We start from the raw sequence: 144179 nt of genomic DNA on the forward strand, positions 1-144179 counted from the left end.
TCTTGTATTTAGGAGGAGTAATTTCAGGATCTTTTATGTGGGCCTTATCATTCCTTTCTTTTCCTGAACCGCTCTCCTAGCAGCTGCACTGCTAATTGAACCAGAGTCAGCTAGGCCATATTCTAACCTTTACACTTTATGTCATGGAGCTGCATGTAAGTGGGACTGAACTCTGCTACAACTCTGGACTACTGATTAGGGAGGTGTTTTTAATGTGTGTAAATTATGAAGTTTGATCCCATGTGACAGAAAAGTGAGGGTCTATATCTTTTTAGGGGAGGTGATGGTATAACAGTTAAGGTCTTTACCTTATAGATCAAGGTTGAGTGTTTGAGTCTGACCTCTGTTTTTAGCTAAGCTTGTAATAGTCTGCTAACAGCCTGATGGTACCCACATACAGTGGTTTTAATTACTTTAGGTTTTAACAGATTGAATGAGAGGCTCTTCACAATGTATCTATGTATGTTGTATTGCAGTTATGTATTATTTATTAAAGATTTTTACTGTTCATGTTATAATGGCAATTTGTTCTTTTACTTATTAGTAAAGGCTTGATCCATTTCAAATCATTTACCTGCACTTCTCGCTCTCTTACAAAGCACCTATTCTTTGAATGATCCCTTTTTATCATTCATGGTGGATTTTAAATAGGCTTTTGATTCTACCTAATGGATTTTATAGGAGTCGTGTAGCAGTCCTCAGTTCGTCCCTTTACTGGTTAATGATGGTTCTGTTGTATACAATAAAACAGCAGCCACCATACTGACATGTATTGGCATTTCTGACCCTTTCATGCCAAAGGCATCAGGCAGACACACCTAATGAATATCATTCATACCATTTTTACTAGCAATGGAACCTTTGTTTCACTATATCTTTGTGGGCATAAAATTAAAAGTCTGGAACCTGCTTGGCAGGACAGTGAAAATGGACCCTATCATCGTCGAATCTTAATCAAGAGCTGGATTTTAAATGGTTATTTTGTAATTGGCCCTGTGATTTCATTTATGTATGTTTCATATCATGATTTAATATTTCTAATTTATTTTATTTTTCAGTCCTTCAAGGTGTTTTAATGAAGCATCAGAAGACTTCAAGATTTTGCTTTTGACCATTGTGGTTTTTGTTTCCTTTTTCTTTTAATTTTATCGTGGAACTTCAGAAAAATGTTTCTATATGCAGGTGACTATTTGTTTTCAGCTAATCCAATAGCTGAAATGACAGTAATCCTAAAATCTTTAAAATATTTGCAGAATTATATCATTTGAAAGTAAACTAAAAAAGAAAATCCAAACCATTTTCTGTTAACATGTCAGCATCTAGATTCATCAAAGCTGAGCATGTTCCTTTGGCTTTGCATGCTGTAACAGCCATCCAGAATACTTGGGGGTGGGGCTTCTTTCTATGTATTCACACTTGGAGTAAAATGCATTTCTCCACTCTAAGAAGAATGGTGTCATCAGTATGGCATCTATGCCTGTAAACCAAAAGAAACTGGATGGTTGAAGAGCACCACACAGGACACCAGTAGAATATTAAAACACAGCTTTATTTCCATGTTTTTTAACGCCGAACATACACAGAGCGTTTTCGTCCTAGTATCCCCCAGACTTCATCAGAAACAAATGTAGAAACATCCACATTCACCATTTTTATATACCAGTCCCTTAATTGATTAATTAACTAATTAAAATTGTTAAAGGCATACTGTTCATAAAAGCTATATATGCATAATGTAAACTATTTGCCTGAACAAACTGAAAATGAAACTGTTAGTGAGGGAATGACTAAATATATGATTAAATCCAAGCTTAAAAATATTGAATTAATAATAATCAAATAAATGCATGATAAATATTGATATAATAAAAATATAAATATATAAATAAATACAATATATATGTATAAAATATTGCATATTACTTCATATTGATTTTAAAACACATCAGTACTATAAACAGTATAAAAATACATTTATAGTTTGGCAGACCTAAGTTAATATAACTTATATGAAAATTGATTTGACACTGAAAGACTTATTTGATCAAGGGGTGATTGACTTTCAGACATCTTCATATTTACAAAACAATTCACCCAGAGTTCCTCAATATTTGGTATACCCAAGGTCCATAAGGATGTGGATGACCCCCCCATTTAGACCTGTTGTAGCCTCGGAGGGTTCTAAGATAGCATCCATAGCAAACTTTTTGGACTGGAAACTGAAAGCCATATGGGGGAGGGTCGTCCACACATCCTTAAGGACTCTTGGGATTTTCTTGCTAGAATACAGCCTGAATATAGTGTGGATGGCCTTGTATTTTTATGTATTGATATTGTGGATTTATTTTCAGCCATTCCACATGATATAGGATTATTGTGGCTTGAGGAAGCATTAAGAATGCGGGCAAATATTTCTGAAAATGACATTTTTATTTGTTTAAAATTAGCAGAATTAGTTTTAAGAAACAATTTCTTATTTTTTGAAGGGGAATTCTACCGGCAGGAGCAAGGGGTTGCTATGGGGGCCAGTTGTGCCCCCACTTATGCAGATATTATTCTGTCAGTCTGGGAGAATAAATTTATACATACATGTTCTTATGCACAATGTTGGAATTTATATACCCGGTATTTGGATGATATCTGCATTTTTTGGGTAGCAAATATGATTAAACTGGAGGAATTTATGAATTACTTGTCCCAAACTACAAATTTCCTCCAGTTCACATACCAGGTAACAACATGGAAATTCAATTACCTGGATGTGACAATACAAAACACTGGAAATGGGTTCAAGCCAGTTGTCTACAGGAAACCTACATTTTCAAATACGTATATTAGTTATGACAGTGCACACCCTGCATTCCAGAAAAAAAGTATTATTAAGGGACAATATGTCTGTGTAAGTCGCATGACATCTAGTGATGAAGAATTCCAGAATGAATGCATGGTGTTACAAAATATGTTTAAAGATAGGGGTTATCCAGCAGACCTTATAGATAGTATACAGACAGATATAATGCAAGGGAGAAAGGACAAATACATTCCAGAATTAATGCATGGTGTTACAAAATATGTTTAAAGATAGGGGTTATCCAGCAGACCTTATAGATAGTATACAGACAGATATAATGCAAGGGAGAAAGGACAAATACATACCAGTTTTAGGTACTGGTTTATCCACACTCATATTAGGCCCAGCATGAAACATTATTCAAGATGATTTTAGTAGGGCCTTTGTTACTAATTTTAGTGGGACTGCATACCAGATTAAATCCATCCTGGAAAGGGAATGGAAAAAAATTTCTGAGTTTACAGATTTGGAAGTGTTTACAAACAAGCCCCTTAAGGTGGTGTTCAAGAAAGGACAGAACATCAAAAATTTACTGGACTATGCAGCCAATTCACAGGTGTTTACACATAAAAGAAGAGGGACTTTTAAGTGTGGAGCCTGTAACCAATGCAAATATATATTACAGGGTGAAGAATTATACATAGAGGCTAGGAACAAGACAATTGTTAATAACAATTATTCCAACTGTAATTCACAAGGTTTAGTTTATGTGGTTACATGCAGATCTTGTGATGCCTTCTACATTGATAAAACTGAGCGACATCTGAAGCGTAGAATTTATGAGCATTTAAATGCTGTTAAAAAGAAAAATAACACCAATGCCATGTACAGACACACACTGGAATGCAATAATGATCAGTTCTTTTTTTCTGTCATTGAAATGGCCCCAATAGAAATAGGAGGGGGTCCCTGGGAAACTAATTTAGAGTTTAGAGAAACTTTTTGGCAGATTACATTGGATGCCTATAGAGTCCCAGGGTTAAATTGCTCTATTTCAATTTTACCCCTCCTAAAACTTAGATCTGCCAAACTGTAAATGTATTTTTATACTGTTTACAGTACTGATGTGTTTTAAAATCAATATGAAGTAATATGCAATATTTTATACATATATATATATATATATATATTGTATTTATTTATATATTTATATTTTTATTATTTAAATATTTGTCATGTATTTATCTGATTATTATTAATTCAATATTTTTAAGCTTGGATTTAATCATATTTTTAGTAATTCCCTCACTAACAGTTTCATTTTCAGTTTGTTCAGGCAAATAGTTTACATTATGCATATATAACTTTTATGAACAATATGCCTTTAACAATTTTAATTAGTTAATTAATTAGTTAAGGGACTGGTATATAAAAATGGTGAATGTGGATGTTTCTATATTTGTTTCTGATGAAGTCTGGGGGATACTAGGACGAAAACGCTCTGTGTATGTTCGGCGGTAAAAAAATGTGGAAATAAAGCTGTTTTTTAATATTCTACTGGTGTCCTTCATGGAGCTCTTCAACCATCCAGTTTCTTTTGGTTTATTGGTTTGTTTTACTGGATTGGCTCTGTTTTTGTGGGTATCTATGCCTGTGTTACACTTTGTAGCAGGGCACATACCCATTCCAAGCATTGTTTCATGATTAAAGAAGTTAACTAAAGTGATAGATTTCATATGGGATGTCAAGAGACAACTGTTAGCTGTGTGGTATTTAGTGCACCAATACAGGTGGGCAGCCCAGGACTATAGGATGAAAAGGTGCTTGTAAGGGCTTTATGCTAAAGATCTGTTTCAGCCCAAATAATAATGTCATACCTTTACGGTCTGAACAATAAATACATATTCTAGGGGTGGACTCTATCTAAACTGGTTTACCAAATCACTTCTAAACCAAAAACTACAAGGGTCAGCAACCTAGGAGACCTGTTACACCAATTAAATGATGATAGTTATAGCCTTAAATATAGATTTAATGTGCCTCAGTAATATTTCTGGCAATATATAAGGCATTACATACCTTTTTCTCACTTACAGGTATTCACTGCACTTATTAATTAGCCTGTATTGAAACCTGTTCATTGCTTTGGTTAAGAAGGAATAGATCCCCCATCGGTCCCAGCAGGAACATTGCATGGAATCATGGGAAGGAGGCAGATCACTCAGCTGGAGCTTGGAATTACTAACTCTCTTGAGATGTTTTTGCCAAGTGATCTTCCTCCAATGTTCAGTACCCTTTTGGAATGTGGAGGCTACCAAATCTAAATCCATGGATAAAATAAAAGCTCCATTTGGTCATTTTTGCTAGGTTTTGGCACCTCCACTATAATGTTAAAATGGGGTACTGAAGTAAAAGAAGAAAAGTATGTGTGGGACACTTTTCTGAATATGCTGGCATTGTTCATTAGCTGTAAGTCTGCCTCAGATTGCAGCCTCTATTGGAATATCCAACATCTAATTGTTCACATAGTTGGGAGCTGCAAACCCCAAACTCCACTATGGTGGGGTTCTCCAGCCTCCATACCATAAGAATCCAAGCACTAAATTATCAAGTCTATGGTGAATGTACATGGCAGTGATAGTTTGTGTCCCAGTTGTCCTATATGGAAAGCTACACTTACTCTATCTCCCACCTTGTTCAATCACTTGCACAGGAGGCCAGTAATGTTTCTCGCAGAGGGGAAGGTAAGCAAGGCTTGTTATTGAAGATGTCACAAACAGCACATTGTATAAGGAGATGCAGAAAACAGTTCAACATTTTTGAGGAAGACATGGTAATAACTCACTGTTGAGCAAGCCTAATATTTAACTGTGGTCTTATTTAACTGGTTTGTTTAGCCACGGTCACATGCTTTATCCAGCATCTTGACAAAAAACTTAACAAATGTATAACAATGTGTAATGCAGGAAACGTCTGTCACTAGAGATTAGAACATATCCCATTTACATAAATGATTTAAATGTGTGTTATGGTTGTTATTTGATTCAAAACTTGTACATGAGCAAAGTATTTCCTGATTGCTCTTTGGCAAACAGGAAGTATGCCAGATATTTCCCATGTAGTCAGTAATGTATCAATGACATTTAGAAGCATTTGAGCTCCAGATATTTTTGCATCTGTATTATTGTTTTTTGCATAGCCATCATGTTTGCCAAAACTGTATGTCTGAAAGGAATAAGTACAACAAATATTAAATGTTATTTTTTAACTATTCATCATTTTATTAAATGTCTAATAGTTATATTTTCTTTATTAATGTCCTTACTATTGTCATATGATTGGCTGCAAATAAAATAAAATTGTATGCATAAATTTTGATGTTAACAGAGTGTCACATCCATTCATTCCTCCTTCCTTCATTCATTCATTTGTTCATTTATTCATTCTTTCATTCTCTTATTACCAACGTAATCCATTTCAGGGTTATAGGGGTTCCAGAGTCTTTCCCATCACTCATTGATTGCAAAGTAGAGAATCTAATGCTGTGCAGTGTGCCAGCCCATTGCAGAAGATGCTGACATACATGTGCACGCACACATGCTCAAACACACCTACCCACCTACAGACAAATCAGAGGATCACCAGAAATCACTTCAGTTATGGCACATTTTTGAGATGTGGGGGAAACTTGGACACCCAACTAAAAACACACAGGGAGTATGTGCAGACTTCACACAGAAGCAGCATGGATGAAAACTGAATTGTAAGACAAAGTGTTGTGAGACAGCAATGCTAACTGCTGGGCCACTGTGCCACCCCAGAATGAGTCACATATTTTAGAATATATGTCATTAAGGGGATATGATTAGATTTAATGAATTTTTGTTATACTAACAATTGTTTTAGTTTTGGCCGCAGTTTTTAAGCAGGTCGAATGAGTTACAGGGGAACTAATATTGATCCCATGTAATCAGATTCCCAAACATCACAGTTTAGCTGTTTATTAACCACACACATCAATTCCCTTGTAATTTAATCATAATGAAGTTACCCACACACTGAAACCTACATTAGTTTTCTGATTATGCAGATTATCCAAAACACTGCAACAAATAAAACACCTAACTAAATAATATCTTCAAAGTGGTAAGGCTTCCTGCACCCTGGAATGCATCTATATATTTAGCTATAATATTTATAATATCTATATCTATCTATGTCCATATTTGTGTGTATGCTGAAAATGACACCATACAAACATGAACACAAGGCAAAATTCTGCTGCACAATGTCCAAATGAAGAACTTTACAATGAAGTAGTACTGCTGACAGTGGCCTGTGATCAATAGTATACTGCAAACGTGGCACTCAAGGAGTGGGACCTAGTCAGTAAGGATTCATTGATCCAGACTCTGATAAGGCATCCTATTACCTGTCAAAGGTACTGCAATCGTGGTGGATATAGTCCACCTTCTGTAAACGTTATTTGGGAGACTTTAGACAAATTTAAATATGCACAAGTTAACATATAGTACTTATTAATATATATATTTTAGATTTATTCATGGTTTGAGGGTACTTTTCAGAGTCCACAAAGTTGGGATGAAACCACATTGCAACCAAGAAAATAAACAGTAATGTTTATGGCTGTGAAGAACTCTTTAATAGGATAATTAGTTCTGTTGAAGTCCTTTTGATGATTAGTGGGAAGAAAGTGCATTGTATGATATTTAATTAATGTGGTTAGCGGAAACCATCAAGGACTAAACGGAATACAGTGTAAACTGTTTATTAAAGCATAAAACATTAAGCGCTCTCTTCCCATCAAACCCAGATATATTACATTTGCTAACGTATTTTTTGTCTATTCCATGCCGGTTTCTGCTAATTATGATTCCTCCTACACCACGCTGTCACCTCCATTGTGTTTTTAGTAAAGTTTGGTGACTTTCTGAGCTATTTTTTGATATTTAATTAGTGCTTAACTGTTTTTATTAAAGAGTACTTCAGAGCCGTAAACTTTAATTTTATTTTGTTGGTTGCATTAGGGTTTCATCCCAGCTTCATAGACTTTGCCGGGTACCTTTAGGTGTTTAGTTCTTGATATCACACATTTCCATTTGCTGCTTTGTTTTTTTTTGTTTATATATATATATATATATATATATATATATATATATATATATGTATATATATATATATATTTATTGATGGTTTACTTTTTTTGGGGGTGAAAGGTACTAAAGAATCACTAGAAATTTCTAAGAATGTGAACAACAACAATGGCATATGTATCTGTCTAACACTATTTACTGTATAGATACTGTTTCAATTTTGAATTTTGATTTGAAAGGTGTGAAAGGTTTAGATACTTGATAGGGAAGAAAATCATTAGCCTGCAGTCCAAATGTATTCTTGGCCTCTTCCCATTCTATTACCCTTCCCTCTCTAATTATTTGCTCCAGATACCTTGATCCTTTTGCCAGTTTTCTGCAGTAAATTCCAGCCCCCTCTTGCCTGTTCTCTGTACCCCTAATTACAGTCATCGTTCTTGGCAGTATCTCCTTTCTCTACTCCCATGTTAGCTTAGTTCTTTGAATGCTTTCTGCTATTTTAAGTATAATATTCTGTATGCTTATTGTTATTCTCCTAAAGAACCTGCATTAAACATCCCAGTCTCTCCTTATTTCCTGAGCTTCCCCCTTGTTTTATCATCATCCCTTAGTACTTCGAATTATAGCTTTTTGCTTGTGCTATGTATAGGAAACATAACTGTGTAGCTCTGAGATACCTCTTCAGATCAGGTAATCCCAAACCACTTTGCTGTACTGGAAGGATCAGCTTATCCCACTTGACTCTTTCCCACTTCCCCTCTCACATAAAATCCTTTAACTCTTTATTAATTGCTGGCGGGGTGCAAGGGAATGCAGTGTGTGTGTGTGTGTGTGCGTGTGTGTGCATGTGTGAGGCCCTTATCTGCTATCCTGCCTAGGGCGCCATTTCACCATGATCCGGCTCTGCCTGCTTTGCATGGTGTTGGTACAGTACAACAGTATACTCTGTGAAAACCTTATACTATTTACTTATACTGAATGAGAGCTGTCAGCCTCAGTATGTTCAGATTAATTTTATATTTTCAGCCTGTGCCTACTGTTCTGTAACACTGAACCAAGAGTGATGACAATCATACTAACTCAGCAAAAAGACCGAATTCTATTGGATCTTCCCAGTAGCTGTGCTGCTCTGTAACATGCTTCTCCTAAAGATTCAAACAAACTCTGACTGTGCTTTCCCAGACAGCACTACCTAACTGTAGAACTTATGGCAGCAGGTAACCAGGACATGGAGAGCATAAATAAGTTCTTAGCAGCTGACTTGTGATGCATATGTTACACCTACAGTCCTCTTGGCCATTGTTAATCCTAATCCTCCCGTATCACGTAACGTAATCCATTGCTGTTACATTTCTAAGATGCAGAGCCATTACTAACTTAACTAGTACTAATTCATGCATCCTGCATACTTTAGGGTAGCTTCTGAAGAAAGACATAACTGAAATTACCTGTAACTAACCCGATTGGATGGTACCTTACAGGCTTCCTTTCAAGGATACTGTACTGTTGAGATGCCGTAAGGTACATGTAGTTTCTCAGGGGCTGTGTTTACTGCTAAGGTCATACACCATAACATGCCTGAAAGTACATTATGGTGTTTGGCTTAAGCTCAACTTATGCTGGGTTGTATAAAGTCACATCTTTCTGGATGGCAAAATCAACATTTTGTGACAAAATGAAGCAGGTGAACATTGTGCATAACATTCCTTTCAGTAAACTGATATATAAACACTTTGCTGACCCAGCATCATTGTATTGCCATGGAAGATACCTCACACTATTTCTTTCAAACTCTGCTCTAGATTCTAAGATGGAGGAGACATCTGCTTTAATCCTGGATGAGAATTTAAAAGCCAATAGAATCCTTGATCCACAGATGATCTTTTTTGAGCAGATATAAAAAGAATCAAAGTGATGCACAGGAACATTGGGAGCATAAGGAAGCAAATGTCTGCAAGACAAGCAAGGATGTGTAGATATCAGTCTGATGCTGTAGCCATATCCACAAGATGCCATTCAGCAACGTCCTAATGACTGAGCCTGATGATTGAACAGGTAGCCACCAAAACTGTTAAGTTATCCCAAGGTACAATGATCCAGGCCGTTGTTTATACAGAGTTTATCAGTGCAGGAGGTGAATCTAACTGTATTTGCCGTCTGTGGTACTTTGACCTCCGACATGTAAGAAAAGTTTTAAAACTAACAATTTTTAGCTGGGTTTAATCACCAGAGTCTTGCTGAAAAGAAACTGCCATCATAAACCATTGCAAGATAATCATCTCTGCAAAATCTGACTTAAGCCATGTATTAAGGATTAAACTCTCTCCATAAAAGATTGCCACTTATTCAGAAAGGAAAGGCACTCACTTAAAAAGGCAGATTTAAGAAAAATGGATTTATGACTGTCTATATATCGAACTACCTAATGCAGTGTTTGTGTGTCATACAACCCCAGAGAGTAATGAAAAGTAGATGTGTGTGTGTGTGTGTGTGTGTGTGTGTGTGTGTGTGTGTGTGTGTGTGTGTGTGTGTGTGTGTGTGTGTGTTTGATGAAGAAGAAAGTGGGGAAGTGAAGAACAGAATGTTAAAACTGGCTGTGTTTACATACAGACTAACCAATTAGCCACTCTTCAGGAAAACACTAGAGACTGTAAACTATTAAAATAACTCTGAGACCTTAACACTTTAATTTCAAATCATCTGCCAGTGACAAGGTAAGGACCATGTATCAATGCATTGTTTTGTTTCTTTTAAGGAAATAACCAGATGGATCTCTTCACGGGTGTTACTAACAAAATGATTAATCCTTAAAGGGTAATTGCAGAAATGTTTGATGCCCTCAATGACAACTTCTATCCATACAACATCTGTGAACAATGCATAGCTGTGATGGAGCCACAAAACTCTAATGATCAAAGAAACACAAATGTCTCTCCCATACCTGGTACGTATGGCTAACTAGTCTCTCCATATTTGGTACATATGGCTAACTAGTCTCCCCCACACTGGTAAGTATGGCTAACTAGTCTCCCCCCAGACCTGGCAGTTATGGCTAACTAGTCTCCCCCATGCTTGGTAAGTATGGCTAACTAGTCTTCCCATATTGATGCTGCAGACTGCAGATGGATCTAATGGGCATGTCAGTGAGCATTTCTTTGGTGTGCTTAATACATGTACTCCTCGGGGAAATTGCAGGGGGAAAGTAAATGACCAGCCTAATAGGTAATATAACTAGGGCAAAGGCAGATAGGGACAAATCATAGGAAGACTGCAACAAATCTATTTCCACTAAAGATTTGACCATTAAAAATCAAACTGTAATAAGACAAGGTTAAAAAAAACATTTTTCTGCAGCTTTGCATTTCTAAATTCTTTTTGTAGGCGTAGACAAGCTAAAAGGCAATCAATTTGCCCCTACATTTCATCTCTTCACTAATACTTTCCCTTACTGCATTTACCAAAACTAGGATCTATAGTCTTTTGCATTCAGTGATTAGCTTCCTACCCTCATCCAAAATTCAGAGTTATTCTACATTTCTGTATTACAACCTTAGCAGGAAATCAGTTATTAAAGTATTTAAATTCCTGAATGTGCAGTTATCCCAGCATGATGGATCAGACTGACTCAAAGCTTAAAGTAGGGCAGAATCTCCAGACTTTGAAATGTAAGTATAGACCCCTTCCAATCCCTATCCAGGAAAGGGGTGACAAGTGCTGCATTGCCAAATACAGGCCAATATCAGTGCGTGGTTTTCTAGCCAAAGTAGTGCTAAAAAGTTGTGTATAAACAGTTAATGGGATTCTTTTAGCAGTGAATAAAGTACAGTTGTGTAAGTAGAACTTAGCATAACAGTAGATGTTTGACTGATCACGGCTGTAGTAACCTTAGCTATATGGGTTATATCCTGCCAAGGATATAACAGGCAACCAGCTTTCAAAGCTTCAAGGCACCTTCAATGACCCCAGACTGTCAGTCTGCTTGAGTTGAGCTGACTAAAAGGCAAGTTTACTTGGAGGCCTCTTATGCAAAACCTCTTTCAGGAACATTTTGATATCAGACTGCCTTGAAAGAGGAATCCCGCGGTGGTGTTGCTGCGGTAGCATTGTCGCCTCACAGTAAGATGCTGTCCGTTTAGATTCTCAGCTAGAGCGTCTTCTGTGTGGAGACATGTGCGAATGGGCGTACCTTCTTTGAAGGTTGTGCGTCAGGGCTGGTAACTCGGCACGTAAAAATCAACTACCAATCATTAGCGGACCGGAGTTCCGCTGCGGCGACCCCTAACCGGGAAAAGCCGAAAGACACAACAACTGCCTTAAAAGAGGAGGATCCATGCACAGACATGCTGAAATGGCTGATAAATTAACTTTGACAGAGGAATAAGAAAGGCCATAGGGCAGTAGCTTACAAAAATATTTTAAAAACCTTATAACAACTAGCCCTGAATGGATGCTGGTTATGTTATTGGCAGCAATTTGATAATATATGATTTTCTGGTAGCAGGCTTTCTTGCCTCCATTGGAACCTGCTACACATACTCAAAAAACAGGTGCCTAAAAGGAATTAAGACCCTATCATCCAAGCAGTCAGTTGAAGATAATTGATGAGAGGGTGTACCAGACACCTCTGTTCTTGTGTGAGTGGATCCATTCTGTAAGAAAGCTTGTGGTAATTGCCCTTGCCCATTTCCAAAAGAAGGTAAAACCATGGTTCCCTGGGCCAGAAGGGAGTCACCACAATAATCATGGGAGATTCCTTCTGAATCTTCAGAAGTACTTCAGATATTAGTGGAAAGGGTAGAAAGGTACATACCTGTCCAAAGAAAAGGCATCTGTTTCCCAGGCCTTCTTGCATGGAGCTGTGGAACAAAATTTTGCCAGTTAACTGTTCAGAGAGGAGGCAAGGAAGATTCCCTGATCTAGTTTCCATTCATTAGGTTCTGCCCTGGTCCTGCTTAGCTTGTCTGCCACACAGTTTTGCTCTGACAAAATGTAGGATGCCTATAGAGTGAGACTGTGCTGTAAAGCTGTATCCCAAACTAACATAGCTAGTCTGCAAAGGGGAGGGTGCAACTTGGTTCCCACTTGCTTGCTGATGTGCCTCATGACTGTGCTATTGTCTGTAACCACTTGGAAAAGTCTCGAAACCAAAGATGGTTCAGACAGTTGACTTCCTTAATCAGGGCAAGCAGCTCCTTAATATTTATCTGCTTGCATCTGTCCTTGGTGTCTCATACCCCCTGAACTTTAATCCCTCCTGGAACTGATACCCAAGCAAATTCCAAAAAATCTATGGTGACTGACTGATTTGGAGTAAGGAGGGAGAATGGGAGACATGGATTTAAGGATATCTATTGCCTTCACCAAATGATTTTTATTCTGACAAACTGCAATACTGGGATCTAAAAGATGTTGATGCTGGGACAAAATAGATTTCAGGTACCACTGTATCATTCTCATGTGGAGTCTTGCCAGGGGTATCAGAGAATCATAGATGTCATGAGTCCCAAAATCCTTAAGTATTCCTTTTGCAGTGACTGAAATCTGAGTGTAAAATGTAAGAAATAGATCTAAATAAAGATCGATTTTTTTCCTGTGGAAGAAAAGCTCTTTGAACTGAGGTGTCTAGATGACATCCCAGAAGCACAGCCCTGGGTGAAGGAGTCAAGAAAGTCTTCTGAATGTTCTTTTGGAGTCCCAGCTTGTACAAGAGATCTCTCACCCAAGAGACAGATTCATGACATTTTGAAAAAGACTGCAAAGATAAGCACATCATCTAAATATGGAAAAATGTGGATACCCTGTAGCCTGCAATGAGTTACAACTGGAGCTAGACATTTTGTGAACACTCTTGATGCAATGGATAGTCCAAAGAGTAAGGCAGATAACTGATAGTGTGAGACTGACACACAAAGCCTTAAGAAATGTCTGAAGTCTGGATGAATAGGGATGGGATGATAAGCACCTTTTAAGTCTACTGTTACCAGGAAACCTGAAAAAGAAAATAGAAGTGACAGAATGTGAAGTGACATTTTGAATTTGGGCACTATTGCAAACAGGTTTAGGAAAGAAAGATCCAGAAGTGATCTCCAAGCATTTTCTTTCTTCAGGACTAGGAAAATCTTTGAATAAAACCCCTTTCCCACCTGGGAAGGAGGAGCTGGTTATATCACACCTTGAGACAGCATGTGATGAAGAACAGGTAGAAACAGTCTGGCAGTTGTCTTAGGGGATTAAGGAGTTGTTAATGAGCTGTTACCTGTGCTACAGAGGTGCAAGGTTTGATTCCCCTCAGCCTCCATTGGCTGTGTGACTCTGAGCAAGTCACTTAGCCAGACACCGCTCTTAGGCTAAGTGTGAAAAAGGTCTAGAGATCACTTTTCTACCCCAAAAAACAAACCCAAATAAATAAATAATAAATAAAAAAATAATCTGATCTGCAGGATGAGGAATGACCTCCTGAAAGGAAGAATTTCCTCCCACTGCCATCTGTAATCTTGGTGAATGTTTTTCAGAACCAATTTGATTGAAGCAATCTGTTACCAAACAGAAAAATGTTGATTCAGACTTTTTTAAAGAGGAAAAGGGCCAGGGTGGGAGGGGTTCACAAAGTCTCTTGAACAGTCATTCAGACTTGTTGGATTGCCCTTGTTTTGGGGAGGTTTGAGACTTCTCTTTGGAGCCTCCTTGCCACTTCTTCTTAAATGTCTGTTTGCCTGTTTAGAGTGTTTATTCTGTATTCTTCTAAAACTGGATGAGAAGAAAGAAAATCAATTGGACACTTGGGAAAAGGTGGGCTGAAGCATCTTAGAGATTCCCCTTAAATCACAGTTTTGATCACATCTGCAGAAGAGGGGACAAACACTAAATCTCTATCCAAGAGAGAATTTAAAATCTCATTTTAATATCATTTTGGAGGTTCAAAGAATCCAGCCAAGTAAACTTCCTTAAAACAGTACCAGTGGCCATAGCCCTGGAAAAAGTATCAACTGAGTCGTAAGCACACTGCAAACAAAGTCATGACCTTTGCAAAAGAAGAAACCAAATTATTTAAAGCAGATTTTTCATCACAAAAAGAAACTGTGGATAAAACATTCCTCATCACGATTTGTCAGAACAAATTTTAAAATGTGAGCCTGACAATTTAAAATTCTGAAAATCAATGTTGCAGAAGTAGATTTTTTCCCATACCTATCAATAATTTTCCCATTCTTATCAGAAAAAGTAGGACTTGAATTAACCAAGTGCTTAGCAGCAGTGGGATCAACTAAGGCTACAGCTGCTGAGTCAGGTTTGGGAATAATGTATACAAATTTAAAAGACTGAAGAACTTTATATATCCTATCTGCCTTTTTTGACAGCTTTCTAACTATCAAGAAAATTGTAGGTGGCACGACACATCCTCTAAAGCGGACAGAACAGGAGGAATCTGAAAGATTCTTCTGTAACAACTAGTATTATTTCCTGAAGGACTGATAAACATCAGTGTTCTTCCACTGAAAAAAACAGGATATTCTAGCAATAGTCTGAGAGAAAGAGAAACCCACACAGGGAAAATCAGAAGCAGAGCTTTCCTCTGTCTGAATCAGAAATCTGAGAACAAAATCCTGAATCTGCCCCTACATCTTCCTGTTCAAATTCAACATTTTGGAACTCTTCAGGAAAAGAGGAATCCCTCTTTCTTTTACCAGAAGCTACTTTAAACCCTGAGCCACTCCCAGTAAACTACTTCTATCAAAAAAAATCTAGTAAGAGTAGATACATGCTTGGTTTTCTGTTTCTTTTTGACAGGAAAAATTTGGGCTAAAGGCAACTGCTGCTTCCCCAGGGATGGGCTTGGCATTCTGACACAACAGGGAAACCTTCCCTATTCCCACTTAACCCTGGTCCATTGTGTATGTATGTGCCAAACCAGAGTGTTGGGGTTAAAGATAAGTTGTCTGAGCTACACAAATGGCCACAGCAGAGCCACCCATGTGTAACTGAGGCAAATCCTAGCTTGCTGTGGTGGCAAAGACTGCTTAACTTTTTTTTCTTTTGTGACTGGAAGAAGGACCAATCATGGGACCACTGGTTTGTTCCTTGGGCAATCCAAAAATGGTTCTTCTTTCCCGTGAAGACAAGCAGCAAATGCTGGTAAAACTATCAGTCCTCAAATGTTAATTTTTTGGCAGAAAAAACACAATAAAAGAATTTTAAAACAGTATGGCAGTCCCGCAACTGAAAAATAAACATACTTTCTCCACAGAAAATATGTCTTCATTTAGTTTACACTACTTTTAAACCAGCAGTAAAAAGCAAATGCTCCATTTAAAAGAACGTTAGAGTCTTGATACAGTCCATTAAAACACAACAATCCTGAAGAAGAAAGTAATAAAACTATAATAAATTTAAGAAAATAGAATATTTTTCCCCAAAGGGAGTTTATCTGTCCAGTTAAGCAAAGCAGAAGCCAACCATCAATCCTCAAATGCCTCAGAGGAGCATATTCTTCAGTGTTAGTAAAGCTCTCGAGGTCTTCATGCCAAAACTTGTCTTTTAGTCAGCTCAAGCTGCCTGACAGTTTGGGTGCATAGAAGGTGCCCTGAAGCATTGGAAGCTGGCTGGTTGTTATATCCTTGGTAGGATATTACCCATATAGCTAAGGCTACTGCAGCAGTGATCCATATGAAGAGCACCTTATTGGAACATACTTCTTAAAGAGGCATAAAGGACAGAAATAGTGACAGAATTCTTGAATGCAGTTTTCACTGGGCTAGGAATGAAGTTGTATTGTTTCAAGTGTGAATGGAAAAAGGTGTGCCTAGTACATTTTACCTGACATCAAACTCTGTCTTAATTCCACAAGAAAGATAATGGTTGTAAAATACAGTTTCCATGCATCACTCATACAACAGCCAGTGGAAATTTCAGAATGTAAGAAATGCATCAGATAAATGTCAATAGTTAAAACAAGATTATGACACACAATTAAGTTAGAGCTGAAGATATTGTAGTAGGGATGACAACTGGCAGGTTCTGTTAACTTAATAAACCTTATATTTTATGTCCAGTTTTCAGTGGGCTAACAATTTGGTGTTTGTCACACTTTGTTATCTGGCACACAAACACAAACACACATGCAGGCAGGCAGGCACATACATATACACATACAAACACACATATACATGCACACTTAAGAGTATGCATTTGTGTGTGTGTATATGTATACATTTATCTATCTATGTATCTGTCTATCTACCTGTGTGTGTTTGTGCTTGTGTGTGTATGTGCATGGCTGTATATATGTATATAACTATACACACATACATACATATATATATATATACTTCTTGTCATTTTCCCATATTTCATCTTAACTGTATGTTCCGTTATCTGTAAATATCAATCTAAGTATCACTTGAGACACATATCTGATTGATAACGCTGTGTTGTCTTGCCATTTTTTTAATGTTTTGGTGGTTGTGTACATTTTATGCAGTGAAATTAATAATATTTTGGCAAACAGTGTGCCAGTACTATCATCTGAGTACTAGGAGAAGCTGTATAGTTATCAGTGCTGTACAGCCGTATCTGACAGTAAAAGCACCACAGAGAACCAGTTCTCAAACATCATGATTGCTTTAGTTACATTTAAGGGTCTATAGGTAGACCAGCATCTGGTTATTGTCATATTAATATTCCGATTGCTATCTGCCTGGCAATAAAATGCTAACAAGCAGCTGATCAGACAGTAGCCTGAGTCTGACAAAAACTGTCAAGTCTCCTAGTAAAATGTGTAGCCTTACCTGTTCTAGAACCTTCTCAATTTATTAATTTTATTATCAAATTAAAATGAATGACCATGGAAACAGAGTATCTCAAATTACTCTGGCAAATCAGTAATGAATCATTGTGACTCACCTGTGCATATCAGGAAGCAAATGACCTACCTGTCATTACCATATATTCTAGTGGGAGGTTTAAAAGCTGTGATGGTCACCATTTCAGCTAAAGTCAGTGTTTAGGAGCAGAAGGAACACATTTGGCTTGAAGAGAAGACTTACCATTTAGTAAGGTAAGAACATTTTTATGGTGCAACAGAAGTATTATTGTTAGAAGAAATTACACAGCTGTTTCATATCAAGCAAAAATAGATGCAGTTTGGTGAATTATTTTAATTAACCTGAATGGAATAGAATATAGTGCTGTATTATACTATTACTATAGTCAAGTAACCATATATAATGCAACAATTAATTAGTATAAGTTAAGAATATTTACAGTTATTCCATGTTTGTGTGACAAAGGTATAAAATCCTGACTAATTAAAATAAAATCCACCTTAGAGAACTGAGGAATATATTTATACCTGAGTCACTGTACGAAACTGCAAACTGACAGTGGTGTTATAAACAGAAATAATCTGAACTTTGACACTACACATGTAATTTATACTTTAAAGTCTCATTACCTTAGTCTCGACTGGAGTGCTTTCAACAATATCCAGTCAATGAGTTCTAGCGAAAAGTGTGTATTATCCTTTTTTTTCAAAATATAAACTAAACAATATAATAAATGGATGCTATAAATGCATTAATGTTATTTCTGATTAATTTGGAACTGACTTATTCTCTTTTGTTGATGATGCAGTCAAATGAATTCTTTGCAGTGGATCCCTGTAATGGGAGGGCTAATACTAATTCTAACCTCATGCAGCTCACAGTTTTTGCTAAAGGACACATCAACTGAATCAAGGTATGTGAAAAGAGATGCATTGCTGATTTTGTTTTTAAAGCCCCGTTGTATTTAGTTTTGAAATGTGAAACTAGCCAGATTCTTAACTGAGTTCTTTGAACCCTACCATAAATACACACATGTAATGTATGTGCACAAGTATAGAATTGTGTGTGTGTGTGTGTGTGTGTGTGTGTGTGTGTGCGCGCGCGCGCATGTTTATTATTTCTTTGTTTCTTTGTACATGTGTGTGTGAGTGTGTGTGCATGTGTGAGAGAGAGAGCCACAAAGATAAAAAATGGACTGTACCTGTCTGATTTTAATCATACATATTTTAATATAACAGCTTTTAATTAAGATAATATATTAAAGACTTTTGTTCTCACCTATGCACTGATGAACTGTAAGGTTAAATAGTGTAGTCATTTCTGTAACATTCAGCTGTTAGCCATACGATTTAAATTCTGTGTCCTAATATTGCAATTTAAGGTTGTCTATTACATTACAGCTCTTCACAAATCATTCCACGTTAGCAATTTATACAATCTCCATGTGTCATCTACAGAAGGTTTTAGTAACATAGTAGTACTGTTTCAACAGCATATGACGCACATTAGTGTATCATTCACTTCTTAATAAAACTATCGCTTGATGTCTATTATAATACACAGAAATATTTAATGCCAGTATGTACTGGAGTCTAGTAAACTCCTAAGGTTTACTGTGCAATCTTCTGCACAGAGGGCTATCAAACACTATACCCTAGTTACATACTCATCTACTTCTGCCTAACAAGAATATTTATCAGTAATTTACTTAAAAAGGATTCAGTCAAAGTACTATATATAAGTGGTAAGGTTAATAAATTTCAGTCTTTGCAGGCTGTTTAATTTATGTCTAATTTTGGCCAGTAATATATTGTCAGCTAAATGGATGTTGAGTTGACTTTGTGTCATATTTTATGACCCTTGTAATATGAGCATACAAATCTTTAATGATTTAGAAAGTGCATATTTGGCCTGGCATAATTAGTAAAAGACTGGTTTGGAGAGTTGTTTGTGTAGTTCAGATAAATCATCATAACAAACAGAACTAAAAGTGTCAGACAAACTAATGCAACGAAAAGTGAGTGTTTTTAAAGTCATCATGATGGGAAAAAATTACAGAATAAATATATTCTGCATTTTCTAATATTATAGTGATTTACCAAATTTACTTAATTTTCTAAGCAGTGCCATTAAAGAGAAGCATGTAACTTTATATATAGAGATACTATAATCAATGTTAATTTGCAAATGTTCTGTATTGAAGTGTTTATTTGAAAGCAACAAGAAAGTTTGCACCAGTAACCAAGTACAGAGAAGAAAATTATTGTTAGTCACTGATTTCTTTGAGTAAGGTATCTATGGTGAACTTCAGCTAACTTTTTTGATAGCAGAATTTACTGAACTCATGTGATGCATCAATTTACAGTGTTGGAAATGCAAAAATACATGAACCTTGCCAACCTGCACACTATAAAGGCATTTGAAATTGTTTCATAAAAAAGCTTGTTGAGACACAACAGCTGAATGTTTCCTTATATGGGGCCCTACAAAGTTGCAACATACAGGAAATGTTAAACGGCAGGCAGAATTAAAGGAAAGCAGAAATACTGGGAAGGGAAACAGATTGAAAAACACAGAGCTTTGTTACAGTAAAAAAAAAAAAAAAAAAAAAAAAATATATATATATATATATATATATATATATATCAGAATCCATAAGAGTAAGATATACAAAAAACAATACCCTGACATGAATGCGGATAGATGACTCAGTTCATCCCATCCAAAAACAAAACTGTGTCTTAAATAATAATAGACCACCAATAATAAGTAAAGGTGACAAAGTACCGTAGGGAGTGATGGTCTGACAAGGCGGTGGGCTTCACAGGTGTGCTACTCCCCAGCAGGAATGCTTTGTCTTCAAAAAATCACAAAAAAAGGGAAACAGTTCAGAAAAAGGTAAATGAAGACATGACGAAGCCTGAAACTCTCAGGAAAAGTTAAGGTAGGTTTTATGAACACATGAAATAAATAATTGAATTGATTAACAGTGTAAAGATAAGCAACTATTCTGCTGATACAAGCCTAATTTAAAATAAAGAATTGTGTACTAATACCATGGAAACCAGCCCTTCAAAGCATTAATAGGATGAGCAGCTAGTTTAATGCAAATGTGTCATCACTATTATTTGTTAGTTCACTAGGGGAGGACACATTACTTCACTTCGGGAGAAGACTGATCCACAGAGACCATTTTCAGATTCAGCTTATGGATCTATCCCATTAAGAAGTACATATATACAGGGCACTCTGAATGAAAACAACATATTGAATAGTACACTTTACTCGTCCAGGCAAATGAACAAACCAAATATAAATACATTCTGTTTAAAATATGTACAATTGCTGAGGATATGGAGAAGATGAAAGAGAATGTAAAACACTGAAGGATGGAGATCTAGAAGGGAGGAAGGTTAGGTCTCATGGAGTAACTTCAGAGTTTATTAAGGAGGGGGAAAAAAGAAAACATAAAAAAGACTAAAATATATGGATGGAAGCATCCAGAGCCCAGTTAGAATGGAGAATAGTAAACAACGGGGTGAGCCCAGAGATTAGACATTGAGGGATGGAGAGGGTTAATGTGAATGTGGGGGTACAAAGAGAGTAAATGTAAAGGGGGTTGCACTAGCACACTACATTCTATATAGTACATACTGTACTGCACTAGCAAAGTGCATACTATATGGAATGATTCTGAGACTAAATAAGGAAGAATTACTTGCAACTTAAAACTCAGTACCATCTGAAAATGTGATTATCAGGCTCCATAGAGTTTGTGTTGCTGAAACATGGAGCTAATTCTGGTGCTTCATGCTTCCTTAGTGAGAAAGTATAGCATTTCTTATGAGAAATGCACAGGTCCCAGTAGTGTAGTGTGTGTGTGTGTGTGTGTGTGTGTGTGTGTGTGGAGACAGATGGAATGAGTTTGCATGCGAAACTTGCAATCTTGATTGATTCAGTCCTTCCATTCCAGCAGATACCCTGGTAACAGACTTGAAGCCATAACTCATTAGATTCACATGTTGCAGCTTATTTTTTTGTCTCCTCTGGCCTCATTCTACTGGCTAGGCTGGGTCTACCAGCCATCATTGTAGCCCACCCCCAGACTACTCTGGTATTACTGGGGTCAGTCATGGATCCTAAGGGCATCCCAGTGGCTTGGCTGTCTGTGCTTCTGTCTGGGGGGATTCTTTCATATGAATGACACATCCCCCCCCCACAACTCCCCTCTTTGGACCATGCCTCCCCTAGGGAGCATGAGCAATAAGCACCCTTCTAGTCAGAATTAGCATGGCAATTTCTCCATGTGGCCCTGTCAGTCATCTGAGTCACTAATCTAGCCTGGGTTGCCCTGGCTTTATCGGGGTTTAATCCATCTACTCCAGCAGAGAGGCCACATGGTGTTTATTGAGCATTTTAAGAATAGTAGATACTCTGCAAAATGTGTTCACATAAATCAAACACAAATGGAATGACTAGACTCTTTCTAGAGGACAAGATATTATATGCATGTGTTTAGATACCCACAACTGCTAAGATGACAAAACAATTATCTTTTTGGAGGATATATACTTCTTTATTTCTGAATGAAACACATGAAAATGTAATTAATATTATGCATATTTCATTATCTATATATATGCAGGCTACTGGTCAGTTTTAATTGAAATCATTATCTGTGTTGGTTGACAAAACGGATGGCTGACAGTTGTGCATGATCTCACAACCCCTGGGGTTGTGAGTTTGGAATAATAATTAGCAGGGGTATGGCCCCCATAAGGGTGGGTGCAAGGAATACATATACTCTGAGGAATAACCTCAGAGCATGTGCAAAAACATGTCAAAGCTTGTTTTTTGATGTGTAACACAACATGTCTGTGTGTGTGTGTGTGTGTCTATATATATATATAGATATAGATATAGATATGTGTGTGTGAGACAGAGTAGTTTTTATGTGTATTTGTGTGCATCGATATTCTTGTGCATTTCTTATAAGCTATTATAATAAGCTATAAGGGACAAATCACATAAATTAGTCAGTATCTAGGCTCCTATGACAAAATATGACAAGTCTGCATTTATGGATATATTTAAAATGCTTTCTTAAATTTTCAAGAAAAAAATATATTTTTTCTGGTGATTTTAAATAAATCAGAACAATATGACAATATAGTAGAGATATCCATTTTCATTGTATGTCATTTAGTTAATGTTACATCTATTGCTTCTTTTCCAGTATCAAGAAGATCCATTAAGATTTAAAAATTAAATATATGTTTGTGTCATTACATCTTTTTGTGGCATGACTTTTTCAGACATAGGTTCATAGGTGATTATTAGGCTAATGGCACAAGATCCTTTACAAGCCTAGCCAAAAATACCCAGGATATGTTAATATTATATCTTAACTCCCCAGATATGGGATGGGGTAGGGTCAGAGTAGTGGAACTTTGGGTGTGGGAGCCCTGAATCATTTTAGAAACTGCCTCTGTCCATAAGTGACATGGGCAGTATCCCAGGAGTGAATTTACTGTTCTCCATCTCTTTATCCAAATTCTTTTTGAAGAGAGTGAAGGACGTGCTTTGTTTTCATAGGTTCATAGGTTCATACTAGGCTATCTGCCCTAGGGCATTTATAAGCCTAGCCAAAGTGTGTTTGGCTTTCACCACCCATTTTACATAAATTTTGCTATGCCCTTTTTTGAGGTTAGTATACTGTGCCTCTGTCTAACAGTGACACAGAAGTGATACCCGGGGTAAACCTACGATCTCCCATCCACTCATCAAGATTTTACAAAGATGGAAAGTTTATTCCATGGATGAGTTAGGTTTGGGATATGAATCTATCTCTCCATTAAGTTCTGTTAGAGTCACAAATAAGGTTCAGATCCATGGAACACATAACCCTTGTATAAGTTTTCTTGCGAATATGTAACATTTTCATCTGGATGCATCAGAGAATGCTTTGTAGGTCAGGCATAAGTCACCTCTTAATAAATTATATCAGTTGGAGTAAAGGGATAGGACCTTTAGTTGGCAAGAAACCTCTGGGTTAGCTCCAATTGGTCTAAGTGCCTGGTTAGGTACATGCAGAAGGGAGCAGTGTACGTGATTATGGGCCTGATGAGGGATGAGTACAATGGCACTGTGACTTCCTTTGATCTTGATGCCATGCCTTTACTTATAAGTTGAGCCACACAGAAGGCATTCCTCACTACTGCAGCTACCTGGTGGTCAAAGTTTAGGTTACTATCTATCTGTGTTCCAAGGTCCCTCACCGTATTAATAGGTTGTATGTATTTTTCCCATATGACAAAGCTGCCATGATATGGAAAGGGGCAGTGGGTAGAGAGATGCTTATAAGATGACTGCTGCTTTTCTTAGAAATGCCATTTTCATTTTATTATGTACAGAGACATACTTTTGTTTTCCTCTATTGTAAGATTGTATTTTTTGAACATTGATCTCATTTTAACAATACAAAATGGTATAGTCAGGATACCATGAACCAAGAGTTAAACTTTCTGCAGTGACTTTTATGAATATTATATTATGTAATAACCTTGTTATAGGCATATTATATTATGTTATATTATATTATATATTATATTATAACCTTATTAACAAAGAAAACGGAAACTACTTTTGAACGTATCTTGTAAGAAATTGTGTAAACCAAGAGAAAACCAAGTGTGACTAACCACAGTGTAAGTATTCCATGGTACTTTTCACTCAGTGTAGCAGATAACAACAATGTGTTTATTAAGAGAAGCATACAACTAACTACTGTCTATAAAGCATTAATTTACTAGTGCTCATTTTCCTGTCTTAGAACCACAGTCTGTATGGAAATACATGGAAATGAGCAAGTGATATGGTCTAGCACAATTTAGATATGACTTGGTACCTATGTCTGATTAGCAGCATGAGCACTGGCTGGAAGAGGAAGGGGAGAATAGATTTGAGTAGCCAATGCAGCGTTGCCTGTCCTAAGGGGCTGAGGGTGACAATGGCCCACTGCATTAACAACATCTGCTCCTGGTGCACCGATGGTCCTAGTGATGCATGTGCTTCTATACCCAGGGACAACGTGCACAGCAGAGTGCATGCATCATTCTGTAAAGAGGAACGTGCACAGCAGAGTGCATGCATCATTCTGTAAAGAGGAACATGCACAGCAGAGTGCATGCATCATTTTGTAAAGAGGTAGCAGTTACAAAGAACTGCAGTGATGCTGCAGGATAGGGATAGGCTAGTCCACCTGACGTTCTGACTTACCTTATCTCTACCACCAAACCCTTTCCTCTCAGTAAGGACAGAGCTCATGAGCTCCTACCAAGGAAATGAATGGTCTATGGCTCAAGAAAGGATCGGCTCAGACTTCACTCAGGAAGGAGAAGTGTGGTGCTGGTAGCAAAAAAAAAAATGGAGTGTAAGACACTTCTCCTGTCAGCATCTGTAATTATCCAGGATGTGAGGGGTAACTGGTGAGTTTGCTCTGTGGATCCAGTCCTGGTCCATCAGAGAATGATTTAGGTGAAAGTAAATGAGGCATAGGGTCATGCCCTTTCCTGTAAAGACATTCTGGTGCTGTACCCCAACAATCTTTTTTGATTTAGTAGTGGCCCCGGGAAAAGATTTTAGGTGAACTCCTTAGGCTGTTGCAACTTTCTGGGATGTTGCATCCTTCCCTGTAGTGACTGTCTGGTCATTGTATCTCAACGATCTCTTTAGGTCTGGTAGGAGTGCCAGAAATGGGTGACCACTGAGCTGCACAGCTGATTGTTGTGACATTCTGAGGAGATGAATCCTTCCTTGTAGTGTCCTTTCTGGGTGTTGTATTCTCCTCAGATCTAGTAGTTATCCTGGGATGTGAACTATGTACTAGTTTGTTGGGACGTTTTAGGTGGGTTTGTTTTCTTCCACTTAGTGACCTTTAGCAGTGCTGTATCCTGCCACTGTCCTCTTGACTCTGTGTAAAGCTTTGAGACCTTGAGCTCAGCCTTTGAATAGTACAAGACACATCTTGCAAAGTTATGAAGATGGCCACACATGACTAAGAATTCTTACTTAAAACGATTGTGCTGCCTGCACCTATATTTAACAATTTTTATTAGCCTTGCAACAATACTGTTGCAGTTAGAATAAGTGACCTAATTATTTTCAATTTGGTTAAGACTGTACATTTTTAAATATAGTAACCTTTATCCTGCATATGTATATGTGTGTATGTGTATATGTATGCGTGTGTGTGTGTGTGTGTGTGTGTGTGTATGTAGATTTATATATATATATATATATATATATATATATATATATATATATATATATATATATACATGGGATCACTACTAAATCCCGAATACTTACAGTACCGAAGACCGGAATCTCAAGACCAGATAACCGAAATTCGAAAAGACCGGAAGACCAGAAGCCCGAATTTCAAAATCGTGAAGTGCAGAGATGTCAGGAGATTAGGTAAGTATCTATGTTTGGTTGTGTTGGTTAGGGGCTTTAGTGTGTGTGTGTAAGTGAGTGTTGTGACTGTGATGTGTGTGTGTGTGTGTGTGTGTGTGTGTGTGTGTGTGTGTGTGTGTGTGTGTGTGTGTGTGTGTGTGCGTGTGTGTGTGTGTGCGTGTGGGGAATGTAGGTGTGTGGTGGTGTTTTCATGTGTTTGTCTGTATAGTGCGACCTTGGAGTTAGAATATTTAAGTAGTGGGTGTGGGGGGCACAGCCCCCCCCATATGGGAGGTGCAGTGGGGCTTGCCCCCCTGCTTTTCTGTAGTGTAGGTTTGTGTGTTTGTGTTTTGGGTGACGGGTGTGTGTATATGTGTGGTGTATGTTTAGTGTAGTGCTCGGTATTTCAAATTTCGCGCTTCTGGTCTTTCAGTCTTCTCGTCTTTCGGTTATTTGGTCTCAGGATTCCGGTCTTTGGTAATGTAAGTATTCGAGATTTAGTAGTGATCCTATATATATATATATTTATATATGTGTGTGTGTGTGTGTATGTGTATATATCCATATATCTGTATAGATATATATGCATGTACGTTATAGTTATCCATTTTTGTAAAATCCAGCAGTCCTTCTTTAAACTTATTCTTTTCATGGTTAAGATTTTCATTTACAGTTTGCATTTCTTGTTCTTTCTACTACATAACCATCTTTTGTTTTTTAAATGGTCTCTATTTTGTCTTCAATTAGTTTCCTTTATGTACTAATAAAGCATTTACTTTCCAATACATTGTACACTGCTATTCATTGTAATAGGTGGTATGTGTGTGTGTGTGTGTGTGTGTGTGTGTGTGTGTGTGTGTGTGTGTGTGTGTGTGTATATATATATATATATATATATATATATATATATATATATATATATATATATATAGTTTACTATCAAAATTCAGAAGCACAGTTGAATGAGTGGCGTAACATCGAAAGTATAGTTTCAAAGTTTTGTTACATCGAAAGATGACTTACCAAAGCTTTAATATCGAGTTCCAGGTGGCAAATGTAGTTCAACGAGCACATTTTCAAAACAGTGAATACCGAACACTCGACTTTAAAATGGCTTGAGATTGGGATGGAAAAATGTTTTAATTTTCAACATTATTTTTTGACGACATTTCTGAATTTTGGTAATAAACCTATACATATATTTATTAGGATTGATTTATTTATTCCATTATATTAGAGCTCATTTATTTTCACAATACTATTTCTTTCTCTTTACGGTTGAAATAACTCTAGTGCTCTCTAACACTTCCTTTATTGCAGGTTTTTCTAACTCAGCCTTTATTTCTTTAACAAAATACTCTTTAACTGTTTGTTCAGTTAATGATCTCAGATTGGCATCTGTAATGTTTGATATTTTTTCCATTCCAACGATCTTCACATTTTCTAATTTTTCCTTTGTTCTTGTGGTGTATTCCCTTTAGAGGAATTATGAGTATATTGCATTGCAGTAACAAAACATGATAGTTTTGATCTTCAAATTTCCATCTTACTGTTTCCAAGCCTCTGGTCTGACTAATCATTTGTTTTTTTATCTTTTGTGGATTGTCATTTTTTGTCGACACTATGGAGTATCTTATATCAGAGCCTAACACTGTCAAAATCAATGACATCCGTAGAAGATGCTACACTAGTTGTTCTACCAGCTGTGGCTCTAATTCCTTTGCCAGGATTGGGTACATTTTATCCTAAATAAGTATATCCAGCTGCTGCTTTTATCCTTTCTTTTCTCCATGACATATACAACAGTGTATATAGCTATCTGTAGCTATCTATATAATTATAATTTTATATATATATATATATATATATATATATATATATCTATGGGTCACCTTTAGATGCCCGACAACGCGTTCCGCCGACACGGAATCTGACGGGACGAAAACACCGACAACGCAGATGACCGACAAGGTGAGAACCCGACGGACTCGGTAAGTGTGCGATCGAGTGAGGGATTTAGTGTTAGGGAGCGGACAGGTAAGTGTGCGATAGTGAGGGACTGTGGGTTTAGGGGTGGGTTAAGTGAGTTAGGGTTAGGGTGCAGGTAGGGTGTGTGTGCGATAGTGAGGGACTGTGGGTTTAGGGGTGGGTTAAGTGAGTTAGGGTTAGGGTGCAGGTAGGGTGTGTGTGTGATAGTGAGGAACTGTGGGTTTAGGGGTGGGTTAAGTGAGTTAGGGTTAGGGTGCAGGTAGGGTGTGTGTGTGATAGTGAGGGACTGTGGGTTTAGGGGTGGGTTAAGTGAGTTAGGGTTAGGGTGCAGGTAGGGTGAGTGTGCGGTAGTGTCAGATCTTGGGGTTACGGGTGGGTAAGTGAGTTAGGGTTAGGGTGCAGGTAGGGTAAGTGTGCGGTAGTGTCGGACCTTAGGGTTAGGGTTTGGGTTAGGGATAGTGCCTATGTTATGTAGTGTACTGTGTTGTTTACGTGTAGTGTGTTGCTGTAATGGTTTTCGGTGTTTTGTGTTGTCGGCGTTTTTTGTTGTCGGTCTTTTGGTGTCGGTTATTAGTGTGTCGGCGAAACGCGATTTCGAGGATATAAAGGTAATCCATATATATATATATATATATATATATATATATATATATATATATACATATATATATATATGGTTTACCACTGCATAACCGAACACACGGCAGTCGAACCCAACAATGATTGATTCTGTTGATTCCGGTAACCGAATTTTTGCATATCGAACGGTTGGAATGTCGCAAAACCACCAAATGCGTCATTTTTCATCGCTCTACATCCAAAACAAGTGCTGACATGGCTCACAAAGGGGGTGCGGGTTTGCGATTTGATACAGTTGTGTTCGGCAATGTGCATATTTGCCGCACTCCTTTCGGTCATCAAGGGCTCGACCATCCGTTCATCGGTTATACGGTGGTAAACCTATATATATATATATATATATATATATATATATATATATATATATGTATAGGGTTTAGATCATAACGTTGAAGCCTCACAATTTCAAATGTTATTACATCAAATCCAAAACCTCAAACATTGACAATATCGAAACCGCGGAACATCAAATTCTTTCCCAGGGCAAGAATTTGGTGGGCTGTTTCCACGGCTTCGCTATTTCCTCCACTGTGGTGCAATCTCGGAGTTGGTATATTTAAGTAGGGGCAGTGTGGGGGCAAAGCCCCCCACATTAGAAATAGATTTTGGTGTGCTTGTGTTGTGTGTGTGTTTCTCGGAACAGCAAATTTTTTCCCTGGGAAAAAATTCACTGTTCTGAGCTTTTGATGTTATCACATTTCAATCTTCCAAGTTCGAGCTTATGGTGTTCAATGTTTTGGATGTTCAATTATGTGATATAAACCTGCATATACACATCTTGTCTTGTGGGATTTAGTAAACAATAGGGTCTATCACATGAAGGTACCTATGAGGGTTGAAAGATGTATTTATTTCACACCAACATCTCATTTCTTTTTTGGACTGATTCCATCTCACCATCCAGACCCTAAAACTTCTGATGTGGTGTGGGAAATACCAGAAAGAAATACAGCATTTTACTAAAAATGACATGCAGAGAAGATACAGAGACACATTTAGGCCTGTATAAGTGAGGAGTAATACTTATTTCATATTTTCTTTGTGTTAACTCTGGGTGTATTGATGAGATGAAAAATGAATGAGAAAACCGTGACATTTACTATCAGCTGTCAGTTAAGAGACTGATTTCCCGCATGGGTACTTTAGTTTATCATTATATCCTTTTTATCTGACCAAGGAACAAATTTGGTGCTGCTGTTTTATGTTTCTCAGCTCTAGTTAGGAAACACTATATGTGAATTGCAGTTGTCTCTTTCTTGATATGTGTATATAAAACATGTGCTTGTTACTAATGTCAGCTGCAATTTATACATTTCAAAAGGGCTGAGTGGTTATACCTTGTAAGATGCAGAGTGGTCATAGTATTGGAATAAGATTTTATTGACAAGGAGAATATGCTTTTACTGTTTGTTTCTGAATGCTGAAGAAAACTCTTACTTAGCAGCCATTTTCACTTAAAGTTCCTGCACTCTAACTAGTGTGCCATCTTGTTACCCACTATGCAAGTATCCTCCAATAATCCACCTTTAACCTTTATCACTTATCTTTATATCTTGTTGACAGTTGTTGGAATTTTTATGGTTTGGGTACTATTATATAACCTGACTATTCTTTGATTCTTGACCATGTGTCTTCTTCTTCCTTCAGCTCCTCCCATTAGGAGTCGCCACAGCAGATCATCTGGCTCCATTTCTTCCAGTCATCTGTATCTTACTCTGTCATACCAGCCACCTGCATGTCTTCTCTCACAACATCCATAAACCTTTTCATAGGCTTTCCTCTATTCCTCTTACCTGGCAGCTCCGTCCTTAGCATCCTTCTCCCAATATACCCAACATCACTCCTCAGCACATGCCCAAACCAACACAATCTCATCTCCCTGGCTTTGTCTCCAAACTGTCCAACATGAGATGACCCTCTAATATACTCATTCCTAATCCTGTCCATCCTTGTTCACCCAATGCAAACTTTTAACATCTTTAACTCTGCCACCTCCAGCTCTGAATCTTATCTTTTCGTCAGTGCCAATGTCTCCAACCCATATAACATAGCTAGTCTCACTACCATGTTGTATACCTTCCATTTCACTTTTACTGGTACTTGTCTGTCACAAATCACTCCTGACACTCTTCTCCACCCACTACACCCTGCTTGCACTATCTTCTTCACCTCTCTTCCACACTCCCTGTTACTCTGAACTGTTGATCCCAAGTATTCAAACTCATCCACTTTCAACAACTCTACTCCCTGCATCCTCACCATTTCTCTGTCCTCCCTCTCATTCACATACATATATATTCTGTCTTAGTCCTACTGACCTTCATTCGTCTCCTCTCTAGAGCATATCTCCACCTGTCCAGGGTCTCCTCAACCTTCTCCCTACTCTCACTACAGATCACTATGTCATCCACAAACATTATAGCCCACGGGGACTTCTGTCTGATCTCGTCTGTCAACCTGTCCATCACCCATTACAAATAAGAAAGGGCTCAGAGCTGATCCTTGATGTAATCCCTCCTCCACCTTGAACGCATCTGTCACTCTTACTACAGACCTCACCACTGTCACACTGCCCTCATACATATCCTATACCATTCTTACATACTTCTGTCCCACTCCCGACTTCCTCATACAGTACCACAACTCCTCTCTAGGCACCCTGTCATATGTTTTCTCTAAGTCTACAAAGACACAATGCAACTCTTTCTGACTTTCTCTCTAATTCTCTATCAATACCCTCAGCTCAAACATCACATCTGTAGTGCTCTTTCGCAGCATGAAACCATACTGTTGCTCACTAATCATCACCCCCTTCTTAACCTATCTTCCACTACTCTTTCCCATAACTTCATGCCGTGGCTGATCAATTTTATCCCTCTGTAGTTATTACAACTTTGCACATCATCCTATTTATTAAATATCTGTACCAATACACTTCTTCTCCACTTCTCAGGCATCCACTCACTTTCCAAGATTTCATTAAACAATCTGGTTAAAAACCCCACTGCCATCTCTCCTAAACACCTCCATGCTTCCACACGTATGTCATCTGGACCAACAGCCTTTCCATTCTTCAACCTCTTCATAGCTGTCCTTACTTCCTCCTTGCTAATGCATTGCACTTCCTGATTCACTATCCTCACAGCATCCAGCCTTCTCTCTCTAGCATTCTCTTCACTTATCAGCCCCTCATTGTACTCTTTCCATCTGCTCAGCACACTCTCGTTGCTTGTGAGTATGCTTCCCTTGTTATCTTTTATCACCCTAACCTACTGTATGTCTTTCCCAGCTCAGCCCCTCTGTCTAGCCAATAGTTACAAGTCCTTTTCTCCTTCCTTAGTGTCCAACCTTTCATATAACTTGCCATAAGTCTTATCTGGCGGCACATTGGTGCAGTGGTTTGCATTGTCACCTCACAACAAGAGGTTCTCTGGTTCGATTCTCAGCTGGGGGTGCCTTCTGTGTGGAGTCTGCACATCCACCCTGTGTTCATGTGGGTTTCCTCTGGGTGCTCCAGTTTCCTCCCATGTTCCAAAGACATGCATCTGGAGTGTTTCTCCCTGGGCCTCCCCTGAAAACAGGCTCTGTAAAAGTCAGACTTTCCCAGCAAACAAATGTTAAATAAATAAATTAATTAATTTTCCTTAGCCTTTGCCACTTCTGTTCCTCATACACCTTATTTCCTTGTACTCACATCTACTTTCTTCATCTCTCTGACAATCCCACTTCTTCTTCACCAGTGTCTTCCTCTGTATGCTCTCCTGTGCTTCCTCATTCCACCACCAGGTCTCCTTATCCTCCTTCCTCTGTCCAGGTATCATACCAAGTACCTTTATAGCTGTATTCCTTACCACATCTGCTGATGTTGCCCATGTATACCAATGCATTTTGTCCTTGTATACCAATTCAAATTAAAAAAATCACCATGACTTTAAGTGATATTTGGCTGACAGCAAAAGGGATAGAGGGCAGAAAGAGACACTTGGTCTGTCTAGCATGCATTTTAATAAGTGTATTCAATATGATTGTCATATATATATATATATATATATATATATATATATATATATATATATACTCACCATCAAGCATGTTCAATATGTACCAAAAGTAATATGTGGCGGATAGCTATGGGAATGGTGGGAATAACACCACTCGCAAGTCACTCAACAAAAGGACAAGCAGGAAGTGCTGAAATAATTGTTAAAGTTAAATTCCTTAGTGCCTCAGCTACATGCCTTCTAGGGAATCTAATGATGAATACATGTCAAGCCTTTAAATATGCACCCAATCAACAGTAAAAACACAAATTAAAGAGACAGTTCATCCCCATCAGTAACAAAATTAACACATCTATCATATTACTTCTTAAATTGTTAAACTAACTCATACAAAACATTCAAAATTTAGTTAAAGATTTCAAATTAGTCTCATTATTTAATCCTATCCTTGGAGAACTTAGTGTAATTGCTAATAATCATTCTTGCTTCCAACTGATTTAAAGCTGGCACTGCATCTCCCCCTCCTAACAAAACACTTTTAACTAACATAAATTGAAAGGCATGAGTAACACAGTTGTGGAATTCTAGCATATGCATAACTGTACTACTACATATATTTGCATTTCATATGTCAGAGTGATGTTCTTGTATTCTGACCTTAACCACCATTTTAGTTTGTCTGTATACAACTTCATTTTATGGCATAAACAACTTTGTTTGATAAACAATTGTAAAACTGAGTTGATGTATGTACTTTATCATTTATACTGTGTTCATTTCCATGAAGTATGTATTTACATGCATTGCACTTTCCACACTTAAAGGTACCTGTTTGTGAACTCATAGCATACACAACTAGGGTTTTAAAAACAAACTGTTATTACTTACAAATGAATCAGATAATATTACAGGAGACTTGCTTTACTCCTAGTGCATTGCTGAACTCTGGAGTAGTATCCTCATCCAAATAAAAGTCTCTGACAAACTCAGTAGTTTTAAACCACTGCTTAAACAACATCTTAGCTAATCCTGGTCCTGTATACATGCTTGTCACTGGGTTAAAACTTTTTCACTGTACAATACTATCCAAATACTCTCTTTAAACATAATATTTTCAACATACGTGCTGCCTGTACAATCCCCCAAGTTGCACTTGTGCTTTCTCTTTAGTAACTTCCACCTCTGTAAAATCTTAGAATATATATGTAGAAATGTAACTACTGTTTGTGTATAAATGTACATAGACATTTAACTACTCTGTGTTTAACTGGAACTTAGTATAATGCAATGTAAGCAAATGGAGCTTTTTTCCCCGGGACTCCGCTGATAATGGGCATTACCCAGTCAGACTTTGCCAGTGAACAAAGTCAAATAAATAAATAATAAAGAAAAAATATAATTTCACTAATATTTAACTCCTGCTGTAAGAAGAAATTGGAGCCCTGGGTTAAACTTTATGTAACAAACTATTAGACTGCAGAATATGGCAGTTAGATTTAACTACTTGAACAAAAACATCAGAAAATGTAGAATACTTTGTCAAGCAATATAATGGCTCCCTACTTTGGCCACCTAATTTACTAATTAAAGCATCTCCAGCACAACTACTGCACTCCAAATAATTGAACGCCCAGTGTCATCATTAAGTAAGTAATTTCTCAGAATAGCCATGTTGTCTTAATCTAAATTCCATTTCCTGTATCAACTCTGGTAACTCATCCTTATTTGTGGTATTATTTTTTAACCTGATTAACTCCACCAATGGTAAAGAATTAATTGAATATAATGTGTATGAACTAGATACATGCAAAAAAATTATTGGTTGAAGTCTACTTCCTAAATAATTAATGCTATGGCCACACCAACCTTTCCTGTTAAAGTGACATCCAAAAAAATGAACTGACACTTTAATTAAATCATAATCAAATTCTACTGCCCATGTGTTGTTGCTTAACATATGAACAAACGTTACACCTGTTTATCACCCTTACATAGCAATAACAAATTGTCTATGTATCTAACATATCCCACAACACTGTTTGCCATAAACTCATCTGGGTATATAAAATGCCTTTCAAAATCTGCCATAAAAACATTAGCATTGGCACAGGGCCAGATTCAGCACTAGGCAACCTAGGGAGCTGCCTATGGCCTGGTGCTGGCTGGGGACCTATAAACATTGCAAAACGTCCCACATATTCCCTAATTACCCCATTCAGCTGTTACTGTTAAAAAAAAAAACAGAGCTAATGCTATGGTAATTGGCAGGGCAATGCTGAAGAATGATAGTTTTAAAAGCATAAATGCTGTGCTAATAGGCAGGGAGCCACTGGACAGTGAACAGTTTGACAAGTCCTAATGCACACTAGTAGCCAGGAAAACACTTGACAATTTACAGTTTTGACAGTGGTAATGAGGATTACAGAGAATGAATGTTCAAACAGCTGTATGAACATTCAAAGCAGGCAACCATGCTAATAAGAACTCAACATGTGGAGTAAATGGTGCTTGAGGCTGAAAACACAAGAATGTCTGAGGTACATAATGCAAAGGTAGGTGATTAGGGGTGTGTGTGAGGGGGTGGGTGTTTGTGTATGTAGTTCTCAACAATCTCTAATTTTATTTTATTTTATTATATTTGTAGTGGGGGGGGGGGGTTGCATGTGATTTGTGATTTCTGGTAAAGTGTTGTGGACTTCAGTCACTAAATAATGACAAACATGCATTTCAGACTTTATCCCTTCAGAAATTCCATGCTAACACAAAACCTAAGCATGTGAGACCAATGTTTAGAATTTATTTTCAATGTTGTGTGTTTTTCTCAGATTCTTGAACTAAGCAGTTCAGAGGGTGTGGGGGTTGTTATATGGGGCACTATATAGGTCTCATAGGTACAAGCTAACATAGACTTCTAAGTCATTACTTATGTATTTGCTCATTTATTCGATCACTTGATCACAAGAAAATATCTCATTTGCATGTAGTCATACAAGGTTCTGTAAATGATGATCACATCTGTGTTTGTGTATGTGCATGTCTCCTGCATTTCAGAGTAGTTAATGCTGTAGAGGATGGAACTGATTGTAGTAAGCAGAAACATCATGCTATGAACCATGTCCTTTGGGTATTTTCCTTGGTTTCTTTGTTTTATTGACAGAATGCGTATTATTTCACTGTGAATAAACTAGACATTATGAAGTCTACACAGATAATGTTAATATTTTAATATGAATACATTTTTAATTTTCAGGCAGAAAGGCGTGAAGCTCACTGTGTTTGGGCTTCTGCAGTTTGTTTTTGGAGATGAGTAAGGCTATAAGTTGTTAACGAGCTGATTCCTGTAGTGCAGGGTTTGATCCCCTCAGCCATCATTTGTCTTCTGTGTGACTTGAGTTCCTTTACTAGACACTGCTCTTGAGCTGTTCCTGAAAAGGGTCATGCATCCACTGAGCTGTCCCAGGCTTTTAGCAAATGTGTTACACTTTTGTCTTTTGAATTGGTGCACCTATCACATAGCTGCTTATTAGAGCTTCACTTTATGCTATTTGAGTATGAATCCCAGCATGTCTGTTATGGTTTAATGGGTTGCCAGATGCATTTTGCAATGCATTTGAGTATCAAGGGAAGAGTAGTTTACCATTGCTGTTGCTAAGTCTCTTTTCAATGTAAGCATTTTTGTTTAGTTTAGCAAATTGCTGGCAATGTTAATCAGTTTTAACTAAATCTAAATCTCTGTGACCACCCCGCGGGTCCGTCCCCCCGGCCGCGTGTAAAAATAAAAATGAAAACAGTGTGCACATTGATAGGTTTAAATAGTGCACTCTTTTAATTGCAGTGAGACAGCCAAGCAATGGGATATTGCTATGGCAGTGGGGAGGGCCCTGTTCCATTACCCTGCCTAGGACCCCATTTGACCATGATCCAACTCTGCATAAGCAGGTGCACATGGATCTCCCATTGCAGTGCCTTTCCTCTGCAAATAACATTCCTGTTCAGAGAACACAGTATGTGACAGACAAAAGTGCAGTACACATAAGACATCCTCATCTAGATAGTGCACCACAGCTGTTATGCCTATGCCGTAAATATATTGAACTGAAGTTTATAGGCTTTGAACAGCTAGGCTTAACCAATAAAAGTGATTATACTACAGAATCTAGCAAGAAGTTCAGAAGTGTATTTAACATATGAGTGTGCTAACACAACTTATATATCTTTTTTAAATTTGATCTTATAATGTCCCTACTCTTTTCATGTAACTACCTGCTCCAGAAATAATAGGTCTTCCTGTGGGTGAATGGAGTGATTTGAAAACAGTGGGTAACTTTAAAATAACATATCAACATCTTCCTTTCATAAGCCCAATCTTTCTCCGCTCTTTAAAATTTCAAATAGCTCCTCATTAAAAATGTCCCCATATATTGATCTATGTTCATGTAATTATTTGCATTGTTTAAAAGTGCATAAGATATAGCTAAATAAGATGACCTCTTCATAGTAGTCACATTACTCCCTTTATCGGCTTTACACTTCAGTAACTTCTGCTTCTTTGACTTTAACCATTTTAAAGTTTGACATTCATCCTTGCTCAAATTATAAGAGTTGCTCTTGTGGAAATGTTTATAAAATTCAACCCATAATTCATTTTCACACACTTTTTCAAAAATATTAATAACAGCATTAGTTTTAGCTGGAAAAGTACATTTTCCTTCCAAATTTAGGCATTTAAAGTAAACTATAATCTTGAGCAAAAGAAGTATTTCAAATAAATCATCATTTCTTACAGTACTACCGTAAAAAAGCTAATTTCAGTAATAAACAGCTAAGTCACAATGTTAATGTGCTGTAATTTGTGGTTTTAGTGCTGACTGGGTATTGATCAGTAAATTCTCCTAGAAGGCATGTAGCTGATGCACCATGGAATTTATATTTAATCTTCTTCTTCTTTCGGCTTTTCCCAATTTGGGGGGGGGTCTATATTAGAACATTGAAGTTTCAAAACTTCGAATGTTCTAATATCGAACCCTATTACGTGAAAGCTAAAAACATCAAACATACAGAACAGCGAATTTTTTCCTAGGGAAAACATTTGTTGTTCCAAAACACATGCACACAACACCAGTACACCAAACAAACAGCAATCCACACACATACACCTAAAATCTTACACCTAACCCTACACTAAACTATACACACACCACTAACTATCCACTTACCTTAACCCAAACCCTAACCCTAAGGTCCGTCACCATCGCACACTTACCTAACCCTAACTCACCTACCCCGCCCTAACCCTCACGTCCACACAATTTCACACTTACTTGACCCGTGCCCTAACCCTAAATCACTTAACTGCCCTAACCCTCACATCCACACAATCACACACATACCTAACTCACGCCCTAACCCTAACTCACCTACCCCGCCCTAACCCTCACGTCCACACAATTTCACACTTACTTGACCCGTGCCCTAACCCTAAATCACTTAACTGCCCTAACCCTCACGTCCACACAATCACACACATACCTAACTCACGCCCTAACCCTAACTCACCTACCCCGCCCTAACCCTCACGTCCACACAATTTCACACTTACTTGACCCGTGCCCTAACCCTAAATCACTTAACTGCCCTAACCCTCACGTCCACACAATCACACACATACCTAACTCACGCCCTAACCCTAACTCACCTAACCCGCCCTAACCCTCACGTCCACACAGTCGCAAACATACCTAACCCGCAACCTAACCCTAACTACCCTAACCCGCACTCAATCGCACACTTACCTGAACCCGACTCGTAACTTTCCACCACAGTGCTGAAAATACCGAAGCAACAGATACGGACAACCAAATTCTTTCCTTAGGAAAAAAATTTGTTTTTCTGTTGCTTCGATATTTTCAACTTTCACATAATAGGGTTCAATATTAGAACATTCAAAGTTGTGAAACTTCGATGTTCTAATATAGACCCGTTTGGGGTCGCCACAGCAGATCACCTGTCCGCTCATGATTGGCAGTGGAGTTTTACGGTGTTGAGTTGCCAGCCCGGCACCCAACCTTCCACAGAAGGCAAATAGCTTTTATTTCAGCACTTCCTTTTGTTTAGTGAATTGTGAGTTTGCATATAGTAATTTTCTTTACTTTGTTTTTGATGATACCACCACTGTCATCTATGAAATCAGCAAAATGGTTATTTGTGTGTTTACATGATTCAAGTAACCAATTTATTTCAACCAAGATTTAATGTATGACATAATAAAGCTAAAGGCTGGAAATGTGCATTATATTCTCATCAAATATTCATTTATAATATTTGTAGATTGCAGAGCATCATACATTATGATGAATTTATGATTTAAATCACTTAAACTTATAACACCATGTTTGTATACTTTCATTTCATACCTGTACCTCCTTTTGACATCCAGACCATTTTCTTCTGGGGCTTGGCCTCTTTAACCAAGTGACTTATCAGACAATAATAGGCAGTATTAGAAAGTGCAAAGAGTTATTAACAAAATGACAATAAGATTGTTAATCTAGGATGTCCTGCAGTAGAGAAATGAATCAATATGTCACTTATTATTCAGATTTTCATATTTATGTTCATATTTTCATAACTGAGAGATCTACATGTTATTGAAGGGTATGGTGTGAAATGAAATGGTAGGAGACAGGAAAATTCATTATCAATGTACATTAATATTATACTATACCCAATATATTGATAGCTATATGTTAGTAATTATGAAAATAAACAATACTGCCATATGTACTTAATACTTCGAAAACCAAGTGACTTACAGACTGTTGCATGATATCAGGTAAAACCTTGAATGCTCTTGAAGAAGACTGCTTTTGATATTTGCACTGTAAGCTGCACGTCTTTAGAGATATTCAGTATTGTTTATATTGCTAATTATACAATTAAGCATATGTTTTCATATTTCTGTAAATATCACAATAAGCATGTATTCACAGAGGAATTTTTTTTGCCATGTGAAAGCTTATGTATGGTTAACAAACATCTTCTGACAATATCTGTCAAGGTAGTACAGTTTACAAGATATGATAATTTGTTTGTGAAAGTTTAATAAAAAATATAATTTGGGATTTGTGTGCATTATAATATATTATACAATGACTGTCCATTAATATTCGAAAATGAGCATGCTGATTGGTCAGCCCCATCAGAGTGTCCATTTTAAATCTGAGCATATACCAATGGAAAAAGGTCTGGTCGCCTGAACTTTTTTCCATTGGTATATAATATAACTTTTCATTTTTATAACAAAAATAAATCAATACAACCAGAAATCTGGACTCCGGACATAGCAGAGAGACAGAATGGAGAAAATACTAGGAAAGTCAGGTACATTATTCAAAACTAAAGGCACGTACCTGATTTTCCTTGTATTTCCTCCATTCTGTCTCTCTCCTACCCCTAAACTGTCTAAAATGTTTTTTGTTTTTTTTTAAACAAAAAAAAAAAAAAAAAGAAAAGAAAAAGGAGCAATGGAGACCTTCTTTTCTCCGTTGCTTCCTTCCCAAAGCATTGATATACTGGGTATGCGTGGGAACGTAAGTCCCATACGTATGCGCAGTAAATCAAAAAAGGCAGCAAGATATATACCAGAAAGAAAGACACCACGGCGTGGTTATACAAAGACATTATTTAAGAAAAGTAAGTCATTTTTCTTAAATAATGTCATTGTATTACAGCAATAACCGATGATGTCAGTGTGGTATATTAAGAATTACCCACAGTTGGCTTTATTTAATCACCCGGGCTTCAGCACACCAACCATGGGTAAATCTTAATATACCTCACCGACATCATCAGTTATTGCTTAATTATAACATTGATGGAAAGCCTATGAATGCCCTGACTATTATTACTCTAAAGAATACTTCTTACTGGTAACATTGATATTTGTACAGTTTTAATTGCTTTTATTGTTCACAAAATATCTATATTTGGTTATCTTATGCTTTTTAAGTTTATTTTTTGGAAAATGCTCTGGAATGCAAGATGTGTGTAGGCTGCTAGATGTGTACATTCCATACCACACAGCTGTTAATGAGTTAAGCCATCAGTGTAAGGTGTATACAATCACCTTTCCATTTACAGAGGGGTATTAGTATCTAAATTGAAAGGTTTACCTCTTGCAGTGTCACTGGTGCATGGTATTTGCTCACACATGTGAAACAGCCCAGAACCGTAGAACTTAAACTAGTTGGTTAAATGCACAGATCACAGTGCCTGGTTATAGTGAGCACCTCATGCGTTATAGTTTCAACACTGTGGAAACACATATGCTTTTTTTCAGCTTATACTTCAAGTTCAGCCATAAATGTGACCTGTTACTGTTTCCCTGTTCCAGTTTCCCCAGTGTTGCATTGTCTTGACTGCTTTTCTTATGCTAATACTGTGACAGTGAGATCATAGTTGTTGTGGTTAGTGTGTTTGTCCTTGCAGGGTGTTTCACTTTTCCCCATAGTTGTACAATTGTGGACTTAGTATATTTATGTAAGGGAGCTGAGTTGGGGTGTGAATTCACCCTATGTAGATGGATGCTGCAAAAACACAGCTCTTGTGTGTGTTTGGTTTTGTGGGTAGGTATACTGTCAATATTTCATAGGGGAAGCAATGAACAATAAATACTGTGGCATTCATTTTGTTACAAACATAAATTTGAGGAGAGGACCTCATGTAAAACATGCAACTCCTAATATGTTGAATATTATTAGCAAGGTCACAAGTCATTTCTCAACAATATGCAGTTTTCATTTAGCAATGCGTTATGTGATTCTTCATTAGTGACTTAATGAGAGAAACTGCAACCCTCACAATAATCAGAAATAAAAGTTAGTTCAGTTCTATCCACTCAGGACAGCACTTATTTAACAGAAGAGTATCACTTTAAACAGCTTTCTGTAGTAGTCTTTATCTGACAATTGAGGCACTTGAGAAGCACCACTCATGTTTATCTTCACTTTTACTTACTTTTAATAAGTGGAAGGGAAGACAGATGTAGTCCTAATTGCAGATACTTTTAGTTAAATGCAGTGAAATCATAAGTGGTTGAGAAATTTCAGTTACTCATTCCATAACAGCTATGCTTTATTAATGTTGTACAGGCCAGTACCTGATTAATAAACAGAGTAATGATTCAGTCAGCTAATTAAAGCAGCCTTTACTGTCCTGTATCATTGTTTAGCTACACAAGTTTAATTAAATGTGTTCTTTCTGTCTGATGCACTGTAGCACCTTGGTTTATGCAGCACAAATATTTATTGAATGAATAACTGGAACTCATCTCCTTTGCACAATCAGCTCATAACTGGTGCTCAGTCCCTTTGCACAATCAACTCATAACTGGTGCTCAGTTCCTTTGCACAATCAGCTCATAACTGGTGCTCAGTCCCTTTGCACAATCAGCTCATAACTGGTGCTCAGTCCCTTTGCACAATCAGCTCATAACTGGTGCTCAGTCCCTTTGCACAATCAGCTCATAACTGGTGCTCAGTCCCTTTGCACAATCAGCTCATAACTGGTGCTCGGTTCCTTTGCACAATCAGCTCATAACTGGTGCTCAGTCCCTTTGCACAATCAACTCATAACTGGTGCTCAGTCCCTTTGCACAATCAGCTCATAACTGGTGCTCAGTTCCTTTGCACAATCAACTCATAACTGGTGCTCAGTCCCTTTGCACAATCAACTCATAACTGGTGCTCAGTTCCTTTGCACAATCAACTCATAACTGGTGCTCAGTCCCTTTGCACAATCAGCTCATAACTGGTGCTCAGTTCCTTTGCACAATCAGCTCGGTACCTCAATGAAGCAGCTTAGTGACATAGCATAAAAGCCCTTTTTTATATTTATGTCTTTCAAGTTTGGAGTTCACAGTATAAGCCTGAAATTAACTACTATTGAGGTTTGCTAGCACAGTCTCCAGACTGCCACCTGTATTACCAATATATGAACATATGAACATGCTGACAGAAAACCTAGCATATGTGGAGGACTCCTGGGTGTTGAAGATAGCTCTTAAGCTGACACCCCACTACTACTATGTCCTCTCCTTTCTTAACTCTTGTCAAACACATTCTTGAAACTTTCTTATAACGTACACGGTTGTAGGTAATGCACTGCAATTCATACTACCCTGTAATATTATACTTCTCCTGAAGTATGTACCGAATCATTTCCCTTCTCACAGTAACTGACAGTTTTACATCTCTGTCTGTCCTTTCCCACCCCTCCATTTATCCATATGTTCTCACTCTCTCTCTCTGTATGTATATATATATATATATATATATATATATATATATATATATATATATATATATATATACATATATATATATATATATATATATATATATATATATACACATATACATATACATATATATATATACACACACACACACACACACACACACACACACACACACACACACACACACACACACACACAAACACACGAGAGAGAGAGTATTAGCAGGTATTGCATACTGAAGACATTTCTTTCTATGTGCCATTTATTTACTGTGCAAAGTACTGACAGCACACATCTGTTTGTCCTAGTCACTTTTATAATAGTACAATGATTCTTGCAATTTACAACTGGGTGTTGCAAATCCTCAAATATATGAACTAATAGGTTACTGTTACTCCTTGAGTATTTCCTCAGGACTTCCAATAATTCCTGTGAAACTTCCACAGCTCTGTCTGGTTAGGTTCCATCAAGACTCTCCAGTCTTGGCCTCAAAATTCCTCTGTGTGACAGCTACACACCTCTGAAATTGTGGGCTTCCAGCCCATTAATTATAAGGAGGCGACCTTGAAAGGACACCATTTTCAGCTTACTGCAAAGGTATTTGAACTAAGGAAATACATCAGCTTGTGAGGTCTGAAAATTCCTCACTATCTAGTTAATGCAGCACAACAATCCTCTTTTGCTCATACAATACCGTATTTGCTTGTGCTTGGGTTCTTACAGTAGTGACCAACCACAGAACTTACATTCATTTAGATGTTTCCTGTGATGCAGGGACTTTTCTGTGAAAGGGAGGTGTAAGTGATTATTACTAAGTAGGAAGGATGTGCTCTCATGGCTAAGCTGGGGAGAAGTTCGTGTTTGTATAGGCTTGTCATATATTTGTTTTATTGTGCTCATTATCATTTTTTTATTTTACTCATCTACTGAATATATTCACAAAACACCAACAGACAGCTTCAGTCACCCTTTTAGTCAGATGTACACATAAGAGCAGCTAGAGCTTACACTTGATACCACTACAGGAGTCCTCTCTTCTAATGTGTTGAGAAAGGACATGTTCAGAAATAATTATCTTGATTTCAAGAGTCAATGCCTCTTTTTCATGAAACAAAACATCGTTTGAGGCCAGTTCATTAGGTTATCCAGAATAATTTTGGATGATGAGGTATTTCGGCAGGAGTGTTTTTTTTTAAACAGATTTGCGCATAGACATTACCCTGACTATTTACTGGACAATGTGTTTTTGGAAGTGGCTGCAGAGCGCTATGCTAAATTCCACCCTATCCTTAAATTTGATTTCCAGTCTAAGACTAAGCACCCTCAAAACACTAACAAATTGCATAGCTTTCTGCTTCCTATTTACAGAGGCATGGAAGCAATTAGATCTGTAATAAATGATAACCGAGACATTATTTCCAGTGACATACAGGTGTGCTCTATCTTAGGGAGTGTTCCGAACTTCACTTTTAAGAGATCTAGGACTTTAAGGCATTTTTTGAGCAAAGGGATCAGCAGTTCAGTTTGGACATTACGAATGATCGCTTTGGCCCACATGGAATGTTTACTTGTGGACATTGTGTAGTTTGTAAGTGTATTTTTCAGGGTCAGGAATACTATTTCAAACACTAATTACGGTGTGGTTTTTAAAAAATTCTACTACTGCCATTCAGAACACGTTCTTTATTCTGCCTTTTGTGACTCATGTCATGTTTCTATATTGGTAAAACTTGTAGAAAGCTTTCTGACCGCATCAAAGAGCACTTGGGAGCTATGCGGTCTAAAGATGTTTCTAATGCACTGGGTACAGCTTTTTTGTCCTGGAGCAGCTAGATAATTCCTTTGGAGATTGGGATTCCTTTTTGGAACTAAAAGAACTGAAATGGCAACTATTTTTAAATGTGGAGGCTGCTCCTGGCTTAAATGAAAACATAAGTATTTCCAGTGCATTGTGATGGTATGCTTAACAATGATTTGTTGCTTAACTTCTGAGGGGGATAATGATTGGCTACTTTGCTCAGCTTTGAATTCATGACTGGCTAATTTTCTCAACTTTCACTTATGATTGGTTGACTTTACTAAGCATAGTTTCCAGGTTAATCATTTCACTTTACATGTCATACTACAGGGAGATCATATTACCTGTTTTATTGTTCTGTGACTATACATATATATATATATATACTAGATCTGTGCATTACATTTATTTGTTCTGAAGAAATTCTTGTATATAATTAAAGAACGAAAGCTCTCAACATAACTTTGATCTGGAGTGTAACTTATTTCATTAACATTTGGAGTGCTTTTGTGTGCTGATTTCTTTCTCTAGTTTTTCATTTTTATTTTATTTTTTCAGTTTCTCAGTAGTATAATTTTTCTGAAAATAACTGTTTAGCAATTTTACTTGAATTTCCCTACCAATGATGGCTACTTTCTGTATATTTAAATTTTAATTATGACTTGTGTAATTTAAGAAAATCACTTTATTACCACATAAAGCTAATTACATTGAATTAATGAAATGGAACTGCTGTTATCTGTCCTTTGACAGATTTGTAACAGCTATCATAAATTAATATGTTATGGTTGTCTCTTTTCAGACATAACAGTAATTGTTACCTGGGAGTGCCAGACTGATTAGGCAACTGGCAGTGTGTTACCATAGAGGTACGAAGGGAGGTAACATTGATCATGTATTATAAACTCCTTCTTGGAATCTTTGTATTCATGACTACAAAATACTGTAAGCCAATATTCGATTACTGCTGGTATGAGAAAAAGGCAAGGGTGGAATCCTGTAAAGCCAATGGTCATAACTTTGTTGTCCTGCTATAAAATTTGAAATTTGTTTGAGTGTGTTAGGTGCTGGTCGTAGCCTAAAGCAAGTTATGCACATTTGCTATACACTCTAATGCCATTTCCTCACACCATACAGCACTAAGAGTTTTATAAAAATGAAAACATTAATGTTAAAATTGGTTTAAATGCACATTTTATAATATGTACATTTCTATATTATGCAATACAACTTTTTATATTAATTGAAAAAGACTGCTCTTTACTGACTGAAACTGAACATTTCTCATTAAGGCTTGGGTAAATATCAGCATGCAACATATTTGCTATGTATTTCCTGATAGAAAACCTTTATTGCTCAAGTCAAACTCAATATTTCCATGAGTTACACAATAAACTGTGTGAAAACATAAATTTATGTTCAGGACCTGCTATAAGTATGTATGCAGTAAAAGCAATATTTCAATCGCTCTTGTTTATATCTGTAATGAGTTCACCAATTCTTTCTTTAAATTAAAATTGTTTCCCAACATTTAAACAACTGTATCTATCTACTGTAAGAAGACCTAAAATATTCAGAATTACAAGTAAAAGAATTAGAAAACTTTAACACATGAAGAAAAAAGTGTCTGAACATGTCATAGTTGCTCACAAATTTGCAAAACCCAAGATGTCTATTTTTGTCTGCCAGTTATTTTAGGGTATATGTATAATATTCCTTATTGGTTTAAACATCATTATTATTAACTCTATTCCATCTAAGTATATTATGTAGACAGATCCCTACTGCAGATATGACTTCATTGTAGTGTCATAGTATTGGACATATACAGACACACACACACACACACACACACACACACACATATATATATATATATATATATATATATATATATATATATATATATATATATATATACGTAGACGGCAGAGTGAAGCAGGGGTAGCATTGTCGCCTCACAGCATGAGGTTTTCTGGTTCAGTTGTCAGCTGGAGTGCTTTCTGTGTGGAGTCTGCATGTCCTCCCTGCGTTCTTGTGGGTTTCCTCTGCAAAAACATGCATCTGGAACATTTCTTCTGGGGCCTCCACTGAAAATTAGCTTTGTTCCAAGTCAGACTTTCCTGGTAAACAAATGTTAAATAAAAAATATATATGTATATCTACACACATATATATATATATATATATATATATATATATATATATATATATATATATATATATGGGTCTACCTGATAACACAGACATGCCAAAACACTGACAAGAAAAAAACTGAAAGTTCAAAAACACGAAACTTCACATGCCCATCAAACCACAATCCCAACAATCAACAAAACAAATACCTTTCCTGGAAAACACACACACAACACAAGCACACCAAAAACCTTACAAACCTACATACACAACTATCTATGCACTAACCTTAACCCAAACCCTAACCCTAAGGTCCGTCACTCTCACTCACTTACCTTACCCGCACCCTAACCTTAACTCACTTAATCCACCCCTAACCCTTAAGTCCGTCACTATCGCACACTTACCTGACCCACACCCTACCCTAACGCCCGTCACTATCACACACTTACCTTACCCACACCCTGACCCTAATGTTCGTCCCTATCGCACACTTACCTTAACATGTCGGTGTTCTCAGCATCGGGATTCTCAACTTTCGGTGTTCTCCGTTGTCCATCTTCCAGTGTCGGTGTACTCGTTGTCGGCATTGTGAACTTTCGGCGTTTTCAGGTCGACCTATATATATATATATATATATATATATATATATATATATATATATATAGGCAATAGTGTAGTGTACTGGCTCACCAGATGCGCAGTAGCAAGGACCGCCTAAAACCCTCCCCCATTGTTGTACGTCAGTTTTATATGCTAAACATGAAATGACAGCAGGTTTTGAAAACAGAGATTAGAAGTATGTATTGTATAAAGTAGTACAGTGGTAAGAGTTACGTATTTGGATTACATTTGGATTACATTTGCCAGTGAATAAAAAGTGTTAGAAAAAAAAGATGTGTTAACATTTGTTTTGCAGAGAACACATTGCTAAAGATATGAAGAAGTTTCAGCAATACTTGCATCTTAAAAACTCTTGCCACATTGCTACCAGTACATTAAGATCTACATATATAAGGAAATTGCAAGCCTTTCTGTAAAGCAATCTTAAATTATTTTGGAAGTATGAATTAAAGAGTTGAGAAATTAGATCTTGTCCAGTACCTCCTCTACCAGTTATACAAAAGGAGTTCATAACTTCCACTGAAGCACCTCTGTGTCTCTTACGCAAAATCAAACCACAATCCATTGTCTGCCCTTCCATATGACCAAGGTATTCTTAAAACTATTAGAAAGTTCTCAAAATGGCCGCTACTCTACTTGCAAAAACTTTCTCTCATGTCTTTAACCTATCTATTAGAACTGGTAGCCTTTTATATTCTGTTAAACATGTTTATACTTTCCCTTATTAGAACAGCTTCTTCCTAGTCTCTTGTACTGAACCATATCAATAAATGAAATGTATGTCCATGATCTGGAACAGATTTAACACCCTCACTGCTACTAATACTGTTACAGACTCTATACTAACAAGCAGGGAGAAAGAGGTACTAACTGAACCCATCTTTATATAGATGAAACATGCATTTAAAGACATAGGCTGCCAGATATTATTTAGGAAACAAAAATCATTAGATTTTTGATGAAGGTACAATGACCTAGCGACAAAACTGCCTTGAAAAGCAGATATAGCAGGAGTAGTGATATCAGCCATTAGGAGTTTTGTGTCTGTACTAGGTCTGATTCATTTTTTAATCTTTATCAATAATCTGATATTTGACATAACACACATGTAACTATCTATGCATGCTGATGACATTCTCTTTATAAAATCAAATGAAACCACCTCATCAGTTCACAAATGCCTCCAGAAAGAGTTTTTATAACTCTTTATATTTTTGGTAAAAACAATGTATGTTCAGTGCACGGAAAACATCTTATTATGCAACTTAATACAAAGTCTCAGAAACTCCCCGACCCTTAAAGTCTTAACCCTTCCAAGAACCTTAATGAAAAGCATCAAAGGGTGAGAGAAATGAACTCGCAAGTCGTCTTAGTGTGAATGACGGAGGTACTCTGGTCCAAGTTTTTGGCCTTGTGTATGTACTTCTCAGGAGCCTTTGTAGGTTGACAGGTATGGGTATTCATACTGACTAGGGAAAAATCTAGCTTGTGATATGAGGAAATTCACTTTCTGTTTATCATAAGTGCTGTGGGATCTTTCAACTACCTTTTTACCACTAGTTCAGGTTGATTCTTAAAAACTGCAATGCACAATATCTATTGTTATTTTCAAACCCATAATGACTCCCTTTCCAATGATACATATAATCTTATCTAATATTTTGAAATGTAAAGTCTGTAATATTCACCTCAAGTTTAAGAAATTACTAAAATATGTGTATATTTTAGCAGGTGGCGAGAATACAAATTGGAACATTCACATATGTTTGCTTCTAACAACAAGCGGCATTCAGAGGGAACCTTCAGCAGTGACTTTACAAGGCATCTGGATAAAATGAAAGCAAAAGATTTCGTTCACTGGCTTATCAATACAAAAAGATACAGGTAGGAGAAAAATAAAATTAGTTATCATAAATAAAAGCTGTCAATATCAGAAAGTGAACATGATTTTGTTTTTTCATCCTGAATAGTTCTGCAAAAAGAGACATTAATCAAAATTCCAGTGGTTTCAGCTACCCTTCTGGATTTTCACTGTTTAGGTAAGCTTTGCATTTTCAACTTTAATTTTTTTTTATCTTTGGTTAGTGTATTTGTTATGAGTGAAGTTTGCTTCAATGCATACCTCTGGAACAACTGAAAGAACAAAGTAGCTTTCTGTGAGCTGACAGGTGCTGATGAAACTATAAGGATTGAGTGCATACAATTGCCACACAAGCAGAAATGGTGCCAAATGGAATATAATGGAATAATTCAGCCTATACTATGTCAAAACATTAAGGGAATGATATATACCATAATTCCAGAGGTCTCATTTCTCTGATATTGGAATTTATGCATGTGTCTTTTATGATATGGGATGACATTTCCATCCCCAGTATATTTAAGTTATATCTGGTTCTACCCTGCTGTTAACACTACTAACTCCAGTGATTTAGAGGGATAAAGCCCTGACAATGACTCAGGTCACACAAGTTTGAATAGCACTTCAAGCTCCTACTCAAGGTGATATGTTGTGATGGGGAAGAAGCTTAACAATCTCACTTCTCCTGAGAAGGAGGGTTTGGGTTCACATGCCTGGGGAGCACATTCTTATGGATGAATCTATAGTGCAGACCAGAGAACCTATGGGACTGCTAGTCTCAACTGATGGAAGGGTATTTTCAGAAGCATGGAACATCTCATAACTGATCACCATTGCATTAATTTGAAACAATTGCCTTTCCACTAGGTTTTTAACATGGTCTAATTGATGCTGAAGCAATTGTGATTTAGTGAAAGATCAAATAACATTCAATTTATTTTAAAAGTAGATAACAATAGACCAGGAATGTTGGCCTTCTGAGAAATACATGCCAAACAGGAGAGACACCACTGGTAAAGCTTTTGCTTTAAGAAGAGGCACCTGTGACTCTAACCACAAGGTTTCTGACAGAAAACCAGTAAGCTATCCATTGCACAACACAAGGAATTATATTTAGATTTACAAATCTGTTAATAATGCCTATATGAGGAATAGTGAATAAGACCTTGCACAGGTCTAGATATATTATATGCACTACGTGAGCACTATCCACTACTTTGGCAACTTCTTCAAATACATTAATCAGGTTAAAGAGGCAGAACCTTTCTTCTAAATAGCCAAATTAATGAATGTCCAGAGTTAAGAGATTTTCAAAGCCTAGATTAATTATTTCTGAGATAATAGATTTATCAGCTCAGCAGGATCAGTTATTTGTATCCACAGGCATCTCCCAAACCTAGCAAGTATACCTACATTGCTGACTGCATCCCCTTTTTGATGTCTGTGTCAAAAAAAATAATGACAGTCACATATTTCACATTTGTTTCACAAAAACACAGTATCCAAAGTATTCCAGCTTAATTCTCACACACACAAGCCCATGCTCGCCCACACAAAGACACACACACACACACACACACACACACACACACACACACACACACACACACACACATACACACACATACACACACACACTCACACATACAAACTAGATCTGTAAAGCCACATTAAATTCTATTTCAAAATTACCAGATGAGAAGAGCATATGGTACTTTTATCCACAAACAGACATGCAGCCCAACCAGCACTTATAGCCACTTCACTGACTGTGACCCGCTATTGTTATGCAGAAAAAAATTATGTATGTTATTGGTAGCTTTGGCTGATCTATATGAAATTGTATAAAGTTAATTAAGGAATTAAGTCAGATCCCTGAAGCAATGGTATTTATAAAGCATTGATTTTACACTTTAAAGTCTAATAATGGCTGCTTATTTTCTAAGAAGGAAGACAAATGGTCCTCACAAGCCGGAATACCTTTCTGTAAGCCTAGTGTAAATAAAAAAGAAAACTTTGCTTAAATATCATAACATTATGACATTATACTTTTTCTTGATGTTGGCACAGTAAATCATGCCTGCCAATAACCTGCATATCCGTAATTATTACTTTAAGCATGTTAATCAAGCCATGCACAACAAAGATGATGGCAAGAATAGTCTTATATAATTAAAAAGTTTTTAAGAAACTGCAAGCTGACAAGCACAGAGATTTAATTAAAAAACAGAATCAAGATGGATGATGATGAACTTTTGCTAGGTATATATACTGGTTTAAGTCTATGGATGATGATGAAACTTTGCTAGGTATATATACTGGTTTAATTCTATGGATAATGATGAACCGTTGCTAGGTATATATACTGGTTTAAGTCTATGGATGATGTTGAAACTTTGCTAGCTATATATACTGGTTTAATTCTATGGATGAGGATGAACTTTTGTTAGGTATACATACTGGTTTAATTCTACGGATAATGATGAGCTGTTGCTAGATATATATACTGGTTTAATTCTACAGATAATGATGAACCTTTGCTAAATATATATACTGGTTTAATTCTATGGATGATGATGAACCTTTGTTAGGTATACATACTGGTTTAATTCTACGGATAATGATGAACTGTTGCTAGGTATATATACTGGTTTAAGTCTACGGATGATGACGAAACTTTGCTAGGTATATATACTGGTTTAATTCTGTGGATGAGGATGAACCTTTGTTATGTATACATACTGGTTTAATTCTACTGATAATGATGAACCATTGCTAAATATATACTGGTTTAATTCTACAGATAATGATGAACCTTTGCTAAATATATATACTGGTTTAATTCTATGGATGATGATGAACCTTTGCTAGGTATACATACTGGTTTAATTCTATGGATGATAATGAACCTTTGCTGGGTATGCATACTGGTTTAATTCTATGGATGATGATGAACCTTTACTAGGTATACATACTGGTTTAATTCTATGGATGATTAACCTTTGCTAGATATACATACTGGTTTAATTCTATGGATGATGATGAATTTTTGCTATGTATGCACACTGTTTAATTCTATGGATGATGATGAACCTTTGCTAGGAATGTATACAGGTTTTATTCTATGGATGATAATGAACCTTTGCTAGGTATATATACTGGTGTAATTATATGGATGATGACGAACCTTTGCTAGGTATAGATACAGGTTTAAATCTATTGATGATGAACGTTTACTAGGAAAATATATAGTGGTTTAATTCTATGGATAAGGATAAACCTTTGCTAGGTATATATACAGGTTTAATTCTATAGATGATGATGAAATTTTGCAAAGTATATATACTGGTTTAATTCTATGGATGATGATGAACGTTTGCTTGGTATATATAGTGGTTTAATTCTATGGATGATGAACCTTTGCTAGGTATAAATACTGGTTTAATTCTATGAATGATGATGAACCATTGCTAGGTATATATACTGGTTTAATTCTATGGATGATGATGAACGTTTGCTAGATATATATACTGGTTTAATTTTATGGATGATGATGAATGTTTGCTAGGTATATATAGTGGTTTAATTCTATGGATGATGATGAACTTTTGCTAGATACATATACTGGTTTAATTCTATGGATAATGATTAACCTTTGCTATATATATATATATATATATATATATATATATATATATACTGGTTTAATTCTATGGATGATGATGAACCTTTGCTAGGTATATATATATACTGGTTTAATTCCATGAATGATGAATCTTTGCTATGTATATATACTAGGCTAATTCTATGGATGATGACGAACCTTTGCTAGGTATATATAATGGTTTATTTCTATAGATGATGATGAACCTTTGCTAGGTATATATACTGGTTTAATTCAATGTATCATGATGAGCCTTTGCTAGATATACATACTGGATTAATTGTATGGATGATGATGAACCTTTGCTAGATATATATACTGGTTTAATTCTATGGATGATGAACATTTGCTAGGTATATATACTGGTTTAATTCTATGGAAGATGAACGTTTGCTAGGTATATATACTGGTTTAATTCTATGTATCACGATGAACCTTTGCTAGGTATATATACTGGTTTAATTCTATGAATAAAAATGAACATTTGCTAGGTATACATACTGGTTTAATTTTATGGATGAGGATGTACCTTTGCAAAGTATACATACTTGGTTAATTCTATTGTTGAGTATGAACCTTTGCTAGGTATATATACTGGTTTAAATCTATAGATGATGATGAAACTTTGATAGGTATATATACTTGATTAATTCTATAGGTGATGATGAACCTTTGCTAGGTATTTATACTGGTTTAATTCTATGGATGAGGATGAACATTTGCTAGGTATATATACTGGTGCAATTCTTTGGGTGAGGATGAACCTTTGCTAGGTATATATACTGGTTTAATTCTATGGATGAGGATGAACCTTTGCTAGGTATATATACTCGTTTAATTCCATGGATGAGGATGAACCTTTATATACTGGTTTAAATATATGGATGATGATGAACCTTTGTTAGGTATATATACTGGTTTAATTCTATGGAAGATGATGAACCTTTGCTAGGTATATATACTGGTTTAAGTCTATGGATGATGATGAACATTTGCTAGGTATATAATGGTTTAATTCTATGGATGAGGATGAACCTTTGCTAGGTATACATACTGGTTTAATTCCATAGATGATGATGAACCTTTGCTGGGTATATATACTGGTTTAAGTCTATGGATGATGATGAACGTTTGCTAGGTATATATAGTGGTTAAACTTTCGTGATGATAATGAACATTTGCTAAAAATATATACTGGTTTAATTCTATGGATGATGATGAAGCTTTGCTAGGTATATATACTGGTTTAATTATATGGATGATGAATCTTTGCTAGGTATATACATTTTTATGGATGATGAACCTTTGCTAGGTATACATACTGGTTTTATTCAATGGATGATGATGAACCTTTGCTAGGTATATATACTGGTTTAATTCTATGGATGATAATGAACCTTTGCTAGGTATATACTGGTTTAATTCTATGGATGATGATGAACCTTTGCTAGGTATACATAATGCTTTAACTCTATGAATGATGATGAACCTTTGCTAGGTATATATATTGGTTTAATTCTCTGGATGATGAACCTTTGCTAAGTATATATACTGGTTTAATTCTATGAATGATGAATCTTTACTAGGTATATATACTAGACTAATTCTATGGATGATGACAAAGCTTTGCTAGGTATATATACTGGTTTAATTCTATGCATCATGATGGACCTTTGCTAGATATACATACTGGTTTAATTCTATGGTTGATGATGAACCTTTGCTAGGTATATATACTGGTTTAATTCAATGTATCATGATGAACCTTTTCTAGGTATACATACTGGTTTAATTGTATGGATGATGATGAACCTTTGCTAGATATATATATATATATATATATATATATATATATATATATATATATATATATACTGGTATAATTTTATGGATGATGATGAACATTTGCTAGGTATATATACTGGTTTAATTCTATGGAAGATGAACGTTTGCTAGGTATATATACTGGTTTAATTCTATGTATCACAATGAACCTTTGCTAGGTATATATACTGGTTTAATTCTATGAATAATAATAAACATTTGCTAGGTATACATACTGGTTTAATTTTATGGATGAGAATGTACCTTTGCTATGTATACATACTGGGTTAAGTCTATTGCTGAGTATAAACCTTTGCTAGGTATATATACTGGTTTAAATCTATAGATGATGATGAACCTTTGCTATGTATATATACTTGTTTAATTTTATAGATGAGGATGAACCTTTGCTAGGTATTTATACTGGTTTAATTCTATGGATGAGGATGAACATTTGCTAGGTATATATACTGGTGCAATTCTTTGGATGAGTATGAACCTTTTCTAGGTATATATAATGGTTTAATTCTATGGATGAGGATGAACCTTTGCTAGGTATATATACTGGTTTAATTCCATGGATGCGGAAGAACCTTTGCTAGGTATATATACTGGTTTAAATCTATGGATGATGATAAACCTTTGCTAGGTATATATACTGGTTAATTTCTATGGAAGATGATGCACCTTTGCTAGGTATATATACACCGGTTTAAGTCTATGGATGATGATGAACCTTTGCTAGGTATATATACTGGTTTAATTCTATGGATGAGGATGAACCTTTGCTAGGTATACATACTAGTTTAATTCTATAGATGATGATGAACCTTTGCTAGGTATGTATACTGGTTTAATTCTATGGATGATGAATCTTTGCTAGGCATATACATTTTTATGGATGATGATGAACCTTTTCTAGGTATAAATACTGGTTTAATTCTATATATCATGATGGACTTTTGCTAGGTATACATACTGTTTTTTTCAATGGATGATGATGAACCTTTGCTAGGTATATATACTGGTTTAATTCTATGGATTATAATGAACATTTGCTAGGTATATATACTGGTTTAATTCCATGGAAGATGTACCTTTGCTAGGTATATATACTGGTTTAATTATATGGATGATGATGAACCTTTGCAAGGTATACATACTGGCTGAATTCTATGGATGATGACAAACCTTTGCTAGGTATACATACTGGTTTAATTCTATGGATGATGATGAACCTTTGCTAGGTATACATACTGGTTTAATTCTATGGATGACGATCAAACTTTGCTAGATATATAGACTGGTTTAATTCTATGGATGATGATGAACCATTGCTAGGTATATATACTGGTTTAATTCTATGTATCATGATGAACCTTTGCTAGGTACATATACTGGTTTAATTCTATGGATGATGATGAACTTTTGCTAAGTATACATTCTGGTTTAATTCCATGGATAAGGAAGAACATTTGCTAGGTATACATAATGGTTTAATTCTATGGATGAGGATAAACCTTTGCTAGGGATGCATATTGGTTTAATTCTATGGATGAAGATGAACCTTTGCTAGATATATATACTGGTTTAAATCTATGGATGATGATGAACCTTTGCTAGGTATGCATACTGGTGTAATTCTATAGGTAAGCAGGAACCTTTGCTAGGTATATATACTGGTTTAATTATATGAATGATGAATCTTTGCTAGGTATATATACTAGACTAATTCTATGGCTGATGACAAAACGTTTCTAGGTATATATACTGGTTTAATTCTATGCAGCATGATGGACCTTTGCTAGATATACATACTGGTTTAATTATATGGTTGATGATGAACCTTTGCTATGTATACATAATAGTTTATTTCTATAGATGATGATGAACCTTTGCTAGATATATATACTGGCTTAATTCAATATATCATGATGAACCTTTGCTAGATAAACATACTGGTTTAATTGTATGGATGATGATGAACCTTTGCTAGATATATATACTGGTTTAATTCTACGGATGATGATGCACATTTGCTAGGTATACTTACTGGTTTAATTTTATGGATGAGGATGTACCTTTGCAAAGTATACATACTGGGTTAATTCTATTGTTGAGTATGAACCTTTGCTAGGTATATATACTGGTTTAAATCTATAGATGATGATGAACCTTTGCTAGGTATATATACTGGTGCAATTCTTTGGATGAGGATGAACCTTTGCTAGATATATATGCTGGTTTAATTCTATGGATGAGGATGAACATTTGATAGGTATATATACTGGTTTAAATCTATGGATGAGGATGAACCTTTGCTAGGTATATATACTCGTTTAATTCCATGGATGAGGATGAGCCTTTGCTATGTATATATACTGGTTTAAATCTATGGATGATGATGAACCTTTGCTAGGTATATATACTGGTTTAATTCTATGGAAGATGATGAACCTTTGCTAGGTATATATACTGGTTTAAGTCTATGGATGATGATGAATCTTTGCTAGGTTTATATACTGGTTTACTTCTATGGATGAGGATGAACCTTTGCTAGGTATACATACTGGTTTAATTCCATAGATGATGATGAACCTTTGCTGGGTATATATACTGGTTTAAGTCTATGGATGATGATGAATGTTTGCTAGGTATATATAGTGGTTTAATTTTCTGGATGATGATGAACCTTTGCTAAGAATATATACTGGTTTAATTCTATGGATGATGAAGCTTTGCTAGGTATATATACTGGTTTAATTATATGGATGATGAATCTTTGCTAGGTATATCAATTTTTATGGATGATGATGAACCTTTGCTAGGTATACATATAGGTTTTATTCAATAGATGATGATGAACCTCTGCTAGGTATATATACCGGTTTAATTCTATGGATAATAATGAACATTTGCTAGGTATATATACTGGTTTAATTCCATGGATGATGATGAACCTTTGCTAGGTATACATACTGGCTTAATTCCATAGATGATGATGAACCTTTGCTGGGTATATATACTGGTTTAAGTCTATGGATGATGATGAACATTTGCTAGGTATATATAGTGGTTTAATTTTCGTGATGATGATGAACCTTTGCTAAGAATATACTCTGGTTTAATTCTATGGATGATGATGAAGCTTTGCTAAGTATATATACTGGTTTAATTATATGGATGATGAATCTTTGCTAGGTATCTAAATTTTTATGGATGATGAACCTTTGCTAGGTATACATGCTGGTTTTATTCAATGGATGATGATGAAACTTTGCTAGGTATATATACTGGTTTAATTCTATGGATGATAATGAACATTTGCTAAGTATATATACTAGTTTAATTCTATGGATGATGATGAACCTTTGCTAGGTATACATAATGCTTTAACTCTATGAATGATGATGAACCTTTGCTAGGTATATATATTGGTTTAATTCTCTGGATGATGAACCTTTGCTAGGTATATATACTGGTTTAATTCTATGAATGATGAATCTTTACTAGGTATATATACTAGACTAATTCTATGGATGATGACAAAGCTTTGCTAGGTATATACTCTGGTTTAATTCTATGCATCATGATGGACCTTTGCTAGATATACATACTGGTTTAATTCTATGGTTAATGATGAACATTTGCTAGGTATATATACTGGTTTAATTCAATGTATCATGATGAACCTTTGCTAGGTATACATACTGGTTTAATTGTATGGATGATGATGAACCTTTGCTCGATATATATATAAATATATATATATATATATACTGGTTTAATTCTATGGATGATGATGAACATTTGCTAGGTATATATACTGGTTTAATTCTATGGAAGATGAACATGTGCTAGGTATCTATACTAGTTTAATTCTATGTATCACAATGAACCTTTGCTAGGTATATATACTGGTTTAATTCTATGAATAATAATGAACATTTGCTAGGTATACATACTGGTTTAATTTTATGGATGAGGATGTACCTTTGCTAAGTATACATACTGGGTTAAGTCTATTACTGAGTATAAACCTTTGCTAGGTATATATACTGGTTTAAATCTATAGATGATGATGAACCTTTGCTAGGTATATATACTTGTTTAATTCTATAGATGAGGATGAACCTTTGCTAGGTATTTATACTGGTTTAATTCTATGGATGAGGATGAACATTTGCTAGGTATATATACTGGTGCAATTCCATGTATGAGGAAGAACCTTTGCTAGGTATATATACTGGTTTAAATCTATGGATGATGATAAACCTTTGCTAGGTATATATACTGGTTAATTTCTATGGAAGATGATGCACCTTTGCTAGGTATATATACACTGGTTTAAGTCTATGGATGATGATGAACTTTTGCTAGGTATATATACTGGTTTAATTCTATGGATGAGGATGAACCTTTGCTAGGTATACATACTGGTTTAATTCTATAGATGATGATGAACCTTTGCGGGGTATATATACTGGTTTAATTCTATGGATGATGAATCTTTGCTAGGCATATACATTTTTATGGATGATGATGAACCTTTTCTAGGTATAAATACTGGTTTAATTCTATGTATCATGATGGACTTTTGCTAGGTATACATACTGGTTTTATTCAATGGATGATGATGAACCTTTGCTAGGTATATATACTGGTTTAATTCTATGGATTATAATGAACATTTGCTAAGTATATATACTGGTTTAATTCCATGGAAGATGTACCTTTGCTAGGTATATATACTGGTTTAATTATATAGATGATGATGAACCTTTGCAAGGTATACATACTGGCTGAATTCTATGGATGATGACAAACCTTTGCTAGGTATACATACTGGTTTAATTCTATGGATGATGATGAACCTTTGCTAGGTATACATACTGGTTTAATTCTACGGATGACGATCAAACTTTTCTAGATATATATAATGGTTTAATTCTATGGATGATGATGAACCATTGCTAGGTATATATACTGGTTTAATTCTATGTATTATGATGAACCTTTGCAAAGTATACATTCTGGTTTAATTCCATGGATAACGAAGAACATTTGCTAGGTATACATACTGGTTTAATTCTATGGATGAGGATAAACCTTTGCTAGGGATACATATTGGTTTAATTCTATGGATGAAGATGAACCTTTGCTAGGTATATATACTGGTTTAAATCTATGGATGATGATGAACCTTTGCTAGGTATGCATACTGGTGTAATTATATAGGTAAGCAGGAGCCTTTGCTATGTATATATACTGGTTTAATTCTATGAATGATGAATCTTTGCCAGGTATATATACTAGACTAATTCTATGGATGATGACAAAACCTTGCTAGGTATATATACTGGTTTAATTCTATGCAGCATGATGGACCTTTGCTAGATATACATACTGGTTTAATTCTATGGTTGATGATGAACCTTTGCTAGGTATATATAATGGTTTATTTCTATAGATGATGATGAACCTTTGCTAGATATATATACTGGTTTAATTCAATGTATCATGATGAACCTTTGCTAGATAAACATACTGGTTTAATTGTATGGATGATGATGAACCTTTGCTAGATATATATACTGGTTTAATTCTATGGATGATGATGAACATTTGCTAGGTATATATACTGGTTTAATTCTATGCAAGATGAACGTTTGCTAGGTATATATACTGGTTTAATTCTATGTATCACGACAAACCTTTGCTAGGTATATATACTGGTTTAATTCTATGAATAATAAAGAACATTTGCTAGGTACACTTACTGGTTTAATTTTATGGATGAGGATGTACCTTTGCAAAGTATACATACTGGGTTAATTCTATTGTTGAGTATGAACCTTTGCTAGGTATATATACTGGTTTACATCTATAGATGATGATGAACCTTTGCTAGGTATATATACTTGTTTAATTCTATGGATGAGGATGAACATTTTCTAGGAATATATACTGGTTTAATTCTATGGATGAGGATGAACCTTTGCTAGGTATATATACTGGTTTAATTCTATGGATGAGGATGAACCTTTGCTAGGTATATATACTGGTTTAATTCTATGGATGATGATGAACCTTTGCTAGGTATATATACTGGTTTAATTCTATGGATGAGGATGAACCTTTGCTAGGTATATATACTGGTTTAATTCTATGGATGATGATGAACCTTTGCTAGGTATATATACTGGTTTAATTCTATGGATGATGATGAACCTTTGCTAGGTATATATACTGGTTTAATTCTATGGATGATGATGAACCTTTGCTAGGTATATATACTGGTTTAATTCTATGGATGATGATGAACCTTTGCTAGGTATATATACTGGTTTAATTCTATGGATGATGAAGCTTTGCTAGGTATATATACTGGTTTAATTCTATGGATGATGATGAACCTTTGCTAGGTATATATACTGGTTTAATTCTATGGATGATGATGAACCTTTGCTAGGTATATATACTGGTTTAATTCTATGGATGATGATGAACATTTGCTAGGTATATATACTGGTTTAATTCTATGGATGAGGATGAACCTTTGCTAGGTATATATACTGGTTTAATTCTATGGATGATGATGAACCTTTGCTAGGTATATATACTGGTTTAATTCTATGGATGATGACGAACCTTTGCCAAGTATATATACTTCTTTAATTTTATGGAGGATGATGAACCTTTGCTAGGTATATATACTGGTTTAATTCTATGGATGATGATGAACCTTTGCTAGGTATATATACTGGTTTAAGTCTATGGATGATGAACCTTTGCTAGGTATGCATACTGGTTTAATTTTATGGGTGATGAACCTTTGCTAGGTACACATACTGGTTTTATTCTATGGATGATGATGAACCTTTGCTAGGTATATATACTGGTTTAATTCTATGGATGATGATGAACCTTTGCTAGGTATATATACTGGTTTAATTCTATGGATGATGATGAACCTTTGCTAGGTATATATACTGGTTTAATTCTATGGATGATGATGAACCTTTGCTAGGTATATATACTGGTTTAATTATATGGATGATGAACCTTTGCTAGGTATATGTACTGGTTTAATTCTATGGATGATGATGAACCTTTGCTAGGTATATATACTGGTTTAATTCTATGGATGATGATGAACCTTTGCTAGGTATATATACTGGTTTAATTCTATGGATGATGATGAACCTTTGCTAGGTATATATACTGGTTTAATTCTATGGATGATGATGAACCTTTGCTAGGTATATATACTGGTTTAATTCTATGGATGATGATGAACCTTTGCTAGGTATATATACTGGTTTAATTCTATGGATGATGATGAACCTTTGCTAGGTATATATACTGGTTTAATTCTATGGATGATGATGAACCTTTGCTAGGTATATATACTGGTTTAATTCTATGGATGATGATGAACATTTGCTAGGTATATATACTGGTTTAAGTCTATGGATAATGAAGCTTTGCTAGGTATATATACTGGTTTAATTCTATGGATGATGATTAACCTTTGCTAGTTATACATACTGGTATAATTCTATGAATGATGATGAACCTTTGCTAGGTATACATACTGGTTTAATTATATGGATGAGGATGAACCTTTGCTAGGTATATATACTGGTTTAATTCTATGGATGAGGATGAACCTTTGCTAGGTATATATACTGGTTTAATTCTATGGATGATGATGAACCTTTGCTAGGTATATATACTGGTTTAATTCTATGGATGAGGATGAACCTTTGCTAGGTATATATACTGGTTTAATTCTATGGATGAGGATGAACCTTTGCTAGGTATATATACTGGTTTAATTCTATGGATGATGAACCTTTGCTAGGTATATATACTGGTTTAATTCTATGGATGATGATGAACCTTTGCTAGGTATATATACTGGTTTAATTCTATGGATGATGATGAACCTTTGCTAGGTATATATACTGGTTTAATTCTATGGATGATGATGAACCTTTGCTAGGTATATATACTGGTTTAATTCTATGGATGATGAAGAACCTTTGCCAGATATATTCTGCTTTAATTCTATGGATGATGACAAAGCTTTGCTAGGTATATATACTGGTTTAATTCTATGGATGATGATGAACCTTTGCTAGGTATATATACTGGTTTAATTCTATGGATGATGATGAACCTTTGCTAGGTATATATACTGGTTTAATTCTATGGATGATGATGAATTTTTGCTAGGTATCTATAGTGGTTTAATTATATGGATGATGAACCTTTGCTAGGTATATGTACTGGTTTAATTCTATGGATGATGATGAACCTTTGCTAGGTATATATACTGGTTTAATTCTATGGATGATGATGAACCTTTGCTAGGTATATATACTGGTTTAATTCTATGGATGATGATGAACCTTTGCTAGGTATATATACTGGTTTAATTCTATGGATGATGAACCTTTGCTAGGTATATATACTGGTTTAATTCTATGGATGATGAACCTTTGCTAGGTATATATACTGGTTTAATTCTATGGATGATGATGAACCTTTGCTAGGTATACATACTGGTTTAATTCTATGGATGATGATGAACCTTTGCTAGGTATATATACTGGTTTAATTCTATGGATGATGATGAACCTTTGCTAGGTATACATACTGGTTTAATTCTATGGATGATGATGAACCTTTGCTAGGTATATATACTGGTTTAATTCTATGGATGATGATGAACCTTTGCTAGGTATATATACTGGTTTAATTCTATGGATGATGATGAACCTTTGCTAGGTATATATACTGGATTAATTCTATGGATGATGATGAACCTTTGCTAGGTATATATACTGGTTTAATTCTATGGATGATGATGAACCTTTGCTAGGTATATATACTGGTTTAAGTCTATGGATGATGAACCTTTGCTAGGAATACATGCTGGCTAAATTCTATGGATGAGGAAGAACCTTTGCTAGGAATATATACTGGTTTAATTCTATGGATGAGGATGAACCTTTGCTAGGTATATATACTGGTTTAATTCTATGGATGATGATGAACCTTTGCTAGGTATATATACTGGTTTAATTCTATGGATGATGATGAACCTTTGCTAGGTATATATACTGGTTTAATTCTATGGATGATGATGAACCTTTGCTAGGTATATATACTGGTTTAATTCTATGGATGATGATGAACCTTTGCTAGGTATACATACTGGTTTAATTCTATGGATGATGATGAACCTTTGCTAGGTATATATACTGGTTTAATTCTATGGATGATGATGAACCTTTGCTAGGTATACATACTGGTTTAATTCTATGGATGATGATGAACCTTTGCTAGGTATATATACTGGTTTAATTCTATGGATGATGATGAACCTTTGCTAGGTATATATACTGGTTTAATTCTATGGATGATGAACCTTTGCTAGGTATATATACTGGTTTAATTCTATGGATGATGATGAACCTTTGCTAGGTATATATACTGGTTTAATTCTATGGATGATGATGAACCTTTGCTAGGTATACATACTGGTTTAATTCTATGGATGAGGATGAACCTTTGCTAGGTATATATACTGGTTTAATTCTATGGATGATGATGAACCTTTGCTAGGTATATATACTGGTTTAATTCTATGGATGATGATGAACCTTTGCTAGGTATATATACTGGTTTAATTCTATGGATGATGATGAACCTTTGCTAGGTATATATACTGGTTTAATTCTATGGATGATGATGAACCTTTGCTAGGTATATATACTGGTTTAATTCTATGGATGATGATGAACCTTTGCTAGGTATATATACTGGTTTAATTCTATGGATGATGATGAACCTTTGCTAGGTATATATACTGGTTTAAGTCTATGGATGATGAACCTTTGCTAGGTATATATACTGGTTTAATTCTATGGATGAGGATGAACCTTTGCTAGGTATATATACTGGTTTAATTCTATGGATGATGAACGTTTGCTAGGTATATATACTGGTTTAATTCTATGGATGAGGATGAATCTTTGCTAGGATATATACTGTTTTAATTCTATGGATGATGAATCTTTGCTAGGTATATATACTGGTTTCATTCTATGGATGATGTTGAACCTTTGCTAGGTATATTTACTAGTTTAATTCTATTGATGCTGATGAACCTTTGCTAGGTATATATACTGGTTTAATTTTATGGATGATGATGAACCTTTACTTGGTATATATACTGGTTTAAGTCTATGGATGATGATGAACCTTTGGTAGGTATATATACTGGTTTAAATCTATGGATGATGATGAACCTTGCTAGGTATATATACTGGTTTAATTATATGGATGAGGATGAACCTTTGCTAGGTATATATACTGGTTTAATTCTATGGATGATGATGAACCTTTGCTAGGTATATATACTGGTTTAATTCTATGGATGATGATGAACCTTTGCTAGGTATATATACTGGTTTAATTCTATGGATGATGAACCTTTGCTAGGTATACATACTGGTTTAATTCTATGGATGATGATGAACCTTTGCTAGGTATATATACTGGTTTAATTCTATGGATGATGATGAACCTTTGCTAGGTATATATACTGGTTTAATTCTATGGATGATGATGAACCTTTGCTAGGTATATATACTGGTTTAATTCTATGGATGATGATGAACCTTTGCTAGGTATATATACTGGTTTAATTCTATGGATGATGATGAACCTTTGCTAGGTATATATACTGGTTTAATTCTATGGATGATGATGAACCTTTGCTAGGTATACATACTGGTTTAATTCTATGGATGATGATGAACCTTTGCTAGGTATATATACTGGTTTAATTCTATGGATGATGATGAACCTTTGCTAGGTATATATACTGGTTTAATTCTATGGATGATGATGAACCTTTGCTAGGTATATATACTGGTTTAATTCTATGGATGATGATGAACCTTTGCTAGGTATATATACTGGTTTAATTCTATGGATGATGATGAACCTTTGCTAGGTATATATACTGGTTTAATTCTATGGATGATGATGAACCTTTGCTAGGTATATATACTGGTTTAATTCTATGGATGATGATGAACCTTTGCTAGGTATATATACTGGTTTAATTCTATGTATGATGAATCTTTGCTAGGTATATATACTGGTTTAATTCTATGGATGATGATGAACCTTTGCTAGGTATACATACTGGTTTAATTCTATGGATGATGAACCTTTGCTAGGTATACATACTGGTTTAATTCTATGGATGAGGATGAACCTTTGCTAGGTATATATACTGGTTTAATTCTATGGATGATGATGAACCTTTGCTAGGTATATATACTGGTTTAATTCTATGGATGATGATGAACCTTTGCTAGGTATATATACTGGTTTAATTCTATGGATGATGATGAACCTTTGCTAGGTATACATACTGGTTTAATTCTATGGATGATGATGAACCTTTGCTAGGTATATATACTGGTTTAATTCTATGGATGATGATGAATCTTTGCTAGGTATATATACTGGTTTAATTCTATGGATGATGAACCTTTGCTAGGTATATGTACTGGTTTAATTCTATGGATGATGATGAACCTTTGCTGGGTATATATACTGGTTTATATCTATGGATAAGGATGAACCTTTGCTAGGTATATATATTGGTTTAATTCTATGAATGAGGATGAATCTTTGCAAGGTATATATACTAGTTCAATTCTATGGATGATAACGAACGTTTGCTTGGTATATATACTGGTTTAAGTCTATGGATGAAGATGAATTTATGCTAGGCATATATACTGGTTTACTTCCATGGATGAGCAAGAACCTTTGCTAGGTATACTTACTGGTTTAATTCTAAAGATGATGAGGATGAACCTTTGCTAAGTATATATATGGGTTTAATTCTTTGGATAATGATGAACCTTTGCTAGGTACATATACTGCTTTAATTCTATGGATCATGAACATTTGCTAGGTATATATGCTGGTTTAATTCTATGGATGATGATGAAGCTTTGCTAGGTATATATGCTGGTTTAATTATATGGATGATGATGAACTTTTGCTAGGTATATATACTGGTTTCATTCTATGGATGATAATGAACCTTTGCTAGGTATACGTACTGGTTTAATTCTATGGATGATGATGAACCTTTGCTAGGTATATATACTGGTTTAATTCTATGGATGATGATGAACCTTTGCTAGGTATACATACTGGTTTAATTCTATGGATGAGGATGAACCTTTGCTAGGTATATATACTGGTTTAATTCTATGGATGAGGATGAACCTTTGCTAGGTATATATATTGGTTTAATTCTATGGATGATGATGAACCTTTGCTAGGTATATATACTGGTTTAATTCTATGGATGATGATGAACCTTTGCTAGGTATATATACTGGTTTAATTCTATGGATGAGGATGAACCTTTGCTAGGTATATATACTGGTTTAATTCTATGGATGAGGATGAACCTTTGCTAGGTATATATACTGGTTTAATTCTATGGATGATGAGGATGAACCTTTGCTAGGTATACATACTGGTTTAATTCTATGGATGATAATGAACCTTTGCTAGGTATACATACTGGTTTAATTCTATGGATGATGATGAACCTTTGCTAGGTATACATACTGGTTTAATTCTATGGATGATGATGAACCTTTGCTAGGTATACATACTGGTTTAATTCTATGGATTATGATGAACCTTTGCTAGGTATACATACTGGTTTTATTCTATGGATGATGAACCTTTGCTAGGTATATATACTGGTTTAATTCTATGGATGATGATGAAGCTTTGCTTGGTATACATACTGGTTAATTCTATGGATGATGATAAACCATTGCTAGGTATACATACCGGTTTAATTCTATGGATAATGATGAACCTTTGCTAGGTATACATACTGGTTTAATTCTATGGATGATGATGATCCTTTGCTAGTTAAACATAACTGTTTAATTCTATGGATGATGATGTACCTTTGCTAGGTATACATACTGGTTTAATACCATGGATGATGATGAACTTTTGGTAGGTATACATACTGGTTTAATTCTATGGATTATCATGAACATTTGCTAGGTATATATTCTCGTCTACTTCTATGGAAGATTAACTTTTCTAGGTATATATACTGGTTTAATTCTATGGTTGATGATGAACATTTGCTAGGTGTAGATACTGGCTTAATTCTATGGATCATGATGAAAGTTTGCTAGCTATACATAATGCTTTAATTCTATGTATGATGATGAACCTTTTCTAGGTTTACATACTGGTTTAATTCTATGGATGAGGATGAACCTTTGCTAGGTTTACATACTGGTTTAATTCTGTGGATGAGAATGAATGTTTGCTTTATATACATACTCGTTTAATTCTATGGATGAGGGTGAACTTTTGCTAGGTATATATACTAGTTTAATTCTAAGGATGAGGATGAACCTTTGATATGTATATATACTGTTTTAAATCCATGGATGATGATGAACCTTTGCTACATATATATACTGGTTTAATTCTATAGATGAGGCTGAACCTTTGCTAGGTATATATACTGGTTTTATTCTATGAATGTGGATGAACCTTTGCTATGTTTATATACTGGTGTAATTCTATGGATAAGGATGAACCTTTGCTAGGTATATATACTGGTTTAATTCTATGGATAATATAAAAAAGACGGCAGGAATCACCCAAGAACTTTAATGACAAAACAATAAACAGTAAGCGCTTTCATCACCCGTAATTTAACTAATCATTTATTCTTTAGATGATGCTTTAAGCCCTTTTTTTTAAGTAAGCTATGAACTCATCTGTATTATTTAAGCCAGGTGGAAAACAGGCATTCTGCCTCACTTGCCACATATACTCTCTCCAGCTTAATTCACTCTGCATCAAACCTTCTGTCATAATTATGAATTTCTTCAAGAACTATAAATTTAAACTTGACAATACATTTGCTGAAAGCATAATGCTTCGCTAACGCGTTCTTTAAATCTCCTGTTTCAACAGCATGATTATGTTCATACACACATTTATATAGCTCTCTGACAGTACGTCCAACATAAGAAGAAGGGCATGACTGACATAAAATTAAATATACTACATACTTGCTTTTATAGCTGAAAGACTTTTAAAATTGTACTTGAAGCCATTAATAATGACTTTGCCAAAATCCGTTAACAAATAATCACATAACTTGCAGTTAAAACATTTCAACATTCCTAATTTTTTAGTATTTGCACTGATTGATTTTTCCATCTTACTTTGAATCAGGTTCTTAAAACTTTTGCCTTTTTTATACATAAATTGGGGTCTGTTCCTCAATCTATCCTTAAACTCAATTGAACCTTGTAATATTTTTCAATTATTAGTTATTAATTTCTTGATATTTTGACTGTCTACTGAATTGCTAATTTGCATATAGACACCAAAGTCTCTATTGCTTTTAGCAGTTTCCTTAATTGTAGCTTCATTGTGTGTTAAAAATTGACTTCTCTTAAAGCCTTATGGGATAACCTCTATATCTAAATTTTTCACACATTAAACTACTTTCTTTGTCAAAATCACTATCATATTTAGTAAGTCTATTGACACGTAATAATTGACTTTTGACAATATTATCTTTCATCCCTTTTGGATGCATACTACTGTAATGCAAATAGTTATTATTTTGAACATCTTTTTTAAAAACTTTGGTGTAAATCTTCTCTCCACTCTTAATCACATCGACCTCCAAATATTTAATACTAATAGTACTATACTCTGATTATACTATGATTAGTTAAATTGTTTAATTTAATTTAATTATTCAATTAGCAGCTTGTTAGTATGCATTTTAAATTAGTAGTGCTTTGTATCATTATTCAGTCTGAAGAAGTCACTACGGGTGATGAAAGCACTTACTGTTTAATGTTTTATCATTAAAGTTCTTGGGTGATTCCTGCCGTCTTTTTTATATTATTTTATTGTTCGTTAAGTACGGCTACTGTTTGGTGTATTATTTTATTGTGTTCGGTTAATGGACACCCAAAGTAGTTCTAGTTGTTTGGTTTTACCTTCAGGATGTACTTTAACTGATACTCCTAATGGTGCATTTGTACGTGATCTTGGAGACAATAGAACTGTGGAGAATATGCCTGGTAATAGTGTGATCAATACAGTGAATGGAGCTGGGAATAGAGCTGTGATTTTAAACAGTAGGAATGATGCTGTATTATCTAGCTGTTTGGCCTCTCCAATTGATCCGTTCACTGAAATCAATCGGGCAGACAGAGGAAATAACCATCCTAATTTTGGTGAGCTGTTTATTTGCTTAGAAAAAGATTTACTGAAGCTAAAATGGTTTCAGTGGTACAATCTTTATTTTGAGAACTTTGCGAGCACAGCGTGTGCCGAAGGGCTTACGTGTGACAGTGATGCCGATTGTATAAGATCCAGATGGTGAATTCATCAAAAATTGCATTAATTTAAATCAGAAAGTGGGCTTACAATATGTTCAGATGCTTAGAGGTTATAACATTAGTAGAATGGATAATCTTAATATGAAAATTCAGCTTGAATTCTTTCATCTGAAAGATAGAGTTACTAAGGACAATTTTGATGCCAAGTTTTGTTGTATCCAAGACAAACTTATTAAGGAGAATGAGATACTCAAAAAACGTAAGACTAAGAAACTTTTACGTGATTCTGAAGAATTTGCAAAAGGCACAGCATATCCGATTCCTGGTCGTAGTCATGTGAGAGAATCAACCAATCAGCTCTCTGTTTCGGCTCAAGCAACTAGAGATAGTAGTGAGCTGTGTGATGATGCACCTCGCCGTCCGGAGCATTTTGTGGCTAAAAATGGAAATAATGGCAATAGAAATGAACAGCCATCTACCAGTCAACTATCTAGTTCTTCAAATTTTCAGAGTGCACCGGTCCAACAACCAGTAACTGTTTATCAAACAGGAGCACAGGGTACAAGGACTTGGGCAGAAGTAACAGCAGTAAATCGCCCTGTAGGGAATTACCATCACAACAACAATCGCAAAAATTTCCGAAAAAGGAAATGGAAAAATCAAAGATACCAACAACGAAGGTATTAGACATTAGTGACATTAAATTCAAAATTGTCAATTTGTCTTCACTATTTTTAAACGAAGAAACTTGTTGTCTGTTATCCAAAGGATGGAACTTTGTGCCCAGTTCAAGAACTGATAAATGTGATATTATCAACTCACTTAGAGACTACGTTAGAAAGTTAAATTTTAGGATGATTTTTGATAGGGATGTATTCATGTCTAATGAGTTCAGAAAACCTAGTTTGTTTAATACTCCTTTAAAAAAAGAATTAGATTTTTTTCTAATGACGTCAGAAATGCAAATTATTGATTTATTAAGCCAGCCTGCTAGTTTTAAGTATTATAACTTAAATAAACATGAAAATAGTATTCTTAAGTCCCTTTTGAATAATCCTGACATCCTAATTATCAAAGTAGATAAAGATGGAGCTCTGGTAGTGTTAGATAGGCTTGATTATGAATGCAAGATGTATGATATGTTATCTGACATTAAGTTTTATAAAAAAGTATTTTTCTCTGAAGTGAAAAAGTCTTTTGCGTTTGTTGATTCTATGATAGAAGAATGGTTTTATACCAATAGAATTACAGATGAGATCAGAAAGTATTTAAAAACAGATACTCCTAAATTAAGCCGTATATTCAGTTTACCAAAAATACATAAGTGTTTGGATGATCCACCCATAAGACCGATTGTATCCAGTGTTAATAGCAAGACTGAGGCTCTAGCCATATACTCTGATAGGCATTTACAAAGAGTTGTTGAAAAAGGTCCAATCTTCATCAAAGATACATTTGATTTCAAGAAGAAGATGGAATATCTGGTAATAACTGAAAATGATATATTAGTTACCCTTGACATCCAGTCGTTATATACGATGATACCAAATATAGAGGGACTGGAAGTAGTAAGGGTAGAGTTACTTAACTCTAAAGTTTATTCTAAGAATACAGTAGATTTACTGATGGAAATGCTTGATATAATTTTAAGTTATAATTACTTTGAATTTAATAACTGCATTTACCATCAGATAAATAGCGTAGCAATGGGTGCCGCTATGGCACCCAGCTACTCCAATTTATTTATGCAAGGCTGGGAAAGAACTAACATCTTAGGAAGCATTTTTTCTGATAACATCAGATTTTACATCATATTTATTGACATTGTTTTTCTTTTATGGAAAAGGTATTTAAACAGTTTGAATAATTGTATTATTTATCTAAATGGCATTAACACATATTTGCAGTTTACAGCAGAGTATAGTACTATTAGTATTAAATATTTGGATGTCGAGGTGATTAAGAGTGGAGAGATTTACACCAAGGTTTTTAAAAAAGTTGTTCAAAATAATAACTATTTGCATTACAGTAGTATGCATCCGAAATGGATGAAAGATAATATTGTCAAAAGTCAATTATTACGTGTCAGTAGACTTACTAAATATGATAGTGATTTTGACAAAGAAAGTAGTTTGTGTGAAAAATTTAGATATAGAGGTTATCCCTCTGATGTAACTTATAAGGCTTTAAGAGAAGTTAATTTTTTAAGACACAATGAAGCTACAATTAAGGAAACTGCTATAAGCAATAGAGACTTTGGTGTTCGTATGCAAATTAGCAATTCAGTAGACAGTCAAAATATCAAGAAATTAATAACTAATAATTGGAAAATATTACAAGGTTCAGTTGAGTTTAAGGATAGATTGGGGGACAGACCCCAATTTATGTATAAAAAAGGCAAAAGTTTTAAGAACCTGTTTCAAAGTAAGATAGAGAAATCAATCAGTGCAAATAATAAAAAGTTAGGAATGCTGAAATGTTTTAACTGCAAGTTATGTGATTATTTGTTAATGAATATTGGCAAAGTCATTATTAATGGCTTCAAGTACAATTTTAAAACGTCTTTCAGCTGTAAAAGCAAGTATGTAGTATATTTAATTTTATGTCAATCATGCCCTTCTATTTATGTTGGACGTACTGTCAGAGAACTATATAAACGTGTGTATGAACATAAGCATGCTGTTGAAACAGGAGATTTAAAGAACGCGTTAGCAAAGCATTATGCTTTCAGCAAATGTATTGTCAAATTTAAATTTATAGTTCTTGAAGAAATTCATAATTATGACAGAAGGTTTGATGCAGAGAGTGAATAAAGCTGGAGGAAGTATATGTGGCAAGTGAGGCTGAATACCTGTTTTCCACCTGGCTTAAACAATAGAGATGAGTTCATAGCTTACTTAAAAAGAAAGGGCTTAAAGCATCATCTAAAAAATGTATGATTAGTTAAATTGCTTAACTTCATTATTCAATTAGCAACTTGTTCGTATGCACTTTAAATTAGTAGTGCTTTGTATCATTATTCAGTCTGAAAAAGTCACTACGGGTGATGAAAGTGATTACTGTTTAATGTTTTATCATTAAAGTTCTTGGGTGATTCCTGACGTCTTTTTTATATTATTTTTATTGTTCGTTAAGTACGGCTACTGTTTGGTGTATTAATTCTATGGATGAGGATGAACCTTTGCTAGGTATATATCCTGGTTTAGTTCTATGGATGATGACGAAGCCTTGCTAGGTATATATACTGCTTCAATACATAAGGAAAGTTTTTGATGGATTGCTGAAATCCAGGAAATTTTCAATAGAGAAAACGAATGCAGGAAGGAGTGAGAGATAGAAAAGAAAGACCAGGCTAAGAAGGAATATTTCTTACAAAAAGGCTGAAAGAGCAGTCACAATGGTAAAAATCAAGGCATTAGAGAAAATCGTCCAGCTTCTGGAATGTGGTACAGCAGATCACACAGAGAAGCATTAACAAGCTACAAGGTAATGACAGATAAAGGAGACAGTCAACAAATGGCTGCCAGCAACAATCTGCTCACTAGTCCAGAGAACATCAAAGGCAGTTGGAAGGAATAACTCAAGCAGCTTCTGTATGAATAAAACCCTACAGAAGCTGAACTATCCCTTGCCCATGCAACAATGAAAGATGACGAAGAAGGTGAACTAAACCTAGAAGAATAAAGACTATTAAGGAAGATGAAGTCAGGGAAAGCAGCATGCTCAGATGAAGTTGACTAAGATATCAGTAAAATGTTGGGTGAGATACAGGAGAAATGACTGCAGAAAGCAGCCATTGTAATATGAAGAGAAAGGCATATCCCAGATGACTACAAAATAAGCAGTCTAGTGCCGGTCTACAAGAACAAAGGAGGAATTCACAAGTGTGGGCAGGATGGAGGTATCTACTTAGTCACACTGCATGTGTAATTGATAAAAGTACATGTAGAATCGTACAAGGTAAGATGGGATATGAGTAGTTTGAATTCACATCAGGATGTACCACAACTGACCTGATGTTTACAATGAGAAAGATAGCCGAGAAGAAGTTGAATCCTGCAATAGTTTTAAGTCCTGGAAATATTATAGAATTAGTGTAGGCAATGTACAAGGAATTTATGACTAAGGTATGAACTCACAGAAGGGTTCACCTTGGGAATTGGTGTTTATCAGAGTTCACGTCTGAGTCCACTCCTGTTCATATTGGTGATAGACTATATTAGCAAACATGTAATAGGGAAGTGGTGATAGATTAACAAAGTTGTTGTATGAAGATGTTGTACTACAACAGGAACTTTGGCAAATGATAGGGAGCTGGAATGCAAAACTGAAGCCACATGGGATGAGACTTAGTAGAAACATGACAGTGGTCATCACAGCAAATGGAGGAAATCAGAAGAAGCTGAAACGTGAGACAGAAGGGAAAATAGTGGAACAAGTTTACCAGAAGGTAGGGTTATGAATAGACTGGGAGTGTCTAAGCAGGTTGTACACATGTTTTATGCTTTCTCCACATCTAGGAATGCCCAGTTGGACTATTTTCTTGTCTCCAACTTCTCACTGTAAACATCAGGTCAGTTGTGCTGCTTTCTGAGGTACTAGTGCAGTATCTGATATTATGCAGTAAGTCCATACACAGTGCATATGTTTGGCATAATGGTTACCTTCCAGACATCCTTATAATTTATACAAATAAAGAAAAGACAGAAAACATACTGACATTTCTCACTAGGAATTAACAAAACCTTGCCTCATTACATTTCATGCCAAGTCTCTGAATAAGGGAATTCATTGTTTTGATTTAGGAAATTCATTGTGGTGGTGTGGTCTTTTCTTTTTTAATTCTTTGAACACATCCATTTGCATCTAGGAGTTGTCTTGCAAAACATTAAAGTCAGCACAGTATTTTGACAGCAAGTTTCATTTTTTGTATTTATCAAGACTGAGATCTTTCTATACTGTATTGTACTTCCAGTTTTTAGGAAATCAAGAAAATAAAACAGCTGAAAAATCTAATGGGTTTGAACAATATGCATTCAATTTCATTATATGTTAAACAATGAATTAAGTGCAGTTAGATGCTGCCAACAAAGCAAATGCATAGTCTTACTGTTCTAACAAATGCATATCCTAGTTGTGCTTTATATTTTAGCAGTTTGTTTATAACAAGTCATTTTATCTTTTACAGGTTTGAGGTTCAGCCACTGAACAAAAAACACTAGCAGCTGAATTGTGAAAAACCACTGCTATATTTGGGACATTATTCAAGTATTACTGGAAGTTAAACCAGAAAAAACATGAATTCTACTTGTCATTCTGCCCAAACTATGTATAATTATCTATTTTCGTTTTTGGTAAATAAATGAAGATAATGCATTTCATTGGGGTTCCTATTACCAGATCCAAAGACCGTAATCGCGAATACGAAAAAAGCGACACATATTGCGTGAAATATGGAAACGCCAAACGTCCAAAACAGCGAAAATTTAAATGTCAAAGTGTAATGGTTGGCCCGTCTGCAGTATAGCTCTGTAAGGTAAGTGTACGATAGGACTTTAGGGTTAGGATGTGGGTTAAGGTAAGTGAATAGATAGGTAATGTATGTAAGATTTAGTGTAGTGTTAGAAGTAGGGTTTTATTTAACTGTATGTATTTGTATTATTTATTTTTTTGGGTGTATGACTGTAGGGGAAGTGTGTGGTAGTTACAGACCTTAGGGTTAGGGAGGGGTTAAGGATAGTGCATAGACAGTTGTGTATGTGGGGTTTAGTGTAGTGTTGGAAGTAGGGTTTTGTTAAATGTATGTATGTGTATTATTTATTTTTTTGGGTGTATGTCTGTAGGGGACGTGTGCGGTAGTTACGGACCTTAGGGTTAGGGAGGGGTTAAGGATAGTGCATAGTTAGTTGTGTATGTGGGGTTTAATGTAGGGTTAGAAGTAGGGTTTTGTTGCTTTACTTTAGGTTAGAAGTAGGGTTTGGTTAGTGTATGTATGTGGTTTATTTATTATGTTTGGGTAGGTAGTATGTAGCGGGTGGTGGTGTTGGCCGACTATGACAGTTCGATATTTTATTTTTCAATGTTTAGTGCGTTTGGGATTTTCATGGTTCGCGTCATAGGTGTCGACGTTTAGGTATTCGTGTAAAGAGCTTTTCGATTTGCTAATATAGACCCTTTCATTGTGCTATTTTTGCTATTATTATTATTGCTATCATCATCATAATCACTGTCACCATCATTGTTAATTCCAAGCCTGTCTATGTTATGTATGCATATACAATAATTTCAAAAATGTGCAAATTAATATCCCCTGAATTCTACTATGTTCCATCATTTCTAAGTAAACTGGAAGTTACTGATGATGTTTGACTGCCAAGAATACAATGGGAAGTTGAAGAATAAGGTGTGTATTTTAGATTCTTATGTAGATGAACAAGCACAATATTTGAGGTTATTGCAGGATCACAAAAACTTACCTTTATATCTGGGATGTGGAAAGCATGTGCTTCATTTACACTGATTTTTATTAAATATTGTCACTTTGCTTTCACTGCATGTAGTCTACTTTGATTTTTGTCAGAAGGATCTGCAGTCTGTGTAACTTTATTATACTTGCTTCTTTTTTATTGCACTGTTTGTTTAATACAGCCTACCAGTGAATGTATTTGTGTAAACATAATGATAATATGCTGAATTTATAAACGGATTACCATTTGTAAGACATTTCTCATTCACATTTTATTTTGTTAAGCCTCCTGTTGAAAATATATTATTTACCTAAAGTATCTGAGGGATCTGCTAACTTCTGTTGCTAGTCAAAACAGTTAATCTTCCATATTTAAAAAAGATTTTTTGGGAGGGGGCATATCAGTATCAAATGCTACATCATATCCCATCACTTACTTTTTTATTTTCTATCAGTATCATCTCTACTACTTCTTTCACTATAATTAATATTTCTTTCATGATAAATAACATTTCTTGTACCTCTTTTATACTATAAATCCCTTCTCCTAACTCATTCAATAATTTTCCATCCTTTTTTGTAGTATTTGCATAAATATTTTATAATCAGTATTACCTAGGTTTATAGGCATCCATTTTTTAAATTTTTTCTTTTATCCTTTTTCCATACCATATGTGTCTTCTTCCATTATCCCTTCCTTCATCCATCCATTTATTTTTTTTAAAGAATTCTCTATCCCCTTTATTCATTCATACCATCTTATCTTGGTGCTGATTCATTCTTACTTCTTTTATCACCAACTCTATTTATTCTATTGTTATATAATTTTCTTAAAAAAACTTACTTTGTCAGATTTTTTTTTGCATTTCATTCTTCTTGCTCATCAATTTCCTCTTTTCATATATTTTCTCTACAAAACTTTCTACCGCCATCATAATATTTTCTTCTTTGTGTTTTATATTTCCTTTGTCATCTAGGATAGTATCCAGCCTTTCTTCTCTCATTTTCACTTCTTTTCCTAAATAAGAGGAACCCTCTCCTTTCTTTCTTTCTTTCAGAAAAAAATGTTTGTAACATCATTGTCACTTTTTTCTATTCTTTTCATAACTCTTTTTCACTATCTCCTTTATTTTATCACTTCCTTTTTCTACTTTTTTCTCATAATTCCATAATATTTCTTTATATTTCATCTTATTTCTTTTTATTCTTAATTCCTATTCTAAATATAGTTTTATACTACTGCTTATATACTACCCATCACTGTGTCCAATTTTTATAAAATGGTCTCATTGCTATATGATCTTTCCATAAAATGTATTTCTCTCATCACTTTTTCTTCCTTTTAAAACCCTGTAGTTAATCTCTTTATTCATTTTCCCTCCTTTATTATTATCTTACCATCTTTCCCTATACTAGCCCATATTGCTCTATGATCCAAAAACTCTTCAGTCCGTACCTCTCTGTTATTTCTTTCTTTCATGTTTTTTAGAATAAATTATACAATCAATTTCAGTCTAAAAATTCCAATTTTATATGTCCATTCTTTATTCTTTCCCAGTTTTCAATCTCCACATTTTATTAAACCCATTAGCATCTTAATGTCTTGTTCTATTTTTCCATTTTCATTCCGCAGGTTAGAGTTAAAATCTCCTAACATCACTTTTGTCATATTTACTAACACAATTGTTTTGATTTTTTCAAATAATGTTTTTCTCTCCACCGTATTAGCATATACATAAATTCCTATTAATCTTATACATTTTGTCTTATTCTCATATCACCTGTCACTACCATTTCTGGTCCTACTATTGTTAAAACTAAAATTCATATTTCTTCATTTTTATAAGAAATCATGTTCCAGAACGTTTCTCATTTCCTACCAACCAAACAATTTAAACCCCCCCACACACACACACACACACACACACGGGTCCCCTTGAAAGCATCTAAAACCTATAACATCTAAATTCATAACATTGAGACCAGAACATCTAAAACCCAAAGCATATAAGACCCATAGCATCAAATTTCATAACATCTAAAATGTATAATATGTAATAGTGTATCATTAAACATGTAAGTGTTATAGTTTAATCTGTTAATGTTGTGGTATTACTATAAGATGTAGTTTTTATTTCTATAGTTATTATTTATATAGTATAGGAATTTATACTCTTTTTATAGTGTTTATTTCGCCATTCTGTATGTGTTTTTTAGGCCATACAGGTAAGTGATATAGACATTATGTGTACATTCTTTATGGTGATTGTGATACAGTGGGGTTAGGAAATTAACTTTTTCCCATTGTAGTGTGATCTCAGAGTTGGTATATTTAATTTACGGGGTGTGTGGAGGGCAGAGCCCCCATGGGGAGTGCAGGTGGGCTTGCCCCCCTGCAGAAACATAGTAAAAAGTGTGTTTGGTAGTTTTGTGTCATTATATGTAGAGGGGATGTTATTTTCATGTTATTTGTAGTGTTTAATGTTATGATGCACATTTTAGATGTTATGAAGTTCGATGTTATGGGTTTTAGATGTTTTGGGTTTTAGATGTTATGGTTTCGATGTTATGAATTTAGATGTTATGGGTTTTAGATGTTTTGAAGGGGACCAACACACACACACACACACACACACACACACACACACACACACACACACACACACACACACACACACACACACACACACACACACACTGTCTGTATTCATTTCCTTTTCTTCTTCTTTGTTACATCTGGTATCTAGCAAGCACAAACATCTATTTTTACACCATTCCACCACCACAAAATCTCTTGTATTACTTCTAATGCTGTTCACATTTAACGTTAACATTTCTATATCATCATTTTCCTTTTTTGTAAGTGTTTACTTTCAGATTTTATTTTTCTTTCCCTTCTCTTAAATGTCCCACCGATTGATTTTTCACTATCTTGTTTATTTCCTGTCCCAATTTTTTCTTCCACTTCACTTTTTAAAATTGCAGGTCTGTTCTCTTCCTGGGTATTAATAACCTCACTTTGAACAGCAATTTCTACTCTATGTGCCATTTCATTGTTTAAACTTTCTTCAGTATCCCCTCCTGATACCACTTTCTCTTTCAACATCTTTTGTAATAATATGTTCTACTTTTTTTTCTGACCTTGCCTCTTCATCTATTTTTTCCTCTTCTAATATGGGACAGTCAAACGAGAAGTGTCAAAATTATTTACATTTCCTAGAGAAAGGCTTACAGTTTTTTGTTGTATGTCCCCTCTCCTCACACTGGCCACACCCAAAATCATACTCGAGAGGCTCTAAATAAAAACCTGCAAAAGCATCACAGACCTCCAAAGCAGACACCCAAAAAACCTGCACCTCCTGTCACAAACCAGACAACACATAAAACACAAAATCAGTGTGCCGCACAATCACAGCCCTTAAGGCGAAATAACATACCTAACACACTAGTAATATGCAACTCTATAGTCAGGCACACTGACGTCCCACTCACTAGACTGGACAAGGAGAAGGTTACTGTTAGCTGCCTGGCTGGAGCCAGAATCCGCCACATAACGCAAGCACTCTCACCAAGAATGACACCTCAGTATAAAGAAAAAATGATAAATTTCAACAATTGGCTAAGCTTCTGGTGTCATTCAAAGGGGATCCAGTGTCTGTCAGCGTGGGACGACATGCTTGACAAGCCTCGTTGCTTTGCAAGGGACGGCTTGCACCTGTCACCTCTAGGCTTTCGAATACTGGCCAAGGCTCTTGCTGCCCCCATAGTGCCTTTTTTAGGCAAGGCTCAAAAGTCAAACCCACCTCCGTAAACATCACAAATAAAAAAATGAGGGTTATGCTACTCAATACCAGGAGTTTAAATCTGAAAATGCACGTGCTCGAAGCACTCCTCAGTATGGAGAATGTCGAACTCTGTGCAGTAACTGAAACTTGGTTCAAGGCTCCACAGAGCACCCCAGCACTACAGGGCTACAACTCATACCACACATTTTGGCCACAGAACATGGACCGAAACACAAAAGGAGGTGGTGTATCCATATTCATCAAGGATACCTACACCTCCAGGTTAGTGGCGCAGCATGATACCTCTTAGATCATACATGTGCAACTAATATCAGGCAAATCTGCAATGCAAATTGTGGCCTGCTACAGATCACCCTCCATGACCCAGTACCACCACTCCGCCTTTCTGGAGACACTGGAAAACATGAAGGTCCTACTGAGCACCCTGATATTGGGCAATTTCAATTACCCTACTGTTAACTGGGAAAACTACTCAAGTACAAACTCCCAGGTCCAGCGCTTCCTGGAATTTATCAACTCAAATGCCCTGGATCAGCTGGTAAACTCCCCTACCAGAGGTGAAATCATATTGGACCGGGTCATCACCAACATGGGCGACAGGTGTTCCACACCAGAGGTCAACCCGTCACTGGTTAGATCAGACCATAAACTAATCACTCTGGATGTCCACAACACACCAGCACCTCCAACCAAGGAAACCACAGTGAAAAACTTTTCTATAGCAAACTTCACCTTACTTAAGACAGAGGTGGTAAGTTTCACAGCCCCCATGCTAAAGGATAACAGTGTCCAAGATGCAGGAACCTTTAAAAATGCACTCTGTGAGCATCTACAAGGATGCATGGATTGTGCCATCCCTAGCAAAACCAAGACTCACTCCCCTAAGAGAAGGAAACCAGTCTGGTGGATCCCTACCTTAAACAGGCTATACAATAGAAGGAGGAAACAAGTTCAGAAAAAAACACAAATCCCAAGAAGGAAAGACATCCCTGATCAGTATCAGTAAGAAACCAAGGTCCCTCATAAAATCCTCCAAGGCTAACTTCAAAAGAAAAATAGCCAATGATTCAAAAGATAACCACAAAGCCTTCTTTAGCTATGTCAAGAATCTAAGTGGCAACTCACAGATATGCTCTGAGCTAGTGCAAAATAGCACAAAATATACTGAACCCACTGATATTGCCAACATCCTGGCAGATAGATTCAGTGCAAACTTCACCCCCCCTCTCACCTCCAAAAGGGCCCACAACAATACCGGAAAAGTGTAGTGTCCCAGAAATCACAGACGCATAGGTGAAAACAGCCCTTTCAAAAGCCAAAAGCACAGCTTCAGTGGGGCAGATGGTGTCCCAGGCTGTGTCTTGTACGAACTACAGAATGAACTAACCCCTCACCTAAGCACACTGTTCAACCTCAGCCTCTCCACAGGCTACGCGCCCATAGAATGGCACACAGCAATAGTTATTCCACTCCACAAAGGAGGGGCCACAACTGACCCTGGTAACTATTGCCCCATAAGCATCATTATGGAACTCATTAACAAAGACATTGGGAACCTCCAAACACTTGACCCGACCCAGTTCAGCTTTGTTAAGGGCAGATCATGCCTACTAAATCTGGTTGACTTCTTCGAGACAGTCACCAAGGCCATAGATGAGGGGAAGGTAGTTCACACAGCCTACCTTGATCTCGCCAAGGCTTTTGACACCATTCCCCACTTGGGAATTATAGAAAAACTTACCAGCCTGAACATAAACTCCTACGTCACGAGATGGGCTGCCAACTGGCTTACAGACAGAACTAACACGGTAAGAATAGCGGGCTCCAGATCCGACTCTAAACCAGTCACAAGTGGTGTCCCACAAGGCTCAGTCCTGGGGCCCCTACTGTTTGGCATATACTTCTCAGAAGTACAGGCAAACACAGGAGGACTATGGCTAACCAAGTTCGCCGATGACTGCAAACTGGGAGCCATAATTGACTCTCCGACTGACACAGACATTCTCCAAAAGGGCCTTACTGAGACGAACACTTGGTGTTAAAGTTATGGTCTCAAGCTAAATGCCAAAAAATGCATAGTCATACCATTTGGGAAAAACAAAACACCCATGAATTACCACATAGGTGGCAGCCCCCTTAATACAGAAGAGGTATAAGAGATCTGGGGACCCAGGTAGATAGTAATCTCTCCTTTGTCAATCATATTGCCAAAGTAGATAGGAAATACTTCTATGTAGCCCATCTAATTACTAAAGGGTTCACATCTAGAAATAAAGAGGTTATAGTGCCCCTCTACTCATCACTCATCAGACCCATCATAGAGTACAATGCCCCATTTGGGATGTACCTCACAAGACACTTACAACAGCTGGAAAGACCACAAACGTACCTCACCAAGAGGATTACTGGCCTCAAACATATGTCCTATGGAGCCTGACTGGAAAAACTCCAGCTGTACTCAGTCGCATATCGCTTACTCAGTGGTGATCTCTGCCTGACTTACAAAGCCATGTCCAACTCAGAATTGATGGACATGCTCCACCTAAAGAAACCCAAGTCACTGCGAGCCACTCGCTCTAGTGAGCTAAAACTCACCACAACAATAAACAGAACATGCTGGAGGGATAGATTCCTGTCACAGAGACTCCCCATGCTTTGGAACAAAATTTCTAACTACATTAGGCAGAGCCCCTCACTAACGCTCTTGAAGAGAAACCTTGACGAGTGGATGGGTAACAGAAAATACAGCCTTGGGATCACTTTATTGGCTCTTCTTGACAGAGGCTCAGTTAATTAATCAATGGGGCGGCGAAAGCTGACACAGTCTGGCTAGGCTTCTAAATGCCTTCGGGCAGATAGCCAAGTACCTACCTATGAACTTATGAACCTAAACCTTCATTTGCTACAGTGATGATTTTCATCCCTACAAAAATAACATGTTTTGGGTCGACCCCAGTACCTAACAAATTCTCTTTTACTGTTCACAAGCATTGTATTTAAAATATGTTGCATTTTTCCATCCTTAACAACCATTGTTACCCACAGTTACCAGTCCCCAGTCCATGCATTTCTTTCATCATATTATTTTTTAATATAATGTAGTGAAAGAAAAAGTAGTTTGAACTCATCCATACCTAAAGTCCTAAACTGCACTTTTATTTTTTTTTTTAGTTGCAGTCCCAAGCAAGAAATAAATAGTATTTTCAAGGTGCTACTTTATTTATTTTTTCAGTCTCAGTCATAATTTTTTTCTGCAAGTTAAAACTTTCAAATGACATTTCACAAACATTTTCAGCTCCTGAATGAATTAATGCTCTAATGGCTTTCGTGTTAAATCATAGTGGCAGAGCAATATTGTCCATAATGCCATACCTGTTCAAACTGCCATCACTTTTACTTTTTATTCTTACCACTGATCTTCTTCTTTGTGGCTCTTCAGAATCTGTAACTGTTTGTCTCCTTCTAGTGCCTTCTTTCTCCTTGCTTTGCTGCATCTGCATAACCATTTCTTTTTTTGTAATAAAAAACCTTTTTGCAGAGTTAAACCCTGAAAACTGTCTACTCCACCAGTCAAGGATACAGCCATTGTTTTACATTCACCAGCATTTTTTTTATATTTGCAATCTTTGTGTTTCCAGTCTCTCATTTTTTTCTTCCTGTAACACTCCATCCACCATATCACTCAATCTAGATTCTTCTCCTTCCTTTGGCTTTGCATGGTTCATCAAATTTATTAGCACTTGTATCGCCAGTCCTCCATTTTCCAGCTCTGTAACAGTTATTTCATTTCCTTCTTTCTTTAGTAAGTTTTCTCTTGTTCCTTTCTCCAGCTCTGCTGAACCTTCCTCCATCATGGGATTTTTGGAACTGCAATAGCAGCCCACCAACACCACCTAGCAGCTCCATAGAAGGGGAGGTTCCCTGATGCTGTGGCCAGATTTATCTTAGAAGTACAAATACCACCTTGGGTCTCTCCTGAAAAGAAACCACTAGCGTAGTGGGACTAACCCAGTCAACAAAGATTAAATAAATACAATAAATAAAAAATAATGCAAACTTTCCCCAAGTCATGCTTTTATTTTTTTACAAAGTCCGAACTTGCCATACATATATGAACGAATGCTTTCCAGTCATGTTGAAGACATATTACTTTTCACTTTATAGATGCTGCTTAACAGTAACATGGCTACTATCCACTTTATTTCTTTTCTTTGGATACTTTACCTCTTTTATGTTGATTACTTTCTTCATTTAAATGGAGTTTATCTGTTTACCATTTAGATTTTTTCACACAGACACTGGTATTCTATTTGAACTCCTTATGCTTTTTATTGTTATTACCCCCCAAAACTTAGCTGCCAGTGTGGCTAAAATTCATAATTTAGAAATTTCTCTAAGCTTTTTGAAAAATACAACAAACTGTTCTCTATTTTATTCTGGAAGAAATTATTATCCAAGCCCTCAGACTGCATAATATGTATTCATTATAACAAGTTTGCCCATTCTTTTATCACAACGATGGCTCCTCTTTACAAAAGCATTAAAATATGAGCAAATTTCATTGTTTATTTTGAAACAAGATGTTTTTTTTCTTATTTTACATTTTCTTTCCAGTTGTTTATATTGCTATTGGTTCTGTTTTAACATGTGAACAAAGAATTACATATTTCATTTAAAAAATCAATAAAAAAATGAAAAAATTGAAAAAGGGTGAACAACTCAAAAGTGTTGATGTGTTTCAGTACCCCTTTTGTACCCTTTTTACTGTTACCGATATTAAATATTAACTACAGCTAGAGTTCAATTCACTAATACAAGCCAGCAAACAACAATGTTACATAACAGTAAAATAAAATGGAAAATCTTCTGACCGAATGCTGCCACGCCAGCAAACTTTCACTGCACACACTAAAATTCAAATAATTCACATAAAACAAGTGCAAATACAGCCGTCAGCTGCCACCACAATATTTTGAGTTTCGTTTACCGGTTTTATTGTGCTCTTATTGTCTTACCATCACAATATATGCCTGCTTGCTCACCCGATGTGGGAGGCAAGCTCCCCACATCCCCAAACCTATATATACCAATTATGAGATCATCATACCTCAGAGAAAAGGGAAAACTCTGGGAAAGGGATATCTCACATTTGGTATATATAAGTCTGTTTTTTGGCTTTTTTTGTTTTTTTTCCAATCTCCTTGTTTCAGGACTTGTTCTAGCAGGTCCCAAAATTTGAAATGGTTACCCAATAATATGTCTTTCATTAATAGATCACTGTTAGTGGCTCTAACATTACTGCATTAAAATAAATGACATGCCCAATTATAAAATTATAAATCCCTTCTGGTCGCAGCCAATGGGTATAGTTTAGAAAGTGCTAGAAGCCAAAGATCTGAGACTGATGGAAGATAACTGTATTCCCCATCAATAAAACATCTGTTCCACATTTTTTCTTCTCTCTTGTTTTCTTTTATACCTCCCCTTCTTCCTGTTGATAACAGACTTACATTTGCAAAGAATGTAAATAATGTCTATACGGTCATTCACATGGAGAAAAAAAAACAAAATTCTTTTGCTGTTCTTATGTTTAGTGCAACAAAAATGTGGATTCATATATGTTGAGCTAGCTTTCTTGCTAACCTGCAAATGTTTCTTAATAGGTAATTTTTCATCCATGGAGCCAATGCTTGTTATCCTCCAAGTGTGTGATATTTTTACTTGAATTGTTTAAGCAATAGCCCATGCCTGAGTGTGGGTAATGCTGGATTTACCCACGGTTGGTGTGGTTTGATCAGGAGGGCGAAACCCGAGTGGCCAAACAAAGACAACCGTGGGTAAATCCAGCATTACCCACACCCAGAGGTGGATTATTGCTATTATACAATGACATTATTTAAAAAAAGAATACTTACCTTTCTTATATAATGACATTGTATAATGCCTCCGTGCTGCCCTTCCACAGCTGTCCGGTATTGTGTGGCAGTTCTGATGTACTGCGCATGCGTATGCTTACACAGTACATCAGATTCTGTGTGTGGAAGCCACAGAGAAAGGAAGATCTCCATTGCTTTTTAAAAGGTGTCTCACTATGTTAAAAGAGTTTAACATAGCGAGATAGCTTTAAAAAAAGCAACAGAGATCTTCCTCGTTTAACATAGCGAGACAGCTTTAAAAAAAACAACGAAGAAAGGAAGATTTCCGTTGCTTTTTTTTAAGATATCTCGCTATGTTAAACCCGTTTAACATAGCAAGATTACAACAATGGAGCTCTTCCATTCTCCGTTGCTGTCTAACACACACAAAAATAACACTTATACTAATGGAAAAAGTCCAGACGACTGGACCTTTTTCATTTGTATAAGTCTGATTTACAATGGGCACGTTGACCAATCAGCATGCACGTTTTGGAATATTAATGGGAGGACATTGCATAATTGTTAATAAGAGATGTTTGCTAATATTCAACAGTTTTGACAATATATTTTCTTATGTATGTGAGGAACTATAACCTATACAATCTAGGAACACTCTGCTGCTATAAAGTTGATTAATCAAAGTCCACTGTGATCAGTGCTCCTCCTATAAAACAAATGTGTGTGTGTGTGTGTGTGTGTGTGTGTGTGTGTGTGCGTGCGTGCGTGCGTGCGTGCGTGTGTGTGTGTGTGTGTGTGTGTGTGTGTATACAGATATATATATATATATATATATATATATATATATATATATATATAGACGTAGTAAAGTTGGTAAATTTCATCTGTGGTTACAGTGGTTAAATCGCATTGCAGTGAAACTGGAATATTTCAACTGTAATAACTTCAAGAGTTATCCTCTTTCTCCAAGGTTGCATAACTGTGGAGTTAGTATATTTCATTTCTGGGGATGTGGGCAGATCTTCCACGTCAGGGGTGTGTGTGGAGAGTGGGGGTCAAAGGCCCCCTTGTAAAAACAATGTTTTGCTTTTTTTAAGTGATTGCAAATATTAGCTGTTGATTTACCTTTGTAATCACTTTAGTTCAGTGTTTTTTATTAGATGTTTGTGATCATTCATGAACTCTTTAGACATATTTTCTATTGATGACAGTTCATTTGTGATGTAAAGAAATATAATTTTATATATATGGTAGTACTACACTTGATTGAATGGATACACAATACCGACACCTGTTTGGTCAACACCATTTGGTCAACACAGATGTGGAAGATCAACAATTCCTGGGTAGGGAAACATTCCTTTTCCCCAGGGATTGTATCATCTCAGAGTTAGTATATATAAATAGTGGGGGGCTGTGAGGGGTGCAAAACACTTGCCATTGTTTAGTCTACTCCAGGTTAATCCCCTGAACATGCACAAAATGTGTCAATATTTGCTAATTCAACGTTTTCACTTTGATCTCCTGGGTGTCGGCACTGTCTGAAAAATCAGGTGTAGGTTACCATTTTATATATACATATAGATATATATATATAAAATCGGTACTAATGATAAAAATCCCTATGTTGACCACTGTGCTGTCAACACACTTTGGTTGACAAAACAGATCGTCAACAGGGGTGAAAAATCGACAGTCACCAGGGTTGAGGAACATGCTCTTTTTCCGAGGATTGAGGGAACTCAAGAGCTGAGCTGAAATTATTAGATAACAGGGAGTGTGGGGATGTGGCAGTGCAAGGGGCTTACACTCTGCAAAAAAGAGGTTTTTATCTTTGCGTGCTCCAAGGTTGATGCTTGGAGCATGCACAGAAGCATGTCGATGTCGTGCTTTCAACGTTAATGTGTTGACATTAGTGTCATTGCCATTTGGTACAGTTGAAATATACATACAGACCTATATATGAGTATGTGATGTGTTACTGAATACAGGTGTACTGAAAGTCGTAATACTTCCGCCAACCTCAAATGTTAAAAATGGTGAAACTTTACAATGTTGAACTTAAACCACCTGCTAAAAGCATACATGTCCTACATATGTACACTGTGCCAGTACACAGACAGTAAGCAAACAAACTCACTTCACTGTTAATGAAACTTAGGAATAAGTGCTAACATGGGTCCTGCAGCTTGGGGTGAAGACAATTCCAGCTATCTACACAATGCAAAGAAGAGTTTTGAAGTAATTATCTATGAACTAAGAAGAATACCTTAAGAAAGAACAGGATTTATATATCTAGCCTACCCATTTCTGAAATTAAATGACTGCTCAAACAAGGGGTTCACCTTAGAGACTGGTTAGTGGAATCACTTGAGCTGGAAAGTTTATGAATTTTTAAAAAGTAAAAGGAGAGGAGTGGAGATGCAAGGATGAGAGAGCAATAAAGAAGCAGGTCAGGCTAGATGACAGTGAAAGGAAAAAGTTGAATAAATAGCTGAAGATAGTGGGGAGAGTTTTGGCTCACAGAAATATGTGGTGACAGAGGATGTGGAGTCTGCAGGAAATGGGGACAGAGAATATGAGAATCAGAAATGGGAATGTGGGCTACCTACTCAGGTAAGAAATGACAGAGATGGCTTCAAGGCAAGGGGCAGTGGTATGCCAGGAGACCAAACTGAATAAAAAGGAGGAGGTCAGATGACAGGAAGATGTAAGCTCTGCATTTGGAAGAGTCCAGTTAAGTGGGGCCGCTAAGCTCAGGATAGGAAGACAGGGAATTTGCAGTCAGCGGAATACAGTCATGTAGGAAAGCATACAGGAGAACAGTAACAGGAAGCATGGAATGAGGTAGGAGAAATTAAGTGAGGGAAAGGAGAACAGAAATTGCCAGAAAGTAAATTATAAGAAGAAACCAAGGTGAAGGGAAAGCATTGCAGATTAATGAATGGAAAGTACACCCTGAGGTGTCCATGCATGTGGCAATACCAGAGAGAGCAGGATATAGGTGGGTGGGACCAACTCAGACAGAGGAGAGAAAGGAAGGGAAAGGAATACACAGTAATATGAGAAAATGGGCAATGCAAATTGTTCCCAAGAACTCTAAAACGAAAATCATATAAGAACAGAAACCTGAACGTTGACATTTTACTAGGATAAGTGAACACTTGCTCAACATGCCCTGTTCACATGGACACCTGCAGGCAGGTGCAAGGGGGTGCACTTACACCCCCTGGAATTTGACTTAAAAAAATGTGATCTTATACCATTGCATCCCTGGCAGAGCCGGATCCAGCATTAGGTAACTGGCTGGGAGAGGACACACACTGGCGGGGGCTGCTGGATGGGAGATTTATTTATTTAATTAAAAAAAATTTAAGGGCTTTCTTCTTTAAGAAGAACGCCAAATTCCCTTTGTATCTGGTCACAAGCACAGACACGACAGGCATGTTTGACCTGCTTTCATCTTCTGTGCGATCTGATGTTTACATATTCATCTTCTGTGCATGCAGAATTTGAATGCTGAAAGACATTTCAAATGTGGACCATGAACTGGCAAGTGAGAGGTAAGTGTGTGCGTGTTTATTTAAGTGGTAGATAGGTAGGTAGGTAGGGGTGTGTGTGTGTGTGTGTGTGTGTGTGTGTGTGTGTGTGTGTGTGTGTGTGTGTGTGTGTATATGTGTTTGTGTGCATGTAAGTAAGAAGTGGGTAGGTAGGTAGGTGTAGGAGTGATTGTAAAAGAGGGAGGGAGGGAGGTACCTCCCAACTGCCCGGATTTTTGCCAAATATTTTTAATCTGTTCCTCATAAAATTTGTGGTTTTCTGGGTTTAAACTCATAACTCCATGACAATTCCTCGTGTGAAGTGTGTGTGTCCATGTGGGTGCATGCACATTGTTTTTTGTAGCTGTGTACAGTGAGCGTCATTGTAATTTCTGTAGATGGTATGTCAGAACAAGCTGTCATCTGCTTCCACTGAAGAACTTAACACATTTCACCATCTTTTCAAAACATTTGATAACTACTTTTAAAAAAAAGAACTAGGAGGATATTGTGTATGTAGAATGTGAACAAAAAATACTAAACATATTTAAAAACAAACTCAGTAGAGATGAAAGAAAGTGTGCTCAGATTCCTTCTATGTCATGGTCAGTGTATTGTTTGACAGCTAGAGAAAGGATTGAATAAATTAATGAAATGTCAACCAGCCAGATTCACAGGTGGACAGATTTCCCTTTTTTTACTGTGGTGTTTTTGCTGAACATTTTTTAATTGATAGCTGAATATCTTCTCCATGGTTAAATGACAATTTCCTGTAAAGTTTTTGTAAACACAATATTTTAGTCGTACAAGATAAAATTGTACATGGACATGTACAGTAATTAAAGCTGCAGATGCTCCTGATAGCCTTTTAATTTCAGTTTCATCTTACCTTCTTCTGGTTTTGTAATTTTGGTGAAGGCTGTGTAACATTTGTGTAATGTTTGTGACAGCTTGTAAGCAGACTTTTACACTACTCATGTTAGCCTTAGTTGTAGAATGAAATTTCCTACATGGTAAAAATATGTTTGTAGCAAGCTAGAATGCAAAAATGCCTTTTTATATTCGAGTGGTAGATATCTTTTTTTCTCCCTCTGGATTTAGAGAAGACATGATGCAGTCTTCTTTTTTTTATTTGCAGTCTTGTTCAAAAGTTGTTAGAAATGATAGTAAGATTGTTCACATATTTTAGGAACAAAACATTTGCCATACAGACGCATTACACTGTTATTTAATTAGGTAAGAGCTGTCAGCTATGGCTGTAAAGTAGCTTGTTTGCTTTGCAGATAAATTGTATGTTTAAGCACATGACTTCGTCAATTGTGTGTATATCTAAATTTCACTTGATAACTGAAGATGGAGTGGAACATTAGTGACCCTTTTTCTGCCACCAACAATGTGTGTGTGTGTGTGTGTGTGTGTGTGTGTGTGTGTGTGTGTGTGTGTGTGTGTGTGTGTGTGTGTGTGTGTGTGTGTGTGTGTGTGCATGTGCGTGTGTAACACTGAGGTAGGTAGGTGTGTGTGTGGGGTCTATATTATAACTGCAAAACCTCACATACGTGAATACGGAAACGTCGACACATAGTGAGAGAACCGCGAAAACACCAAATGTCCTGAACCGCAAAATTCAAAATGTCGAATCGGCATAGTTGGCCAACCTCACTGCCCGCTATGTACTACCTACCCAAACAAAATAAATAATCCACATACATACACTTAACAAAACCCTACTTCTAACCCTAAACTAAAGCTTACATATATTACTATGTATGCACTTTCCTTAACCCACACCCTAACCCTAAGGTTCAACTATTGCACAACTTCGTTAAGGAGCTATACCCAAACAAAATAAATAATCCACATACATACACTTAACAAAACCCTAAACTAAAGCTTACATATATTACTATGTATGCACTTACCTTAACCCCCACCCTAACCCTAAGGTCCGTAACTATTGCACACTTACCTTAAGGAGCTATACTGGAGAAGGGCCAGCTATGACGATTTGACATTACAAATTTCGTGCTTCAGGACCTTCAGTGTTTTTGCAGTTCGCACAATATGTGTCGACGTTTCCATATTCGCGCAACTGAGGTTTCGCGATTGTAATAGGTAACCTTATGTGTGTGTGTGTGTGTGTGTGTGTGTGTGTGTGTGTGTGTGTGTGTGTGTGTAAGAGGTAGGTAGGTACTGCATACCTCTCAAATGTCCAGTTTTTTGCCCCATAATTGTTTGGTTTGTTCTTCATAAAAAGGACTGAAATTACTAAATAATGACTGACATTTGTGTTTCAGTCTTCATATCCTGTAGAAAAATGCATACTAACACAAATCCGGTTATTGTAGCAATTTTCTATGTTCATGAGAGCAATATTTTATAATCTGTCCCTATTTATTTTAGGCTTTGTCCAGATTTTTTTCACTAAGAGGTTGAGGTGCTTGTGTGTGAGAGTGAATTGCTCTACTTAGGGATAGTAGGTGGTTAGTAATTTGCTTAGGCTCAAACCCTGTATCTTAGTCACAGGAAACAAGAGCCTGAATCCTCTTCCTGAACTACCAAGCAGCATTTTTTCAGGGAACTGAGCTTCAGGTGCATTTTTCAAGGAATTGAGCTTCAAATGCATTTTCAAGGAATTGTGAGCTTTAAGGGAAGATATGTTTGCTGGTGCTTATGCTAAGTCTGTTAGTAGCACAGCAGGGAGCATGCTTGCTTTTAATGCAGAAGATTGTGGCTTTACTTCCACAGTATGTAGCTGGATTATTGATATTGTGTTGTATTTTAAGGGGGGGGGGTGCTGCAATCCTGAGTATGTCCTCCTTTGGATGAGATGCCTAGTAACTATGAACCTCTTTAATGTGGAATTATTTAGATGACTTTTACTTCTGCAGAAATTGTGCATACTGACTGATACTGGTGGACTGTAATAACAGAAGTTTGAGTGGCCTTTTATCATTGAAATGTTCTGAATTGGGCAGTTTTGTCATTATTGGTTCATATGTTTTGTTTCATTGCTCACTGGATAAATGTTCAAACCTATAAATTTAAAATGTGCTTTAACAAGTGTTGTATTATACAAGGGATATCATTTAATACAACCAGGAAGGTGAATCAAGTAACTCCTGCATGTCTGCATGGTCCTAAAATTGTGTGCAAGAGGACTATGATTTGGAAACAGCCTAAAGGTAAATTTAATCTGCCACTGGCTAGATGCATTTTCTTTGAATTTAGGTTTCAATGCTGTTTCAGTGAATGTGAGTTTCAAGGGCAGAGGTTTTAATGCTAAGTCTGTTTTCATTGTGAGACTGTATTGCTTTGTTTAGAAAACGTCTATCAGTGTTTGTGCTATAAAATTTGAAATAAAAGTTTTAAATTAAATCCAAATATCTGTAATCATTGTAGAAGTAAAGCAGAAAACAATATTCACACTTACAGTTTTGAACAGTGTTTATGGTAACTGGATGAGAAATAGTCAAATAATGGGACACTGGAATGACTGCAGGGGGGTGCTTTGTATGGGTGGCTCCGGTCCATTACCCTGCCTCTAGGTTTGCAACCCCCTGCAAAAAATCCTGCAGGCTCCCTTGCCTGTTCACCTTTGTAGTACACTCCCAGGATTAGTATATTTAGTTAGGGGGTGTGAGGGGGCACAGCTCCTCATATTGGGGTGTGTGGCTAGCATAGCCCCCCACCTTGGTGGGTTTTACTTACCTCAGTGTGAGTTTCATTTACAGGTGGCCACATATTTACTTACCTTAGTAAAACACTGGCATTCAGATTTCTGCACTTTCGTGATTTTTGTCTCAGGATTTTGAAAGTCAGTCATCTGGGAGTCGGGCTTTAGAAGCAGACCCATATATAGATGTACCACTAAAGGAAGAAAAATACCCATTGTCAATTGGCATAATGTCATCAAAACTTCAGAAATGCAGACATGAACATTTCAGTACACATGTGCTAAGAAAGAGTCTGTATGCAAGCAATATATATATATTTTTTTAAATTAAATAAAACATACTTTTTTTCAGGGGGTAAGCCCATCTGCACCCCCAACACCCTTTGCTAATTATGTATACTAAAACTGAGATCACACTAACACCGGTAAGGTCAGATTTCCCAACTCCTGGTGATGTTGCATATCTGTTAGTCAGTTGCCTTGTCAACCACATCCAGTCAACTAGACAGGTTTTGAGTAGGTCACTAGCACCCATATATATATGTGTGTGTGTGTGTGTGTGTGTGTGTGTGTGTGTGTATGCATATATGTATGTATGTATATATATATACACACACACACACACACACACACACACACACACACACACTCACACACACGCATATATATACGTATATGGATCTACTTCTAAAGCTCGAAGTTTCAAAACTTCAAACTTCAATGGTCAAGACCAGAAGACTGAAACAATTATGCAGAAGAATCTATTAGCATATATATGATATTTTTAAGAAAAATATTAATGATTCCTTATACATCCACCCCATCAGTTGCTCTTTATCAATCACAATCCATCAGTACCCTCTGATTCCACTAATCAGGGTGTCTTTATACTCAGGAGATCAACATTTCTCCTGATACAAGAGGGGAATTTAAAAGCATTGCACATGCGAGGTGGAATAGTCTGTTTCTTGTCAGAAATGAACAAAATTTGATTATATTGAAGAATAAAGGGGAGACCAGTTGGCATAATGTTTAAGGTCTTCACCTCCCATGCACAAGGTACAAGGTTCAATCCTGACCTCCTGCCAATGTCTGTTTAGAGTTTGCATGTTCTCCATGTGCCTCTGTGGGGTTCCTCCTACCTCCAAAAAACATGCTTAGTCCTTCTATTTCAAATTTACCAAAAAGAATGGAACTGTGGGTAGCAGCACAGAATCTACATGGTGTCCTATAGGAAGAGTTGTATAAACCAATGCTTTGAGCATTACAGTGGTATGCAGGAGAACACAGATAACAGACTGCATGCTGGGGCAAGGCTAGCCTCTCAATGGTGTAAAATATGGCTCTACGTGATTCAGTCATGTTGACTAATGTCGCCAAATGGGCATGGGTATTTGCCAGTGATAAGCAGGTTGAGGACACTGCATACTCCGATCTACACCAGGAACCCATGCTAATGGTGGTGGGGGATGTATGTGCCCCTATTGGCCAGTGTGTGTGCCTGCTATAAAGCCCAGCATCCCTATGTCAATAAACTACTAGTCAGACAGTGTCCATTTGTCCAGCTTGGGTTACCTGGGATAGCTCTATTGTGCAAAAGCTGGACATAAAACCAATCAACCTGCTAAATATGAACTAAAAGTTGCTATGCTCATTGTAGGCTCTCTGAGAAGATACAGCTTGGAAGTGGACAGCATGATGGTAAGGTGGAGGCTGGACATCCTTTGTATCCTGGAGACAAGATAGAAGTGTAGTGCACAAAGCCACTTGGTTTGGGATCCAGAATCTACTATTCAGGAAGAGGGCAGGCTAAAGCTGGTGTGGGAATTGTGAGGAGGGAGTGGCTTCAGAAGACAGTGAGGGATGCCATCAGAATTAGTGACAGACTCATGACAGTCAGACTCCAGCTTAATGATAGGGCAGTATTCATAATCTCAGCCTATGCTGAACAGCAGGGTTGTGATAGTGAGGAAAAGAGTCCATTCAGACAGCAGTTGCAAGACCTACTAGATAAAGCAGGAAAGCATAAACTGGTGTTAATAATAGGTGACTTGAATGCACATATTGGGACAGACAGAACAGGATACCTTCATCCACATGGATGGGACAATAGGAATAAAGAAGGACGGGCAGGTCTGTCAAATGGCTTCATAGCAGCTAACACATGGTTCAGAAAGACAGACAGTTACAAGATCACATGCAACAGTGATCAACATGGAACTCAAGTAGACTTCCCCCTCATAAGAAAAGGGCATTCAGTTAGAATCAGTGATTGCAAAATCATCCCAGTGAAACAGTTGGCCCACTGATTCCCACAATCAGTTGCAAGCAGTGATCAGGGTAGGCTCTAAGGTTCACAGAGACCAGGCTGAAGACCTGGAAGTTGACTGGAGAGAAAGCAGAACAGCTCAAGGAATTACTCAGGGTTTTAGCACCTCAGGAAGAAGAAGAGGCAGATGGAGTTGAAGAAGAATAGCAGCACCTCAAAGCATCATGTGTTCTAACTACAGAACAGATATGTGGCCTAGACAGGTATGGAAATAAGGTACATAAGGAAAGCTCCTGGTAGAATGCAGAAGTCCAGGAAGTCATTAAAAGAAAGAAGGAGTGGAGGAAAATGTGGGAGATAGAAAAGCTATACCAGGCTAGGAAGGACTACTGGTTGGCTAACAAAGAATCTAAGAAAGGAGATTGCGTAAAGAATAAGGCATCAGTGGCATTCTACCAGCTTCTAGAAAGTGTCAGTAGATGGTACAAATAAACTATATCATGTTGCAAGGCAAAGACAGAAAGATAAAGAAGGTTGTCAGACACCCTTCATAAGGGATGCCAGCAACAACTTGCTCGCCAGTCCATGGGACATCAAAGGCAGATGGAATGTGTACTTCCAGTAGCTTCTGAATAAAGAAAACCACACAGAAGCTGTACTGCCCCAGAAACAGCCTACCATGAGAGAAAAGGAGAAGCCCACTACAGAAGAAGTAAGAGCAGCACTAAGGAAAATGAAATCGGGGAAAGCAGCGGGCTCAGATAAGGTCACAGCAGATATGATAAAAATACTGCATGGGATAGGGGAGAAATGGCTCCTGAGAGTACTCATAGCAGTATGGAAAGAAAGGCTTATCCCAGATGACCGGAGAAGAAGCATACTAGTGCCGGTGTTTAAGAACAAAGGGGATACTCACAACTGTGGGCAGTACAGAGGTATCAAACTCCTGTTACACTGCATGAAAGTTTTGAGTGGGGTGATTGATTAATGAATATGCAGAGCAGTAGATGGGAGGTGAGCAGTTCAGATTCAGGTGAGGATGTGACACAACCGACCTGATGTTTGCAGTGAGACAGACAGCTGAAAACAAGCTAGACATGAAGAAAGAGACCAACTGGACATTTCTGGACTTGCAGAAAGCATATGACAAGGTCCCAAGAAATATGATTTGGACAGTCCTGTGGTAGTTCAAAGCCCCAGAAACATTAGTAGAATTAGTGCAGGCTATGTACAAGGACCCAATCATTCTAGTATGAAAAGAGTTTGGCCTCACAGAGGGGTTCCCACTGGGACTGGGTGTGCACCAGGGTTTAGCTCTGAGCCCACTGCTGTTCATACTGATGATGGACTACATTAGCAAATGGGACGGAGGGGACAGTTTAAAATTGTTGTATGCAGACAATGTGGCATTACAGGCAAACTCTGAACAAGAACTTCAGCAAAGGATAGGGGAATGGAATGCAAAACTGAAGGCACATGGGATGAAATTGACTACCGATAAGGCAGTTGTAATGGCAGCAAATGGAGTTCAGAAGAATATGAGAATTGTGCTAGAAGGAAAAACAGTGGAGCAAGTTAACAGCTTCAAGTATTTGGGAGGGGTGGTTGAGGACAAGATAAGCCTGAATGGAGAGGTCAGAGCTAGAATCATACTAGCTTTAGCCAACTGGCACAGAGTGTCAGGGATAGTGTAAGAGAGAAGAATTCTAAAGAAGCTGAAAAGTAAGGTGTACAAAACAGTGGTGTGACCAGTATTACTGTATGGTACAGAAACCTGGGTAGAAAAGGCAGACCAGCTGAGGAAGCTAGAGGTGATGGTGATGAAGTGCCTGAAAAAGGTAATAGGATACTCACTGTGGGACAGATGAAGAAATGAGGACATAAGAGCAGAAGCCAAAGTAGCTCCAATTGCAGAAAAGGTAAAAGAGGACAGATTATGATGGTTCAGATGTATGTGCAAAAAAGCAGAAGAGAATTTGGGGTAGAAGATTTGGGACAGACAGGAAGAAGGTAAGAACAAAGAGGTGGATGTATAGTGTGAGAGATGACCTATTGCAGTCAGGCATGAGTACTGAAGTCAGGAGGGTAGTAATGAATAGAGAGAGACATGGTGACAGTTGACACGACACCCGGCCCCATGTAGAAAATAGGAAAAAGGGGGTTGTTGATGATGATGATGATGCTGACATAAGGAAAAGTTAAAGGCACTTGATTGATGCCTACAGATGTCTGTGTCCATATTGCAGTTACTATTTCTGAATTTTGCTATCCAGAAAGATTATATAAACACAAATGTACTTGTTATTTCACACTGCTTTTGTGCGTTTGTGTGTATGTGTTTGTGTGTGTCTAGATATGTAACATGCATAGCCTGCCAGTGCTTGTTTAAAATGCATACATTTAATGGTGTGCTATGTTTCTTTTATTTATTTATTTATTTTTGTATCATAAAGCAAATCCTTTTTATTCATTTTCCTGCACTGTATTATTTTTAATGTGATGTGCCTTGTCACCTGAGATGGGTCAGAGGACCAGGTTTTTTATCTGACAAAAAACTAATAAATAAATAAGAAAACCAATAAACAGGATGCATTGTGATGGGGAGTAATACATAAATAAATATGAAAAACAACGAACAGAATGCAGTGTGATGGGGAATAATAAAAAATAAACAAGAAAACCAATAAACAGGATGCAGTGTGATGGGGAATAATAAATAAATAAATAAATAATTAAGAAAACCAATAAATAGGATGCAGTGTAATGGGGAATAATACATAAATAAATATGAAAAACAATGAACAGGATGCAGTGTGATGGGGAATAATAAATAAATAAGAAAAACGATAAACAGGATGCCGTGCGATGGTGAATAATAAATAAATACATAAGAAAACCAATAAATAGGATGCAGTGTAATGGGGAATATTACATAAATAAATATGAAAAACAATGAACAGGATGAAGTGTGATGGGGAATAATAAATAAATAAGATAAACAGGATGCAGTGTGATGGAGAATAATTAATAAATAAATAAGAAAACCAATGAACAAGATTCAGTGTGATGGGGATATTATGAATGGAGCAATAACTCTGCAATGTATTAACATATTGCAGTGATTAAAACAGATTCCACATCTATTCATTAAAGTGAGAAAAATCTATGAAAAGACTAAGGGCCAGATTCAGGAAGCCTCCGTGTAAGAGTTATAACTCTTACACGGAGGCTGCAGTTAAACTGTGTGATGTCAGCATGTCATGCATATGCATGAGGTGCATGAGGCATGCTGAATCACACTAGTAACTCTTACACGGTCCGTGTAAGAGAGTAGGGGGCGTGTCTGTAGGCTAAGCTCTGCAAGTGGACACGCCCCCGGAAGACTAGAATGGCTGAAAGTAAACAGCCACGAGAAAGGCCATGAAAATGTGAATAAACACACTATACAACACATGCCCCGACTGGCCATCAGTGTATAAAGTGAAGAGATGTCATAAAATTAAATTAAAACCTTTTTTTTTTTGTTAAACCCCGTAAATGTTTGCTACTGTGTGCGCGGGTGTGCTACTAGCGCAATCACAGTTAGCAGTCAGTGGAAAAGGATATAAGAACTAAATATGCAAAGTAAGCCAAGAAATAATAGCTTAGCGGTAGAGTAGCCGCCCTAAGAGTAGGCAGGCAGGGTTCGAGCCCCTACAACAACCTTTTTTTTTTTGTAAATAAGCACTAAAAGCCCCTGACAGTATTGTACAAATGTAAATGTATTCCCTTTTGTAAAATGGAATGAAATAGAGCATTTTGAAGTAACATAAGAAGAAAAATAGTCAGAAATGTACTGATAGCTAAGCTGCCGTGAGACAGAGTGCCCGTAGCTGAGTAGTGTTTAAAAAGCTGCAAACTGCGTGCCCCTTGCCAAGCAGCAGGTAAACAGGCTGAAACTGTGTGCAATTAGCTGAACATGTGTGTCACTTGCCAATTAAGATTTATCCCAGCGCACACCGTTTGCGCGCCGCTCCCACAGGCTAACTGCCAGTGTGCATGCGTGAGCTCCGCGCAAACGAGCGCAGACCTGGTTTAAAGTGCTTAAAAGTGCCTTTATGGCACTTTGATTGACAGGTCCTGTACACAGTTGGAAAGTTTGCTAAGAAAAATAAATTCCCACTGTCAGTCTCGAACCCAGGACCTTGGTAACATTAGTCTGTATGACCTACCACTAAGCCATGCCTGCTTTACAAGAACACACTGCTAAAATAAATATAACATGTAATAGTAGGAATCAGTATAAAGGCAATATAGGAGATGTACTATCCAAAGCATGTCAGGTAGAGTTGTAATGGCCAAATTACTGGATTCCCATACTAGTTCAGTGTGAACAGAAACAGCACTGCTACCTCTTAGCTTGTACATAATAATGTAAGGTAATGTACATATGTGAAGGTATGTATATCTACACATACATATATATAAATATATATTAATACATATGAAATATAATCGTAGGTCTCAGTAGCCATACACACTCACTACAGGAAAAAGTTAACATAATTGCTGCAACCTGAATCTGTAACACAGCCTGACCCCTGTGTGACCTACTTACCCTTCTAACTGCTTACAGGTGGCCTCAGCACTTTGATTGACAGGTCCTGTACTCAGTTGGAAAGTTTGCAAAGTAAAAAATTCCCACTGTCAGTCTCAAAACCAGGACCTAGGTAACATTAGTCTGTTTGACATACCACTAAGCCATGCCTGCTTTGGAAGAACACACTGCTAAAATAAATATAACATGTAATAGTAGGAATCAGTATAAAGGCAATATAGGAGATGTACTATCCAAAGCATGTTTGGTAGAGTTTTAATGGCCAAATTACTGGATTCCCATACTAGTTCAGTGTGAGCAGAAACAGCCCTGCTACCTGTTAGCTTGTACATAATAATGTAAGGTAATGTACATATGTGAAGGTATGTATATCTACACATACATATATATAAATATATATTAATACATATGAAATATAGTTGTAGGTCTCAGTAGCCATACACACTCACTACAGGAAACAGTGAAGATATATGCAGCAACCAGAATCTGCAACACAGCCTGGCTCCTGTGAGACCTACTAAGCCCTTTAACTGCTTAAAGGTGCCTCCAGCACTGTGATTGATAGGCCCTATACTCAACTCAAAAGCAGAATATGAGCATACTAGTAGGCACTACCACAAGACCATTGTAACACTAGTCTGTATGACCTACCACTAAGCCATGACTCTCATACAGGAATATAGTGCTAAATAAGTGGAACATGTAATAGTAGGAATGAAGATAAAGGAAATATAGTATGTCTACTACCCAAAGCATGTCAGGCAGACTTTTATAGTCCCAATTACTGGATTCCCATACTAGAGTAGTGTTAACGGAAACAGCCCTGCTAATTGTTAGCTTGTACCCAATAATGTCAGCTAATGTACATATATGAAAGTATGTATATGTACACAGATATATATATATATATATATATATATATATTTATATAGCAATACATATGACATATAGTTGTAGGTGTCAGTATGCATACACACTCACTACAGGGAACAGGCAAGATAAATGCAGCAACCTGAATCTACAACACAGCATGAAGCATGGGAGATGTACTAACCTTCACACTCACAGAACACTGTCAACAGCATACCAGCATGGTCCACGCCCTACAATCTGAAAGGGCAATGCCTATCTCACATACCCTTTTATAGCAGTGTCCTGAAATCACAGTGAGACATGCAATCAGTACACACCCAGCTGCTTGCAATTAGCAAATGCTGCCTTACAATTGGTGCAGAGGCCATCACATGGACCTATGCAGATACCTACAAAAGTATTCAGTACCCACACTCCACTCATGCAATACAGTCATTGCACAAACCTAATGAGAAAGAGAGACAGAGAGAGACAGAGAGAGAAGAGAAAATATACAGACAGCCAGCAGCAAAATCATGAGTAGCAAACAGCAAGCAGCAAGCAAGCACCACTGACACAGCAACAGATGCCACAAACACAGGTAATGCAAAGTAGCAGGTTAATACTGTGTTTACTGTGACACCTCCAAATGTATCATAGTTCACTATCTATAGCTCTGTCCATGAGATAGGTTTTGTGTGCATAGTCCTGAAATATATACATATGTAATATTGCTGTACATGTTGCCCATACGTGAAACTTCCGTAGCTTAGAACAGAAGGCCAGTTGTGCATATGATGCAGTAGATACCAGGGTCAGTAGAGGTTACTCCTCATTGGTGTGGGACCACTGTGTCTGTATGGCACTCTTCAGGTACACATCCTGTAGTATGGCCAGGGAGTAGTATTAGTCTGTAATGTGGTGCCATGTCCTCCAGGGGTGAATGTAGCACACATCCAGGGATACCATTCTGTAACAGTGATGCTATGTGTCCTGCAATGTTGAGGGTGGCCCTCACCTGGACATGTGAGAGGATAGGGAGGTTACAGTCATCTGTGATAACTAATTCCACTTGTGTAGGAGAATGGGGGGGGGGATATCTGCACCTAAGCTGTCTGCAACAATATTGCCAATATCTCAAACATGTTTTCCATACGGAAATGCACACACAGTAACATCCCACATCCACACACTTGCCACATTCAGGCTTCAAAACACTATCTAGGTATATTCTGGTACATCTGCATGTTACAGTAGCATGTAGCACTATACTGAGTAGTGGCAGCTATCTGTTGCCATGTTGTTTGGATAGAGTAAAAGGAGCATTTGTTTATCCTACTTTGTTTTGTGGACATTAGTTGAAGTGTAACCTTACATGCATCATTGGTACCAACACCTTCTGTGTTGTTGTTCTGTTTGGACAGGGTGCTGTCAACATCACTGTTTGTTAAGGGATATGTGCACCCTGCAGTGCATAGCCCCATTTGGCAAAAGAGACATCCCACCCCCACCATTGTGCACACACACCAACCCCACCCACAGTAAAACGCATACTTTCCATTTGCAAGATCCAAACCCCTACCTAGATGTGTTATGACTCTAAAGGCAGACACATTAGCAGAGTGTGCTATTTGCATTAGTAGGAGCAATTTTTCCAATGCTGTACTTAGAGGGTGCTGACATCATCTGTGTTTACGAAGAGGGATGTGCACCCTGTAGTGTGTTCTCCCAGTTAGCAAAAGGCACTTTCTCTCCACTGCGTTACGCACACACACAAACCCCACTCATACTAACACACATACATTCCCTTTGCAGGATTCAAACCCCTACCTAACTATGTTATAACACTAGAGATGGACGTGTTAGCAGAGCGCGCTATTCGCATTACTGGGAGATTTCATTTCAGTTGATCTACTTATAGGGTGCTGACATCATCAGTGTTTAGAAAGTGGAATGAGCTCCCTGTGGTGTGTTTCCACAGTTGCCAAAAGGGATGTTCTTCTCATACACACACTTACCCCCATTCACACACACACATGCCACTTGCTGGATTCAAACCCCTACCTAACTATGTTATGATACTAAAGACGGACGTATTAGCAGAGCGCGCTATTCGCATTACTGGGAGATTCTATTTCAGTTGATCTACTTATAGGGTGCTGACATCATCAGTGTTTAGAAAGTGGAATGAGCTCCCTGTGGTGTGTTTCCACAGTTGCCAAAAGGGATGTTCTTCTCATACACACTTATACACACACTTACCCCCATTCACACACACACATGCCACTTGCTGGATTCAAACCCCTACCTAACTATGTTATGACACTAGAGACAGACGCATTAGCAGAGCGCGCTATTCAGATTACTGGAAGGTAGCATTTCTACTGATCTACTTATAGGGTGCTGACATCTTCATTGTTTGGAATGGGGAATGTGCATCCTGTGGTGTGTTTTCACAGTTGTTAAGAGGAACATTTGAACTAAGTGTGTGAGCATGCCCAGTTCAGCCTTCCCATGGCATGTTGTGTGAATGATGTCTCATTTATCAAAGTGTGTGAGCATGCCCAGTGTGAGCTTTCCATATGTTGAACTATGCAGCCCATCACAGTTGTGGATGAGTGTGAACTCCAAAAATAACTCCTGTTTAAGGTTGTGTGTTCTGTGACATGTTGTGTAGTTACTGTCCAGATGCTTCCTGTGAACACAACAGGGATTATACTGTGCCTGCAGGTTTTGCATGGGATACTTTGCATACAATTGTTAACATCCATTCCTACTGACCTAGCACTGTAGTACTGTATAGTGTAGTGGTTCAGTACTTTCACTGTGGTGGACAGTATCCTGGGCTTTAGTCCTATCACTGATTTACATTTCCATACTGTGCACAACAGCCTCTTTAGGGTCCAGTTGTGCACGTCTGCACAAAGGCAGTGCCTCTATGGACTCTGGTAATTACTGCCCCATAAGCTTAACAAATGTAGTCTGCAAAGCTATGGAGAGGATCATAATGGAGCTCATAAAGAAAGATATGGGGGACATGCAGACATTGTACCTGTCCCAGTTTGTGTTGATCAAGGGCAACTCATGCCTTTTGTACTTGGTTGACATTATCAAAACAGTAACTAAGGCCATTGATGAGGGAAAGGCAGTCCATAGAGCCTACCTTGCCCTTGAAAACACTTTCAACGCAATACCCCACTCAGGTATTGTAGGAAACCCTACCAACAGAAATGTACACCCATATGTCACAAGATCAGGTTGCAAACTGTCTGACGGACAGGACCCACAGGGTTAGAGTTGCTGGCACTATGTCAGACACCAGGCCAGTCACATGTGGTCTCACACAGGGCTCAGTCCTTGGCCCCTATTGTTTGTTATCTACTTCTCAGAAGTACAGGCCAACATGGGAGGACTTTGGCTGACAAAGTTTGCAGATGACTGCACACTGGGTGCCATAGTGGACAGTGCATCAGACACGGATATCCTTCAGAAGGGACTCACGGACACTGATAGCTGGTGCCAGAGCCATGGCCTGAAGTCAACTTGCAAAACATGTGTAGTCATACCCTTCAGGGAAAGCAAGGTAACCCCAAGCTACCATATAGGTGGCAATCCTCTAAGCACAGAGGAGGTTATCATGGACCTGGGGACCCAGGTTGACAGTCACTGTTCTGATGACACTCACATTGCTAAAGTGGCTAGTAGGACCTTCTACATTGTCCACATGATCAGGAAGGGATCCACATCCAGATCTAGTGGGTCATTGTTCCCCTGTACTCTTCACTTATCGGACCGGTGATCTGGTACACTGCCTTATCTGGATGTATCTCACCTGACATCTGCAGCAAGTGGAGAGACCCTGAATGTCCACCAACAAAAGGATAAAGGGTCTCCAACATCTGTCATATGCTGCCAGATTGAAGACACTACAGCTCTATTCAGTCACATACTGTCTGCTTACAGGTGACATGTGCATGACATGCAAGCATGTCCAACCAGGGATTAATGGACATGCTCCACCTCAAAATCGTCAGATCCACCTGAACCACTAGTGCAAGTGACTTACACCATAGCAGGGATGTACATTGGACATGTTGGAGGGTGGATTTATCACTCGGAGACTCCTATGCTGTGGAATACAATCACGGTCCATGTGAGTCACAGCACCTTGCTGGCTCTGTTCAAGAGGTATCCTGACCTGTGGATGGGAAATCATAGGTTTACCCTGGGGATCGTCACTGTGTCACTGCTGGAGACAGGCACGTCAAACTAATGGGCACAGTACTGTTTCCATATAAGGGGTGGCGTACGCAACCAGACTCTGGGCTAGGCTTAGAACTGCCTTGGGGCAGATAGCCTAGTATGAACCTATGAACCTATGAACCTATCTGACCATGTTGCATTATGTTCATATGTGAACTACTTACAACGGCCTCATCCAACATCAGTAGTGTATTCCACAACATGGGTGTACATTGGCAAACACTACCGATGTGCCCAAGGCCATTTCTAATGCTTATTGGATAGTGTGTTTGTCCATCAACACATCGTAAGTGCAGTTTGTCATGACATATGTCTTGTTTTCTATACTGTGCCTCTGTCTACCTGTGACACAACATTGATACCCAGGGTATACCTACCATCTCCCATCCACTCGTTAGGATCCCTGTTGAGTAGAATCAATGAGTGACTCTATGGATAACCTGTACTGGTAGTTTACTCATGCGTGGGGTGGCTTCCGTGTTATGGATAATGCAGTACAGCTTGTCCTATGTATGTCAGTGCTGGGGTTCAGGTCCCTCATGTGCATATCTCCCTGCCATTCACATTGTACAAGGTACGGCATGTGCATTGCTGCCAGCTTGGACATGGCTTTCTACATCAGGCACAGCTTGTGTCTGGGTGGCCAGCATGGCAGTGTGTGGAGCTGAATTCTGTTTAATCAGGCGACACATTACATGTGTTCCAGCTCTTTGATACTCCTGGTGAGGTACTGTTGTGGACTTTACAGTTGCTGAATGTATCTGCTGAGGTACACCCACAGGCGCTGTTGTGGTCATTTGTAATGCTGCTGAAAGATAACTGCAAAACCACAATGACCTCCCGTTAGCTAGATGTCATAACCCTCATGATTAGGTTGGTATACGGATTGTTTCTGTTAACCCTACAGCCACATTTTTGTCCAATGCAGGATATCTATCACCTTGTGTCCCCCATTCTGGCATTACATGTTAGGTATGTCATGGGTCGACACCTATGTGGGAATTGGTGGTCACTTACTGGATATCCACAGAGGCTGACTATACTGTTTTCACCATTTAACATGCTGACATGGCTATGGCACCAGTTGTCTGTTTCTATGTGGCCCTTTTATTGGATGCTTGTGTCAGCTGGTGTATCGGATATGTCAGGCGGCTTGTTGTCCTCTACAAACATGTTCCAGCACAGTCCTTACTTGTTGGCCTGTACCTATGGGGCATATATACCAGATGGTGAAGGTCCCAGGACCAAGCTTTGTGGTTTGTAGTCTGACATGGCTGCTGCATGTCTGACCATGTCAGTTCTGTCGTTGGTCTGGTTTGCAACCCCTCTCATGACATTTGGGGTGTATATATCAGCTGGTGAGCAAATCTATACGGAACACATAGGGTATTGTACAGAAGGCTTTGCACGGTCCAGCTACACTGTGTGGACCACATTGCCCTCATCACTGACTTCAAGTACTGTTTCAACTGAGTCACACATGTTTAGGGGTGGGGTCTGCACTTTGTAAACCCACACTGGGTAGGGTCGGGTGTCAATAGATCCACAATATCATTATGTCTGTGGTACATGCTGGTCCTTTCCATAGCTGTGCAGACCAAACCTCTCATGATTCTGTGGTGGTTGTTTTACTATCCATTCAGGAGACACCTTTGTTGAGAACACCCACTGTTTTTGTCCACTGCCCTTTGGCTACGCATCCTGTTGTAAGGGTGTCATAATGTCAGGTAGGTGGCAGTCTGCTGGGGAAGGTATTTGGCATTATGGGGGTTTGCACTGCACATGTCAGGATGTATGTTGGCCATACCTGTGTGTGTCTGGTATGTTGTTTGTAATATCTGTGTGATCCGGAGCATATCCAGGAATCAACAACATGCTTACTACCATCATTTGCAACAGCCTTGGGGTTATCTGTAGTGTCCTGTACAATCTGTATCATAATGGGTTCATACTAGGCTACCCCTAGGGCATCTGTAAGCCTGCATGTCCATTTTGTTTGATGGATTCTGGGGAATTGTCTACACCTGTGTCCGTGCTAGTATGATACCAGGGTATAGTGACTAACAGCTCAGAAGCTGACTTCACACTTCTTCGGACTGAGATGGTATCCATTAAGCCCACTGGGCCAGTGGAAACCACAACACACAATGGTGACTCCTGCACAGACACTTTCTACGGACATCTCCGAGTAAGCATGGACCATGCAATCACAAATGAGAATGAGACCCTCACCACCAAGGGAAAGTGGCCTGTCTGGTGGACCCCAGCCATAAACGAACTGTATAACAGATGAAGGATACTAATGCAAGACAGAGCTACATCTCCAGAATGTAAGGCAGCTGTGATCAGCAGTAGTAGAAAGCTACATTCTCACATAAAGACACCCAAGTTCAACTTGGGGACATAAATCACCACAGACGATGAAGGTAACCACACTTCAGTTATGTCTGACGCCTGGGTGGGAACCCTCATATATGCTCAGATGTGGTACACAACAACTTATATTCCAGGGACCTGACAGATATTAGTGACACCCTGGCAGACCAGTTCAGTGCAATGTACCCTTTCCCTCACCCCCAAAACATGATAGTTATCACAGCTGTATGTAACCTCACTGTCATCCTGGATGTCCATGTGAGAGCCACAGTCAGCAAAGACGAGTACACAGCATCAATGGGACCTGATGGTATCCCCAGTTGCATGCTATGTGAACTACAGATGGAGCTAAACCTGTATATGCAGATGCTATTTAACCTTAGCCTTGCTACAGGATCTGTACCTGAACACTGGCGACGGCAACAGTGGTCCCACTCCACAAAGGAGATGCCTCCACAGACCCTGGCAGCTACCACCACACAAGCTTAAACAGCCTTGTCTGCAAAGCTTTGTGAAGGGTCATTATGGAGCTTCCACACAGAGACATTGGTGTCCTACAGACCCTTGATCCCACCCAATTCAGCTTTGTACAGGGCAGATCCTGCGTTTTGCACCAAGTTGACTACTTTGAAACTGTCAGTAGAGCCGTTGATGAGGGCTACACAGTACACACAACCTACCTGCGCTTGGCTAAGGCCTTTGACACAATACCCCACTCAGGCATCATAGACAAGCTCAACAGCTGAAATATAACACCATATGTCACAGCATAGGTTGCAAAATGGCTCAGAAACAGAACCCATAATGTCAACATTGCAGGTGCCTTGTCAGGTTCAAAGCCAGTCACAAGTGGTGTCCCACAAGGTTGTGTCCTGGGACCTCTCTTATTTGGTATTTACTTTTCAGATGTGAAAGCAAACATAGGAGGGTTGTGGCCGACAAAGTTTACAGATGACTGCAACCTGGGCACCATAGTGAATACATCAGCCAGCACACACATCCTACAGACTGCCGTCACACAGACAGATAGCTGGTGCTGGACTCATGGCCTGAAACTGACTGCAACTGATGTGTAGCCATCCCCTTTGGGAGGAACACAGTACCCACAGATCTGTACATAGACAGCAACCCAATGAGTACAGGAAACAAATCAGACAGCTGGGGACACATGTAGATAGTGACATCTCATTTGACACCCATGTTGCCAAAGTTGTTTGACAGACTTTCTATCTTGGCCACCTTATCATGGAGGGTATTCCATCCAGACCATAGGAGGTCATTGTACCACTATACTTCTCACTTATCAGGCCCATGCTTGAATACAACGCCCCATTTGGTATGTACCTCAACCAGCACTTGCAGCAGCTGGAGAGACCCCACAAGTACCTTACCATGAAGATCAGGGATCTACAACACATGTCATATACTTCCAGAATAACTAAAACAAGCTTTTTCAGTGTCATACCACATACGTACAGGTGACCTATGCCTGACATACAAGACCATGTCCAATCAGGATTTGGTAGACATGCTCCACTGCAAGCAATCCACATCCACCAGAAACATGGGAGCTAAAGATTTGAACCTCAGCACATACATGTATAGGACATGCTGAAGGGACAGAGTCATAACTCAGAGGCATCTCAAACTCTAGCAGAGTATCCCAGTTCATGTTAGACAGAGTACCTCACTGACTCTCTTCAAGAGACATCTGGACAGCTGCATGTGGACAGGGGCACAGACTAGACAGAGGCATAGTCACATTATTCAATTATGTAAGGTGGTCATAATGTGTCACTACTAAGTCAGAGGCACAATATTTCGTATCTATGCAGTACACATATTACCACTATGAGGGGTGGCAATAGCAATATTCATCAAGGACACCCTCACCTCATGGTTGGTGGCAACACACGATGCATTGGACACCATCCGGTGCAATTAACCATAGGCAAGACTGCTCTGCAGTTTGTAGCATGTTACAGGCCATCCTCTGAAACTCAGGTACCTCACAGAGCTTTCATGAAAACAGTGGCGGGGATACATGTACCTGCAAACACCATCACACTGGGTGATCCCAACTATCCAAATATAGACTGGGATCAGTACTACAGCCACAACACTCTAGCCCACAGGTTCCTAGAGTTCATACACTCACATGCCATGGAAGAACTAGTCACCATCCCCACAAGAGGAGACAACATAGTAGATCTCATCATCACAAACATGGGCTCACAATGTTCAACACCAGAGGTATACCCATCATTGGTGAGATCAGATCATAACCTACTCTCAGTGGAAGTCCACATCCCACCCACCCCAGATAGAAAAGACCACAGTGCAGAACTTCTCAGAAGCCGACTACACACTTCTAATGACTGGTGTGGTCTCTTTCAAAGCCCCCAAGCCAGCAGACACCATTACCCAAGCCACTGTATCACTTACAACTGCCTTCTACCAGCACCTTCAGGACTGCATGGATGAGGCAATCCCAAACAAAACACAGACTCGTTGTACCAGAGGCAAGCGTCCAGTGTGGTGGACCTCAGCCATAAACAAGCACTACAACACAAGGAAGGAGGTACTACAAGATAGAGCGATATCCGTGGAAGGGTAGACACCCTGCTCAATATAGGTGAAACACTGAGTTCCCCATGAAATCATCCAAGGCGAATATTGGGAGTAAACCCACTAAGGACTCACGGGACAACCATGAGGCCTTTTATACATACGTTACACACCTGGGAGGAAACTCCCAGATATGCTCAGAATAGGCTCAGAATGCTGTAAATATCACTGAACCTACAGACATTGCCAACATACTGGCTGACAGGTTCAGTGCAGATTTCTCCCCCCACCCCTCCACCACAACTGGAGAGATATGTATGAAAGAGGATTGTAGCCCCCCAAACATCTCAAATGCTCAGGTGGGAACTGCTCTATCCAAGGGAAAGGATGCAGCATCCATGGGACCAGATGGTGTCCCTGGTTTTGTGCTCCATGAACTCACTCAAGAATTAAACCCGCAGTCAGGGCAGCTGTTTGATCTTAGCCTCAACTCAGGATATGTTCCCAAGGAGTGGCATATGTCAATGGTGGACCCACTTCACATGGGGGTGCCTCCACCAACCACGGAAACTACCATCCCATCAGCTTGACAAGCAGGGTCTGCTAAGCTATGGTGAAGATCATAATGGAAGTCATAGATGAGGACATAGGGGACTTGCAGACATTAGATCCAACCCAGTTAGGCTTTGTCGAGGGCAGATCATGCCTTTTAAACTTGGTTGACTGTTTCATAACAGACACCAAGGCCATTGACAAGGGCAAGGCACCCCACACAGCCTACCTTGACCTGGCAAAGGCTTTCAACACAATACCCCACTCGGGTATCATTGAAAACATCACCAGCTTAAATGTGAACCCATACATCACAAGATGGGTTGCAAACTGGCTACGTGACAGAACAGACAGGTTCAGACTTGCTGGTGCCATGTCACACTCCACAACTGTCACAAGTGGTGTCCCACAGGGCTCAGTCCTGGGCCCACTATTGCTCAGCATCTACTTTTCAGAAGTACAAGCAAACACAGCAGGATTATGGCTGACAAAGTTTGAAGATGACTGCAAACTGGGAACCATAGTTGGACACCCATCTGACACAGACATCCTTCAGAAGGGTGTCATAGACACGGATAACTGGTGCCAGAGCCATGGCCTTACATTAAACACTAAACAATGCATAGCCATACCCTTTGGGAAGAACAAGGTTACCACTAGTTCCCATGTAGGTGGCAATCCTCTAAGCACACAGGAGGTTATCAGGGACCTGGGCACCCAGGTTGACAGTAACCTTTGTTTGACACTCACGTTGCCAGGGTAGTTAGGTAGAACTTCTACATTGCCCACCTCATCATGCAGGGATTCACATCTAGATCCAGGGAGGTCATTGTTCCCTGTACTCTTCACTCATCGGACCATTGATTGAGTGCAATGCCCCATTCAGCATGTATATGACCCGACACCTATGGCAATTGGATAGGCCCACAAATTCCTCGACAGGAGGAGAAAGGGTCTCAAACATATTTCTTATGCTGCCCGACTGAAGGAATTCCAGCTTGATTCCGTGACTTACTGTCTGCTCAGAGGTGACCTGTGCCTGACATCCAAGGCCATGTCCAAACCTGAGTTAATGTACACGCTTCACCTCAAGACCTCTACATCCATCAGAACTACAGTGGCAGGAGATTTAAACCTCAACACAGATATTAATAGGATGTGCTGGAGGGACAGATTCTTCAACCAGAGAGTCCCTATGCTGTGGAACAACATCCTGGTACATGTGAGGCTGAGTACCTCACTGGCTTTGTTCAAGTGAGATCTTAATCAATGGATGGGAGATTGCAGGTATGCCCCAGGGATAACCTCAGTATCACTGCTTGTCAGAGGCACAGCAATATAATGGGCAAATTATCCGTCAGAGTGAAGGCGGCAGACTCCACGGAACTCTGGTCTAGGCTTATAAATGCCCTAGGGCAGATAGCCTAGTATGAACCTGTGAACCTGTGAACATAGGCCTGGGGCAGTTCCTGCTATTAGGACAGTGGTCTGCAGCAAGCTATATAGTAGTAGTCAGTTTTAGCCATTGGTGTTTGACCATGGCTAATGCATGTTGCTTCTTGTTGTGGTAACAACAGGGGTGTGTGGTTATCCATGCCATTTATTGGTAGTCACCCTCATTTTGTATCTTGTTCCATGTTTTTGCACATGTACATCACTGTATGAGGTGTGACCCTGGTAGTGTCAGGGTGCTGATGTGCGCTTTGACCCTGTTTTCTATTACAGCACTGATATGTGCATTCCTATACTGTGTGCATTTACACTGCACACATCTTGCTGTTTATACCTTTGGCATTGGGTAGCATTACATCTAGGTTCCTATCCCTTGTGATAGCTATGAGGTGGGTTTGTGTTTTTGTGGTTTATGATTGGTGAGGGTGGATGTTAGTCATGGTCCTCAGGTGTGCATATGATACATGGTGTTACATTACTTAACACATGGCATTCATGCCTCGGGTGGTGCTGCAGGGCTGCCTCTGTCGGATGCACATACTACACTCCCTGTACGTTTGGAAGCAGGTTGTGTCATGTTAGGCATCCCTGTTACTGTATGAGTGAGTCAGAGCGGGTATCAGTCCCAGTGTTCCTACTGACCAAGCATATGTGCTATGCGTTGCCTCTTTGCCAAGGCCAGGGCATACTGGGCACACCTCCTTCTGCCTACTGGGACAAGGTCAGGTTGTTCCTCCTCCAAGTCACCCCCTGCCTGTGGTGGCCTTGGCAATGGTGGGGGGATGTTTGGCCCAGCCCTGTGCTGGTCCTGCTGCAGCTGTTTCCGCGGGATCATATTATGTAGCATAGCACATATCATGATCATTTGGGTACATGTAGTTGGTGTGTACTGCAAAGCTCCACCAGGCGTGTCCAGACACCGGAACCGTGACTTGAGCAGCCCAAACACACGCTCTATGATATTACGTGTTTGTGCGTGTGCCTCATTATGGCGTTCCTGTTCGGGTGTGTGTGCATTTCTGATGGGTGTCATCAGCCACGGCTCAAGTGCATAACCAGCATCCCCACTAGGTGTCCGTGTGGGAAGTCCCCATTGGCAAATGATTGGTACAGCTGCGTCAGATGCCAGATGTGGGAATCGTGGTAGCTCCCAGGGCAGCCAGCACACACATTCATTATTATGCCCTGGGCATCACACACGACCTGGCAGTTGATGGAGGGGTATCCCTTGCGGTTAATGTAGACTCTACCCCGCTCACCGGCTGGTGCCTTGATGCGTATGTGCGTGCAGTCTATTGCACCCAGCACCTCAGGGTATCCCGCTATTTGCTGGAAGAGACGCATATTGCTGGCCACAACCTCACGGTCATTAGGGACATATATATGATCACTGACATGTGGTGACATGGCATCCAGGAACTGGTGCAGTACCCTGGAGGCTGATGCCTGTGATATCCCCATCATATTGCCAGTTGGTCTCTGGAAGGTACCTGTTGCTAGTATTCTTAGGCCAACACATACCTTGGTTTCCACTGGGATGGGTTCCCCTCTGTTGGTTCTGTGTGTGAGGCGTGGCCTGCACAGCTCAACAATCTGCTGCAGGAGCTCTCTGTCCACTCTATAGCGCTCTACTATCTCCAGCTCATGTAACCCATGGTAGGTGACCCTGGGCCTGTATACTCTTCTCCTTCTCCTCACTCTGGGTTGTCTGTCAGCATCTGCATTATCACCACCCTCAGCAATTCGCCTATGTCTGATTATAACAGCTATGGCAGCCCCTAGCATTTCTGCTCTGAGTTCAGCTTTTTTCAGTTTTCAATTCTGATAGCTTAGTTTCTGGCAGTATCTCTTGTGAGAAACAGCCTGCACTGCTCTCTGTTGTGTTTTAAGTGCTGGGTTGGGTTTCTAGTCTGCCTGTGTAATTGCCTGCTTCCAATTGTTTCCACCAATTAACTCCAGCAGTATTCCCTGGCAGTTTCCTGTATTTTGGTTGTTTCCTGCTTCCTCTCTGTTTCCTGAGGGGAGCAATGTGCACACCAGCTTAAACACGCTCACAGTCACTTAAACGCGCGTACACATCCCTACACGGTGTTACACGCGCACACACATCCTTACACGGTGTTAGCTAGGCTCATTCATGCTAAACGCGTGCACACTGCCTTACACACGTGCACGCCCGCGCAAACCGTTGTAAACAGTTTGCAACACGCTCCCACATGTAGAACCTGCCTTACACGCGCGCACACGCGCGCATGCACGTATATCAAGAAACTTAGAGTGTAGGGATAGCGTATGCCCTCAATTTCTTGACTTTCCTAGTGTTCTGTTGGGACACACCTCCCTCCCTGATGTCTGTCTGTCATCTCTTACCTTACATTGCCCTCCAATCTGGTACATTTCTTTCTATCCTTCCCCCCCCATGATGTCACCTACCTCTTACTCTGTTCCTCCCCCTTCTCTAACTCTTACACTACTCAGAAAGTGCTCATTACCTATGTGGCAGTGTGATTCAGTACTGTAACCCTCATTTACATAGGATTGCCTAGTAATGCTTAGTTACATATCTTACACGGAGCTTCCCCCCTTGACAACCACTAAACGGAGGCCATATTGTTTTGCTCTGCAAGTCCCTCCATTGACATTTCATGTAATACATAAATCCCACAATTGTGGGCTTATAAGCTTCGGTTTTCAGTTTTAGGTAGCGCACCCCGTTTGCGCGGGTGTGCGCTACAGTTAAACACATAAATCGCGTGAAAAAAAAAGTTATATAACTTTTTTTGCAACACTTTTTCATGCCAAGGGCCACATATTTGGCGATTGGCATGCTTACTGTAACAAATGCACCCTTTATTTGGAGCTGACATAGCTCCGTTTTAATTTTGCAGAAATGTACTCAGTTGTCAGCTGAGTACATTTCTGCAGCTAACACGTCCGTTACACGGACTGGTTTGGGCTTCGTGGATCGCTCACATACCTCATTTGCATATCTTGGAGCTGCAAATGAGGTATTGAGCATTTCCACGCCCACTCCGTGTAAGAGACGTGTTAGCTGTCTCTTACACGGAGATTTGGGCTGTTGCTGAATCAGGAGGCTTACACGGAGGCTTACACTACTCTTAAACTCCGTGTAAGCCTTCCTGAATCTGGCCCTAAATCTAATGATCATGGATGCCGAAGACTGAAAGGATTTCCATAAGGGAAAATAAGGAGTGGAAAGAATTAAATGAAGGGGTAAAAAAAACGGGTTTGCTTGGGAAGAAACTCAGATATGCAGAACAGGACTGGGGGATGGGTGGGCTCACTGCTGCTGTATTCCTGCAAGTGGTAATCAACTGGCTATAATAGACATGCTGACTTAATTTGTAACACTTCACCATTTAATTTGATGGCAAACATTCTGAACATGAAAGTAACCATGGAAAAAGATTTAAAGAATACACATAAAGTGAACTTCAGAGACCGCCAGACATATTCAGAAGTTTTGAACCTTCCAAAATGACATCACATCCATATTTGTAGCAAGCTTTCCACTGGAGATCAACAGTTTTTGTTTCAGTATTGTGCAAAGCTCCAGGAAAAGATATTGAACGTTAAAAATCAATGAGGGATGTATTCCCAATCAAGGTGGCAATGCCTCAGTTTCACACTGCTCAGTGTGGTTATAACTAAATGTCCCAGCTTGATGTGAGTTGGTAATTACATACAATGATTCACAAAATGCTGTACATTCACTGTACTAACAGCGGCATAATGAGCCAGAATCAGGCACCTTGTATAGCTGTGCTCTTTAAAGGAGAAAATTATTTGGACACATAAACCGTAAAATATTTAATCTTCCAAACCTTTGAAAATAAAGTGTTATTTTTCCTCTTTAGAACTTAAAATGAAATTGCTTTTGGACTTTGCTTGTTCCAGCAATTGTGACATAAAATCATTCAAAGCCCATTCTGTCATTGCTGAGGTTAACGACAAAAGGAAACTAGGCAATTCTAGCTTACGAATGCTGTTATTAACAGAAGACTGATGACTCTTACTGTTAAATTCTTTAACTTAAGCATACATACAGAAACATGTGTATGGACGTAAATAGCTGCAAATCCTAGCTGAAACTGGTAGGAAGTTTCATTTATTAACACATGAAAAACTAGCACTATGCCATAATGAGCAGCTATAACTATAGCATCCTCTCCTCACATGTATTCACTGATGGAACTACGTAATGGTTACAGTCACATTTCTTATGGATATCAAAGAAAAAAGTCTATAGAAATATGCATGCAAAATGAAACATTTTAAAAAGACACAGTGACATTGCTTGGAATTACTTTGCCTTCCCTGCCTTAACTATATGCATTAATTTGTATGTGTGCGGGACAATGGACCTCCATCTTCCACTGTAGAAACTGACAAAAGACTTAGATGCTGCCTAACTGGGTTTAATAAAAAATGGAGAAATTAAGGGTAATGTTTACTTTTAGATATTTGATGCAACGTTTACCTCTCCTCAAAGTCTTCATCCCTCTTGCGCACACTGCGTGATGCATCAGTAAATGCCAATGTATTTTGGTTTACTGATATCTGGCTCTGATGGATGAACACATTCTAGTTTGATATGATAGCTGAGTAGCATGTTTGCACCAGTTTTTTGCTGAGAAAGGATAAGGTGAAGGAATATAAACCTATCAGTACCTAGGGGTTGTCATGGCATATACTGCCTTTATATTTTGCCACGAGTGTTTGCTGCTTACTCTTTGCTTACATGTCACCATATCTGGTGAAGATGAGAATTAGTACATGATCGTTAATGACAGCATGCCCTTGTTCCCTTAGATCCATCTTTGCCTGCTCTTTTCTTTCCTCCCTTTACCTGGCCATTCTTGAATTATGTCATTCTTTACATAGGCCATTTCATGTATCAAGCATTTCTATATTCAATCCACATTGACAATGTGTCAGCAGACAGGTACCTCCTGAGGGCCAAGCATAACTCTAACAGGATCACATCTAAGCAGAACTAGGCAAACCTTTTTTTAGGGTGCATGTCACAAACAACATAGCACAAAACTGCTCCTCATCCATCCTAAATCAATCCACCCTATGTCTGTTCCTTCAAATGATGAAGATGATGATGACAAAAGGACCAAGGTCTGTTACATTTCGTCAGCTTCCTCTCAGTCCTTTTCTCTCTTATACCTTTGGCTTAGATACCTGTTATTCATCACCTTTGTTTTAGAAAAGATTCCCAAAGTGCTCAATATATTACTTCACAAACAGCTCAACTCAACGTTAGGTGCATAAACCAAATCACACATACCAGTAAGTACAAATGAAATAATTCATATATTATTCCATTATTTGTAATATTATTCAGTGCAAATACATGCTGAGTAAAATATTTGCCATGTAAACAGAGCAAAAACAGTGTGAAATAGCGTTACATGGCTTCTATTCAATGATGCAACAACCAAACAAAAATCAGTCTTGCAGTGATCAAAACAAAGTAGTGCATAGAGTGCCATGATTATACTGTGAAATCCATGAAAAAACAGCCTTATTAAGCACCTTTCTGACACATGCTGTTTAGTACTAGTATCGTGCTAGAGTATTAACACAAGAGCTGTGGGAGGTCTTAAATATTTTAAGTCTGAATTAAGTTTTTACTGACTTCTTCATGGTCTTCTTGGATGGCTATTCTCTGTATGGTAGAAGTTAGTGTATTTCTAAGATGCAAAACACTTCTCTGCTATACTTTTTTCTCTTCTCTAACCTTTGTAGTTCATGGGAGCAGGCATGTTAAAAGTTCTTGACTTGGATGTCGAGTCACTTCTCAAGCTTTGCTCTTGATGTGAATTTCTTGACATTCATGTCTGAAACACATAACATCCTGGTAATAATCAGTGACCTGACCATGATTCTCCATTTCAGGATGCAACTGCAGTTCAAAATCAGTTCAGGCAGACCTCCCCCCCACATATTAAAGTCAGTAGGTTCAGACAAAAACTGCAAACACATTGCATGATTCCTGCATGATAAAATCATTTCTGTTGCAGGGTAATTCTAAATTATCTTACAGTCACCTAATATGTTTCCAAGTAATCTTTGATGGTAGTGAAAATGGCTGACAATTCAACCAACACTTCTCCAATAACAGTGATTCAATCCGCAGTTCCAGGAAACCTGCTATTTAGGCACAAAACAAAGTTCCACTACTAATATTACCATACTACCTCTGCAGCAAAGCAAGGCAGTAAGACAGTGGTAGAAGGCAATGTCAGGAATCAAACTCGTGAAGTTAACTAAACTAAAAGGCCATGCACATAAACACACACACTCACACACAGACATATGCAAACAAACATGCGCGCATGCCCATGCACGAGCACACACACACACACACACACACACACACACACAAAAGCCATGCTTGAAACATTACCTATACAACAGTATAACATAGAATGTATCTGTATCTGAAGCTATAGTGGCATGTCTCACAAGTGAATGCCTATATATTACAGATGGGTAATCTAGAGAGACTCACTTAATAAATTAATGCCTGCATATACAGATGGGTTAGCTGGAGACACACCTTTAACAAATGAATGCCTCTATAATATAGGTGGGTAAGCTTGAGACAGGTTTCAGCTTTAAGCCCGGCTCAGCTTACCTGCATAACTGTAGAATCATAAGGTTAAGCTAACGCAATTCTAGATGAATGTTGTTGTGTCTTTCGGCTTATCCCGGTTAGGGGTCGCCACAGCGGAACTCCGGTCCGCTAATGTTTGGTAGTGGATTTTTACGTGCAGAGTTACCAGCCCTGACGCACAGCCTTCAATGAAGGCACGCCCATTCACGCATACCTCCACACAGAAGACGCTCTAGCTGAGAATCGAATGGGACAACGTCTTGCTGTGAGGCGACAACGCTACCGCAGCACAGCAATTTTAGATTAATAAAAAAAAAAATCTTTTCTTAACAAAACCAGTTGCTACAATATCAAAACACACAATTTTTGCATATTCTAATAAAATATAATATAATAATGGCAAATAATCTGACTGTACTCGTGTTTTGGTTCATAGAGTTATGTTAAAATTCAGATTCAAAGAAAAAGTTTTGGTTTGTCTAATGTGTTTATATTAGAAGCAAGACTTGGAAGAATGTCTTTTGATAAAGGCTCTCCATAGAAATGCTGGCATTGAAATGCTGAGTGCAAACAAGCTGACAAAAAAACAGAGACCAAAACTCCACAGAGAAATGAGTCCTGAAAATTGCTCTTGTCCAAAAAAAATTTTTTTAGGGGGGGGGGTAATCCCCCCTTCACCCCCCATTTGGAGGGGGAACAACAGCCCCTCACACAAACTGAACGTATGTGTGTATCCATATATATATATATATATATATATATATATATATATATATATATATATATATATATATATACACACACATACACACCAACTCCAAGATCACCGTGCCTCACAAAAAATGAAATATTAAGAGAAATGGCATTTTAGACTGAATATATGCAAGTCCGTTCTTTCGGCCATTCAGTTGTCATATTTCAGGACTTGCTGTAGCAAGTTCTGATGTTTCAAATGGTTACCCTTAAGGGTATTAAGAATGAAATGGAGACAATGTAATATTGAATAAAGAGCATCCATATGATAAACCATTGAGAAAAAAACAAGACTTGACCTGCTTTAATGAGCAAGTTAACTCAACAGTGCTAAACTCTGCTCTGCTCAACTCAGCCTTGACTATAGTGCTTTATCACATAGATATTTACAAAAATAGATGAAATAAAGACAAGCAATTGCTAAAAAAAGTTAAAACAATTAAATTTCATACTAATTAACTGTTAATACAGAGAAGAAGAAATTACTGAGATTCTAATTTAAATAATGATAAACGTACTATATTAATAATAGTAATAAAATATAAACTCACATCAAAGTTAAAACAGGTGTCAGTAATTCAGTATCTCAAAATCACAACAAAATATGTCACCATTTGAAATGATAAATTACTGTTGAGTTCAACATTACACTCATGGGGTTATAGGTTTGGAGAACAAACTGAAGGAGTGTTGGCCATTTGTGAACCTGATGCTCTGGATCCCATGTTGGAAATTATCGGTGGCCAAGTAGTCATTATTCAGTTTATGGACTGAGATGCTGACTTTAATTGAGGGGGTGTTCCATAAGGATGGGAATATTTGATATATGAAACTGTCACTTTTCACAGATTGCTTGATGTTAATTTCTTATTTAGCTCACTGTCATATTGTGTTTCAGTGATCAGAGGGTTTTCTAAGTAATGGGTTTCAAGGAGTTAGGGTCTTTTTGTGCTGGGTATCAAATGAAAGATCATCATTTAAACAGACTCCAAAATATTTTGCTATTTTCTCAGCTATTAGTTGTTGCACACCAAGAGCATACCACTTCCCTTTAAATGGCATTTAACATCAGACATGATTGGTAATGTACAAATGACTTATAATTGCCTATAGTAATCTCCATAGCAGCATTTACATGTGAGCATGAATGACATTTAAAGGGAAATGGTACCAGTTGGGTAAAGGACAACGTTCCCCACTTTGTAATCATCTGCATGTATGGGTAAACCATCCAAATGAAAGAAGGGAGATGCTCAAAACACTGGGGAGCTCCACTGGTGATAGGATTTGGAAAATATAGGAGGTTCTTCATTCTTATATATCACATGCAATCATGAGGTCAGCTGTGGATCCAAGTCATTAACACTTAATTTACCTTTAGCTCCTTGAGTTTATGTCATCAAAGTGTATAATGCTTTAGTTATACCATGATCAGTTGTAGGGACAGAAAAATGCTCATTCAGGATGATAGTCATACTATTGAAGAAATGTAGAAGGTTATTTATACAAGAATTACCTTTGGCTAAAAAGCTTTGATCTGGTTTAGGTGATGAAGATGGAGGTTTCTCTATGTCTAAGTTGACGGCGATTCCCCTCATCCCTTTGTGCAATATGTTTGTAATGCTGATTGCAATGTAATTGCTGATGTATGTGGAATTGCCTCCCCTTTGAGTTGAACTCACAATATCCTGTTTACAGATATCAGGGATATCATGGATGTAGCTAGTTTTAATGTTGTGTCTTTCGGCTTATCCTGGTTAGGGGTCGCCACAGCGGAACTCCGGTCCGCTAATGTTTGGTAGTGGATTTTTACGTGCCGAGTTACCAGCCCTGATGCACAACCTTCAACGAAGGCACACCCATTCACGCATGCCTCCACACACAAGATGCTCTAGTTGAATAGAACGCGACAACGTATTGCTGTGAGGTGACAACACTACCACAGCACCACTACCGTGGGTGATGTAGCTAGTTTTAATACCCTATTAAAATGTGCGAAGGTAAAATATGCTAGTTTTGAGTGCACAAATTAAGCTCCATAGTATCTCATCTGGTCCCATGGAACTGGTCTTTCTGACCCAGCCAAGGCAGAAGTTACAAATGTTGGACATACATTTCAGGTGGGATCATATTACGAGGAGGAGGAAGAATGTATGGGGCTCCCATTTATGGCATGAAATTTACTTCAAACATATATGCTAGTATGCTATCTATATCTATTACCATTCTGTTCTAGCACTCATCAGTTTTATTTCCCCTTCATTTAATAAAAACTAGAAAAATACAACACCATGGCTCACAAAAGATATCAAAGCTAAAATCAAAGCTAGAAACAGAGCCTGGGCCAGCTGGAAAACAACTAAAGCCCCACTTGACCATCTAAAATATCGTCAACTCAGGATTGATACAAAAAAATCTATTTTACTGGATAAAAAAAGCTTCTACCAAAATCTCCTACAAAAACACCATAACAACCCTCAAAAGTTCTGGGCAGGCTTAAATCAACTACTTTGTCAAGGACATTCCACCACCCCAACCCCGGCTAACTACACCCATAGTTCCCCAGAGACCATAGCTAGTGCCCAACTTTTTCACTGAAACAATCCAATCCCTTGCAAATCAACTAACCCCCTCTAACTTAAACCATATGCCTAATCTACCCAATAATCGCCCTGAATTTAGCTTCCAACTAATATCCACTAGTTTTATCAAAACACTTCTAAAAAAACTAAAACCTACCACCCTCACTGCTGATCTCCTCCCTGCAGAGTACCTACAAATAGCTGCAGATGCCATTGCATATCCCATATCTATCCTCATCAACAGAACCTTATCCAAAAATGTTATCCCCTCCCTCTGGAAAATATCTCACATCATCCCACTCCATAAAGGTGGTAGCTCCTCAGACATATCCAACTATAGACCCATTGCCATTCTTTCCCCACTAGCCAAAATAATGGAGAAATGTGTACACAAGCAACTAATGCAATACCTTACACAGAATAACTTACTATCCAACTCCTAGCATGGTTTCAGGCCATACCACAGCACCACCTCAGTCCTCCTTTCCTTTACTACTGCCATAAACCAAAACAGGAATGACAATAGGCTAACCTCCGCCCTCTTTGATGACCTATCAAAAGCCTTTGACATGGTCAACCATGAACTTTTCATTCTTTCACTAAAATCTATTTCCCTCAACATGCCTGCTATCCAGTGGTTCCAGTCCTACCTGGCTGGTAGACAACAGGCGGTACTATGGCAGGGCAAACTCTCCAGCCAGCAACCTCTCACACTTGGTGTCCCTCAAGGGTCCATACTGGGTCCACTACTCTTCTCTATTTTTATCAACAACCTTCACACTGTTATCCCCAAAGCTACCTGCATTCAATATGCAGATGATTTCACTTTGACCTGCTCAGCCACCTCCCCATCCGAACTGCAAACCTTAACCCAAAATACATTTAACACTATTGATAACTGGCTCACCAACCAATGCCTACTTCTGAACCCCAATAAAACTAAATTTCTACTCTTCTCCCCCACTAGTAGATCCACCACACTTTCATTCTCTGTCACATTTAACAATGGTACCACTATTTCTCCAGATAATCACACCCAACTGCTAGGGGTTATCATAGACAATAATCTCAAATTTGACCTACAGGTCAACAAAACCATAGAGACCATCAATAAGAAGCTTGGGTCACTGTACAGAAACAAGACATTTTTAACCCCATTGGCTAGGACTGCAATCACCCGATCACAGCTACTCTCTACTCTTTTATATGACTCGCCTATACTCTCAAACCTCAACAAATCCAAACTAGGTAAGCTGTCCCATAGCTACAATCATATTGCCAGATTCTCCACTGGCTCCACCTATAGAACCCACCACTGCCAGAACCTTAAAGAACTAGAGTGGCTAGAACTGCCACCTTAATTCAATTCAATCAACTCTTAATAGCGCACAAAATTTTGTACCACCCTGAGGATACTCCCTCACTTAAAAATATTATTAAACCATATAGCAACCTAAGATCCCTACGGTCAGCCGATAAACTACTGGTCCAAACTCACAAAGCTTATAATTCTGCTGGTGTATCCCTGTTTGCCAACTTCGTTGGCAAAACCTGGAATTCGTTGCCAAACTATATAACCCTACAATCCTACAAAAGTCTCTTAAAAAAAAACCTCAAACAGTATTCAATGTGAATTGGCTATGCCCATGTACCAACCCTGATTAAGTTATAAACTAAAAATATATTCTGTAATTATCATAACTTGTAACTACGTCACCAAGCTCTGCTTCCAATCTGATGTCTCTTACTTTTAATTGTGTCTGTCCATGAGAAATGTGAGTCCCTACTAGGGAACACTACCAAGCCAGTGTAAATAATCACTTTGTTTTTATAATTGTTTGCTAACTTCTGTGTAATCTATGTAAGTTTGATTATGTGGAGCTTTTCTCCCCGGGCCTCCGCTGAAAATGGACATGTATCCAGTCGGACTATCCCTGTAAACAAATGTAAAATAAATAAATAAATAAAATTTTGATAAGTGGTTATAAAATGTCTAATTGTTGCACCCTGTCTTGATGACAAGTTTTGTCTTGAATGAAACTTTGCTTCATTTGACTATTTTAGTGAGTTCTTTTTCTATTGAGTTGATTTTAGCCTTGTTGTATTGAGTTAACTAAAAATCTGAAGGCTTTGTATGACATTTTGCTTTGGTTTAATAATTTGATGATTTTGCAACTCCAAAATTCAGATTTGTGGGTACTTTTCCACTATATTTATACCTTAAACCAAAGCAGCAAACCACAGCAAACCACCAAAGTCCAGCACTGTAAATTTCCAAAAACCAGTACTGACACCAAGTAAAGAGACATACAATTTTATTAAAACAGACAGATAAGCGGTTTCAGTAAAAACCTTTTTCAGATCTAAAAAACAGTCCATCAGACAGTGCATTTAAACTAGCAGCTACCAATCAGAACTATTCAATTAAAATTTACATATTAAACAATGTCTCTATAACACAGGTTTAATGGGAAGCTGAGCATTTAACCCACGTTGTTTATCATCTTGTAGCTCGGCTATCCAATGAAGTTCAGCATATTCAGTGTCATTAACTACATCACCTTCTCTAATATTAGTATTAATGACTTGCAAAGCCATAAAAACAAATGTATGTGTGGGAAACAATGTGACATGCTTTGCTAATGCATTATTACTATTTTGAGATAAAGTATCTTGATTGTACTGCAAAATCCTATCTCTAAAGTGTCTATCTGTTTTGCCAACATAAAAACATGAACAGTATTTACAAACTGAGTACTACAATTGGAGTATAAACATGGGGAATATTTATTCCCAAAAACTGGATGAATAAAAACATTATCACTTTTAATATATTTACAAGTCTTACAAGTTTTACAGGAAAAAGTGCCTTTCCTCTGTCTTACTACTCACCTAGTGGCAGGGGGTAGATTACAGAGTCTTTGCTTCAGATTCTTAGAATTCTTAAAAAGAAATGCAGGCTTCTCCCCCACTAGCCTCTTAATTTGGTCATCTGTAATAAGAAGCTTCCAGTTGTTCTTAATAACATTACAAATACTACTAACATCACTGGTGAAAGTAAGTGGAACTCTTACTGTTTGCTTATGAAAACTAGGTCTATTGTTGTGCAAAGACCTATTCCTTTGGTTCACTCTGTGGGATGCAGAATAGTATGGTGCACCCTTGTTCATCCTTAGCTCTGTCTTACTATTTAAGTACCCATCCACTATTTAAGTACCCATCCACTTCTCTGGACCTATAACCTCTGTCTTTCAAACAGTCAGCAAAATTGTTAGAAGCCTGTATGAATTCTTTTTCAGAAGTATGCAGCCTTGATATCCTTACAAGTTGCCTTTTAATTAAATTCTTATATATATATATATATATATATATATATATATATATATATATATATATATATATATATATATCTCCTGGGTGCATACTTGTTCTTTGTAAATATTTGTTTTTCCAGCATTTTTGGCAAAACATTTTAGTAGTGATCTGTTCATCTAAAATGGATATACACATATCTAAAAAAGCAATACTTTCAGCTGACCAGTGAGAGGTGAATTCAAAAAGTCCACCGTTTGTTCTAAATACACAATAAATTCACAAAATTGTTCAGCTGTACCACACCATATCAAAAAATTGTCTACAAAACGATTGTAAAAAGCTATATATTGAAACTATTCATGTATGAGCACCAATATAGAGTGCTCTTCCCAGTATGCCAACACAAGGTTGGCATAACCCATTGCTATACCCCATTTCTGCCAAAAGACCTGGGTGCCATAGACAAAAACTTTGTTTTGCAGAAACACATCCAATAACATGCAAATGTGCTGTATTTCTGTGGAATAAAGTGAACTGAAGTGTGCTGAGTCATCTGTGGGTTTTTTTCACAATTTTCTGACTTGCCCTGCTCAGGGCTTTATTGTTTTGTCTGAAAAGCTGCTTCATTTTGTGGATAACATGCAAATGGTGTTAACGACATTAGAACTAAAAGAACATTTTTCACTCAAATATAATCTTATATTTTCAATGCCATAATCACTGGGAATGGTGGTAAAAAGACTTTGAACAACAAAAGTGGCTAGTACATATCTAGATTGGCTATTATCATTACTAACAAATTCAAATGATGATTCTAAGAAGTGTTGCGTATCTTTTAAGGCAGTCGAAGCACAAAACCCAACTTTTAAGTTTATTCTCTACATATATATAGAGGCAGGTTCTGTAATCCAACCTCCTCCTGCCATCGGTCTTAGGGGAGGGTTTCTCATGTCCTTATGGACTTTAGGTGATCCCTTAATTATCATAACCTTAGGTAAAGGCACTTTCAAAAAATCATACAGATCTTTCGTGATCATATTTGTCATGAGCATATCGTAAAATGTGTCATTAACAAAAAACAAACATTTTGTTAAGTCTATACTTATCTATAACTTGAAAGGTGTTAATATCCTGTAAAATCTTTAACATATGCCTATTATAATCAATTAAATCCATTAAGACCATGCCTCCTCCTTTGTCAGCAGGCCTAATAACTATATATCCATTGCTCTCTAGTTCCTTTAGAGCAGTTATCGCTTCCCTAGATAAGTTATAAAAGCAATGTCTCTGTGGTTTCCTTACTAACTCTGCTAATTCACTCTTGCAAATTTTAACAAAAGTTTCCAATTGTGAATTCAGCACAGGAACAATGGTACTGGGTTTTTTCATTATAACATTATCACATACATCTTCATTAGCTTGTTTATTTTCAAACAATTTGAGCATAACATTTCTGGCAAACAGCTTTAAATTAACAATAGGATCAGATAACTTAAAACGGACTGCAGGTGTATAACTCAAACCTTTGTTAAGAATGGAAGAATGTGCTGCTGACAAAGTCATACTGCATAAGTTCACCACAAGTTTGTTTTCTTCTTTAGACGAGGCCGAATGTGTATGCATCAATATGGAGATCTTCTTCTCTTGCGATTTACAGATCGCGTAGTTCCACTCTTTAACATAGTCTTCACCGGGACTGGAAAATCCAAAATAAAGGAATGTAGGTAAAATAGTGGGTTTGGTTTTGGGATGAGCCCCTAAATCTCTCCTTTCCAATTGGTCAGAGCTGTTAGTAGATTAGGTTGTGATGTGAAGTGAATATATACCTTACAGAAATGAATTTGTTAATGCAGTTGTTTAAGGTGTTATAGAAGACCATGTAGGATTCACAAGCAGGTTGCAATGGGTGCCTAATATACATTTCCAGTTACAGACCCAAGGTGATTTTTCAGGGTACTGTAGTTTTTATTTGAAAAATTCTTAAAGATAGTATCATTTTATTAGGTTTGGTTTAGTGCATAATTGGAAAGTCATAACATTAAATTCAATGTGAAATGGGGACAGAGTTTCCCAGACAGGTTTCAAACCCAGGGCTACTAGTTGGTAATCTTTTGCCTTAACCTCTGTGCTATCCAGCTGGGGATGTTTAATGTCACTGTAGGAGAAATTATTTGAGAGGTGGGGTGGTAGTTATGAGATTTTTTTTCCCAGCTGCTCAGGTTTGATCATAAGAAAGGAAACAGGCCATGAGGAAATACATTTTTCACCAACTTCCACAACTGAGACTGAAAACCTTTATGTGATCAGTGAACATTTGCTATTGTGTGCCATCTAGTGAATGCATGAATAGATACATTTAGGAAATATAACATTTAAAAAGAAGTAAAAAGAAATCAAGAGGAAACAGAAAAAGAAATTAAGAGGAAATAATAAAACAATGTTTGACTTTTATGAGTTCAGTGATACTGGCCGACAGATTCAGTGCCAACCCCCGTCCAAGGACCCTATCACAATACAAGAAGAAAGCCTGGTACCCACCATTTCTGCAGCACAGGTAAAAGCTGCATTGTCCAAAGCCAACAATACAGCATCCATGTGAACTGATAATATCCCTGGCTGTGTCCTACATGAGCTACAAAACGAACTGGCACCACATCTATGTGCTCTGTTCAATCACAGCCTTACCCCAAGCTATGTCCCTAATGAATGGCGTACTGCTACAGTCATCCCTCTCCATAAAGGGGGAGCAACTACAGACCCTGGGAACTATCCATCCATTAGCCTGATGAGCCTGATATGCAAAGCTATGGATCGCATCATCATGGACCTGCTTAACAAAGATATAGGCAATCTCCAAACTCTTGACATCACACAGTTTGGTTTTGTCAAGGGGAGACCCTGCCTGCTGAACCTGGTTGACTTCTTTGAGGCAGTCACCAAAGCTGTGGATGAGGGTAAGGCAGTGTATACAGCCTACCTCAACTTGGCCAAGGCCTTTGATACCATTCACCACTCAGGTATCATTGAGATACTCACCAAACTAGGCATCAGTCCTTACATCACTAGGTGGGTTGCAAATTGGCTCACAGACAGGACTGACAGAGTGAAAGTTGCAGATTCCAAGTCAGGCTGTCAACCAGTCATGAGTGGAGTCCCACAGGGCTCAGTCCTGGGCCCTCTCCTGGTTGGCATCTACTTCTCAGAAGTCCAGGCCAACATAGAAGGACTCTGGCTGACCAAGTTCACTGATGACTACAAACTAGGAGTCATTATCAACTCCCCAAGTGATGCAGACATCCTACAAAAGGGCCTCTCTGAGACCAATGACTGGTGTTGGAACCATGGCCTGAAGCTTAACGCCAAAAAATGCGTTATCATCCCCTTTGGAAAAAACTCAGTTCCCACAAATTACCACATTGATGGGAGCCCACTGAGCACTGAAAAGGCCATAAGAGATCTGGGCATCCAGGTCGACAGCTACATCACCTTCGACCACCACATTGCCACTGTGGTTAGAATGTCCTTCTCTGTGGCACATCTTATAACCAAAGGTTTTGCATCCAGGAAGAAAGAGGTCTTCATCCCTCTCTACTCATCCCTCATTAGATCAATTGAATATAATGCCCCATTTGGCATGTACCTGACCAGACACCTACAATAGCTGGAGAGGCCACAAAAGTACCTCACAAAAAGGATCCTAGGCCTTAAACACATGTCCTACATGGACAGACTCAAGAAACTTCAGCTGTTCTTAATCTCTTATCATCTACTTAGAGGTCATCTCTGCTTGACTTACAAAGCCATGTCCGACCCAGCACTACTTGAAATGCTACACCTAAAGAAATCTCAATCCCCCCACACCACATGCTCCAGAGATCACAACCTCATTACCACAATTAACAGAACATGCTGGCGGGACAAGTTCATCTCCCAAAGACTGCCCATACTCTGGAATAAGGTTCTCATTCATGTCAAGCAGAGCACCTCTCTGGCCCTCTTCAAGAGAAATTATGACGAGTGGATGGGCAACAGAAAGTTCATCTCAGGGATCACTCCAGTTGCCCTACTGGATAGGGGCACTATCAACTAACATTGGGTGGCACTGTGCCTGGGCAATGTTTTTGGGCTCGGCTTGTAAAGGCTCCAGGGCCATTAGCCTAGTACACATCTATGAACCTATGAACCTTTTGGAAAGTGAGTGATGTATTGCAGAATTATAAAGTCACAATCACACACACACACACATATATATATATATATATATATATATCTCCTTTAGAAGGTCGAATGGCTGAAATCTCGAAATTCATATGGCCGAAGCCATATGCTCAAAATTCTTGACCTTCTGAAAGGGAACTACAAAAAAACCAACGAAACACAAAACAATGTTTCTGCAGGGGGGCAAGACCCCTGCACCCCCCCACACCCCCGCTACTTATTTATTCTAACTCCGAGATCGCACCACAGCGCAGAAGTCTGTGCTGTATGCCGATTCCCATTCAGAAGGTCGACCTTCTGAAATTTTGAGCATATGATCTCAGCCATATGAATTTTGAGATTTCAGCCATTCGACATTCTAAAGGGGAACCATATACATATATATATATATATATATATATATATATATATATATATATATATATATATATATATATATATATATATAGGTTCATAGGTTCATACTAGGCTATCTGCCCAAGGGCATTTATAAGCCTAGCCCATAGTTATGTGGCTTTCGCCACCCCTTTAGTTTGAATAAAAACTATGCCTATCATTTTTCTGTGCCTCTGTCAAGCAGTGACACTGAAGTAATCCCTGGGGTATATCTGCGATCTCCCATCCATTGGTCAAGATTCCTCTTGAACAAGGCCAGCGAGGTGCTCTGCCTCACATGTACCGGGATTTTGTTCCACAGCATAGGGAGTCTCTGGGTGATGAATCTGTCCCTCCAGCACGTTCTATTTATAACCGTGTCAAGGTTTAAGTCTCCCGCCCTTGTGATTCTGAGGGATCTAGATTTTTTGAGGTGAAGCATATTCATCAGATCTGGGTTTGACATGGCCTTATATGTCAGGCACAGGTCACCTCTGAGCAAGCGGTATGAGACTGAATAGAGCTGGAGTTCTTTCAGTCGGGCAGCATAAGACATATTTTTGAGACCCTTTATCCTTTTGGTGAGGAACTTTTGGGGCCTTTCAAGCTGCAGCAGGTGTCTGGTCAGATACATTCCAAATGGGGCATTGTATTCAATCATAGGTCTAATGAGTGATGAGTACAGGGGGACGATGACCTCCCTTGATCTAGATGTGAATCCCTTCATGATCAGGTGGGCGATATAGAAGGTTTTCCTAACTACTTTAGCAACATGAGTGTCAAACGAAGGCTACTGTCAACTTGGGTCCCCAGATCCCTGATGACTTTTTCTGTGCTCAGTGGATTGCCACCTATATGGTAGCTAGGGGTAACCTTGTTTTTCCCGAAGGGTATGACTATGCATTTTTTGGCGTTTAACTTCACGCCATGGCTCTGGCACCAGTTATCCGTTTCTGTGAGGCCCTTCTGGAGGATATCTGTGTCAGATGTGTTTTGACTATAGCGCCCAGTTTGCAGTCATCTGCAAACTTTGTCAGCCATAACCCTCCTGTGTTTGCTTGTACTTCAGAAAAGTAGATGCCGAACAAGAGTGGACCCAGGACTGAGCCCTGTGGGACACCACTTGTGACAGGCTTTGAGTCTGACATGGCTCCAGCAACTCTGACCCTGTGGGTTCTGTCACTTAGCCAGTTTGCAACCCATCTTGTGATGTATGGGTTTACATTCAAGCTGATGAGTTTTTCGATGATACCTGAGTGGGGTATTGTGTCGAAGGCCTTTGCCAGGTCAAGGTAGTCTGTATGGACTGCCTTTCCCTCATCAATGGCCTTGGTGACTGTCTCGAAAAAGTCAACCAAGTTTAAGAGGCAGAATCTGCCTTTGACAAAGCCAAACTGGGTTGGATCCAAAGTCTGCAAGTTCCCTATGTCTTTATTTATGAGTTCCATTATGATCCTCTCCATGGCTTTGCAGATAAGGCTTGTCAAGCTAATGGGGCGGTAATTTCCAGGGTCTGTGGAGGCACCACCCTTATGAAGTGGGACCACAGTCGCTGTGCGCCACTCCTTGGGTATGTATCCTGAGGTGAGGCTAAGATTAAACAGCTGTCCTAACTGTGGGTTTAATTCCTCATTGAGTTCATGAAGCTTACAGCCGGGGACACCATCCGGTCCCATGGATGCTGTGTTTTTTGCCTTAGTGAGGGCAGTTCTCACCTGGGCGTTGGAGATGTTTGGGGGGCTACAATCCTCTGGAATACATATCTCTCATTTTGGGGGGCAGGGGGGGGAGAAGTTTGCACTGAACCTGTCAGCCAGTATGTTAGCAATGTGTGTAGGTTCAGTAATTTTCACATTATTTTGAACTAATTCTGAGCATATCTGGGAGTTTCCTCCTAGGTTTCTAACATAGCTAAAGAAGGCCTTATGATTGTCTTTAGAGTTCTTGGCGATTTTTCTCTCAAAATTTGCCTTGGATGATTTTATGAGAGCTCTTAGTTTTTTACTTATAATGATCAAAGGTGTCTTACCTTTCAAGGATTTTGCTCTATTTTGTAGTAGCTTCCTCCTTTTGTTGTAGAGCTTGTTTATGGCTGGGGTCCACCAGACTGGACGCTTGTCTTTGGTACAGAGAGTCTTAGTTTTGTTTGGGATTGCCTGATCCATGCAGTCCTGTAGGTGCTGGTATAAGGCATTTGTAAGTGATTCAGCGGTTTGAGTAATGTTTACCACTGGCTCAGGGGCCTTAAAGGAGACCACACTAGTTTTTAGAAGTGTGAAATCGGCTTTTGAGAAGTTTTTCACTGTGGTCTTTTTGTTTCAGGTGGGGCGGGATGAGGACCTCCAGCGAGATTAGTTTATGATCTGATCTCACCAGTGAGGGGTATACTTCCGGTGTTGAACATTTTGATCCCATGTTCGTGATGATGAGATCAAGTATGTTTTCTCCTCTTGTGGGGATGGTGACTAGTTGTTCCATGGCATTTGAGTTTATGAATTCCAGGAACTTTTGGGCTAGAGTGTTTGGGCTTGAGTAGTGTTCCCAGTCTATATTAGGGTAGTTGAAGTCACCTAGTATGATGGTGTTTGGAGATACATTTATCCCCTCCAGTGTTTTCAGGAAGGTCATGTGAGGTTCCTGAGTTTGAGAGGGTGGCCTGTAACATGCTACAAATTGCAGAGCAGTCTTGCCTATGGTTAATTGCACCTGGATGGTCTCCGATGCATCGTGCGTTGCCACCAACCTTGAGGTGTGGGTGTCCTTTTGAATATGGACACCCCTCCTTTCTTGGTGTTGTCCGGATTTTGGGCCGAACGCATGATATGAGGTGAAACCTGTTAGTGCTGGGGTGCTCTCAGGAGCCTTGAACCAGGTTTCTGTCACAGCACAGACATCGATGTTCTCCATATTGAGAAGGGCCTCGAGTGCGTGCATCTTGAGAGTGAGACTTCTGGCATTGAGCAGCATTACCCTTAGTTTTTTCCTTTTTGGTGTTCTAGGGTGGTAGGTTTAGAATTTGAGCCTTGCCTAAAAAAGGCACTATGGGAGTGGCAAGAGCCTTTGCCAATATCCGGAAGCCCAGGGGTGACAGGTGCAAGCCGTCCCTTGCGAAGCAGCGTGGCTTGTCCAGCATGTCATCCCAGGCAGACAGACATTGGATCCCCTTTGAATGACACCAGAATTTAAGCCAATTATTAAAGCTGATCATCTTATCACTGTATTGTGGCATCATTCTAGGTGAAGGTAGGATACTGCTCAAGGTCAGGGTCATACCTGCCTGGGCTACATAATCAGAGAGCTCCTCGATGTCCCTTTTCATGTAGTCCAAGGAGGTACGTCTCAGGTCATTGCCACCAGCATGGACAATGACTGAGTCGTACTTGTACCTGCTGTTGAGAGACCTGAGTGCTTGCGTTATGTGGCGGATTCTAGCGCCCGACAGGCAGCTTACTGTGACCTTCTCCTTACTCAGTCTGGTGAGCGGGACGTCAGTGTGTCTGACTATGGAATCACCAATGACAAGTGTGTCTGGCATTTTGTTTGGCCTTAAGGGCTGTGACTGTTTGACACTCTGACTGTGTGGTCTATGTGTTGCATGTGTTGGGTCGTGAGGTGGTAGTTGTTTGGGTGTCTGCTTTGGTGGCCTCTGCTGTTTTGGTAAATTTTGATCAGAGCCTCCGAGTATGTCTTTGTGTGAGTATGTGTATGATTTGAAGTTGTGATGGTACCATGTGTGACTGGGTATGTATTGTGTGTGGTTACCTTCTCCTCCTGTCTGGTCTTGCCAGTCCTATGTTGAGAGAGCTCAGCCTCCAGTTTGGCCGTATAGTTGCATCTCTCGCATGTATTTGTGTTTTGTGGGAGAAGGAGAGGATTGTCTGTGTACATGAGGCAATTGTAACATTGCCTCAATATTCCCAGGTTCACCAGTTGAGCTGGAGAGGACACTAGCAACTGATCCCTCGACATACTAGAAGTAGTAGATAAAGAGACTATCAAAGGACTCCGGGGGAAGTGGGTTTTAGGCTGGTGGGGTACTATCTATAATAAGAGTGCTTTATCAAGGTGCAAGTACTGTAGGAGTAAGTGCTAGGCTTTACAGATAGAGAATAGTCTACTTGGGAATCAAGTAGAGATGAACTTTTCAGTTATAGGATATGCTGGTTAGATCAGCAGTACAGCTCGAGGAAGGTAGTTCTAAGGGAAAATTTGAAGAGTGGAATTTAGATGGCCCGAATAGTTTAACCTTGTTTAACCGCCGCTGCTCTTGTGTACAACAGTGGCAACTCCGCGCTAACGCGCGTTTAGCATGTTTTATAGCAGGGGGCTGAAGGGAGCTAGGAATTGGCCCAAAACGACCAATGGACTGCTAGTTTCTGGCTGAAACTTCACCAAATCGGACAAAAAGGCCGCTCAGTGCTTCCCACTCCCACTGGTAAGCAAAGAAACTTCCCTCCTTCCTAATAAGGCAATGGATCAGTAACAGGAACTAAAAACAAAGCCCAGGGATCAGCAACTCTGAAACTGGACTACTCTAGTTCAGTAAGGTGGGAAAACAAGAGATTTTTTTGTTTTATTACAGAGATAAGGAAAAAAACAGACAGTAAATGCTATAAATGCTGTAAATCAGCTAGCGTACTTTAGTGTGTAGCCTACAGAAACAATTTGCAACAATTAGTAACTTAAAGTGCAATAAACAGCGTAAAATGCAGAAATCACTTAAAGTAGCAGTAAAACAGGCGAAATGCAGTCGCTAGCTTAATAACAGTGGGAAAGCCACAAAAAATACTTATATCTGGTAGAAAGTCACTCTTTTAGCTCTCTGCTGCTTGGATCACTCTGCAGGCCACCACGAGGATCTGTGCTGAGTTGGTACAAGCTATATATATATATATATATATATATATATATATATATATATATATATGTATGGGTCTACTTCATTTGCCCTAACTTCCAGCTGACTGACACCCATTTGCCCAACCCCATTTCACTGAAATTTCATTTGACCGACACTTCATTTGCCCGACACTTCATTTGACTGACAAGTATTATTGGCAAGTAAATGGAATATGTCCCCTTCCCCACTGTAGTGTGACCACGGAGTTAGAATATATAGTTGGGGGATGTGGGGAGCACATCCCCCCACAATGGGGGGTGTGGGGGGCAAAGTCCCCCTACTTACTTTTGTTTTACTAAGCAATATGAAAGCAAAACCAAACAATATAATATGAAATTAAGTGGGGCACTGTGCCCCCCACACCCCCCTAACTATATATTCCAACTCCAGGGTCGCACTACAGTGGGGAAGAGGACATATTCCATTTACTTGCCAATAATACTTGTTAGTCAAATGAAGTGTTGGGCAAATGAAGTGTCGGTCAAATGAAATGTCAGTCAATTGGTCTCGGGCAAATGGGTGTCAGTCAATTGGAAGTTAGGGCAAATGAAGTAGACCCATATATATATATATATATATATATATATATATATATATATATATATATATATATATTAGCTCCAAGGAGTAATGATGACTCTGTCCCTATTCAATTTTGTGATTTTCTAATTTCATTCATGAGAGGAGGCACTGCTCAGAGTGAAGTTAGGTAGTGTAACACTGAAAAAAATAATAAAAACTAAGAGCAAATAGTGAAACAATGGTTGATATCATTGGCTGCAATAGATATTTGGAATACATATACAGAATTTTCTGTCAGACTTTAATGTGTGTTGTGTGTTTGCTTCCTAGTAGTTTTGTAACTTTGTTCATTAGGCTAATGAACCCAGCTGGCATTTTTAAGCCTAGCCATGCTTTTCAGAAGTGTGAATTAAGCCGTATATCTTGTGTATTTGTTGTGTGGAGCATGTACCATGCCTTGAGTCATTGTGATTGGTTGTTCTGTGTCACTGAGTTGTATAATAGTCAATGCCTAATTGTGCACATTTTATTGTGTTAAAATGCATACATATATGTATTTTGTGGAGAAAATGCATTTTCCTTTATTTTAGATTAGCACTTTTTCCAGGATATCTATTACAGATTATCTTCTAACTCACAACCTTCCTACTTATAAAGTTATGCTTGTATGCATCGACCTTGCCTACTGTTAAAGCTAATACAATTCATGACCTGTTCGTAACAATATTTTTTAATCAGATTAATTTTTGCCATTTAAATGTGACAAAACTGAAATTGCAACCTTTGGAGAAGCATATTTAAGATAGGTCAGCAGTACAACATTACAGGCGGTCATGCAATGAAGTCAATTTTGTTGGGATCTTTCCCTGTTTTGGGTCCTGGAGTTATCCATGTTGCTATGGTTTGGTTTTCAGAATAACCTTTTTTATAAAATTACATTCTTCCTTCACAAAGTGCTGCACTATTTTTAGGACTTACAAAAAGTAAACATTTATTTGTATTATTTATATATTAGTATAAAATAGAATGTTACACATAGAACGTTTAATATGTTTGGTATCTCATTTAACCATAGGACATCTCATTGAGAACCTCTGAACTGAATTTCTTTTGAGTGACGACATTAACACTCATCAGGTTTGTCAAGTCTCATTTCCATAACCACTGTAATGAAGAGGAGACATGCTTCCCTACACAGAGTTCAGAATTTTTCTATTTATATTATATGTCATATAAGATCATATACTGTGATCTTGAAGTTAGTATATACAAGTGATTGTGGAGGATGTAGGCATGCTCATTATCAGATTTAAATAGTAGTATCCTCAGATGGTGAATGAAAGTCTATATGGATAAGCAGTTTGTAAACTGATAATAGTAATAATTTTCTCAGGATATATGCAGAAAGCACAAATCAGCTTGTGTTATTAATTTCTAATGCCTTTGCTAATCTGTACAATCCATCTTATGCTGAGTAATGGATATAACACGGGGGCTGATTCCAAAAGACTTATTGTTAGTCCAAGTCAGCACTTATACTGAAAGCAGGCAGTCTTTTGTAATCTGGCCCCCACCTGGATGAAAGCCTGTTTATAAATAGGCCTTACACCGAAGCAAGTCACTTACAAGGAAAGTAAGTCTTGGAATCTGACCCATGATAAAGTCTAATTACGTCATCTCTCATTTAACCAGAGCTCACCTTAAAGCATGATTTATCTTTAATCATATATGCCACCAAGACAAAATATGAGTCTGTTTTAATAACATACTCCAAAATAGGTCTTGTGATTGTTTTAATCACATGCTGCCAGAATGTTGTGTTCAAAAATAAATTTAATAAAAACATATGTGAGGACTAAATGTAAAAAAGGTTAAACTGAATATCGACAAAAGCTGCATAAAAATATGAAAGAAAAGACTATAGTTTTATAGCCTATTCCATACACAACAACAAGACTAATATGCCATCATCCTGTCACATTAATTTACGCAAATAATTAACAGGCATGCAGGCAATGAGTTTATGAAGGATCTTGTAAAAAAATGGACTTCTTATGCTAGTATTTAGTGATATGAACATGTGCAAGAAGACACTATCTGAATGAATGAAGCTTTTTGATCAAGGTACTTCTGACGTAATAACCTTTTTGAAGATGCAGAAATTTAATGCACCGTTCTCAGTCCTGGCCAGTTTGTATGTTATATTTTAGGAGATGGTAGGTGGTGAGCTAACGATCTAAAATGTACCCCAGTCACCCTAACCCCCCCAAACTGAATATATAACATGCTGCTGCAGAAGTGGTGTATATGTAGCCATCTGATGGTGACAGAGTGGGCTGAGTTTGCTGACTCTATGACCAACTTTGAGCCATATAGACTCCATTTTGTATCTCACATCTAACCACTTACAACTTGCCATTTTCATCATATGTGCCATCCAGGGATCACTGTTTTGCATCCTAATTTTCCCCTTGTATTAAATACACAGCAAGTGAAGATGCAACTGTTCAAAAGCATCACAAAAAGTGTTCCATCACAAAGAAGAACACAATTTATTACTATCACGCTAAACTGATACCATTCACTTTATCTCTGCATCTACAATAAAAGCTTCTTGAGTTTTCACAGAGCTTAATCTTTTAAGTGTATGAATAGCTGCAGCTTGTAATTACCTAGCATTACTCTATAAATTCTTTGAACTACTACATCAGTGCATTTTACTTTATTGCCCTTGAGTCATTTATTATACAAAAGAATTTGTTTAAATGCTTATTTTTTTACTGTTTACTGTATATGTGTAGAACTTTTTTTCCTGGGCCTCTGCAGTTTATCCACAGTCCACAAACATGCATAAAAGTGAGACAAGAGTTACAAGTTTCATCAGGTCCTGTGCGAAGAGATTTCCTGGCATTAGTCTTGGAATTTGTATATATAAGTAGAAAATGTACGGGTGTACAGTCCCACATATTATGAGTGCAGGGCAGTGAAGATCCCTTGCAAAAATATTTTAATGGCATTATAGTGAGTCTTTATGGTCATTGTAGTCCCTTAGCAAATACTTTTTATTTTTACATTTGCGGTGGTCATAATTAATGGATAGGGAGGCTTAAATGAAGGTTTCGCAGGTCTGATGATGCAACATGTACTGACGTTAAAGGTGAGGTCATTACTACTGCCACAATTATATAACTTTCTGTACACCATCTAGGAGAAATTCAGTAGATTTTATTGATGTTATTAAGTTACCCACTTTGTAATCCTCAGCATATTTGGTTATTCAGTACTCAATTTCCATATGTATATCTGAGAAGAATAGCTCCAAAAGAAGTGGGTCCAATACAGAGCTCTAAGGGATATGACCGGTCCCCTTTTCCTTGTACTTATTGTTTAATAAGTGTTTTATACATTGAATTACATATATATTAATTAACATTTAATCCTTCAAATGTTTTTAATTATTACCTTGTGAATGACTCTGTAGAAGACTTACCAATAGTAAGACAAGCAGTATGTGGTGTTTCATCAAATGCTGCTTTACGTTTTCAAAGAGTGACACCAGATTCAAAAATGCAAGCTCTCTCCTTAAGAAACTCACATTTTTCCTATCTGGCATGAGTAGGTCCCTTGCATCAATTTGGATTATTTACATCATGATCCCATACTTCATACAGAATACTGGTCACGCTAATGGGTTTAAAATTGTCTGGGTCTGACATGACTCCCTCCTACCTGATTTATTGTTGTTTTCTTTTTTCCTATCACAACTTTATTTGGACAAGCATCACATAAAGACCACAACAGTATACTGTAGGCATGTCTTGTACGTATATAATAGCCTTAAATAATCTATAATTTACTTCTAACGTAGTCTAACATCTTAATTAAGAAATGAAATAGTTGCATCATCAAATACTTTCAAGCTCTCTGTGCACAGTTAATACTTCTGTTCATTCAGGCAAGTGATTAATTTCCCATCTCTTGCACCTTCTTCTTTTGTTGCTGAAACCAGAACCATTTTCTAGTCAAGTCACATAAAGTTCAACAACTTAAAAAGTACATTTTCATTGCCTTTCCATTATGAAGTAACAATTGACCAAGTGAAAATTGTAATCATAGTCAACCATAACTTTTGCACTTTAATAGCATAGGATTGGGAGGGTGGCCTAATGGTTAAGGTGTTTGCCTTACAAACACAAGGTGCAGGGTTTGAATCTCCCAAGGGATAATTGGCTAAACTTAAAACAGCTCGCAAGGGCAGCTAGCTTAGTACTAATCTATGAACCTAATCTATAAACTTGCAAAAAATGTGAGTATGCATACCAAAGGCTGGGCTCTCTTGGTAGCTGTGTCCTCCACACCAATGAATGTATCTCTCTCAATTATTGAAATGTACGAGACGTGCCTAAAACCCCTCTTTTCTACTGTGACTAGGTGTCTTATAACACTCTAGTACAACTTGTAGCAATTTTTCAAGTAATAGGTGTATGAGTTCAGTAATTTAAGTATATTCATGTAATGTGAAGTGAGGTCTACAGAGACACTGCCCTGAAAATCCTTCATCTAAAACACCCTTGTCAATGCCTATGTTTTACATGAACAGGAACCAGTATTAAACAGTTGCTTAATGTCTTTTAAACTTAGTGCCTGTTTCCCTAAATCTCTTTAAACTTCTTCAGCAATGATTTTTCCTTGACCTTGATGATGTTTCCAAGCCATCCCACTTTTGCAACTGTATGTCTGTTTTATAAAAATATTTAGTAGTTCTTATCTGGGAGGTGACAGTTATTCCTAATATATTTCAAGAATGCTAATACCAATTTTCCCTTCACTACCATTGTCAGATCCCTAAGGCTCTTAATGCCCATCATTTTACATTCTTTCCAATATACCTTAGAACCTCCAATAGCCAATACTGGATGTCTTCATTATGGGGTGACCAAACTCCATACGTGTTTAGAACCCTGACCTATTCACACATTTCCCAAAACATTCTGTGTGACCGTCAGGACATACTGCCTCCTCATATCTATTGGCAAACTCCCCTATTAACCCCGGTAAAGTCTCTCCTATGATCTGTCCTTATATGGTTGAAAGGTATCTGCAGAGCACACACTATTCCTCCCTATTCAGTCAATGTCAATAAAAAGGAAAGGAAATGGATTATCAGACTGGGTGGCTTGTTCCCACCGGGACTTAATGAACATTTATGACAGTCAACCAATGGGATTGTTGCTATCGGTATATATGCAGCTATTGTTTCTTGCATTGACTTTTTGTACACTGAAGAAGGCTGTGCTTTGCCAGCCGAAACCGGTTTGTAACATGCTGTGATTTCTGTTTAATACAATTTTGTCATGTCACCGTTTGCTGGCTCTGAATTTTTTGTTCCTGATTGCTATGTTTCCTGAGCCGTGCAGTTGCTACCGTGCAGGAGGTTTTCTTTCGTGTTGCACTTCCTTCCACATCCTGCTGGGGCTGGTGACTTTGGGACTGCTGCGAGCATTTTTTGTGCAGCGTCCATCACATTCAGCTTTTCGTCTGGATTCTGTTTTTTTATAGCTGTCTTCCCATTTTGGCTTTGTCCTAAATTTTGGCTGTTGTCTTAACATTGTGAGGGAACTTGTCGCATTGGAAGTTGACCTTTGGTCCGGTCAAGTCTGTCGGCGAATTACGGGCCTTATTGCTTCTAAGGATACCTGCTTTCGCCACATTCAGTGTTTCGGGACCATGTTTTTTGTATACCATGAGGTTTGACTTTACATTTTCTTTCAATTGTGGCGGGCGTTATTAAACTATCGTTGTTTGAGGAAACTCTGGTTGCGCGTTTTCCAGTACGCACTTTTTGAATAAAATGGCATTTGGTTCAACCGTTTTGGTTAGGAATGCTTCAGATTGATTATTAGATCTTCTTAACTGTGGGGCTATTTGAAACTATCCTTTTCTTTGGGACTATAATATATTGGGTTATTTGGATAACGTACCACATCACTGTGTCCAAAGTACAATTTTTTGTGCTTTATGTATGGACTGTTTATGGCATCGCATTTGGGAACGATCGGGAATGGTTTGAAGAGATTACTGGACTGCTACGTGGACTTTAATTGAACTTTTTTATGCTTTGCAACAGTCATTTGTGGATTATGCGTACGGTTCATACAATTTTGTATATCAAGGATGGACTGTATGTTTTGGACTTTAATATTTTTTCACATTTGAATCATTTGTGCTTGTTTCTTAGATCTGATTATCACACTTTGGACTATTCACTCTGGGTTATGGCCTAAATATATCATCTTGACTTTTTTAAGTCATATGGGCCAGTATTGCAATCATTATTTTTACAAATTTTGATAGCTATTAGTGTTCTCATTAGCTTGTTACTAAGCTGATACACAGTTTGAATAGTTTAAGGTCTTTCAAGTTCTATTATGTTTGTGGTCAATAACTCAATATAATTTGGTGAATACATTATTCATGTGTATATGATTCCAATTATACATAACATTTTTATGTTCTACTTGCTATAGGGAATGAATGTTACAAATGTGTTTTTCACATATTAATACCATTTATTGGTGAATGTTTAATTATTTCTTCCATTAATTATGGAGTGCTTATCTTTTTTGACTAGTGGAACAACAGGGACATTTAATAAGTGAACCACAGGATACTCATAATTTATAATGAAAAAAGAATCAACAATTTTGGTAGTTGAATGTGAACAGATCTAGTATTAATAACCATTGTACTAATATACTGGGGTCTATTGTCATTCTTGATTCCATTGTCATTCTCGATTCAGCAAGGGTTCACTGTATGTTTATCCAACTATAGCTAATTTACATTGGTATATACACACATTATTTTACTTGGGGGTTCCACTTGTTGCATGATGACTATATATTCACCATCTTGAGTTTTTTGACACAGTTATTCAATGATAGGGAAATAACCTTTGGGCCTGGCATATTGAGTCACTACCTTTGACTCTACACTTGGACCATAATACAATACAATATTTGATCCATGTTACAATATATTCTTTACCAATTGCCTTGCTCTCTACATACCTATTTATATTTCTCAGTCCTATACTCCTCTACGGGTCCCTATATTATTTTTATTTTTGATTATCTTTTCAGTGCTTTGGCCTGTATAACTTTTATATTATAAAATTTGGTCATATCTTTGGATCAGTCAAGTGTCATCCAAAATTGAGTCTTTCTATCTCCGGTTTGTTGACTAGTTTATGATTATTGGTAGCATATTCTGTCATTTTTCATAAATCAACCAGGATTTTTTCTCTCAGTGTTCCGCTTTTGAATAAATTGGACGCAGGTGGTTCTTAGGATACTTTTTCCTGTTATGGTCCATTTATATTTGTGTACACATCGACGTGGTTGTTTGTGAGCCATTATTGTCGGTGTCATGGATTTTTCCAGTTTCATTCGGGGGCTGGTTTCTGATAGAGAGGACCTCGAGGTCTTTGGACTAGGGTCATCCACAGGGAACACTGGGGGGTCCGATTTGGTTGATTCTGAATCTAATTGTGGATTACTTTTTGGAAACTTAAATAAACATCTTAGATCTCTAAGATCCAATATTTGGCATAGTAAGCTATTTAATGCTTACCAGACTGCGGGTATCACCCCAAGGGGTCTGCGTGTTCGCACTGTTCCCCATGTTACTAATGCGGATGAGGAACTTAATTCAAATTGGAATAAAATACAGCAGGAAGCAACAATGGCTTTTGTTGTTGAACTACTTAAGTTCCACAACAGGGCCATTGACAAAGAATTAGAGGATATTAATACTCTAGTCAACAAATTGGTAATTTATGAGAAAGAACCATTTTTTAAGAGTTCATTAAACAAGGTGGCTTCTGATCTACGTAAGTTTGACACTGAACTTAAATCCAGAAAAACCAAAAAATTTACTAGGGACCAGGAAGATTATAGGAGGGGGAATCCTTTTATGTCCAGCTCCAAACATGTTAGGTTTTCACCCATTCCTTTTAAATCTACCAACAAAAGGAAACGACCAAGATCTATACTAAAAAGGCAGGAGAGTGAGACAATATCCTCTTTTGAGGACACTTC

The 144179-nt window shown here is 37.8% G+C and overlaps 1 protein-coding gene across 1 annotated transcript; it reads left to right on the forward strand.

The window, feature by feature from the left end:
• The first annotated feature begins 17902 nt into the window (after positions 1-17902).
• On the forward strand, positions 17903-76052 carry LOC122810911 (glucagon-1-like). The gene is made up of 5 exons (XM_044082453.1): positions 17903-17959; positions 18535-18639; positions 49396-49551; positions 49638-49706; positions 75666-76052. The coding sequence occupies exons 2-5, from the start codon at positions 18539-18541 to the stop codon at positions 75697-75699; spliced, it is 360 nt and encodes a 119-aa protein (XP_043938388.1). The 5' UTR covers positions 17903-17959; positions 18535-18538; the 3' UTR covers positions 75700-76052.
• Positions 76053-144179: the final 68127 nt, after the last annotated feature.

The sequence above is a fragment of the Protopterus annectens genome, chromosome 9.part0, assembly GCF_019279795.1.
Source record: "Protopterus annectens isolate FY-2018-M chromosome 9.part0, PAN1.0, whole genome shotgun sequence".
NCBI lineage: Eukaryota > Metazoa > Chordata > Ceratodontiformes > Protopteridae > Protopterus > Protopterus annectens.

Bases quoted from the DNA above. Each gene is read 5' to 3' on its own strand.
- LOC122810911 (XM_044082453.1), top strand. From the start codon at position 18,539: ATGAATTCTTTGCAGTGGATCCCTGTAATGGGAGGGCTAATACTAATT. The intron at 49,552-49,637 runs GTAGGAGAAAAA...CATCCTGAATAG, and splicing joins ATCAATACAAAAAGATACAG to TTCTGCAAAAAGAGACATTA. The intron at 49,707-75,665 runs GTAAGCTTTGCA...TATCTTTTACAG, and splicing joins TCTGGATTTTCACTGTTTAG to GTTTGAGGTTCAGCCACTGA.